Here is a 144179-nt window from a genome sequence, read left to right as displayed (position 1 = left end):
TGGGTAGGGTATGCAAAAATATTTTTTTTGTGCCCTGTTTCGTTCTTATTTTACAATTTAATACCTCAGACAATAATATTTTCATAAAACGCGTTTCATCATTTTTTCGAGTTAAGTCGAGTGAAAAAAACGCTAAAACACATTTCAGAATTGTAAATATTCGACTTGATTCGAGTAAACAAATATTATTATTCTGAAAAGATTACCGTTTTCCATTACTAACTAATTGTCTGACGCGTTTTCTCCCAAACGATAATATTTTATTCTTTATTTTATATTGATGTAAGACAGAATTGAAATATCATGAGGATATCGCCGTTTAATCCTCACCTCGTCCTTGCTGAGAAAGGAACATTTTATTATTTTATTTGATAAAACTTCCGCAGTAGTATTGTTCCTTTTATTAAACAAACAATCCCGAACAAAATGCAGAGTTAATAGAAAGAAAGAAATGAAAAAAAAACAAGGCTAAATAAAGCTCTGCATTTGACACAAGATTGAAATAGTTTCTTTCTCCTAAACTAAGATTAAGTCGCGAGACGGTATGAATTGTCTTAAATAAACAGTTACCAAAAAGAAGAAGAAGAAAAATTCTTCTCCATTTTCTCTTCTAAAAAAATTATAGTTAGTAAAATGAAAGTTAATATTAAGCAAAATTCTCTAACATAAAATTACGCTCCGAATCGTTTAGTTACTTTGAAAGACCAACAGTCACATTGTCGCTTTAGTAAATGTCCGAAATATATACTAGATTTGATTTGATATTAATTTATTCATCAATGTTCAAATATTTATACAATATTTTAATATACGATTAAAATAAATAAAGAAAAAAAATTATTTGGAATACCGAGCAGGTGGGAGGATAATATCCGGCTTCATTTTCTCTCATAGATTTCAAGATCAAAAATCTTTGCCCGATATTTCCTACACTGATGTTTTCCTAATTTATTTTAATCGGATATTAAAATATCGAATAGTTATTCAATTATCATTGAATAATTTACTTTAGGATTAAATATCTTTACCCGATATTTCCTACACTGATGTTTTCCTAATTTATTTTAATCGGATATTAAAATATCGAATAGTTATTCAATTATCAATGAATAATTGATTTTAGGATTAAAAATCTTTGCCCAATATTTCCTACACTGATGTTTTCCTAATTTATTTTAATCGGATATTAAAATGTCGAATAGCTATTCAATTATCAATGAATAATTGATTTTAGGATTATTAAAAATCTTTGCCCGATATTTCCTACACTGATGTTTTCCTAATTTATTTTAATCGGATATTAAAATATCGAATAGTTATTCAATTATCATTGAATAATTGATTTTAGGATTAAAAATCTTTGCCCGATATTTCCTACACTGATGGTTTCCTAATTTATTTTAATCGGATATTAAAATATCGAATAGTTATTCGATTATCAATGAATAAACTAATATCAAATCGGGCATAAATATTTCACCAAAACGACTAAGTGATTATTGACATTCACCGGTGAAAGTCGACATTCGCTCTTTCATGGCAATGTATATACTCCAAAGATGCACTTTCAAGATTATAAGAAAACAAGTATAAATATTGAATTCAATTTCCTTATGTCTTGAAAGAGCCATTAAACTTTTTGATCTCGATCTTATCATTATTGGGTATAATATAGCCTACGTCACAGGTTGTGTTGTTCCTACTAAATTTAACCCATGAACGGCATTTTCTGCGAGCCTAACTTCAAGCCACAAATAAACAAACGAAGTGTTCGATCGTTTAAATAGCTGCTCGCCAGATTTTATTGCATTATAAAGAAAAGTTATTGAAACTAAATACANTTCCTACACTGATGTTTTCCTAATTTATTTTAATCGGATATTAAAATATCGAATAGTTATTCATTTATCAATGAATAATGAATTGATTTTAGGATTATTAAAAATCTTTGCCCGATATTTCCTACACTGATGTTTTCCTAATTTATTTTAATCGGATATTAAAATGTCGAAAATTATTCAATTATCAATGAATAATTGATTTTAGGATTAAAAATCCTTGCCCGATATTTCTTACACTGATGTTTTCCTAATTTATTTTAATCGGATATTAAAATATCGAATAGTTATTCATTTATCAATGAATAATTTATTTTAGGATTAAAAATCGTTGCCCGATATTTCCTACACTGATGTTTTCCTAATTTATTTTAATCGGATATTAAAATATCGAATAGTTATTCATTTATCAATGAATAATTGATTTTAGGATTAAAAATCCTTGCGAGATATTTCCTGCACTGATGTTTTCCTAATTTATTTTAATCGGATATTGAAATATCGAATAGTTATTCAATTATCAATGAATAATTGATTTTATGATTCAAAATCTTTGCCCGATATTTCCTACACTGATGTTTTCCTAATTTATTTTAATCAGATATTAAAATATCGAATTGTTATTCGATTATCAATGAATAAATTAATATCGAATCGGGCATAAATATTTCACCAAAACGACTAAGTGATTATTGACATTCACCGGTGAAAGTCGACATTCGCTCTTTCATGGCAACGTATATACTCCAAAGATGCACTCAAGATACATTTAAGAAAACAACAATATTGAATTCAATTTCTTTATATCTTGAAAGTGACATTAAATAAACTTTTTGATCTCGATCTTATCATTATTACACATTGAGTTTTGATTTAGCTTCTAAACCCCTTGACATACGAAGACGTCTGGGAAACGTCATTTGTTTCTTATGTCAAAAAAATAATTGACGTGTCTCAGACGTCTTGACAAAATTCCGTTGCGAGTTGTTGCTTACAGTGCAATCAAAGATCACTTCTATGTCAAGAAATTAATAATTCCGCACAGTTTAGAGTTTGTTTAATGATATGTCATAGGGTTAATTGATCTCTTTTTGTTTCATAAATAATAATTTCAGTCTATTTTCAATGAATAATAATTTATTTATTTTTTAATAAATAGGAGATCCTGTCCTTACCACTCCCTTTGATTGCTCTTTATTCATTATTGTTTTATTCCTCTTAAAGAAAAAAAGATTAGTTTAAGTATGAAAAAAAGATTAGGTTAAGTAAAAAAGATTAGGAAAGATTAAGAAAAAAAGATTAGGTTAAGTAAAAAGTAAAATTATCATAATTTTATGAGAGAAAATTTTGCTAATATGTTAATCGTAAAGAAATGAACTTGGATCTGAAAACTAATGCTAAGAAGCGAATTTTTTTTTTTTTTTTTTTTTTTTTTTTTTTTGAATATTTACAAATACTCGATCTTTCCTAAAACGAGAGTTGGGATTTTAAATCTGAAATCTGTTTCGCTCTGAAGTTACAGATTTTTTACATGACATTTTTAGATCTATTTTTCTTTCGATATGTACAAGTTTAAAAATGTTCCATATAACTGGGATGTTGCGTAAATGTTGCGACAATCAGTGTTGAAATTGCACTGGAACCTATGCCCGGAAATGTCGTAATTCTCCGCTAGAGGTGTTTGTATTTTATGACCTGTTCGGAAGCATACGAAGAATCAGTTCAAAATAGGGAAAGTGCCCCTAGCGGCGTATAACAGCATTTCCGGGGATGATATCTTGTACAATTTTAATCCTGATAATGTGCCCTAACTCCACTGGAAGTTTGTCGCGACATTTACGCAACATCCCTGTTAAGCAACATATATATAACGTATATATAATATATCCCCTATATATAACGTTTTTCAACCCTGTACATGTTGACTGAAAATGTCATTTTAAAACAAAACAGTAGCTTGGAAAAAGAAATCGATTGCAGATTTGAAGTCAGCGATATGAAAGTATCTAAGATCTGAAGAAAAACAATCTGATGCAATAGAATATTCATCAGTGTAATATATTTTTCCTGAGAAAAAAAATCAAAAATTGCGTGAAGCAGTAAGAAAAGAAATTAATGAGAAACAGTTTTTCTCGTTAGCGATAGAGAACGATAACCTCATATCATTTAATCACTTCGGGATCACAGTTTGTTATCTCTCTTAAATTAGGATTTTAAGATTTTTTAAAATTTCATCATAAATGTTACGATTTACCAACTGGTAACATCACTCTCCTTTTCTTTTCTATTATACTTTCAACATTAACACAAGTGTGAGCTTATAAAACAAAGATCTCGAAGGAAAGTAAAATTTCATTCAAATGATAAACAATCATTTCTCTACAAAGAATTAAAATAATTGGTAAAAAAAAGCGCTTAACAACAAATTAACTTTTGAACAAATTGGAATTTCGAAGAAAACCTTTTGTTATGTTCGCCAATAAAAATAGTTGTTTCAGCGCATAAAGCTTAATTTTTTTACTTTCCTTTCTGAGGACTGAAGAGTGGTCTGCATCTGATAGTTTTCTACAAGTTCAAAAATTACTAATTTTCGTAGTAAATGTCCACTGTTTAATTTTTAAACTTCATCGCATTTCCTGTACATTTTATTACAATTGTTGGTAATTTCAAGCTTCTGAGCCTTATTATTTTTACTTTGTGAAACAAAAGGTAATGTGCAGTTATTACCATGCCTTACCGAAATCAAAAGAACGTCGACTTTCACAGCTTGAATGTCAACAATCACATAGTCGCTTTGATGAATGTATGAAATCGTTGTTATATCCTTTTAGATATTAATTTATTCGTTGTTATTATTATATTTATTCGATATTTTAATATATGCTGAGGATAGATAAGGAAAAACATCAGTGTTCAGAGTACCGGTTAAATTTATACCGGGCAGTGGCACTATGTCGAAGAGTTTCTTCTAAAACCTTGTTATGTCGAATTTTTTTCGAAATAGAAAATATTGCTTGGTGCAAGCATAATTCTGAAAACTAAATAGCTTATGAAAATTGAACAAAGTTAATCAACATTTTCAAAATTTTGTTTACTTACAAAAAAAGAATGGAGATACTTCGTTTTCAAAATTAAAACTCCTCTTTAGTTAAAACATATTTAAGAGTAAGCACATTTTTAAATGAATTCAAGAATTATTTTGAAAAGATTTGGTGCTGCTATCTATTGGCAAATCAAAGTACTAAAAGCTATCTAGAAGAACATAAGCAAAAAAATTAATTATCTTATAGAATATTCCATTAAAATTCATTTTAAATTATGTTATTAATGCTGAAAGGAAAATTGGATGGTCTTTTACACAAATTTACCATGGAAATCAATTATTTAATCTTAACCGTATTCGAGTTGCAAATTGGTGAAAACCGTCAGTCAGTAACAGTTGTTCCCAAAAGGTGCTCCGCAGAACCTAATGGATTACAACAATGTTTCCCAAAGTGTGGTACGCGTTCCCCCAGGGGTACGGGAACAGTTTAGCGGAGGTACGTGTTCTTATGCGAAACATCTTGCAACAAACGAAACTTTCAAAAAAAAATTTATTTAAAAACAAAGCTAGCCATGGAAATTTACGCATTTTTCTATTGGCTATTTTTTGCAGAGTTTAACAGCTAATAATTAGTAGTGTCAACTGCCAGTTGAGATTTTTAACTTTTGTGCAATTTTTTTATAGTAAAAAATACATTCATTTTTTTTATTAGGGGTACACAACGTAACGAAAAATTTAGAAAGGGTACACAAAAGTCATAAGTTTGGGAAACTCTGGATTACAGGATTCCGCGAGTTAGACTTATTTTAACCAGATAGGATTTTTTAAATCTACAATTTTAATTATATTTAATAAATAATTCAATTATTTTAGTTTATTTTTAAGAAATTACTGCAGTAAAAGGTCAGTGAAGAAAAATAATAAAGTTCAAGATTCTATATAGTTGTTCTAGATTAGAAAAATATAGTTATTCTGATCTAAATAGTTATACAATGAATAAACCAATTTATAAAAATTTATATTGGTATTTTCGATCAAACTTCTAAATTAAAACTGAATTCATCAATAACGAAATGTGTTTTCCTCATGGCCATTTCTATCGTTTATAACAGTTCTTTATCGCTTTCATTTCAACAAAAAACATAATTGAGTTTTTTATTATTATTATTATTATTCATTTTAGCTTATGCATACACGAAAAAACAAATCCAGAACTAGACTAGATGCCACTCCGTCAGCCCAGCAAATTCAAATGTCTGACGTTAAATTCATTTTAAAACGAAGGAAAAAAAATCTTTCTTCAGATTAAGTACTTTCTAGATGATTTTATTTAATATTAAAACCGTCATTGAACAGCCAACCCAATTTTTGGGTTTAAGATTACTAATGTTCTAATCTTTAGTCTTGTAATTTTGAACTCAATCCAGAAGACAAGGGAACTATCGAGTATTAGGAAAAATTTGCCTTCGTGGTGTATCTTTTGATGGAACTAAACAACACCTCCTAGAAAAGAGTAGGCCTCTGCACGGGTTACCATAAATATCCTTTAGTAGTCCAAACGTAATGACATATGCCGTATTTTCAACCACTGCGCAGCTGAACGTAATGACATCTTTCTTATTTTGCATCAACTGCGCAGTTAACTTCGTCACATCGGACTACTAAATTAATCCGTGCTGAGGCCTTCCTTATTCTAGGAGGTGTTGAACTAAACCGTATTGCGTTACATGGAGAGGAAAACCACGAATACCTTCCAAGTTAACGGCAAGAGGACTCTAACTCATGATCAGTCTTCCTCTGAGGTTATTTTACGTCAGCATTGTGGTCGGTGCGAGACGGTTGCGAAATTCGCATCGACCAGCCATCGCTGGGATTCGAACCCGGTTCGCCTCATTGGAAGGCGAACGCTCAACCCTCTGAGCCACCGCGACTCTTTCCAGACGATTAGTAGTCCATTTAAAATAAATAGCAGAATCCCTTTTAAATACAGTCACAATTGCTAATGAATTTTATTTATTAAATCGGGATTCCACTGAAAGAGAAGTAATCACTTAGGGTTCCAAACAAAATTTAGGGTTCCGAAAAATTTGATAACCCCTGTAGTTTTGAAAGCATTTACGAACATTTAAAAAGTTTGTTAATTTTCAAGTTGTATAAAATTCGAAACCTCGTTTCAGTTTCGACACTATCGATTTGCTTTATAATGAAGATTAATTTAAGGTCGTCATGCCACCGCACAAAGTGTCAATTATGTCGTATCTTCGCATATCACGCCTGGCGTACGAGAATAAGACACAATTTACACAATTGCGAATCAAAAAAAAATATAACAGTCATTTGATTTAGCTGGAAAATATTGTTTTATATAAAAATCATCATTAGATCGAACAATGTGTTTTTAATTAAAACATTGTATCATTGCCTTTAAATGAATGACAATTCAAAATTAAAGGCAGATTTTAGCGCAGATAGACGTTGCTTTATTACGAAAAATATTAGTTGGAAAAAAAAATTTCGCTGCACTCCTTTTGATAATTTTTTGTTCTAATAAATATTAAATATGCCCAAATGTTTTGTCAATTTTCCTTAATTTAAAAAAAAAAATTATATACATATATATACAATTATATACATATGTTACTGTGAATGACCGAAATTTGGAGACTGTTGACTTTCACCGGTGAATGTCAACAATCACATAGTCGCTTTGGTGAATGTCCGAAATATTTGTTACATCCAATACTTTTAATACTTACTGACGATAGATTAGAAGAAACATCAGTATTTGAAGTATCGGCAAATGTATACCGGGCAGTGGCACTGAACCTTAAAAAAACATCAGTGTAGGATATACCGGGCAAATGTATACCGGGCAGTGGCACTTAATATATATACTAGGCAGTAGTATGACTATATACCGGGACTATATACCGGGCAGTAGTATGACTAGACCTTTGGTAAATGTCTGAGATAAATACTAGATCTAGTTAAGTGCCATTTCCCGGTATATATTTGCCTGGTACTCCAACCACTGATGTTTCTTCTAATCTATCGTCAGTAAGTATTAAAATATCGAATAAATGTATAATTATATCCACGAATAAATTAATATCAAATCGGATGTAATAAATATTTCGGACATTCACCAAAGCGACTGTGTGATTGTCAACATTCACCGGTGAAAGTCAACAACCACCGATTTCGGTCATTCACAGTAACACATACATAATATATAACTTCCATACAAAATGACTCGCACTGCCAACCAGGAAAAACATTATTTTGACGCTGATAATTATTACTTTTGAGTCAATATGACCTTTCCTCTATCACCTGAACTTTTGTTTTGCGGTTGGAAAACTATTATTAGCTTATAATTTGTATAAAAACAAATATTTCTTTAAAATAGCTAAGATTTAGATAAGAACCAAGCATCAGATATTATTCTTGCGATTGTTAAAAAGTCGATGGTTGAGAAGAACTGAAAATTTTGAGAAACATAACATTCCAAGGCAAAAATTGAAATTCGCCAAAAGTTGCGTTTCCTTTCAAGACATTTAAAAAAAATGATAATAATAAATAAAATTAATAATTTTAAATTTCACAGTCAGGGCTGGTGTTTTTTTAACAAAGTCAAGTGACAACTAAAAAATTATATGAGAACTAAAATTAATATTAGAGCGGGAAAGAAATGTAAGAAATGCGCTGAAAAAAAGAAACAATTAAAATCATAGTTTATGTGAGTAACAGAATAATAAAAAGAAAAAGAATAACACGAAAAAAAAATAAGTTAAATATAAGAATAAGAAGAACGAATCTAATGTGAGACAAAATGAAAAAGGATGTTTTTGTGAAGGAAAAGAACAGAATAGTTAAAAATTCAGATGAAAATCAATGCTCCATTTTTTTTTTTCTTCATGACACTGATCGAATTACCATTAAAGATACTGCGACGTAAGTTAATATTTCATTTATTATTACGTCATTATTTTTATATTATTTTATTCGATAATTTTTGTTTTATTATTCTTATTTTATTTTATTTTTTATTTTGCGAGTAAATTAAGTAACACGAAAACATATTTTCTTTGAATACCTATTTATTTCACAAGGGCCGGGATAGCCTGGTCGGTAGGCGCTGGGTCCAGGTCCGAGAGTTCGTGGGTTCGAACCCCGCCGGCCGAAGATTCCCAGTGTAGTAAATGGCGACTGATGCACGTTAAATCTGTCGAGTTGCGAAGTCCTCCATGTTCCCATAAGAAATCAATACCTCTGGGAGTACTGGATTGGAGATAGATCGTTCTCTGATTAAGGTCAAAATTACGATCTGTGGATGAATTATTGGATGTGTGAATGGGTCCGCCCGATAAACGGGTGTGATGGATAGGTGTGGCAGAAATCAAATTCTTGGTCATAGATGGCGCCACTGGAAAACAAGAACAATCGTACCCCTCTGCATAAACAGACATATGCAACAACATCTATTTCCCACCAGATTTGGACTTTGTATCGTCAAGATCGTCGCACTCAATATTGTACGAAAGGAGGGGGAGGTTCGGTAGGGCGATTATAAGCTTGGAAGGAGGGTAGATCACATTGAGAACTGTGTAATAAGCCATAACCGGAATCGCCAACATACGCCACAAACAGCGCTTTACTATAATAGAATACGCGTTTAAACAGGCACTTTACTTACCTGAATTATCTTAACTTTATACTATCTAATAATACTTTTCTAATAATAGTGTCTAAGTTTTCGTAGTTTTCCTCTCCATGTAACGTAAATACGGGTTAGTTCCATTAAAGACTTCCAGGGTATAGAGCGCTCGCCTTCCAATGAGGTGAACGTGTTTCGAATCCCAGCGACGACTGGTCGATACGAATTCCGCATCCGGCTTGCACCGACCACAGTGCTGAAGCGAAATATTCTCAGTGGTAGATGGATCATGGATCAGAGTCCCCTTGTCGTCAAGATAACCGTGGGTGGTACTCGTGGTCTTCCTCTCCATGTAACGCAAATGCGGGTTAGTTCCATTAAAGTCCTCCACGAAGGCAAATTTCTCTTCATACTTGATCAAGGAGTTCCCTTGTCTTCTGGATTGGGTTCGAAACTACAAAGCTAAGGAGTTGAACAATGGTATTCGTAAACCTAAAATTGGATCGGCAGTTCAACGACGGTTGTAAAACATACAAATGTTTATTTCTTAGTTTCTGCCCGTCCTTTAATCCCGTTTCAGATACTTTTTAATATAAAAATCACTTTTCAACAAATTGAAAATCGAAAATTTGGAGTCTTGATTTCGGAAATAGGGGTTTCTCGTTGGATTCTCGCATTTAGCGTTAGAAATGCTAATTTTTGTTCCTTTTTTTACAGTTTAGTCGCTCTAATTTAGCAGCTAATTTTTAGGCTAAGGATTTCCTATCAATTCTTTTAAGATTTTTCTTGAATTCTAAGAGTTTAGCTTTGAAACTTTTCTTTGTAAGCTTTTTTTTTTCTTTTAAAGCAGGCTTTTCTAAGCCGGTGTTAGAATCAATAAAGATTAAGAAAACACACACACACTCACAGGCTGAAGAATTATATACCTTGAAGTCAAGATAACTGTCTCACTTTGAAGCGAGATAATACAAAAAATAACAAAAAGTGCAAAAGAGGAGATTTGAAGATAAGAAAGGAGGAGCTTATTCATTACTGATGATAATGAAAAATAATAACGAGGCCAATTCTCATCTATATGACGTATAAAAGGACCTCCGTCAGATCTTCTTTTTAAATACAATTCCTCTCTAATCGGTATAGTAAACAACTGTCAGGAATTGGGTAAGATATACATATTTTGTTTAGAATATTAAACTGTCTGTCTTATTTCTTTCTTATCCTTTCTTTTTTTCCTTCTTTTTTTTCTCAAATGAAATATATATCATCCAAAAAAGTTTGTCTGTAATTCTTTGTAGCTCGACAAGCCCAGTGGTAGGCAAATCTACAATATTTTTGTAGTTTACTACAATTTAACTATTCAGTTACAAATGTAATTAATTATAACTACTTTTTTTTGAGTCGTGATGGCTCAGGAGATAGAGCATTCGTATTCCAATGAGGTGAACCGGGTTCGACACCCAGCGATGGCTGGTCGATACGAATTCCGCAACTGGCTTACGCCGACCACAGTGCTGATGTAAATATCCTCGGTGATAAACGGATCATGGGTCCCTTTGCCGTCAGGCTAATCGTGGGAGGTTTTCTTGATTTCCCTCTTCATGTAACGCAAATGCGGTTAGTTCCATTAGAAAGTCCTCCAGGAAGGCACATTTCTCCCAATACTTGATTCAGGAATTCTTTTGTCTTCTGGATTGGGCTTAAAATTACAAGGTTACGGAGTTGAACATTAGCAGTTGTAAACCCCGAAAAAAATTGGGTCGTCTGTTCAACAACTGTTATGAAACTCTATCGTCTATAAAGAGTCTTGGTGGCTCAGAGGATTGAGCTTTCGCCTTCCAATGAGGTGAACCGGGTTCGAATCCCAGCGATAACTGGTCGATACGAATTCCGCAACCGTCTCACACCGACCACAATGCTCACGTAAAATATCCTCAGTGGAAGACGGAGCATGGGTTAGATTCCCCTTGCCATTAACTTACGCGTGGAAGGAATTCGTGGTTTCCCTCTTACGGTAACGCAAATGCAGGTTAGTTCCATCAAAATGTCCTCCACGAAGGCACATTTCTCCCAATACTTGATTCAGGTATGGAATTCCTTTGTCTTCTGAATTGGGTTCAAAATTACAACGTTACGGAGTTGAACATTAGTAGTTGCAAACCCAAAAGAAAATTGAATCGGCTGTTCAACGACGGTTATAAAATAAAATACGAAAAATAAAAAGAAACTATTTTTTTAAATGTAGTGACTACTTCACTACTTTAAGGAGACGAACGATTTGGAGAACTTAATTCAGACCTATGTTCAAAATGGTCTTGAATGAGATATTGGCTTACATTTGTTTACTTACAGCAGTAGTAAACTGTTTTGTTTATTACTACTTCTAACGAGTGATTTTAACCGACAAACTAAGAATAAATCATGACGCTTTTAAAAAGAACAGATAAAAAATAGTTTTTCTAATTGATTCTTAACACACTATCTCTCTCTTCATATAAATAATGAGTCTGAGTCCCTGTTCGCGACCGCTCACCCACCCCGATGATTGCTCCGCAATAATTTTTGTATCTTAGCGAGAAATATTTTTTTCTGCGAAAGTTGAGACTATTCACTTAAAATGCATGTACTATAAAGAGTTCTGTTTGCTTATGCTTGTTCTGTTTGCTTATGCTTGTGCCCCTATTTCCCACTCCAAACCTTTTCCTGATTATTCTATTAAGATCTAATTCTAATAATATACATAAATAATTTATCTCAGTATTCAATTTTTAAATAATAAAATTACATTCTTTAAAATGATGCAAACAAATTTATGCCTTACAATTCAAAAATTATTTGACCATTCTTAAATAAAATAATTTAAAAAAATTATTTAGTAAATTTCAATGTTTAAATGGACTTTTCTTTGGATAAATTTTTTTTTTAATTAAGTGCAAACATTTTTCAATTCGCTTAAAAAGTTCTCGAGATATAGTGAAATACACAAGATGTAAAATGAACATTAAGTTGTCCAAACTTAATGTGCTCTCTTGATCAAACTATTCCTATATTTTGGGGATCAGAAATCTGAATCCGTCGAAAAAACGGTACGTTTATTCAGAAAAAGTACGTTTTTGTGTCTGATTTTGTAACTTAAAATATTGTCTGCACTTATTAATTTGGATATTTGAGGTCACCCGCTCGAACCATTAATATTGAGTCCTAGAACGTGAAAATCCGATTTTTAGAATCAAAAGTTATTCAGAGTGGTCCATTTTACTTTTTTCCGCACTGTTCACACTACTTCTTAAAATATAATTAGTTTGTAAATCACTTCTACGCATAGCACAGAGAGAATTTTAAAATGAATTTAAACTAGGCTTAACAAAACGGAAGCGGATGAGAAATATATATTATAAAAATAGTTCTCAGAGACTTAAAAATTAAAGTAGAATTATTCTTATTACGCAACTAAAAACAGTCATACCAAGTCTCGAAAAAACTCAGAAATTTTACCCGTTCCGGAGGACGGCTTGTCCAATAATGCACCCGTCCTCCGTTGAAACTAACCCGTTGCTCTTAAATAAATAAAAATATAATTTTCTCCTATTTATTACAAGCATTTATATAAATTGCACAATGAATTCGTTACTAGGATTACATTATACAGTAATAAAAGAAATACTAGGTTACTAATAGTAAACTAGTATTTTTTTTTTATGAAATAATTTAAATGACAAGGGTCAAGTTATCTGGAATGTCAAGTTATCCGAGGGTACTGCGTTTTTTAAATGAATCAAATATGACGTTTGCCAGTTCCAAGATCAAGCCAATGATTTGCAGAGGTTTCTGAACAGAAATCTGAAAGGGGTTTTCCATTTAGGTAGATATTCATAATTGCTATTAAAGCTTCTTGTTTAAGACCAGTACGTATTGTGTTTTTTTGTAAGTTTATTGCTACAAAGCCCCTTTCAACCGCTGCAGTACTCCCAGACAGAGAAAACATCAATATATGCCTAGTATGTTGCTGTATTGTGGGTCATTTTGCTGCCTTGTAACTTACAAAACTCTTGTAAGATAGCAAAAATTGAAAATGTATCACGAACATTAACGAGAAAATGGCCGTCCGCGCGGACGTCGGATTCCAGAAATTCGTTGTCCGCGGAGACCATCGAGGACGGGCGGACGGGCTGTTTTTCGAGCCCTGAGTCATACATATTTAACGGTGAATTTCTGCTTCTACTGATGAATAGCAGCATCGAAAATGGCAGCTAACTCCCTCCAGTTCATTTCAGATAGTGAACAAATTTCTGACGATGTTCCACTAGGCGTTTCCTGATATCCAAAGCACGCCAGCGTTGTTTTCGGAAGAGAAAATAATTCTCTCATGGTACAAAAGCGTGAGAGTTAGGTGTAACATTAATCAATTATAAGTATTTTGATTTAAATAACACCCTTTGACACATTATTTTGGGTTGTTCAGCATCATATTCGGTGAGATATTCTCTACAGTTTTTACAGAGTAGGTTAAACCAGAAATTTTCAGGAAAATTTCGTAATTTTTCTTCCACCATTCTATTTTTCATTGAACGTTGCTCCCCCACTGGGTTTAAAAAATTTAAAGAAAATTACGTTGAATTAAATTTTGAAAATAATAATAAAAAAATAAAAATAAATATTTCCTTCAATTACTCAAATGTGAAAATTTTCCATATCAGCTTTAGCGGCCTTGAAATAAAAAAAATCTTATTTCTGGTGTGCAGCTTATATTATGAAAGAAATATATTTTACTACTACCTATCTGATTTCTATTTTTTTTAATGTATCATAAATCAGATAAAAATAATAATAAAATAACTAACCTAATTGCAAATAATTTTACAATAAGTGTACCGAATTCCAGCTAAACAATAAAAATAAAATTACGATCACTTTATTACGATCACTGGTTACCCATTGGTCAATTGCATTTTTTTTCTGGTTTGACTCCGATAAGCGCCATAACATTTCAAATCGTGGGTGGCAAAAAATGTCTCAATTGATGTTTGTCTCCGGATTGGTTTTCAAATCCTGAGCTATATGCGTGTTTCAAGATGTCACAAAGTACTTTTCCTTCTTCAGTATTCACATTTATATTGAAATCACCGTCAAGACAGTAATTATAAGTTAATAATAGAAAGAATATAAAAATACTTTAAATTATTATTATGGCAATACATTAAGAATGACTGCTGGTGAAAATAGAAAGAAAAAAAGAATTGTAAAAAAAATTATTAAACAGCAGCGGTCGCTATAGCAACGCATGCAATGACAACGCATGGGCACTGTTTATTATTACTCTTGAACACAGTTGTAAAGTGAGATGAAGTCCAAATAAGGCACGCATGCCATCAAACCCAAAACAAGACCTTTTTTGCCAATGGGTAAGAATAAATAAATAAGAAAAACGAGAGGGAAATTATAATTCAAACAAACCATCTATCTCTAAGATGAATTATGGTTCGCAAAATGTATAAACTGGAATTCAAAGGAAGTATTCGATTTTTAGAAAACCACAAGCAATGGAAGAAGACTAAAAATAATATAAAAAATTAAACTGCAAGAGTGCTATTACAATTGTTATTGAAAATTGGACGGCAGTTACAGAAGAACATTTTTATCGGTTGTTGCATTTTTGTTGGCCCATTTTTGCATTTTGTTGAGCTCCATTCATACTCCAAAGGTTCATAAATTAAACACATAATGTGCAAATATTAAAACCGGAGAGATTTTAAAAATGTTTAATAACCAAAACATTAATCTTCTGGTTCGTTTCAAAAGCCAGAGATAATTCTTTATACAGTTTAAAATTATAGCTTTGTTTCACTTCTTTTTTTCTAGGTGACAGAAACTTTTACAATTCTACATGCAGTTAGATCTGTTATTAAGTGTTTAGTTACAACATTCATATTTTTCCATTTCAATTTCCAGATAACATGGGCAAAGGCCTCCCTTACAAACTTTTTCGAGAATTTCACATTCCGCTGGGTGCAAATGAAGAATTCTTCTCGGATGCTTCAGAATACTCTCCAAGGGATGGACAAATATTTATCGTATCCTATCCCAAGTGTGGCACCACGTGGATGCAGCACATTGTCTACCTTCTGTTGAGAAATGGCAAGGCAGCGAACAGCATATCTGAAGTGATATCATCCATACCTTTTCCCGAACAGGACGGATTTCCGTCGGATGTACCACAAAAGGATATCTATGCTTTGAAGTACCACCTTCCCTTCAGGTTGATGAAGTACAGTGAAGATGCCAGATATATCCACGTCGCAAGAAATCCAAAAGATGCATGCGTCTCATACTATAACTTCTTAAAGGTCTGTTTTGCATTAGGTCTTTATGCCGTCCTCTAACCTCTTCGATCTAGGTTGAAGTATTCTGAGGGTATTTACGTTAGCTCTTTTTAGTCTGCCCCGCCTTCAGTCGGGATTGAAGAAATTAAAGGCTAGTTACATTAGCACTTCATGCTATTCACTTCGTTAGCCTTGGTCGAAGCACTTAGAGGGCACTTACATTAGTTATTTTTGTAGTTAAACTCTTTCAGTCAAGGTTCAAGAAATTTGATGGTGGTTATATTGGCACTTTATGCTGTTCACCTCCTCAGTCTAGATTGGAGAAATTTTTAACAGTTAGGGAGTTGTTGTACCTTCAATTGCAATAATTTGCGCCTCCAGTAAATAATTTTTTTTTCAATCTTTGTAGTTAATAACTGTAACGACGGGTACTATCAACAACAAGTGTTGATGATTACCTCAGGTTTTCTAGGCAAAAGTTGGAGAATTCTTTTTTTTCCCTTCAAGTTTACAGTTGCTGAGTAATTTTTTAAGAAAAATAATTTAGTTATATTAAGCCTAACACTATAAAAAAATGTATGCTTGGTGTATTTTACATAAGTCTCTGTATTGTACTTTTGACCAGTCGAAGGTATATACAACAGATCCAATTAGCAGAAATACATTTCCCCATAGAATATGCCACTCTAAGAATGTAAAAAGTTTTACGTTCCTAGCAAAGCTATAACTGTTTGAAATAATTCTGTAAAATATTCTTCGGTATAACGTTGATAACTAACAAATTTATTACTCCGAAAGCAAATTTCAACTTTAAGAAGTTTAATAGAAATGATCTTAAGAGTTTGATTCAAGTGGTCACAACCTATCGTCCAATTAACAACATTCGATCGAAGGTACAACATCACGTTCGAAGTTTCTTTCTTTAAAAACTTTTTTTAAAAAAATCTATGACAAAATTTGTTCTTATAGAAGAATAAGTTACGAAATAGCAGCCGACCAGAGCCAAAAGCTGTCTTAAATATTGACCCAACAACCCTAATTAAAATAGCTAAACCTCGGAACCATCATCACCGCTCCAGACAAATGGCGAGTGGAATTACCAGACAGACTATGTGTTCCGTATTTTACTTGCTACCGTCAACCAATTACTTCCGTACTTGCGGATAATTTTGCTCTTGAAAGATAGCTTGTACCTTATTTTGAGGCTACTTCTATAGTTTGAAGTAAATTAAAAATTTTACAATCAAAAACAAAAAAAAAAATTTAAATTTTTGCAAACCATTGTTTTGATAAGTCAATTTTTTACCTCCAAAGCTTTTCATAGCTGTCGAATCTAGTTGTGTGATAAAAATGAGGTAAGCGTTAACAGCGACCTGTTACCAATGTGTAACACAGTCGGACCTCTAGTTAACGAACTCGCTAAATCCCGGTAATAAGCTCGTTATATGGAAAATTCGTTAAATAGAAAATCACATTTTGAAATACTTAAGCAACACAAAACAGGTTTTCAATTCATAGACGCTAGACATAATTAAAACAGCAATGGATGCTCCTTTATCTTAAAACTAGTATCTACTATTTATTTTATAAATCTTAACCATAAAAGAAATCCGCACGAAAGCAAGAATAGAGTAAAACATTATTCAGTGTTACACTATCATGTTACATAAATTTTAAACATACATGACCACATGCGTTCTTAAGTTTGATTACTACTGATAAAATCCATTAATTTTGTCTGAGTTTTTTGCTTAAAATGCTGACAAAAAGAGAAACAGACTTTACTACTTTCTCTAAAAGTTAATTGGCTCCAAAAATTAATTCAAGGTCATTTTTTCCCATAAAATGTGTTAACAGATTTGAAACGTTCCTAAATATTTTGGGAGATAAGAAAAGTGGATCTCAAAGAAAAGTTCGTTAAATAAGAACTTCGCTATTTGGAAGTTATTTTACGAAGAAATTTCCAAAATGTTCTTGGTCCTCGAAAAAAATCGCAAAATGAAAGTTCGTTAAATAGAAGTCCGACTGTAATTGTTTTTCTTTCCCCTTTTGGCCCTTTTACGAGGAAACGATCAGAACCGAAACTAATCGAATGTGATAGAATTTCTGCAAACGTAAAGTGAATTATTAATTTAATCCCATTTCGCAAGTAACATTTATGGTCATTACATGTTTCTGTTGTTCTCTTTTAGAAACTGCCAGGATACCACATCGAAAGTTTCGATGATTTCTTTGATGCTTTCATCAGTGGTGAAATGCCCTATGGTGATTACGTTGACCTCGTTTACAGTTGGTACGAAAAGAGACACCTGAAGAACGTTCTGTTCATCACATATGAATCCCTCACAGAGAACCGAAGAGCGTCTATCTTGGAAATAGCTTCATTCCTGGGACTGCAAACAATAAACGAAGAAATCATTGAAAGTAAGGGTTTTGTCAGCATACCTCGGAACATTTCACTTCCGATTAAACCACCGATTCCTCGTTTCTGTTTTTAAGGTTTCGAAAAAGGTGGTAATGTTACTGTCAATGATCGAAATCGGTGGTTGTTGATTTCCACCGGCGAATGTTGACAATCACAAAGTAGCTTTGATAAATGTCAGAAATATACACCGAACAGCCATTACATTATGATCACCCACCAACCATCTATAACGATGGGCTCGCCCAGGTTTTCATGGTTTCTCGCCCAGGAACAATGCTTTCATGGGACACATTAGGACCCATAATCCTCATAGAACAATCTCTGACGTCTGTAAGCTACTTGAACATGTAGTTGCAGACCAGGTTCCCCCATTCATGGCAACAGTTTTTCCTGCGGGGATGGTGCTTACCAACAGGATAATGCACCATGTCATAAGGGTCGAATCGTCATGGATTGGTTCGAGGAACATTCCAGTGACTTTTAAGCCATGTCTTGGCCCCCAAATTCACCTGGCCTTAATCCAATAGAGCATTTGTGGGCCCTACTTGGAAAACCAAATTCGTGCTGCCACGCTACCCCCTCGCAATGTGAGGGAATTGCAGCACCAGTTGGTGAGCGCTTGGTACCAGATACCTCAGACTACCTATCAGCAACTTGTGGAATCAATGCCACGGCGGGTCCTAGCAGTTTTGAGGGCTAAAGGTGGTCCTACATGTTATTAGCAGGGTGGTCATAATGTAATGGCTCTTCGGTGTATACCAGATCTTGTTAAGTACTCGGTATACATTTGCCAAGTATTCTCTACATCAATGGGTTTTTTTTAAGATTCAGAGTCACTGCAAGATAGGCCCTACATCAGTGTTTTTTTAAGGTCAAGTGCCACTGCCTAGTATGCATTTACACGGTACTCCGAACACTGATGTTTCTCCTAATCTATCTATATGATAATATCAACGAATACATTAATATCAAATCGGATATATTTCGGACATTCACCAAATCGGGCATGTGATCGTTGACATTCACGAGAGAAAGTCTACATTCTCTTGATTTTGGTTATTCGCGGTAATAGTGATATAGGGATTGCTATTCGCCATCTACCAAAGTTGTAGCATTTTTAACAGTAACCACTTTTTTAAAAACTGTAAACTATTAAAACAAACAATTGGTGTGAAACGTTGCTAAAAAAATTGGTAAACACTAAACAGTTTACTTCTAAAATAAAAGAAAACTTTTCTGACCTCTCCAAGCAAACTTATGCAGAAAATTAAATGTATATTTAACGCATTCACTTAATAAAAGTTTAGGGTTTGAGCTTTTGAACCAATAATGCAACATTAAATTTATGTTTATTTACAAACATAAAATATGTTCATTAAATAAATCTGAGATAGTTATTTTAATCATAATCATGAAATTATACTGATTAAGCTACTTTGAAAAGTTATTGGCCGTAAATGAAAGTTAATATGAACTTTGAAATTAATATGAACTTGAGAGATAACCAGATTCAGTCCTCCCCCCCCCCTGAAATTTGTAACCAGTGTATAATAACTAGAGCCCGGATTTTGATGACCTAAAAAATCTCAACTAATGCCCTTAAAAAGTGCAAAAAATGCCCTTAAAAAGGACCAAAAATGCCCTTAAAAATGCAAAAATTGCGCAAAAAATGCCTTAAATAAAGTAAAAATATTGAATTAAAAAAATATTTCGGTCTTTAAAATTATTATGAGTCATTTAAAAAATATAAAGCAATGCAATACTTGTTCTACGTTCATTAAAGTTTTAAAAATATGTTTTATATCNGGTCCCTACGCAGACTGATCCAAGTGGTCACCCACCCGCACACTGACCGCAGCCAGTGATGCTTGACTTCGGTGATCTGCTGGGAACCGTGTCTTAACGATCAGTCCACTGCGGGACCTTAAAAAGGACCAAAAATGCCCTTAAAAATGCAAAAATTGCGCAAAAAATGCCTTAAATAAAGTAAAAATATTGAATTAAAAAAATATTTCGGTCTTTAAAATTATTATGAGTCATTTAAAAAATATAAAGCAATGCAATACTTGTTTGTTCTACGTTCATTAAAGTTTAAAAAATATGTTTTATATCCTAAAATAACAAAAAAAGGAAAATATATTGACACCAAAATATTTTTATTTTGTATAGAAACTTTAATGGATATAACAACTTCCATCTCATAATATTACTAAATATCAGACTTACATTGGATTATTAAATGTTTTTTGATAATTTGAAATGTAAGTAAGTGTCTCTTGTCTGAAAGTAAATTTTCATTCCTGCAGAAGCTTCTTTCAACGTCTACTGATGTTATAGGTGCGTACTTGAAAAAGACGGTCTCACTTACTGACAATTCTTCTTCAATTTGAAAATATTTTGCTTCAGCTGTTAATATTCTATAGATTTTCTTCATTGTTTGGAAGCCAGTGTAATAATGAAAATTGATAAAAAAAAATAGTCAAAATTGGAAAAAATTAACAAAAAACTTTAAAAAATGCAAAATACGCCCCAAAATTTAAAGAAAAATGCCCTATAAATCTAAAAAAATGTTCTAAAAGACAAAAAATGTCAGAAAATGCAAAAAATGCATAAAAATGCAAATGTCATCAAAATCCGGGCCTTAATAATAACCTAACATTCCAAAGATGAGCACAGTTTTCCCATGCAATAATTTTAAGAAATTGAAATAACGCGTTTGAAACATGCGCGTTCATACACCTTCGGCGAAAAATGGGCGATTGCACAGTGATTAAATAAATTTTATTTTGGTGACCGGTGATTTCAACCTATGGATGTAGATCGGCAATTTTTTCTACTAAATTATCGCAATGGCAACTTAAAGCAAAATGTTCAATGCTTGATTCGGAGTCGTGGTGGCTCAGGATGTAGAGAAATCGCCTTCTAATGATGTGAACCGGGTTCAAATCCCAGCGATGGCTGGTCGATACGAATTCCGCACCCGGCTTCCATGGATCACAGTGCTGAAGTAAAAATATCCTCAGGGGTAGACGGATCACGGGTTAGAGTCCCCTTGCCGTCAGGCTAACTGTGGAAGGTTTTCGAGGTTTTCCTTCTCCATGTAACACAAAGGCGCGTTAGTTCCTTCAAAAAGTCCTCCACGAAGGCAAATTTCTCCCAATATTTGATCCAGTTGTTGCCTCGTTTTCTAGATTAGGTTCAAAATTACAAGGCTACGGAGCTGAACATAAGTAGTCGTAAACTCAAAAATTCTGTCGGCTGTTCAAAGACGATTATAAAATAAAATGCAACGGAGTAAGCCCGGGATAGCCTGATTGGTAGGGCACTGAACCCATGCCTAAGAGTTCGTGGATTCTATCCCCTCCGGCCGAAAACTCGCCATGTAGTAAATGGTGACTGATGCATGTTAAATCTGTCAAATCGCTGAGTCCTCCATGTTCCCATAACGAATCAATACCTCTGGGGGTACTGATCCAAGATTTTCCTTGTTTTCTGGATTTGTTCAAAATAACAAGGCTACGGAGTTGAACTTAAGTAGTCCTATACCCTAAATTGGGTCGGCTGTTCAACGACGGATATAAAATGCTACGGAGTAGAATCTTAGTAGTCGTAAACCTAAAACTTATGTCGGCTGCTTAACGACGGTTATAAAATTATGTCCAGATTTAAAAACTCACCGACATCGTTATTTTCTATGCTATCAAATATGGTTACGTATCAAAAGACAAATAACAACTGTGCTATGATTTTTATTTCCCTGACCCTGAAATGGATTGTGCTGCCCAAGTTGTCATCGTAAAACAGTTAGTGGCGCCATCTATGGCCAAGAATTCGATTTAAGTCACACCCAAAATTGGTTCCTTTTTCCGCTTTGGCTATGCAAAATTGGTTTTTTCACTTTTTTATAGGTATGTTCGATCACTAAAACTAACGATTTATTTGTATGAAAAGCAACTATTATTTGTACATTTGATCTGAAGATCTAAGTTTAGATGTCAGTATAAAATTTTGATTATCTATTCCAGATGTGCTGCAGTACTCCTCCTTCAATTTCATGAAATCTTTAGTTGAGGAGGATCCGTTCATGCAGCAGTACTTGAACAACTCAACAGGTCAACGAAAGAACGAAACAAAAAACGAGAAGCCTCAAATGATGAGAAAAGGAATTGTTGGCGATTGGAGGAATTATTTCAACCGCCAACAGAATCAAAGAATGAAAGAATACTTCGAATCAAAGACAGAAGGAATGGCTCTTTTGCCACTTTGGAAGGATGAGATACTGAACTATGAATAAAAATTTCAATTAAGTACGTCTAATCAAACATTAAAAATGAATTTACCCTAGCACCCTATGCCCACAATGCAGGACACTAGCTCAAACGATTTTGGAACTATAAGAGAGATACCCACAGAAACTCTTCTTTTTATTATAAATTAGAACACATTCTATAAATATATTCTTTTTAAATAAAATAGGCGTCACAAGATTACGCGATTTCACCACTCTCCACATTTACCCCCTCTCCATTACTATGGTTTTAGCAAATCTTGCTTTTCGCACGCAAGTGTATTACCACTCCTTACTTCTCCAAGGTAAGTAAGTCCAGTGAAAAGTAAGGAAATCACGCAACTATGAGATGCCTATTTTATCAATAAAGAGTATAGAGCACTTTGTAAAGTTATATTCTTTTAAGAAAAAAACCATTTTCTCCATAGAGAGAGAATGTTTGCACCTAACTGCACACTAAATGGATGCCACGCTCCCAGCACGAACGTGTATCAACATCGCCAACTCTTGTAATGACGTTGTGCTCAACCATCTTTTTGTTTGTTTTCCTAAATGGTGTAAAATAAGAAGAACAAAACTTATTGAATAAAAACCATTGTTCTTTGTTTCGAATTAATGTAGAGAGTTGCATCATATTTAAATAACGCTTTTTGTTCGCGTTTGAAGAAACTTATGAAAGAATAATTAATATTGTTTCTTGCAGACGATTTTTTTGAAGTTATACTTCTTATGCGACTTCCAACAAGGTTGCGTTAAACGTTTAACGCTACATTTTTATTGGCCGGGAAATCACGTGGTAGGATCTAGTTTTCCCTCATTCATTTCCATACTGTTTTGGTTCTCACTAGCATAAAAATAATAAAAGTATTGTTTTTCTGTAAATAAATTTTTAGTTTGTTTTGATACACATATAATTTAATAGGGTAGTATTTTTTATTTTCAAATTTAGTGGATAACAATTGTAAAAAATGAGTGAAAACAATCCCACGGGCAATGCGACGGATTTAAGGTCAAGTCAAGGTACGTCTCTTGTGAATATCAATTGATTGTTAGGTTTTCTTTTCTGAAATTACATTATGACGCATTCACATACATTATTAATACATTTTCCAGGGCGAGACGTTGAGGCAACCACAAGCACTTCCACTGGTTCAAGAGGTCTACGAGGGAAAAATGCACAATATTACCCTGATTACAGAGCACGGAAGCGAGCGGAGCAGGAAAAAGAGTCGTTGAATAGAACTAGTGATCCTTCTACGACTGCTGATTCTTCTACAATTAACGTCGCAGGTTGCGAAGTTTAACTTCTTCCGCGCGGAGGGACTCCACGCACTATTTTTTTTTTTTTCTACAGCGAAACAAACGTCAAAATTCTTTATTTCGCAATTGATTTGTTAAGAGCAAATCAGCATAAGAAAGGCCAATTTCAGTGGTCTTTAGTTAATATCAAAGAAAAAATCATCTGAACAGGTATACAGTAAAAAGTTTCAAAACTTTTTATTACGCCTACTCAGTGCTCAGTTTTATTAACTATATAATGCTCGTAGTAAAAAAATTCACTTCAAAATTCTAGTTTCAATAGATAAAAAATTCTTAAAAATACAAAAAACACGCTAACAAAAAAAAAAAAACTATACGAAAAAACGCTTTTAAATTTTGTATTAATTGGTTGACCATGTTCCGAAATCACCCATAACTTTTTTTTAAATTCCGCAGCTTACGGAAATATTTTTTTTATTGTGTTTAGTATTTCTTGTTCTAACTCAAGTAAAAAAATCGATAAGCAATGGCTCCTTAATAATACCAGTGACATTTTTCGTGTAATTTTTAAGGCATCGTCTTCACTTTGAGACATAAAGGAAATTAATCTCGAGAGTAAAAAATAAAGTTATAAGTTGCGACTTCGGAATACTTTGAAAGCATGCAAAAATAAATGCACCATAACATGGATTCAGAATACAAGAAACGAATGAAATAAAAATAAAAATATGACCACCGAAGCCGACGTCTTCAGGGGGTACCGGCCTCGGTAGCCATTAAAAACAAAACCATTTCTAATTGAGGGAGAAGCAAATGCTCAAAATATCTCCCTCAGTACCCCGATGGTTCTGTATAGAGGTCCAGGAAAAACAAGATACATTCAAAATAATTAACAAATTAAGAAAAGAAAATCAATCAAAATCATCAGAAAAATAAAAACTCACTAAGTCACAGGTCAAGCATCAACTTCAAAAGCAAGTAGAGAAAAAGAAAACACTAAAAACTGAAAAACCAATGCCCCCTATTATAATGCGCAGAAGAAGTTTAAAATGAAATGGAAAAGGTCAGGAGAAAGAAATACGTGGACAAATTAATAGAATGCTTAACTAAGAATGCTATAGAACCGCTGAAATGGAGGTTTCAGCGGTTTTCCTCTCCATGTAACGCCAATGCTGGTTAGTTCCATTAAAAAGTGATCCAAGAAGGTAAATTTCTCCCAATATTTGATCCAGGAGTTCCTGCGTCTTATGGATTGGGTTCAAAATTACTAGGCTCGTAGTAGTCGTAAGGCATTATTGGGTCGGCTGTTCAAAGACGGTTAGAAAATAAAATCCAAGATAGTCTCCAAATTTTTGCGACAATCCGGTCGGGCAGTGGCTCGCCAAAAAAAAGGGCCAATTTAGAGTGTAGTTCTTAGGGCATTCTCTGGGCAAACCACAACAGTTTTTTCTTTAATTTCTGTTCAAAGAATTTAGCACCTTGTGGTTGCAACAATTTATCGCAGGCATAATTCGTCGAGTATAGACGATTTTTTTTTTTTTTTTTTTTTTTTTTTTTTTTTTTTTTTNTTTTTTTTTATAACCGCGGTTGAACAGACGACCCAATTTTGGGTTTACAGCTACTACTGCTCAACTCCGTAGACTTGCAATTTTGAACCCAATCCAGAAGACAAAGAACTCTTGGATCAAGTATTGGAAGAAATTTGCTTCCTTAGAGGACTTTTCGATGGAACTAACCAGAATTTGCGTTACGTGGAGAAGAAATTCGCGAAAATATCCCACTGTCAGTCTGACGGCAAGTAGACTAACCCATAACCCGTCTACCACTTAGGATATTTTACGTCAACACTGTGGTCGGTGTGATTCGGGTACGGAATTCGTATCGTCTGTCAGTCATCGCTGTGATTCGAACCCGATTCACCTCAATAACGAACCCGAAAGCTTCAAGCCCCTGAGCAACCGTGGCTGCCACAGAGACGATTCGTCGAAGCGACAATTCATCTAGGGTACAACTTGCCATTGAGACAATTCGTCACAGACACAATTTGTCGAGAGCAAAATTCGTAGCACGTATAACTTGACTTAACGACAATTCATTACGGTTTCGAAGTAATAATTCTATTTAAAAAAGACAAAACTCTCGCATTGTCTTCAAAGAAAACTTACTAAATATGTAATTTGTGGCTTTCGAATATTAGAAAAGCGCCTTCAGGGAAGGGATTGTGATTTGCTTATTGCCACTTACAACGGTACAGAACAGTTCATGCGTGAGACAGTAAAGTAAAGCATTCCCACAACAGCACCAATGGTTACGGAGATTTAAGTGTCCACAATTTCGTGATCAGCAGTCATGATGGTTACAATGTGATCAGCATTGCATACCGACCGCTTTTAGTTCGCTCGCAAGATAGTACCCATCTATCCGAAGCTTGGTACCACCTCCGATGATCGAGCCCCAGTCCTTCATAGCGACAGTTCATTGCCTGGGCAATCGCGGATATAAGTAAGTCACAAAAACCTCCATATTTTTTAAATGCAAAAAGCTGAAATAAAAATATATTAAGTTTGGAATGAATTTCATAATTGGAATTGAAGGTGCCAGGATAGCTTGCATACCTGCCAACTCTTCCGGATTTTCCGGAAGATTTTATTTTAATATTTAAAGTGGTAGTAATTATATGCTATTTTTTCTTTTATAATCTTAATTTTTAAATGATATTGATCACCACTATTCTTACAAAAATTAAGCACATATATTAATATGCGTTATTATCCTGGTTGTCAACTTAAGTTTTCTCAAATACAACGTATTTGTTTGCATAAAATTGAAGTTTTAATTCCATTTTAATACCACTGTGAAAAATAAAAATGCAAGGGATTAAAAGTTGGCAGGTATGAGCTTGGTTGGTAGGGCACTGGGCCCATATCCAAGAGGTCGTGGGTTTGATCCGGGTCGAAGACGCCCCGTGTAGTAAATGGTGACTGGTGCACGTTAAATCTATTGAGTCCTCCATGTTCCTATGACAAATCAAACCTCTGGGGGTACTGATCCAGGAGTTTCCTTGTCTTCTGGATTGGTTCAAAATTACAAGATTACGGAGTTAAACATTAGTAGTCGTAAACCCGAAATTGGGTCGGCTGTTCAACGTAGGTTATAAAATTAAAATAAAATAAAATTGGAATTGAAGAGTTAAATTTGGGGAAAGAAAAATTTGGGAAAAAAATACTTAATGAATTTTAGAGGTCAAGACGTTTGATAACCGAAGAAAAGCACAAGAACGGATATTTCACTCAAAACTCAATAAAATAAATCAATATGTAAATTTAGTTCTATAAAAATTTACTTTTTCTGTTTAAATTTACTTCTAAAAATAGATTACTACTATAATAGTCAAAGTAAAAGCAAGAAGGAGAGTTTTTAATTTTCTGACGCAATATTTGAATGGTCCCTTTTTAGATTTCGTTTTAGTTCAGAAGTCAAACTATTTTCTACTTCAGAACTAAATATTTTTAGTTAAATATTAACATGCCGTGAAGGTTGAAAAACCTCATTTCATCCTAAAATGGGCAAAAATTATCCTAAAATATATTGAAATATTGAGCTATTTGTATGAAATGAAAGTTAACAATGAATATTTATTAGAAAATTAAATATATATATTTCACATAAATGATTTTTTAATATATAAATGAAAAATGATTTTTAATAAATTTTAATATTAATGTAATCATTTGCATGTTTAAATTGCATAATTAAGCCTTATTTTTCGGGAAGGCTTAAGAAAAAGCCCCGTATCGCTCCAGTCGAATGAAAGTAATTTACATATCTTTGCATAAAATTAATAGCTAATATTTACTAGTTCGGCTAAATAATCAATTAAACCAATCAAATAAAAATAAATCCATTATATTTTAGGATAACTTCATCTCGTGGTATTAAGAAAAGAATTCAAAATAATTAAATCAATTAAAAACTATACTTCCAGTGGAAAAACGCGCTATGCAGCTGAAAATCCAAAAGGAATTGAAACAAACGAAACAATGAAAATTATGAAAAAATACCACAACTGAAGCTGGCGTCTTCAAGGGGTAGGGGAGAGTAGGGTCAATTGTAACATTTTTTACTTAACTGTTTTTAACTAACAAAAAATCCAATATATTATTAGTATTAATTGATAGACGAGTAAAGTAAACTATCCTCTACTAGAAAAAAAAATACCTTATTTTAAATGTTATTATACTAGTTAATAATTTTTGACAGTCATGCACTTGTTACTCTTGTCCCCACTTACGGGGTCAATTGTAACAGTTCATAAATTCAACTGAAACATAGTTAATTATACATATTATCATAGTTGTGATATATTTTTCTATTGATCAAAATAGTAGTGATATTTTAGGAGTAAAAATAATAATGAACAGAGACCTAAAGGGTTAAACTTTTAACTTTAAGGGGTTAAAAATTTTAATTTATGCTGTGAAAGGTGACAAATAAAATAATGCACATGCAACATAATATAAATGATATAGGAAACTATTGGTGGTTCTTAAAGAGTTAAGTAATGGTTTGTAAACATAAGATTATTTATTTTCAGCTGTTACAATCGTCCCTTTACTTATTGTTACAATCGTCCCCAAGACGCCATTTCAGCTTCATTTGTTAAAAACAATGCTAGTTAATTAACAAAACTAATCTTTTTTTTGAAATGTTAATTAAGGTGTCCACTTACACATTCGGTTAATAACTTTTATTTGTTTAAACAAAATTACTTTGTAACAATATAATATTCTAATACCAAAAAAAAGTACTTACGTACGTGAAAATATCTTTTGTGATGTAACTCTTTCAAAAGTACATAAAAATGGTTGCCAGCAGGGGTGTACATGTAGATTTATTAAATACACCTTGTGCGCCACCTAGGAACCAAATCTGGAACCCGACACTCGAAATTTTTGCTCTGTTACAATCGTACCCTGTTACAATTGACCCCACTCTCCCCTACCAACTCCGGATGTCATAAATGCAAAACCTTTTCTATCGAAAGAGCACGACAAATGTCTAAATTGCTCTCTTTGTACTCCAAAGGTTTAGCCAAAGTCCAGGAAAAGAAAATACAACATAAAATGAATTAAGCAAATACAAAAGTATAAAATCAAGACTAATACATAAAAATAAAAAGCTCAAGAACTTACTTAAAACAAATCCCATAACCAAATCACACAACTGACCGCCAAGCAACAACTAAATTCAAATAAACGAGAAAAAAACGCCCCTAATTTGATGCGCAGAAGGAAGAAAAAAGAAAAGAAAAAAAGAAGCAAGAAAGTAGTGACATAATTAATAGAAATGCTTAACCGGGGCAACTAGGTCAAGACTTGATCATGCCCTATTAAAAGAAAACTAAAAATTCTCAATCATTTTCTTAATTTTAAAATCAATATTGCAAAAATTAAAAGGGAAGCCATTATTTTCCAAAAAAATAACTTGCTGCCTCTTGAAAACTCTCAAAACTATTGTAATTTTTATAAATTCTAAACAATTGAGAATAAATTAATTAATATGTACATGTATTAATTCCAGGGGTGATTGTGAGCCCAAGTCAAAATTCCGGAAAATTTCTTATGTTAAACAAAAAGTTTAAATCGAAAAATATTTAAACAAGGTTCTTTCCTTTTTCTCAATATTTCTTAGTTTGCATATCAATATATTTAAAATTTTACACATACCTATGATGACCTGGAGAAGTAATTGAAATTTCCAAATATGTCTTTCTTTCTTGAGTTTATGATTATAATAACTATTTACTGATAAAAAATGAATATTAATCTTGAATATAAGATTATAAATTATCTTTCTGGCTCTCCCTTACAAACAAATAAAATAAACTGTGTTTTTAAGGCCCACCTTTGAAAATTTGATTTTGAAACGTCTAAACCTTCGATCTCCGGAAACTTCCGGATCACGGTTAGCGAAAAATCCGGAATTTTTCCGTCGCACAATCAGCCCTGTAATTCTAAATAATTGAGACAATTTATCTTATGGGGTCGTTCAGTTTAACCAAAGTCAAGCATCACTGACTGCTGTCAGTAAGTGGGTGGGTGACCACTTTGTTCCGCCTGCGTAGGTATCGGTCCTCGTTAAACTGTTCGACTTCACGCTGGTCGTCGGGCTAACAAAGCAGGGGATCAAAATTACGATGGCATGTGTTCGGATCATCCTCAGGGATGTTTCATTGTGCAGCTCTAGTATCTTAACTTTACTTCTATCTAATATTAGAAAATATAACAATAACTTTACTTACAAAAACTATCACCTATTTCCACTACTTATCATTCCTTTACTAGCAATTATTGTTATTCATAGATATGTAGGTTTGTGTGCTCATAACAAAAGCACGGCTTATAAGAAGTGACAGTATACGTTAGAGAAAGACCGAACAAAAATATATCCAGGGTTAAAGTGTGATTTGAACCATAGAGGCTACATGGCATTTGGCTGGTGAAATTACCAGGAAGGCCCACCGGTTATTTTTTGCTCTGTTGAATACAAAGAACAGCTTATAAAGCATTATCTTTTTGAGAAATAGATATTACTAGTAAGAGAAATACAAGAAAAATACGCATCATCCTGGATTACAGGCAGGTTTTGAACCCGTTACCTCTTAGCTTAAAGGTGCTTGCTTAATGAAGAGCTACACCCTTCATCCACAGCTGGTCCTTAAATTCATCTATTTTTTTTGAAAAACAGTTTAGCTGATAAACTAAAAACACTAAGAGGTTCGAAATATCAGAACATGCTTATAAATAAATAGTAGCATATTAGTATTTAATTAAAATAATATCGATCTATTAAAATTTTGGTTTTACAGTTAAACGCTGGCATTAAAATTGAGTTACAACGGGACACGAACCTTCGTCTCTCCAAGCTATTTTAAAAATAAATGTTTCATTGAAGTGCATTAAAGAATTACGTATTTCATAAAAAAATGTTGTATTAATATAAAAGAATTTCATGTATTTCCCGCTAAGTTTCTAACCCGTTAGAATTACCAATTTTTTACATGAAAAAATAAATAAGTAAAAAGTTAAAATTGATCCATAATAAAACACTATTCTTAAAGAGATTTAGTAGGTTTTCTTAAGAACACAATCGAAAGTTTAACTATTAAATAAAGTGGCACTTACTATATTTCACAGCTTTGTTTTTAAAATGAAAACGGTTAGTCTAACGGCAAAGGGACTCTAACCCATGATCCGTGTACAACTGAGGATCTTTCACGTCAGCACTGTGGTCGGTGCAAAGCCGGATGTGGATTCGTATCGACCAGCCATCGCTGGGATTCGAACCCGGTTTACTTCATTAGAAGGCGAACGCTCTATCCCCTGAGCCAGTGTTTCCCAAACTTATAAATTTTTCGTAAAGCTGTGTACCACAAATAAAAAAAATTGCAGAAAAGTTAAAAATCCCAACTGGCTGTTGACACCATTATTATTAATTATTAACTCTGCTAAAAAAAGCCAATAGAAAAACACGCAATCGTAAATTTTCAGGGCTAGCTTTGTTTTTTAAAAAAAAATCCTTTTTGAAATTTTCGTTTGTTGCAAGATATTTAGCATACGAAAGCGTACCCCTGGGGGTATGCGTACCACACTTTTGGAAACACTGCCCTGGGCCATCGAGACTCTCACGATATATTTGGAAAAGAGCGGCTTTGCTTTCTAACGCCATCAATGCTAAAATAAAATTTCAAAAAAAAATAATAATAATAATAATAACTTTTGTTTTCTTGCAAAATGTAGCAATGCAAATGTAGGTCACAATGCAAATGTTGGTCACACAAAAAAGCCAAATATATACTAATCTCAATTTTGCATTTTTTGTCGCTTGGAATAATAGGATGCCACAAAACACTTCTAAATATCTTATGGGGGTGTTTAATACTTCCTATTGTTGTTCAAGACAAAGAAAAATAAATGAGTGAAACAAACTAAATGCATTTTATTAGCAAACTTGAAACATTTATTCTTTTACACTTAAAAGAAAATAATAAATATTTCTAATAAATTTCCATCACACAAACAAAATCTTGTTATTACAACAATCTCTCTCAGCATCATAATTTCCTTTCTTCACACAATCACTTTATTAATAAAAATAAAATACACTTTCTTTTTTCTTCCCATATAGGCAGTTGAGCGGAACAAATTTAGAAATATATGTACAAATCTCCACTTATTTGTTTCCTCTTTAAGTCATAAAAATCAACTCACAACAAATATTTACAAAATAAATCACTTAAAATCATTACAACAGAAAATCAAAATGGCATTTCACAGTTAGAATTTTCATTTGATAGAACAGGCTACGAAAACGTGTATGAAATTTCTTGAAGGAAAGCAACTACAATGTTTTTATAAGGAATGTTGCTCTGTACTTTAGTTTTAAAGAAGCACCCAAACATGGTGCGAAACATCAACCAAAAATTGAAAAAAAAAAATTACATTACAAAATCAGATGCTTGGTTGTGTTGTACTGAACGAAATTTTGGGCGTCCTGATTAAGATAATAACCATTACTTTTTATCTATAAAATTAAGCTAAGCTTATTTTACTCTAATTAACAAAGTAAGAAAAAAATTAACGCTTTATTTTTAATTTAGCAGCCAAATTTTCGCTTGTTTTATCATAAAAAATCAGCTTCATGTTGTTTTTTTTAAATGGATTAATTTTTTTATTAAATTAATAAAAGACATGACAATTTCAAACACTTCATTTAAGTTTAACGGGAAATATAGATAAAAAAAAGTTACAGTTACAGGACAAAAATTCAAATTATTTTGAAATATATTTAACACCTATAAGAAAATTTAAGATAAAAGGCAAATCAGGGGCATTTTTTTAGAACATATATGCTTTAAATTGAAACAAGGAAAAAATAAAGCAACAAGACATTATAAAAAAATTAAGTTTGCAAAACATAGTAAACCAAAAAAAGTTTTATTTATTTTCAAAATAAGGGATAATTTTTGTAAGTTAAAAAACTCTCTCCCCAAACTTTAGGAAACTAATAACAATTTTACGCATTAAAAATAATATAATTTAATTAATGTTAGACAATTTTGAAATTAATGCTTTATGTATATATAAAAAAATTTATAATTAATAGATTTCTAAATCAATAAAAATTCTTTAAACAGCACTTTATTCATTACGTGAAATTATAATAAATTGTAACTTTCAAATATTAATTATAAATATAGTAAGTAACTATACTAAACATTATAATTAAAATATAAGTAAATGAATGCAAGTAGCAATTCAAAATATTTTTTTTTCATTCAAGCATGAATAAGGACCACCGAATAGCTGATGTTAGGCTTCATCTTTTGTAAATTAAGTCTTTTCTTAATTAAAACTGAAAAATCTTATTACTTTTTGCTAAAAACATTACAATACAATTTAAGATACTAAAAAATACACACACAAAAAAAAAAGCATTTAGGTGAAAGGAAAAAAAAAACTCATAAATGTTATGACATTTTTGAAAAAATAAAAAACAAAGAAAATAAACTGCAATCTTTTCCAATCGAAAATTTCATCCAAAAATAAATTACCAATTAAAACATTACTAAACATTGATATTTATAATATATTATTGCTATTTTCCTTTTCTTACGAGTCAAAATAACAAAAGGCTTATGAGGTGGAAACTCATAGCCGTCGCCAAATTTCGCCATACTGTTGAGTAATTATTTTGCAAATTTCTTTTAATAATCTTATATTGCGAAGCTCCACTGAAATTAATAAAAAAAATTTCGCAGTTCTTCGGATACCCTAGAATGTTTTCAGAAGTCCCCAAAGTTAGGGTTCATATGTTTCTCCATCACTTATGCTCACAATTGCAATAAATTATTAAGATGTCGCGAATAGATTTTATTTAGAAAAACGAGGTTCCGCCAGAAGATGAGCATTTAGAGTTCCTTAGATGAAAAAAATTGCGAACCGTGGGTTTCTAAATTTCATTCCTAAAATTGGATAACTTTAAAAAAAAAATTCTATTATGATTCTTACTTTTTGTTTTTTCAAATTTAGTATTATCTTTTAATTTTGTCTATGATATATACAACACAAGGCCAGGGAAATTTAGGAATTAAGAGCTTCGCTAAAATGATTTAATGAAAATGTTTAAATGTATCGTATTTTTTTAATTTTATGATTTTGATTTCTAGGATTAGAAACGTAGAGACCACAGCCTTCAAAAGCAAGGTCTAGGGTATCTGCTACAAGGGCAGGGTATCTGCTACATTTTAGATTTTCAAATTCATGGCTTTTCATGACTAATTCCAAAATTTTTCATGACTTAACGAAGTTACTATTTTCTCAGTCAAAAACACAATAATAAATTTAAAAAAGCCTTATAATAACATAAATTGAAATGATAGGTATAACCAAATATGTTATACTCTGCATCTTCATATTTATAGATTTTAAATTTAAAAAACAGAGTAAAGAAAGAGTTGAAGGAATTTAAATAGCTGAAAAAATACAAAAGCAAATAAAAAAAATTTTCTTTTTTTCTGCAGGATACTTTAATATTCTAAGGATATTCTAAGGATACTTTTCTTGTTCATCAGAAAAGAAAGAAATATTCCTGATTTTTCTGTTCTCATTTCGGAATCTAAGCAAATTCGCCAATGACCAGTTTTTCAGCTAGAATTTTAAATTGTTAAAATAAAAATAATAACAAATCCCAGAAGTTTAAAAGATAATTCACTCTAGAAATGATTTTTTTTCTTTCATTTTTTGAAAGAACATCATTTTTAAAGAACATGATAAAAACATTCTATATTTTAATAAAATAAGACTGTGAGTAGGATTTTGTTACAAATTCAGATATTCTGAACACCACGAAAGGGGTGGGGCGGTAAATTCCATTTTAAAAATTAGATTTTTCAGCGACCTAAATCCATGACTTTCCATAATTTTTCTTTTTTTTTTTGTAAAATAGTTAAAATCATGACAAATTTTGTTCAATACTGAAATTCATGACTTTCCAGGTGTGCAGATACCCTGCCAATATGATAGAAATAAGAAACCAATTTTTAGCACATAAATCATGCTTCTTTAAAAGAATCAAATACTTCTTAACTTATAAAAAAAAATTCCCTTTTCGAATATCGATGGCAAATGCCAAGTTTGTACGACAGCACAGTTTAAACTCTATTGCTCTGACAATTGTGCTACACATAGAATCAACTTTATCGTGAAACATTTAGTGATTTTGTGCTTTTTCAAAAACTTGTGATTAAGTCCTTACTTCATTTCAATGAAACAAGCTAAAGAAAGATGGCTTTATAAGATTATCTCAGGGTATACATTAAAAAAAAATAATTACACCTGGATTTACAACAAGACAATCATTGTATTCAACTGTATTTAAAATTTGAATCATTTATAAATTTAATTGATTATCACATACTGTATTTATAAAGTCTTAAGAAGTAAAAAATTGAGCAAATTCTATGCATTTAATGAAACAACCAGAGGTCCATGAACAGAAATGAGCTTTTAAAAAAACCTTCTATTTGGACAGTTACAATTGTTTTTAAAAATACATAGCCAAAAAATATGAAGTTATTTTTATTCTATAAATAACTTTTCTTAATTATATATTTATAAAAGAAAATATTTTTTTAAATTTAAACACAGAGTTTTGTTTTCATTAGTATTATGCAACAAATATATAAAGTAGCACAGAAATAATATTTATAGTGCGGCTTTGAGAAGAACTCCTACAGATTGAAAGTCTGGGGCTGTCTGCTGTTATGGTAACAAGCGAGAACACATTTCTAATGGGGATGAAATGGAGGAAAGAAGGTGCTGATTGGTTTACTAGCGACGACCTACGCTAAGATTAAAACAAAACTATTCACCCCATACCCCTATTTGAAGTGATCTTTCCTCGTAACCATAGTACCCGCCACGACGCGGGACGGGTGTCTGGAGGAGTTCTCCTGAAAGCCACACTATAGCTATCTGTTTGATGTGGAACAAACTGGCATATATGTCAGTTCCTTTAATGCAAAAATGAACTTGAAAATTTTTATTTTCTAAATTATTAAAACTCCATTAAAACCCATAGCTGCCAGCATGGATAGGACAAAATCCTGTACATTTTACGAAAAAATATAAATTCCATGATAACTATAGCAAAATATACTAAAAATTTTAAAGTTAGGGAATTTTAGCGATTTTTATTGTCACTCTTATTATTATAAAAATTAATCACTCTAATTATTATAAATGGTACGCAATATTTTCCGTTTATGATAGACATTAAATGAACTTTATTGAAGTTTTTTATTGTGTTAACTCATTTTTAATAGTAATAGACAAGCATTTCAAAAAAAAGTTAGTTAAAAAAATTTTAAAATTTAAAAAAGGAGTTCTGAATAAAAATATAAGAAAAACTTTAGATTATTAAAAAAAGAAGCTTCAAACTGATTACTAACGATGAGGCTTCGCTTCATTATGTATTAGCAACACTTATTTAAAGATTCAAACAAGCAATAAATTCTACTTCAATAGGGATTTTTTTCAGGAAACTTACTCAATTTAGGGAACTTTTGAAAATGTACAAAAAACCAGGAGAATTTTTATCAAACCAGTTGAAACTGGAAAAATCCAGGAGAGTTGGCAGCTAGGAAAACCAATCCTTTTTTAATTTCATGATAATATTTAAAATTACTACTATCTAATTAATACACTATCTTCATAATATTTTGACATATTTGCTGACCATTATGATATTCAGTCTAATATTTTTTTAGTTACAAAACTGCAAACACCCCTGGTATTGTTTCACCAGCCTGCAGTACAACTTAACAAAGTACTGAAATTTAGCAATTGTATACAAAATTTTATCGCGTTTTTCTTTCCAACCTTTTCATTTCTTCTATGCTTACATTACAATAAAAAGCTTTGAGTAAAGATTTTTATTTATTATAGGGCAAAATTAGCAAGTCGCCACAAGTTGACTAAATATAACAGATGGCAATCACACCATTTTTTTCCCTTCAAAAATGCATTTCATGAGCATTTAATTGTAAATATTACTTATTTGTCGATGGTTTCTTAACATTTCTCTTCATTTTATACATTAACCTTGTAATATGTATTTCTAAAATAGCTTCAGGAGAAGCGCCTAAAATTATTTATATCAACAAACTTTTTAATGGTTTAAAACAGGGTTCCCACTCAATTTCAGAAAAATTCCCTGTCTTTTCCAGGCATACCAGGTAAATTTCAGTGAAAAATGAGACCATATTTTCATCAAAAAAATTTGATTTTTTTTATTTGTAATGTGAAATTTCTGACAAAATTAGATTTTATTAGATTGTATTAGATTTTCTGACAAAAAAAATAATATTAAATAAGGAAGAAAACATTTCAAGTTTGACTAAAATGAGAAATTTTTATAACAAATAATTTAAATAGATGTTAGAATTATTTAACTTCAATCTCAATAACTGATTACTATTACAGACAATTTTAAGACTAGTTTTTTTCTAGGTATGATATAGGAATATTCCAGGTTTCTGTAAAAATAAATTCCTCACCATTTCCTGGTTTTTAGAGTTAAAATAAAATTCCCTGACAATTCCAGGTTTTCCCTGATCCGTGGGAACCATGTTAAAATTTTCATTCTTAAAAAAAGTGGCCTCGGGTATAGTAGCGAAAATTCCTAATTTTGCCCTGTACTAGCATTACAAAATGAGTACACTAAACACAATAGTCTTCTAAGAACCCCTGGTTTACATTTAAAATGGAGGGAACTGCTTAGTTTTAATTTTAACAAATTCTTAAGAATTCTATTAGCAACTTAATGAAGAAAAGTACAGATTCTTTAAGAATAAAATCGTGATGAAATATTAGAAAAATGACATATTTAAAAGAATTATGAGCTCGCAATTCGCATGATTCGTACCAATTGACTGGAATCTGACAATTAAAATTTCAAAATAAAATCAATTTAGACAGTCTGTTTATAAATAAGCTTAAACTAAACTTTGATCAACTGTGAAAATGAATAAAAAATAACTGATCATACATTTCGTAAACAGTATTATTGCTTTAAAGGACAAATTTCATACATATGATATTTCATTACAAGATATTTTATTGTACAATCGAGTCCTAGAATTCCTGCAAAGTTAAGCTGAAATGATATAATTATATCAAGCTACAAATTTATAGTATTGTAGTTCGATCTTTATCTATATAAGTATACATTTTAACACATTGTAGAAAATGCTATTGATCAAAGTGCAATTTTTTTAACTTAGAATATACTCTGATGCTCAGTTAAACAAAATTTAAGTCAATGCATAGTACACAAGTCATGCAAATACACAACAAAAAGTCATAAGGCAACTGAGCCTTAACACAATCCAAAGAAATAACTGAAAAAATTGCAATATAATTGTGTGGAAAACAATCACTTTAAAGTATTTTTGAACGAGTTAAGCATGCCTTCATATTTCAAGATACAATAGTGTATTAAAACCGAAGGTATTTATGCATTAAATTTAAACTAGTATATTATAGCAATTAAAAATAATCAAATTATTTTTGGAAAATAAAACTTTCCAACTTTTCACAAGGGTGATAAACCATTAATTAATACTACCTTTGAGTTGGGCATAAATAATAAGAAATTAAAGAATCAACTGAAATGTTTATTGTAAATGATTAATTATTACAATTCTTAAGGATAAGAATTATCTGGAGGCAGGTCCCCAAATTAACAGTGGTTCAGAACTGATAAAGACTTTACAAAATAAAAATCAGTAGACGATAAATCAATGTAAAGAAATGATGGTATGTTTTTGTTTTTTTTAATTTAGTGTTCTGTGCTTTTGTCACAAATGCACATTCTTGGATTTGCAATTTTTCCCTTTCAAATTAACAACAAAAAATTTAAGAGAAACATGTGCACGGACCAGTGAAAATAAGTTAATTATTAATTAGGGCATCGTCAATAAAAAGCTTAACTATAACCATTGATTTAAGTATCAAATCCTTAAGCTTCTTTTAGAAAAAACAAACAAAAAAAAACCAAGTTCTAAATTCTTTTGTGAAAAAAAATGCAATATATAGTATACTTGCATTAATGTACACAAATATTCAATATTTTTTTTCCATTAAAATTTTTGTTTTATTTTTCTGTATAAAATAAGTTACCATTTAACCAAATTAGATTTTCAAAGACAAGCAAGTTCGACTGAACTAAACAATAAAAATTCTGTCTTACAATTACTACAAATTAAATGATAAAATCTTGACAGTTCAGCAAATATTTTTAGGTATGCTTAGTGACCAGAAAAATATTTTTCGAACAACAACTAACAATTCATTTAAAATTGACTTTAAATATGTAAAATTGATACTATAAAATTGCATAGTAATTAATTGAGCATATGTGATGTCATGACATTATACATTGCAAACATTTATTAACTGGATGATATAACATCTTTAACAATGCATTCTATACATTTCTACTCTTATTAATTTTTAAAGCAAGAAGATTAAAATTATACAATCAAATTATTACTAAATTAAAACATTAAAAGGGCTGTAGATGGGAACAAATATCTTTTGTTCATATACAGTGTTATTACTGTTTTTCAAATTTTATTGTAATGAATTATCTTTAACAAAATTTTATCATAAATTATTTATTATAAGCACTATTTACCTGAAGACAATTGCAAATTATTTGCATTGTATTATTATTGCAAAAATTAATAAAAAAAAATCTTTGAATATGAATAATTTTTGCTTTTAACAATAAAAAAAATTTCTAAAGCTCTTAAATAAAATTTCGTACATAGTTAAGTACTGTTTTTAAAAAGAGTTTGTAGGTCGAAATTAGCAAATAAAAAAAAAGCCTATTTTGTTAAAATTTAATCATGCAGGTGTATTAATTTAAAATATATATAACTCACGAAAATAAAATGAAAATTTAGAAATCTTCTCATAAGTGTTTGTAAGACATAAATGGCAAACTTTTCAATTTTAATTTCATACAAATGTTGTACAATTTGAAGCAAATTTTTTGAAAGGAAAATAAAAGTGTTATTTAAAAATGAGAGAAAGAATTTCTGTAAAAAATAAAAGGGGGTAAGCAAATATCACACAAAGATTTCAGCAAAACTTGAAAAATATGATCTAAAAAATAACATTAACTGAATAAAATTAATTCATGAAAGACCATATTAAACATCATAACAATCTGAAATTATTTTTAAAGCAACTATCGTATATTCCAGTGTATAAGTAGGCTTTTCAAATCCTTACATTTGAATGAAAATTAAGGGATCAACTTAATGCCGGCAATAAAGCTGGACATTTGTCGATCGTAAAATATCGATGTTTTTTTAAGCAATGAGTAGATATGAATTACTCTTTATCAATTTACCCCTTTCAAAAACTATTTTAGTATATATTATACACAATTACTTTTGCATTTCAGAAGCAATCCTTTAAATTATTTTCAGAAAAAAATTTAGAATAAGAAAAATTAAGATAACTTATTCAAGAGTGCATCAAAAAATACTAACACAAGAAAATTTTAAAAATATTTTATAAAGCTACAAAATTAGCATCATCTAGGTGGCATCATTTAGCATCGTCATATGGATCCCACTCGGCAATCAATTCCACTTCATCCTCATGTTAAATATTACTTAATAATTTTTTTTATTATTATTTTCAACATTTGGTTAGTTCAGCGATCAACGCAGACCAGATACGCAACGCAATACACTAGAAATTTGCTACCTTGTAATCAAAAATAAGGATCGACTTATACACCTGGATATACAGTAAATAAAAACANTAGGTGGCATCATTTAGCATCGTCATATGGATCCCACTCGGCAATCAATTCCACTTCATCCTCATGTTAAATATTACTTAATAATTTTTTCATGTTTTTTAACTTCTGACATTTTTTTTATTATTTTTTTCAACATTTGGTTAGTTCAGCGATCAACTCATACCAGATACGCAATGCAATACACTAGAAACTTGCTACCTTGTAATCAAAAATAAGGATCCACTTATACACCTGGATATACAGTAAATAAAAACATCTTAAAATCTAAATTTAAAAAAAAAAATGTATGTCAAGTGAATAGAAAATATAAGCTTCAAATATTGTTAACTTGTAAAAATTTACACCAAATATTTGATATGTGAATGGATATGAAATAGAGAAGTTTGCTCAGTCAATGACGATGATAATCATGATTGTAGAATGATATCTGGCATGGTTGGAGCAATTTGGAGAAGATGAAAAAACTCAACAATGTGCAATGGTTTTGAAAGTTAAAATTATTTTCATGTTGTCGACTTCCATGTCCTATCATCTGAAATAAGAGAGGTAAGAAAGTGACTGCAAAGATTTATTTAGTATATCAGAATTATGTGATTAAATAATTGGCAAAACTGTGTGAGTAGTAAACAGTAACATTGTGAATAAACTAGTACAAATAATATAGTCTACTCTATTTAATAGCACAGCAGATACTGAAATATTCTACTTATAGAAATATAATATAGTGAAATCAAACTATTTTATGTAAAAAAATAATAATAATATATTTATATATAATATAGTGGAACCACCTATTTCATACAGGGTGCGAAACCAAATCTTTCAACAAATAAAATAAGCCCCTTTTAAGTACTTTTTAAGCACTCAGAAAATATTTTTAAGCACTATATACATTAACAAAATGCAAAATAATTTTCAAACACTTTACATGATTATGATAAAACAATTAGTTTCTGAGAAAGCACTCTTTTCTTGATAATATTAGCCAACATAAAAAGATTTTTCGATTTGGTTTCAGAGGGTGAAAAATGAAGCCTGAAATTGAGAATGTCTTGCTAAATGCAGCAGAGTTGCACGCGAGAGTGCACGAATCTCAACAAACACAGCTCAGTAGACGCACCCGCGAACTCGAAAGTATTTAATCACGTAAAATAGTTGTCGCGTTCACACGCTACGGACCAATGGTACGCCGAAATGGATTGTGGTTGAATGAATTGTGAAAACGTTGAACAAAACAAATGGGAAAACCACACTTCTGCATAAAAAAAAATGAGATTGGCAAAAATCGACAATCTCATTTTGAAAAAGGGAATATTGAGCACCTTTTAAAAAAAAAACCACAATGAAAAAAAAGGCACCTTAAAGGGCTTTTAAAAACAAAACTCGATAATAAGCACCTTTAAGCACTTTTTAAAAATGCTACGCACCATCTTACATGTAAACAAGAAACATAATATAGCGAAACCAAGCTAATTTATCCAAAATCAAGAAATATAATATAGAACGATTATTTAATGTAAAAACAAGTATAGAATAAAGAATTATCCTACTAACAGAATAAAGAATTATCAATAAATTAATTATGAGAACTTGCACAAAGTCACACTTTTGTTAACCTTAATTGCCCAGACATTTTATATGGATGGGCCACTTTACCGTAATTAAAAAAAAATAAGTGACAGCAACGAATGCTATAATACCTCAATACAAAGAAAACTGCAATTATTGCCTTTTTAAAAATAAAAAAAATAGATGAAAAAAATCAATGTTTTACAAATAACACGAACTTACTTTCATTTCTAATTCTTTGACTTCCTTTAATTGGTTGGTCTGGAGATTCCCAAGATTCCATGCTTTCCCAAATGCCAGAATGAGAAGCTGACCTATATTTTGCGGAGAGAAAAATATCCTAGTTATATTCACAATTTTATTATAAAAGCAAATACTACAAATGTTATAACAAATAACAAGGTTGTGACTTAAATCTGGAGAAAAAAATATCTCTATGTTTTCCCTGTANTTGTGGTTGAATGAATTGTGAAAACAATGAACAAAACAAATGGGAAAACCACACTTCTGCATAAAAAAAATGAGATTGGCAAAAATTGACAATCTCATTTTGAAAAAGGGAATATTAAGCACCTTTTAAAAAACCACAATGAAAAAAGGCACCTTTAAGGGCTTTTAAAAAACAAAACTCGAAAATAAGCACTTTTAAGCACTTTTTAAAAACGCTACACACCATCTTGTATGTAAACAAGAAACATAATATAGCGAAACCAAGCTAATTTATCCAAAATCAAGAAATATAATATAGAACGATTATTTAATGTAAAAACAAGTATAGAATAAAGAATTATCTTACTAACAGAATAAAGACCTATCCTACTAACAGAATAAAGAATTATCAATAAATTAATTATAAGAACTTGCACAAAGTCACACTTTTGTTAACCTTAATTGCCCAGACATTTTATATGGGTGGGCCACTTTACCAAAATTAAAAAAAATAAGTGACAGCGACGAATGCTATAATACCTCAATACAAAGAAAACTGCAATTATTGCCTTTTTAAAAATAAAAAAAATAGATGAAAAAAATCAATGTTTTACAAATAACACGAACTTACTTTCATTTCTAATTCTTTGACTTCCTTTAATTGGTTGGTCTGGAGATTCCCAAGATTCCATGCTTTCCCAAATGCCAGAATGAGAAGCTGACCTATATTTTGCGGAGAGAAAAATATCCTAGTTATATTCACAATTTTATTATAAAAGCAAATACTACAAATGTTATAACAAATAACAAGGTTGTGACTTAAATCTGGAGAAAAAAATATCTCTATGTTTTCCCTGTATGTATTATACACAATGTATTAAGAGGAAAGAATTACTGCGCTCTTGTATGAGCTATATTGGGCTAACTATGCTAGTTTTAATTGCTGGAAAAACTTAAGAGTAAAAAAGGAACATCTGGACATACTTAAATGCTATAATAAATTAAATAGTTTAGTATAGCTAAAATATATTCCTTATATATCCCATAGATTGTTCTTTGAGTGGTCACCATTTTTTCAAAAGATGAAAATAAATTGGAGCCCGGTAGCCAGTGTTGGCCTCTCTCTTTGATCTCAAGATAAGCTTTACTATTACGCACATTTATGTAAACAAAGCCCTTCGTTGATAATTTTTTTTAACATTATATTTTTTCTCATGTCATTGAGAAAATAGCTTCCCATTGAAATTCAAAAATCAAAGAAGTTGATGGGAAATATACTTCCCATGGGTTTATAAGGGTTTTAAAAGGGCCAAAGATCGAAATGTTATAAAGAAGATGAAAACAGATGGAAAAGAGGACTAGTTATGGTATCCTGTCTTATCTTTTGATATTATTCTTTAAAGCTAATCATGCAAAAAAACTTGGATAGGAAAATAAATGTTTTTAAATATTTGTGGCATTCTTCTCAATAAATAACAAAGACAACTGGGAGTATATTATTGTATTCCAAAATAAAGTAATATAAATATTATTACAAATGTTTAATTAATATTCATTTTAATAGTCTCATATGAAAAAGACATAGATAATAAGACTACATCAATATACAATTTTATAACATGTAGAAACAAAATTAACAAAGTTTTACTTTCCTTAAAAAAAAAAAAAAAAAAAAAAAAAAAAAAAAAGAATGAAGCACTTACAAGACTTGTGACTTTGCACTGTTAACAGGGTTTATCTTGGATCTCCTTTGTGCTAGAAAAGAAGAAAAAGATCAAAATAACAAATTTTTTTCGAACTCATAAATATCAAAACAATAGAAAAGATAGGAAAAATCAAACATCACGACATACTACAAATTTTAAAAAGAATCTAATTAAAATGCATAAAAATGCATGCAGTAAGCTCTAAATCCCTTTTTACTCAGCATAGAGCACATTACAAAAAGTAAACTGCAATTATTAGCACAACAGACATAATAATTATTAAAGTAACAGTAACTCTTCTGACTTGCACCTAAAATAATATGAATTCTGAGCATTAGGAAACTATTCAGGCAGAGCGGTAATTGCATAATACTAAGATTAATATTATATTCCACTCATTAACTTGTGCACAGTGTTATCAAATACTCCAAACATGAAATATTGTAATAACACTATCAATGCAAATAAATGAGATTCTTTTTTTACAGCACACTTATTGTGAGGAATTGTCAGCGAAAACATGTCATGTTTTGGCTTTATTGCTTGAGCTCATTTTAATTTAAGTTAAATACAATATATCAAAAATCAATATAAAAGATATAGAATAATACCCAAGTTTAATCATCGGCAGGGTTGGAGTTTTTGCCGGCAAAAAGGGGTTTTCGCCAGGACAGTGGTAAAAACCGTCAAAAACTGGTAAAAACCGGCAAAAACCAAATCTAAATTGCTGATTAAATATTATTACAAAATACTTGAAACAAATTTAAATCAATCATAAGGAGGTAATTGTTCTCNACCTCTTTTCATTTTAGAATCCTTAAATAAATGTTTTTTTACAAATAGTAAATAAATATTATTATTTGTACAATAATTAACTACACATCTTGATAGATATTTTATGCTTTAAATTATAGTTATATTAATTTAAAATAAGTTCATTTCACTGGAAAAAAGAGAATAATCGCAAATTTTCCAATCACTAATGTTTTAAACTACTAAAATGATATATTATTACATTATGATTTAATTATGGAATAATAATTTTGTAGTTATTTATATTTATAGTATATATTTAAATTTTAGGAATAATTTTGTACCAAAAATGTGTTTTTGTCCTCTTATCTTGGAAAATATAGGTTTTTGCCAATTTGCTTGGCAAAAACCTGTTTTTGGCAGGATGGGTTTTACCGGCATTTACCATGGTTTTTTCCACCTGCGGCAAAATCTTGCCAACCCTGATCATCTGTAATTTAGGTACTAATAATTATTATTGATAATTTTCAATACATGGATTGGAGCGGGATAGACTTGATGGCAGGGTGATGGACTCCCGTTTGCGAGAACAGGAGTGCAGATCCAGCCGACCAAAGACTCCCCGTGTAGTAAATAGTGACTGGTGCACGTTAAATATGTCAGGTCACAAAGTCCTCCATGTTCAACAAATAATCAATAACAAATCATACCTCCGGGGATACTGAATTGGAAATTTTATTTAATATTTTTTATCCGCCGTTGAACATCCAACCCAATTTTTAGATTTACGACTACTAATGTACAACTTCAAAGCCTTGCAATTTTAAACCAATCCAGAAGACAAGGAAACTCCTGGATCAGTACTCCCAGGAGTTTTGATTTGCTACGGGAACATGGAAGATTTTGCGACTGGACAGATTTAACATGCATCAGTCTCAATTTACGACATGAGGAGTTTTCGGCCGGCGGGGATCGAACCCACTAACTCGTTCGTGGACATGGGCCCAGCGTCCTACCAACTAGCCTATCCCGGCCCTGAATTGCAGATTGATCCTTCTCTGGTTTGGGTCAAAATAATGCACCGTGACATTGTCGCAGAAAGATTTTTCTTTTACAAAGTAACAAATTTCAGTTTTCTTTTCTACAGAAATTTACACATAATATTTGAACCACGCATTTGAGAAACCCCTTTTTGAGGAGCCCAATTTGCAAGATTTCGTCAATCTTTTTTTAGGCGTTTACTACTACAGATTTCATAATTTTTCATCATTTTTTTAATGTGATGATTAGTAAGTTATAACATGCAAAGAAGGAAATCATTTGTGCATCCACCCCCAACAAAATGAGAGAATATCACCCATAATATTAGAATAAAAAATTACTACAAGTTCAATTAAAAAAAAATTACATAATTTTTTTTTGTAAACGCAACGCTTTTGTTATTTTAAATTAGTAACATATTAGTTGGTTATAAATAAAAGTATCTTGCAGAAAGATATTAGTGTTAGAGAGCTTTGTCGCAGATAGCTCGAAAAAATTCTGCCACAGGGGTATGTGGTAGAAGTCAAATTCTTGGCCACAGATGGCGCTGCTGAAAAAGAAGAACTATTGTACCCCTTGCATCAATGGCCTATGACAACAACAGCAACAATACATGGATTTTATTGTAAGATAAAGTATTAAACAGATTATTCTGCACAGTAGTTATTAAGGAAAAATGTCTTATTTATAAAATACTGCATCTCCCTTGATATTAGAAATAATAAAAGAAATTCTTACCTATTGATAAAGGAAAATTTATGCCTGGCACTGAATATATTGATGCAGCTGAAATGAAAATTTTACCAAACATTACTGAATAGGCATGTGAATATAATTACATTAAGTCAAAAAGTTGTTTATTTAAAAAAATTATGTAAGCAAAAGACAATATTTCTAATGATTAATATGAGGCTTTAAACTAAAAACATATAAATCAATTTAACGTCAGCTGTCAGAAATTATAATTTCCAATTAATCTGGTACAACAGATGATAATTACTGAAAAATTTAAAAGAATAAAATGATTTTACCAAATTTCTAAAAATGAAACATGCAACAGAAATGCATTTACTTAAAGAGAAACATAAAAAATGAGTGATACTTTTTTAAAACTAATTTAATGTTGTGATTTTAAATTTATTTTTTCCTTAAAATGTTTTATTATATTCTCAAAGTTCCACATTTGAATAGACTCCAAAGAAAAATATTAAATAATCAAAATGAAGAATTTATTGTGAGACTATGAGAAGTCACTAAAGAGAACACTTGAAAAAAATGACACACTAAAACTTTTGCTTCAGATAATTTTCCTTTAGCTTTTATTTAAATTTTAAATAGTCATATCAAGAGAATATCACACCCAAGTTATACATTTTTTCCACTAAAAATACATACTTTAGCTAAAGCTGGGTGTTAAGGAAAAATTTCATCACCATTTTATAATTTTTTGTGGTGCATAAAAACAGCCTATCACTGCCACAAATGGATTTAATATTATACATAAAGTATTTAAATTCATTTCAGATAATTGAGAAGCTTTTTTCAATTAATATACAGAGTGAAAATTTTATTTTTAAGATAATTCAGTAATAAAAAATACAAAAAAAAATTTAGGAATTAAAAAATAAATCCCTGATTAACATCAAAATATATCCTTTTTTAATGGTAATTCTTAAATTTTTATTAGAAATTTTCTACTTTTAAGTCTATTTAAAAACATTCATTTTTCAAAAAAAGATTTAAACCAATTACTCTTATTAAGGATTACTAAACTGATTACTTTATTTTACAATTTACTATCCAGTTACACTATAGCAAGCAACAAGCTGAGTAAATACATACACGGTACACAAACATGAGAAATTTCAGATTGGAAAAGAAGTTTTAAAGCTATTAAAAATACTTATACTTACTATCGGCAAGTTTGTGGACTTCAGGCCCTAAGCTATCAAAATAACGATGCTTCATTGCTGCAAAAGCACTTATCCTATCTTTAGGATCATACTGAAAGTAAAATAATCAAAATAATAGTAAGAACTAGATCAATGCTGATTTAAAAAAAATACATATGTATATATATAATATTGGGCAGATTCTGCTGGTTTTGTAATAAAAAGTATAATCAAAAACAGCTTTAAAATTATGCAAAATTTGTGCTTCATAAAAAGCAATTTTTAAATAGTATGGGGGAGAGGAGTTGACAATGCCAACCTTCATCTATCAAAAGGAACCCTAAAATAGAATCGAGTTAACGTATCGTATATACTAGTGAACTGGTAATTATTAATTGTAGTGGTAGTTACGTCACATTACTCCCCCACCAGAATTTTATCACGGATAGAATTCGATGAACGGATACCACCAGTTGAATACTTTTTTGAGTAAGACCTGGAGAGTTGTATTAAGTTCACCGGATTTCTAGTGATTATGGTGAGAGCTGTATTAAGTTCTCAGAGTTTTGAGCGCTTGTCGTGAGAGCTGTATTATATTCATGGTTGTGTGTGTGGTATCTCTTGTGTTGGTATTAGCAGTCGAATGAATGCAGGATCCCGTTTTGTATAAATGAGGCTGAGAAGCAGTGCAAAGAGGAGGAGGATGCAGTCACAAATAGCAAGCCAAATATACTACTGGAAGTTACCAATGTGAGGAAAGGATCTTTCAACAATGTCAACCTTCATCTATCAAAAGGTACCCCAAGATAAAAACAGGTTAACATGTTTTATATACTAATCAATTGGTATTTAATAATTGTAGTGGTAGTTGTGCCACAATAGTAATTAAAGGCATACTCTCAGTAATTTTTAAACAGCAAAAGCAGAAAAAAAGAAAATTTATTCCCTCATATGCAGAGAAGTGACTATAAGATTTTATACTTCATACACATTTTTACTGGTTTATTCACTTGTCTATTAAATATGTGTGTGAAAAAAAAAGTTAATAAAGTAATTTGAATAAAAAAAATTACAATGTGAAGAACTTGCAATGTTCACAATTATGATGCAATCAACTGCAACTCAACAAAATCAAGAGTTAGAGACAGCTTATAAAAATTTTCAAACTATAAAACTATTTCCCGGTAAGTAAGTCATCAGGTAAGCCAATGTAAATTTTTTTTATCTTTTTAGTGACATCAAAAGTTTAAACTATCTGAACTATAAAAATTATCAAACCACAAAATTATTATGATCTGGTGAATAATTGGTCATCAGGTTTCAAATCATTGGGTGAGCAATATATAATGAAATACATATCAATATATTTATTTGTATTGACTTACTTTCAACAACTCGTACATGAGGTCAATGCCAGTAGAATCAAGGCGCCTGCACCTATCTTCCAGTGTTTTGACGTCATCATATTCAAACTTCTGTACATTCTTTATTGACAGATATTCTTCATTGTTTTTCAGACACTCAAACACGTCCTCTGAAGGGGGACCCATCAGGTCAAATATAAGTCCCAACTGCCAATCGACAGACGACCCGGGAAAGAGAGGTTTCTTCGTCACCATTTCAAAGAATATACATCCGACACCCCTGCAAGACACGCACAGTAAAATTTTTACTGGTAATTTGTTTTTGAATATTGACAAGAATGAGAGCAAGAAGAGAACTGAAAGTATGAAATATCAATCAACTTAAAAATAATGATAAAATAAATTAAAAAGTTTAGGAAATTTGAAAAAAAAAAAATAATAATCATTCTTATACTTATTTAAAGTTTTCTTTACTGTATGTGTACATTTACAGACGGTTAACGAAAATTATAACAATATTTTTTAAACAAATAATACTGTAAGGGACAGATTAATTTTAACTTACTTTTATGAAAATGGGAGAAAAAGTTAACTAAATATTAGAATGTTGTAAAAGAAAGATATTATCATGAGACATGAAAAAAAAGTAGTAATAAGTAATTGCAAAATAGAGAAAAAAATTTCAGAATAAACAGTAGTTGTTTATTAGGCCTAAAAATTTTAATTCTAAATCTTGCTCTAACTAAATCTAACTAGCTCTCAGTAATCAAAAGTACACAACACAAAAATAAACAAAGTTAGTGTTCATGAAAGCACAATTATAAAGTGCATACTGTTTGTCTAAGATAGGTACTCTGCCAGACATTCGCCTGGAGCTGTGGCGGTGACTATGGTAACAAGGTATGATTATTTCGAGTAGGGGTGCGGGGTCCCTCTTCAGGACTGATTTCGGCGAGAGAAAAGGAGAGCTCTTCATCGAAGCTACCCTCCCTAAAATGCCCTCTTCTTGTTTCCATAGCACCAGACTGCCGCAGACTTAGTGGCGGTCAGAGTACCTATCTTAGACAAACAGTATATGAGCAGTGATTCTATTAAAACACTATAGTACCTCGAATACGGCAAAAATTGTAGAGGGAAAACAAAAATTAAATTATTATTGGTCACGGTACCGCAAACCACCAGCGAGAAAAAAATTATGTATCGGCAAAATTATAATTACATTTTAAATATATCAGTAATTCTTCTCCTCACTAGTAGCTGAAGGAGAAAAGTAAAATAATTCTAAGTATCATATTACATCATTGCATTTTCCTGATGCAAGTGTTCGATAAGTCGTAACAAAAAGCTTTTATTGTTCAAATTTAACTTCTTTCTTGTTTTAAAATTCTTAATTTTGTTTATCAATTGCTATAACAATTATGGATGTGCATATTAATAGATGAACAAAAGAGGTAGAGAATTCCCATTTTAATCATTTTTAGTAGAAAAGAACTCAGAAATTCAGAAGCTCTGGGTCCTCAGGACCCATACTTTCAAAAGTCTAGCAGAATCACTGTATAATGTGTCTATTAATAAAATTATTCATAAATTTACAACAAAATAAGTAACGTTAAGACGAAATTCTTAAATTAAAAATGTTAAAATGCTGAAACTTTAAATTTTGTTAAAAAATTAAATTGATTGATTGGCATCAATGTTCTAGGTGATGTGTTGATGGATGAAGGTTGTTTTCTAGAAGCCATTACAGGGTCAGTTGACTGCAGTCACCAGCTCTGGCAATGTTCTAGTTTTTGTTGAAATAGAACAAGACCTTGTCTTTTTATCCTATTGTATTTGATCAACTAAAAATGCTTATTCACAGCATTTCATATTTGAGTTAATGTTCTTTTCTATAAGAAAATCAGATCAAGTTTCAGAATAACTTTACGAAAATTTTGCTGTTTCTTTTTCCTTTTTTCTTTTTAATTTCTGGGTTCTGACAAATCACTTTTGATTTTATTTATTATTTTTAGAATTATTTCAGGAGTAGAACAAAAATTCATTGTAGAATAGTTGCTAATAAGGAAATTTTATAACTTTAGTAGTTAAGGGGAGGAAAAACTTATTTAAAACAGATTATTACAGAAATTCCTAAAAATTTAATTTTTTATTACTTAACCACAAGACCAAAATCTTGACAATAGAATTATAATAATTACAGATAAATCACATTAGTTTTCACCTCTACTACATAATTATACATTTAAGCTAATTTAAAAGCAAGCATACCATAAATCTATTGACGTAGAATAATTAGTTGAACCTAACAATACATCTGGTGGCCTATACCTACAGGGAAAAAAAAACAACACATTATTCATTTCATGGCAAATAACATCGCTGAAAATTTTACCATTATTAATGTTATTCAAAAACGAAAAATATTAATTATACAATAATGTACATTGAAATAATTTAATAAACACAACTAACACTTGAGGAGTAAAAAAATAGTAATTACCATAATGTAACTACTTCATTTGAAAATGTTTTGGTGGGTACAGATTTTGCTCTTGCAAGACCTGAAAAATTAAAGGCAACAATTTATAATTCATAGAAACTACAAAGGCAAAACAGAAGTCATTTTATTACCAGCAGAATTAAATAAATTCCGTACCAAAGTCAGCCAATTTTAATTCTCCTTTATCATTTATTAGTATATTTTGTGGTTTCAGATCTCTGTGAAGAACTTTCCGCCGATGACAGTAAGCAAGACCTCGCAGCAATTGAAAAAGAAAAAGCTATTGAAAAAAAGAATAAAATATGTTAACAAATTTCAAATACAGATACTGTAAATATATATATATATATTGGGAAATATAACTTTAATGTCATTACTCTATGAATTTAAAGCGGAAATGACTGTCAATAAAAATAATTGCAATATTATAGATAAATAGAATAAAAAATATTTATTTATTAAAGAAAAGAGAGAAAGGCATTATTTTAAATCTCAAATTTAGATACTTAAGAATATTTCTCTTACCTTTCAAATTCAGAAAACTTAAAAGTGGAAAATCTGTTTCCAATAAAAGATAGAAATTCATTACACAATATTTAAAAATTTCATAACTTTGCCAACATACATTGTAAAGCGAGCATTAAAAACACTTTAAAACAAGGTCAATTCTGAGAGTTAAACTATTTAATTTTTCTGTTCAACAAAAAGAGGATAAAATTTTTTAAAAATCTTAGTGTTAAAATGATACATTTTCTCAAAAATACATCTAAAAAATAAAAAAAAAAACTTATTATTCTTTTAAGGACCAGTTTCATAGCTAAAAGGGATTTAAATTTTGTATTTTTTCGAACGTCAAAACGTATTTTTTAAGCATGATTGTGTACATAAAGAAATTATCAACACTTTAATAATAAACACAGCATGTAACAGACTGACTTAACCCACTGGCGGTTAAGGAAATGGGCAAAATTGGAAGAATGTTTCTCCCCTACACACAGTTCCCCTATCAGTTAACATGGGAAAACCGGTTTTGCTATGCAGAGAAGACTGCAGGTTAAAATGCGACTTTTTACGNTTTAAATCTCAAATTTAGATACTTAAGAATATTTCTCTTTCCTTTCAAATTCAGAAAACTTAAAAGTGGAAACTCTGTTTCCAATAAAAGATAGAAATTCATTACACAATATTTTAAAATTTCATAGCTTTGCCAACATACATTGTAAAGTGAACATTAAAAACACTTCAAAACAAGGTCAATTCTGAGAGTTAAGAAATTTAATTTCCCCCCATAAAAAAATTATTTTTTAAGCGTGATTGTGTACATGAACAAATCATCAACACTTTTTAAAATAAACACAGCATGTAACAAACTGACTTGAGTGAATATATGCATTAAATAAAACTTGCTGTGAGAAGTAAGGAAAAAAAAGTGAACTACTCAACACAGTACCCAATGAACATTAGGTTCTAAAAGAATAGAATGTTTTCTAAAAAAACCATTTCTTCTTCTTTAAACTTAATTATTTAGATTATAAATTAAAAGAATTCAATTTATAATCTGAATTAACAAAACTACTTCTCTTGAGAATCTATAAGTTCTGAAATAGTTCTAGCATAATTGACAAATTTGCTAGAATTCTTATTTTTTGCATACTAAGGGATTCCGTTTTTATGGATGCTGAAAACGAATCCACATCTTGAGACCAATTTTTTTCTGGGAAAATCTGGATTTTTACATATAACTATTTTTTTTATATTAAATATAGAAAACTTCCAATGACAAATTTTTAAAATTACAAAAAATTTCCCACACATGTAGGGTAATAAATCCAAGAATTAAAAGCTTGGAAAAAGTGACTATTGAATTGAAATAATGTTTCTCGCAGTTCTTTAATACAAAAATTGGGAAGAATATAAAGCTTCAAACCTCTATCAATTAAAAATTCTTTTGTCAGGTTCTGCTATGTATGAAAAATAAAAACACATTTCCAACCCCTAATAGGATCTCTCTCTCTCCCCTCAAATTAATTATAAATTATCATAACTTTCAAGGTCTTTTCAATTTTTCATTTCTTTCATATCTCTTCCTGAATTTTTCCTCATTTAACTTAGAAATAACCCTCATGTGAGTATTTCTATTCTTCTTATTAATTTATTGCCTTGATTTTTTTCTTTTTATCCTCCTACTTAATAACCATAATTTATTTAAAACCTCCCCTATAACTATGAATTTTAGTCTTTCTCAATTTTTATGCAAATGAAGTTTGTAATGTGGTTTTTTACTGAAAAATTTTACTTTTCACTAAGTTATAAAAACTCTCATAAAAAGCACACATTACAAAAAACTTATGGAATGAAACAATAACACTAGGAGACAGATAACAATAAAAAGCACAGAAAAAAAAAGTAATGAAAAAGTTTACTCACTTTTACAATATCTAAGCTAAGAAGAGATTTTAATTCATCTAAATATGTCTTCAGATCTTTTTCCTGAAAAGAAAGATAAAATCATGTAAGAATAGAAGTTGCAAAGTACAGTAAAAATCTATTAAATGACAATTCATAATAACACATGAAATAGCTCTTAAAGTGAGCTTGTCATTATACGCAAATGCACATATTTAATGTTAAAATACCTATAAAAAATTACATAGATATGTTTAAAGGTTTTTCTTTTACTTTTAACAACTATTTTAATTTAAAATACATATCTAGAGTTGGCTGTTTTTGCCTATAATTGTCGGCCGAATTACATAGCTCCACATTTTATAAAAGGCATGAATATCTACAGCAAAAAACAATGCATTTCCAAATCATAACAAGTTTTAACAAGATGGAAAATAAATGAAATAATAACTTGAGAATTCATATTATTGAGAATTATAACTTGAGAATTTATAATATATATACCTAATAAAAGGCTTCTCATAATATGCTATACACACAATGCGTGCAAAATAAAAATTATAAAACTTCACTTAAAAATTAAAAAGATTATTTTTTGCTTAGCAAATTTAGCAACTAACAATATTTTTGGTGTTAATGCTACTGTATGATGTACCTTGAATTAAATTCAGTACTACAATTACGAAAAATTCTTTACACCTTTAACATGAGAATCGATTCACTATCTGTCCATTTTAAAAAAGTTCAAATTATCTTGGTAAAATGTAATTTTAGTTATAGCTCGTTACCAGGAGTTGGCCCTTGGCTCCTCCTTCATCACGTGGTATCTGATAATACTAGTTTGCTATTTTTGGGAAAAGGCTGTGAGCAATCCTGAGCAAGGTTGCTATTTGGTGATTGAATGGCAAAAATATTTTTTTCACCATTTTTTATGATATTTCTCTCTTTTGAGTGAATAGTTTGTCCTTTATGAGACATTTTGCTGGGAAAACAGCAGTTTTTAAATTTAAAATACATTTATTTAGCTAGAGCAGTGTTCCTTAACCTTTTTGATGTCATGGACCCCTTTTAAAATTTTTTAAGAAGTCACGGACCACACCCCTGTGAAAAAAATAATTGCAAAAAACGTCAATTATTCGAAAACATTTAATTTTATTATTTTAATAGTATACAAAATTTTTAGAATTAAAATTTTTGATGTGAAGGTTGCTGCTGCTTTTCCTTAATTAACAAATTGAATTGGGGGATGGTTTTCAACAAAGCAAACGGGCATATCATGTTCAACATTCAATCGATTTCGATGTTATGTTTTTATTGTCACAATTGTGGAAAATCCCGCTTCGCAAAGATACACTGTAGCAAACGGAATTATAGCTGCCATAACTCGCTTTACAAGCAATGGGTAGGTTTCCAAACGTTTTAAAAATTAGGAGTAGTCAGCGGACCCCCAAAATATAACTCATGGACCCCTTAGGGGTTCATGAACCACAGGTTAAGAAACCCTGAGCTAGAGAGACGAAAGAAAAGGTATAATAGCAGATGATAAAGCGAAGTAAGTGACTGAAAAAGAAGTCACTGCTTGTGTTTGGTGCGCATAAAGGGTTGTTCCAATTTCAAGAGTGGAGATGTTTTTCTTCTTACTCCCGCGCTGAAATGAACTCTGCGTCCAAGGAAGTGCAGCCAAGTGCCAACTCCTGGTGAACTAACTATATATGAAGTTGTAATTAGAAAGATTAAATTACAAAAATAATAATAAAACTACAAATTAAAATATGAAAAATATTGTAGTATTCATATAATGGAAAAAGCTTATAACTTTACTAAGTATATAAATTAGTAAATTATCTTTTTAAAAACAGATCAAATTATCTAAAATTGCAGCATTTCAAAAGTTACTAAAACTACCTTAAAATAAGAAAATTTTAGTCATAGAAAGTTTAACTTTGAAAGATTTGGTAGCAAAACTGACCATACATGAAATTGATAACACTTACAACTTTTACAATATAAAAGAGTTTTTAAATTATAAAAGTTACATTAACTGAGCATTTAAAAGTTTTAGGATAAATTTAAAACAATTTAACTTTTCTTAATTTTTATCAAATGAATAAGTTAAATTATTATATACAGTTACATAGTTAACTTTAGAAAAATAAATAGAGCATCTTTTCATTTCTTCTACGATACGATTTGTTTGCTTTTTATTCATTACCATTACAATATAAATATCTTTTTTTACACTAATCTAATATATAAAAAATGTATCTGCTTAACTAATTATGGGCAAATGCCGATACAAAATTTCTTTTCGAAAAACATTCTACCTCAAATTTGTGCACCCTAACACCTATTTCCAGACAGATCAGATAAATTTAAAATTACTTTTTTATTTTATTTAAAATACACATTCTTGTTCTGAAATTGAAGCACATGGAAGGAAGAAACAAAGAAAATTGTGTACACTGGTCAAACAAACTTTGATTTATGACACAACATTTTAATATCAGAGGGTCAATAAAAATTAATTTTAACATGAAGAGACAAATGAAGTTTATGTATACTTTGGATTTTTTTTTAAGTTTGATAAAATAAAAAAGATAAAATATTTCTGAAACTGTAATCACAAGAAAACCTTTAACATGAAGGAAACAGTAACTTTTTTTTTAATATAAAGAGAGTTTATAGAGACTTATTAAAAGTGTCTTACCTTAGCTTTTGTAAAATATTTCTTGAGTTGGAGAACAATAAAAATGTTTGATATGTTTAATAAAAATTTATATTTAAGGTTATTTTTTTTTTCAATAAGCATTAATTTCCTTCTAAAGATAATAAATTTAAATTTTATTTTCTTTGTAAATTAATTGTTAATTTAATTGTAAATTTGTAATATAGAGGGCCACATTACAAAATTTTATACAATCACAAATAATATATCACAAATTATATTAACAAATAATGTGTGAATAAGACCAATTTTCAACTAAAAAGTTACTGTAAAAGTTGTAGAGGTTTATCAGGGTGCGTCGCAAAATCTCTCAACAAAAAATAAGCACCTTTTAAGTACTTTTTAAGCACTCAAAAAATATTTTTAAGCACTATATACATAAACAAAATGTTACATAATTTTCACAGACTTTACATGATCATGATAAAATAAATGGTTTATGACAAAGAACTCTTTTCTTGATTATATTAGCCATTATAAAATGATCAAGAGCTTTTTGGGTTCAATATCAGAGTGTGGAAAATGAAGCCTGAAATAGAGAATATCTTGCAAAATGCAGCAGAGTAGCACATGAAGAGTGCAATAGTCTTATCAAACCCAGATCATAATATGTGGCGAAAATCGACATGGTAAAGAAAAAAATCTCATTTTCGAAAAGGAAAAATTAAGCACTTTTTAAAAACACCCAATGGAAAAAAAACCTTTAACCCACTGGCGGTTAAGCAAATGGGCAAATTTGGGAGAATGTTTCTTCCCAATACACTATTCAACTATCTATTAACATGGAAAAACCGGTTTTGCTATGCAGAGAAGACTGCAGGTTAAAATGCAACTTTTTACGTGCAGAACCGTCAGTGGGTTAAGGGCGAAAAACAAAAATCGAAAATAAGCACCTTTAAGCACTTTTTAAAAACGCTACACACCATGTCTTTGTTGTGTTAATAGTGAAAAATAATTTGGGTCGAATTCTCTGTAAAATGAAAATATTTCCTCATTGGTATGTTAACGTTGTAGAGAAACGAAGCCTTTCACTGAATAATTTAACAAGTAAAGTGATAAACTTACCAAATATTCAAAAACTAAGGTAAGGGACTTTTCAGTATGAATGATATCATGGAGTGTAACTACATTATTGTGCTTTAAATTTTTCAGCAATGAAACTGGAAGAAAAAAAACAATCATATTATTAGGAAGCTTAATGGTTGTTAAGAAAGAACTCATTATAACAACAAAAAAATAAATATAAGCAATGAGATTTCAAGTTCATAACCAAAATTAAAATACACCATTTAAAAATTATTAATTTTACAATGATAACTCATTTGAACCACTTAAAAGTTTTAATGGCAGACCAATCAATGTGTCACTGAAAATAATTTACCGTTCTTTCAAATAAACAAATATTTTTGAAAAAATTTACTTAATTTTTATGAATTGAAATAATATGTTGGCCAGAGATAAAAAAAATTGACCAAGCAGTAACGAATAACTATTATGAACTCACTACAGATACATAGCAAAAAAACTCTTCGACAAAAAAAACAGATACTTAAAAAACTTTTTTGATTTTCATTAACTTATCTAGCTTATCTAGCTAACTATTTAACTATCGGTTCCCAATATTTTCAGCTACAGAACCCCAAATAATTTAACCTTTTCTTTCTAAATACTAACTCTTAAAAAAAGTTATTTGGCATGTGTGAATATTCTAATCAAAAAAATAAAAAAACTTCAAATTAATTTAGAACCTTTTAATGTTAAAAATGAAATTCCATCGTTTTATCAGCAATAGACTCGAAATTAAATTTTTTGTGAGGCAGTTGAGCTGGCAAGTCTAAAGTGGTTATTAGTCTAAAAGTTTTTCACGTATGCATAAATCAAATTATGATTTTTGAAAAAGAACTGTTATAAAATTTGATGGTTATCGGGGAAATATAATTTGCAATTCTTAAACTTGGTTATTACATTTTAAATTTTAAAGTTCTAAAAGAGATAGTCATGTACTCATTTGTATTTAGTATATTCTTTTAGTAATTTGTTTAATATATTGTAATTGGAAAAAAACACAAATGTGCATTTCAAAATTTGCTATTTATTTTTATTGGCCTTTTACTTAAATAATTTATTACTGATTGAATGCAAAGCTAGTAAAGGTTTAAAAAAAGGTTCTAATTCACAGAACCCCAGCAACCTTTCTACAGAATTGCTGGATTAGAGCATCAGACATCAATCCAGAGGAGCTGTTTTTCAGTTCTAAAAACTGCTGAGTGCATGTGATATACATACTCGTAAAATCCGGAATCGAAAGTCCTGCAAACAGTTTCTGAGCAGTACCATGGGTACAGGGATCAAGAGAAAAAAGTTTGAATGAGTAATGCTAGCATCCATTAGGCCATTCTGGATTAAGCCACACTTTTACCCTTTTACTAGTTGCACTTTTACAAATGAAAAAAGACCCTTCTTCCTGGCTTAATTCACAAAGCTTTGAAACTTGGCTTTTTCAAGTGTCATTCGAAACAAAAACAACAAAAGTTAAGATTCTAAATTTTTTTAATAGAATTAAATTAGCACAGACATTATTTAAATGCAAAAACTTTTTTTTTTTAAAAAAAAAGCAAAAACTTTTTTTTTGGAAAAATGCAAAGAACTATTATAATTTAATTTTCTTTACAGCTATAAAAAGATAATATGATGTCTTTCACACACAATAAAAGTCATAAAAATCATATCACTGACTGGAAAAAACTTTTAAGTAAAATCAAAAAAAAATATCAAAGAAATATTTCTACACATTTAAACATTTAAAAGTGAGCATGATTTGCACAGATCAATTGCAAGCAAAAAATTAATTTCAAATTTTGGGGTAGTTAAAAAAGCATAAATTAGAATTAAGAAAGCTAACCTTCCCTAATGGCAGTGCAGGGTGCTCCTTCTTCATGCTCTAGTCTGATTTCTTTCAGCGCAACTAATTTATCAGTCAGTCTGCTTTTACCTTTATAAACAGTTGCATAAGTACCCTGCAATCAAATATGAATCATGAGTAATTTCAAAAATAAGATATTACAGAATAATTTAGCATACTACTATCATACAATGGTTGAATGAGTTGTGAAAACATTGAACAGAACAATGTGAAAAGCACGCTTTTGCATATTACGAAGTAAAAATCGAAATAGAAAAGAAAAGAAAAAATCATTTTCGAAAAGGGAAAATTAAGCACTTGCATAATGCAATAATAGAGTTGTTAGAAACAATAATTGCAATAGTACATAATTATATCTATAAAACTTAAAAAATATAAGAGTGTATGTAGCATAATTCTATAAGTAATAATAGTCTCTGTACAAAGAAATTTCCTCTCTGCAAATTTCTTCCGATAATAAAATTTTTAATCTGCATCGACTAAGGGGTTGTCTCCCTATTATAATTTTTTGAGCATTTATCTTTTGAATTTTCGTCATTTTTAAAATTTGTCAGCTGCTTAGTTTTTTTTAATTTTTTTTAATCATTTTTTTAGCCAGCTTAGCTAAAAACAAGGAATTTCTATTTAACCAATTTGCTCTCCCATGTGCCTGCTTCTGAAATCACTAGTACTATTCATTCTAGAAAAATGAATCACTCTAAACAAGTCTCTCAAAATGTCTATTACTTCATTTTTAAATTAAAGTCATAATTATATACTTTTGAACTTATCACGTTAACCAAAAATGTTCTTACATTCATTTTTTTTAAAATTATAGAGCTCACAAAAAACTAATTGTTCACAACATCTATTCAGTATTAATAAGCGTATTAAACAACATTAGTTAAATAACTGTCTGGATGGGCCACTAAAAGCATTTACTACAGCTGAGTGTTCCCTGTATTCTGGGTTCACTATAGCAGGGTTAAGCTGTAATATAACAATAACCATTATAAATTAGGATATTATGAATAACAACCATCATGTACAGTATACTATAAATGACAAAAACAACACATCATATTATTAAAAAAACAATCATGTCATGACAGTATAAATAACAAATCATTTAACATAATGAATTCAATTAAATATGCATATTAACCTTGAAATTCAATTAGATTAAAATACAGGGTGTGTAGTCAAATTACGCAACAAAAAATAAGCACCTTTTAAGCACTTTTCANTTATGTTAATAAAATATTGTTAATTACGATCTGCCTAATTAATTAAGAACCTCGATGGGCATCCTTTAGACAACAATAAGTAAGTTAAGCGATATAGTGGCATCCCTGTCTGGACGTGCATCGAATTGATGCAAAGCGGATCGTAAAAAGAAAACATCAACTACGCAGTAAAGAAACTATAATTACGTAAGCATGGATGCTTCAAAACAATTACGAGCGGCTTCACGGACAAGTTTTACGAAAGCCTTAAATAAGTTAGAAGGATTAATACGAACTGAGACACCGGATATCATCGAAATAGAAATAAGTTTGGATACTTTAATGGAAAAATGTAAGCAGCTACGAGATACTCAAAACTTACACCTACGAAATATGCAAGCCGCAANCATATGCTACAGACTGACAATACGCCGAAACAGATTAAATTAATTGTGAAAACGTTGAATTGAACAATGTGAAGTGTGTGTTTTTGCATAAGTCGCAGCGAAAATCGACATAGTAAAGGAAAAATCTCATTTTGAAAAAGGGAAAATTAATCACTTTTTAAAAGCACCCAATAAAAGAAGTACCTATAAGAAATCTAATAATTTTTTAAATTATTAAAAAATTTAAAACAACTGATCTGATTTTGATTGAACAAATTAAAAACAGATTTAGATCTTTAAAAAATTGAAAGAGTTCCAAGTGTTTATTTAACATAAATGAGACAAAATTAGCCTCATTAAGGGTCTGAAATTAGACCGATTACTTAAAGTAATTGTCAGGCGCAATCTTATTATGAAGGTATGAAATCTATCATTCCCATATTTTAAAAATATGCTTTCGAAAAATATCTGTTTAGTTCATTTCCTAACCTTTATATACATTTTCTTCTAACTGCCCAAAATTAGATTTCTTCAAATGGCACAAAGTTATACATTAAAAGATTCTAACTACAAGTTTATACTTTTTCATTAAGACTGAAGAAAGTATTCAATATTTTCAACAAATAACTTTAAAATCTGTATATTTAGCAAAATATTTCGAAAACTACACTTTTAATGAAAGCATTCATGGCTATAAACTTTTATTGATTTTTTAAATGTCCTCCTTAAAAATAATAATAAATAAATAAATAAAAGGACAGAGAAAGAAACCAAGAATAATTTTACTCTTCAATTAATAGAATTTTTAAAATATCAACTTATCTTTAAGCTTCATCTTATCATTTATCTACAACTATTAATTGGAAGCTAATATTTCTTATCATGGTAATATTTCTTCCAAGACTTTACATGATCATGATAAAATAACTAATTTCTGACAAAGAACTCTTTTTCTTGATTATATTAGCCATTATAAAATAATCAAAAGACTAATAGAAAAATATGAAAAGCACCCTTTTACATAATACATGCCTAAAATCGACATGGTAAAGAAAAGAAAATCTCATTTTTGAAAAGGGAAAATTAAGCACTTTTCCAAAACACCTTATGAAAAAAGCACCTTTAAGGGCATTTAAAAAACGAAAATAAACACCTTTAAGCACTTTTTAAAAACACTACGCACTTTGCTTTTACGAGTGCTTCTACGCACTTTGCTTTTACGAAAACGATTGCTTTTATACGCAATATGTATAAAAGCAATCTTAAGAATTCAATATCTAATATCTTTTTTTAAACAGAAATGCATAACATGGCCAATTTTAAAAATTATATTCTTAAAGAGAATTTCAAATAAAAGGTTATACTAACCTCACCAAGCTTATGAAGTTTCACATAAGATTCTATTCTACCAAAACCTATTTCTGACTGGAAAAAAAAATTGCAAATTTACACTCTAGGTATTTAAGTATATAAGATCATATAATTTATTATGACCATTTCATTGATATAGAAAAGGAAAAAATATTTACATTTAATAGAATACTGTATAATTTCAAAATGTAAGAGAAAAAAATCTTTTTCTAATTTGCCTTGATACACCAAAAATCCAGAGATATTAAAAGCTTAGAATATTATGGTGTGTTTGTGTGTGATTACTTCCTACAAACACACCCTACATAAAACAATTTGTACTTTTAATTTTAAAAATATATACAATCATACATATTACTCATTTACACTTATTCTTTAAAAGCTAATTACTGATACTGATGTAGAGCCATTGAACGTAGATCATCATTATAAAACATAAGTTTTAAGTTAGAAAGAAACTGAAAAGAGCTAATGATACAAAGGAGTGCAATGCTATCATATTAAAATAAACTTTTAACAGGAAAATATTTGAAAGATCATTTATACTAAAAATGTGAAGATTTCTATTTTTAAAAAAAAATTATTCCCTTTTTGGATACACGTTTATTTAATCACAGAAAGTGGCAATAAAGTTTCAAAAAGCCAACATATTCAGTACTAAAAGCTTTCATTCGAATCTTTAGAAACTGAGTTTTCAAGTTGCAAAAAAAAACATTGTTTTGATTAAATAAATGTTCACATTTTCAAAATCAGAGGAATTACAAAAGACAAAATAATAATAATACATAGATACGGAGAAAAGTGAAAAAGTCTTAATTAAAAAAAGATTTAATATAGTAAAAAAAATATTTAATGTTGCAGATGTTTGCATATCATGATTGCAAATGCCATTCGGAGAGACTTGTTTTCAATTTTTATCCTAATTTTATTAGCACTTACTATTATCATCAATCTGGTAATGATGGGAAATCAGATGATAGGGTAATTAAATTTCATCTTTTTGAAGAAGAAAAAAATAATTCGTTTTCAAAAGGAAATAAACACTATAAACTAATAATTACTACTCATAAACACTACTCATGAAAAGAAAAAAAATTCTAATGACCTGAAGAAATAACAGATTCTAAAGAAAGCACTAAGAATAACAATAGAAAACTGTTGACATCGTTTTTTTCTTCTTTTTTTTTTTTTAAATATAATAAAGCAGTACAAATAGTAAGACTAACTATAAGATCTTTAAAAAAAAGTTAAAGAAGCAATTACTTTAATTAGAAATATTAGTAAAAAATTTATGAGATCTAAAATAAACACTTGATATTACTTATTTTCTTTAAATAGTAATGACAGACAAATAATAAATTCGATACAATGAAACAATAACAACATCTGCAAAATACAACTTTTCTTTGAATTAATACGCATCACAGAATAATTATTTTCAAATAAATAAAAGTAAATATTTACGCTTACATTTTTGCAGAAAGAAAATAAAGAAAAAAATATTTCAGCATTCAAAAGTATCTAGTAAAAGTACCTAAAAGATAATACAAATTAAAAATTCATGTCATACCAGAGATTGCCTTCTGAGCGTCCTACTAATAGGACCCTCCAACGTCGGACTGACTGTCTGTTTGGCAAGAAAACTTTCTGGAAGGTGTACATCGGCAGGGAGGGAGAGCCGTTTACTAATATCATGCTGGAAAAAAAAAAGAATAAACAGTTCAGAAACATGTAAATCGTTTTCAAAATAATATTTTACAAATCTTATTTTCAGAATGCAAACAAAGAACAATCTGAAAATTTAATGCATTATTGAATATGAATGCTTTTCCCTAACCAAAAATTTGATTTAAATAATTATTTTGTGATTAGTTTATTTTTAACCTATTTTTCAAACAATAATGATATATTTCTGTACAGTTTTTTATAAATTTGAATAATACATTTGCATGCATTGAACAATTTTAATGCAGAAATAAAAGTGTGAAATTTATTGTTATGATTTATTTTTAATATTGATGTATAGGCTGGTCCCCTATTTTTGATTACAATATAGCAAATTTCTGATATGTCAGATGTCTAAGTCAACAGCTGGAAAAAAAACAAATAAAAAAATTTTGAAAATTTAAAAAATCATAAAGCGTACAAATTTTTAAGAGTAAAAAGTATTTAAATTTGTTCTCTCATGGTATGACACATTTGCCCTCAAATAAAGATGCATTAACAAATGCTGTGAGGCGACCAGTCAGTCAGTCAATGTTTTGAAAGAAAACATTTATCTACATGTAATGAAAATATAATGAAAGAAAATTCAACATTAAGTGTATTTATAACATACTAAAAAGAATTTTCGTTAAGTAATGTTATTCCTAGCTATCTCATTGTTTGTAAATGCGTTGATATTTCACAATCAATGAATGTCAGACTTTTATTACCATTGTATGATGAATCTCCTTTGCTTTTGACAAATTTTGGCGCTTTTAAAAGTTAAATATTTGGAGAAAAAAATCAGGGATGCTGCTTTGTTTTATATTATGTTCATACTTTGTTTAATTCAGAGTCAACCAAAAAGTGTTCCTTGGAAGAGTCACAAAGGGTTCGGCCGGGATAACCTGGTCGGTAGGGCGCTGGGCCCATATCCGAGAGTTTGAACCGGCCAGCTGAAGACTCCCCATGTAGTAAAGTGACTGATGCACATTAAATCTGTCGAGAGGCAAAAGTCCTCCATGTTTCCATAACAAATCAATGCCTCTGGGAGCATTGGACTGGAGATCGATCATTCTCTGATTCAGGTCAAAATTACGATCTGTGGATAGATGGATGAATGAATGGATGTATGAATGGGTCCGCCCTATAAACAGATGCAACGTATGGTGTGGCAGAAGTCAAATTCTTGGCCATAGATGGCGCCACTGAAAAACAACAATCGCACACTCTGCCTTAAATTTGCTCGATTTCACCAAGCAGGGTTGCCCCTGTGGCAAGTGGCATTAGAAACAACAACAAAGGATTCAGTGACAGAACTTTTTTTTAAACTAAAAAATTTTTTTGGAAACTGTAATTGGGTACTCGCACTTCAAGAAGAAGACTTCCTATACCCTCACATCTAAAACATCAGCCAGCTGATCTTTATCAGCAAAATGGCATACTTAAGTTGAGCTAAGTTTCTCTACATAAGTTAGAATATTAATTAACGATTAATAAATTAAATACAGAGCGGTATTGCACATCAAATAAGTTGAAATATAATTCTTTCTGGTCTACTTCTTTTACTTAACTTAATATTTATTATTTGCTTATGTATTTTATTGTAATCGTGATATATTTTTATTTTACGTAACTGACAACTTTGATGCCCAGTTAGTTTGTTTATGTCCCACTTGGCTTAGTGCCTGCCTTTGTGTTAAGTCTCTGTGTAAATATATACAGTGAGAGAATTGAAATCTCTGAGAAAGAATCTTTGTGAAAGAATCTAGAATGTGTCACTTAAGAGAATTGATACTTGACGAGCTTGGCTTACTCGAAATAGAATGGAAAGAACAGTTGCTAACCTTAACAAATGCCACGTTTCAACAACCAATCAGGATCGAGATACCCACACTACGTCACATGCAGGTATCCCATTGTACTTATATCCAATCAACAGCCTATTAATTATTTAATACTTTGTTGCTTCGATATAATTAAGTAATATGCCAAAAAAAAGGAATGTAAAAGAAAGTCTAATAACAAAATATAGAATATATACTAAAATATTTATTAATAAAAATTTGGATTATTTCCCATTAAATTTTTAATTCAAAATAAAATAACAAAATTCAAAAATCAAAGAGTATCTCTGTGATAAACATTCTTAACAATTCCATTTAATTGAAAACGCCAGCTTATTTTCTTCATTTTCAGATCAAGCGAATACCAAAAACACAGTCAGAACTTAGCTAGATATTAGTTCCTTAGCTCCCAACAAGTTAATTCAACGGTCAGTCATAAAACCTAATTTTTAGTAAATTATTAACAAAGTGATGTAAAAATTTCGTTTCTCACGTTAAATAATTATCAAAATAATTTGTAGTTCTTTCTTCGGTTTTTGTGTTCCTAATTCCTAAGGAGCTCCTTGGAAGAAAAATAAAATCGGAGTTCTGGCAAAAGAAGGATCATTTAGGGTTTCATAACAATAATAGGAAACCACTGTTATAATTAAATGCGAAATGTGTGATGACTTACTTGACTGACATGCCGGGACCTAGACCGACGCTTGACCGGGGAAACTACTTCGTCAGAGGCACCAGATGCTTCCTCACTCTCTCCATCTGAACCGATTCTGGGATGTTCATGAACTACACCTGAAAAGAAAACAATAAAATTGATATAGTTTGTCTAAGCTAAGAACTCCTCCCGCCACAAAGTCTGAGGCTGTCTGGTGCTATGGAAACAAGAATAGCGCATTTTAAGGAAGGTAAGTTCACTTTAGAACTAACACAATAGATCGAAGAAAGCGATACCCTTTCTCTCGCCGACGAGAGTCGAAACCATTCCAAAGCAGTGACCCCGCACCCCTACTTGAAATAGTCATACCTCGTTACCATAGTCACCGCCACAGGTTCAGACGAATGTCTGGGGGAGTTCTTATTTTAGATAAACTATACATAATTAAACAAAACAAGGGAAGAGTTTCGTATCGTGATCTGTGGCAGAATAATCGTCAAGTCTTGGCAACTTCCGGGGCAGTGGCCCGCGAAAAACTAAAAAAACATCAGAGAAAGGGACCAATTCGAAAGGTATAACTCGCAGCCACCCCCCAACTAACATCTACATGTTTTGTTTTGTTTTTAAATTGCAAGCTTAAAATCTATTTGAGACCTTGGCAATTGTAGCAACAGATCACGATACGGAAATATCTCCCAAAACAGCTACTCAACTTTCTAAAAAACGAAACCAAAAGGACAATTTTAAAAAAAAATCGAAAAAGACAAATGAACTCAAGCAGAATGTTATAAATAACTGAAATAGAAACACATATTAAAGGGCGTAGCCAAATCATTCAACATCATCTTTTCAAGCACTCAAATATTTTTAAGCACTATATACATTAACAAAATGCAAAATAATTTTCAAAGACTTTACAAGATCCTGATAAAATAACCAATTTCAGACAAAGAACACTTTTCTTGATTATATTAGCCATTATAAAAAGATGAAGAGGTTTTTCGGTTCGATACCAGACAGTGGAAAATGCAGCCTGAAATTGAGAATTGCAAAATGTAGCAGGTTGCACATGAAGAGTTCAAGAATCTCACCGATCTCAGCTCAGTGGACGCACATGTGGACTTCCCAAGTATTTCATAAAACATGTAAAATGATTGAAGGTTTCATAAGCTATTTACCGACGGGACGCGCCGAAGTAGATTGTAGTTGAATAAATTATGAAAACGTGTAATAGAACAATGTGAAAAGCATGCTTTTGCATAGTACATGGCGAAAATCGACATGGTAAAGAAAATCTCATGTTCGAAAAGGGAAAATGAAGCACTTTTTAAAAACATCCCATGAAAAAAAGCACCTTTAAGGTCTTTTAAAAAATCCAAAGTAAACACTTTTTAAAAACGCTAAGCACCATGCATTATTAGTGATCAAAAACTTGTTCTTGATGAATTTATAAATATAAACGCTGCATGAAATGGCTTTAATTGTAAACTAATAAGCTAACTATAGATATGTAACCTTTGGCACATAAAACAAAAATGTGAGTCTTATGAATGTTTATTATCTTAATAATGTAACAAAGTTTATTTAATTTTTTTTAAGTTAAAAAACTTTACATTTAAAAATAACATTTATGATAATATTGTAAAATTATTAAGATAGTAATATCTACTTATTTCTAAAAATTCCCTCAATTTTATTCAAACTGGAAAACCTTTATAATAAACTATTGAATTACTGCAAAACAAAATTGAAATTAGAACAAAATGAGATGCCTTATTCATCGCCAGACTAAAGAAAATATAACTGCAAAATATCTAAAATTTTCTAATTATTTTCGCTGAAATAAATCACGTGGCTCAAAACAAAAATCTTCACATCTGTCCTAAAATCAATCAGAAAATAAAATCGGCAACAATGTTTCTGATATATTCCTATTAAAAAAAAACTAATATTTCACACATTTTCATTCATTAGTTTTTGATTTATAAGAGTGAAAATCGTCTGAAATAGCGGCGACCGTCATCATTTAAAGAATAAAAATTAAGAAAAATAATAAGTTAAAATAAAATAATTGTTTAAGATCCAATAGTTGTTGAGACATAAAATACTAAATATAAAATAATAGTAGTTGAAACATTATTTTTTAAAATAAAGAAATATTTAAAAATTTATTAAATAAAAATATAATCTCGGGAATTTAAGTCGCAAAACTATTCAATTACTGAATATATTAAGAAAAAATTATTGATACTTCGAATCATAAATATTTTTTTATTTTCCTCCAAAATTATGGTCGATGACGATTCTCGAGCTGGGCAATAATTTGATAGATGTCCAAAATTAAAGCGCCGACTTTTTAACCAAAATTTCACCGCCTTATAGAAACTGTAGTAGTGTTTTACATAACAGGAAGACCAACAACCTTTATCAAACCGATTTTAATCAATATTAAAATAAAACTTCTCGCTTTCAAAAAATAAAAAACGACGAATAGTTTCAAGTTCCATTCATAGAACTGAATAAAAGAGAAATATAGTAGAACATAATCTTGCATAAGCCTACTAACAGAGGAATTAGTTAAATTACAGGTGAGGGGAAATTAAAACCCGATTCCAAGTATATATTACAGAAATAGATATCAGTGACGTTGAAACAGGATACAGAAACTTGAAAAATACCGAAGATCTAATTGACGGGAAATTTCCGAAACGGAAGTTAAAAATAGCGGAAACATGCTTTTGCAATTACGCATCAAAAGAAGAAAAAAAATTTAAAAAAGATGATTTGAATCAGATGGAATAATCCTCTGCAATACATTGATTATATCGCATACATAAAACTTCATATATGCTTAAATAAATACATTTTATTCGTATGTAGTATTTTTCAATATAAAATAAATATAAAAAAATACAGCCGTCTCATATAGTAGGAAAACATAAAATGCATATTTTATCTGACTCAATATTAATCGACGTTTTTCTATAGTAAAAAAATAAAAAATAAAATAAAGAACTAAAAAATTCTTTCAAGCTACGAACAAAGCAAGGAAACAAAATAATTCTAAATTGAATCCATCCGAACAGATTATGACTTAAATCAGTACCCATAAAGAAGATTTGAACAAAATGGTTCGTTTAAAAACTTATCCAAGTATATAAAAACGTATTCCATCAATAAACCTAAAATGTCGCAGTGCCCACGAAAGCCGATTCGCTCAGACGTGAACATTATACGAATGAAAATGTTCCATTTTTAATGATCAATTCCATTCAAAGCAGTGATCGATTCATATAATATGAAATCTATAGCTGGAATAAAATCATCCGTACTATATTTCTTGGTAACAATTACTTTATTGATAACTGAAATATCAATAAATCAATGCACCTCAATAATTTAGACTGTTAGTACCTGGAATTTAAATTTAACCTGTATTGAAAGTAGTTTCTGCAATATCCAAAGAAGAAAAAAATAATAAGAGAGATAAAATGATTAGCTGTCAATTCTTATTTCACATTATTTGAGTTTATTTATAGTCATGGTTATCAAAGTTGGAATTTTATTTTATAACCGGCCAGTTTACGATAGAGATTACGGCAATTTTGAGTTAACGTCCAACTCCATAGCCTTGTGATTCTGAACCGAAACCAGAAGACGAGAGAGCTCCTGGATCAAGAGATCGGATCGACTAGTCTTCGTGGATGTTTTTTTTTTTTTGCAAGAAACTAATCATTTGCATTACATGGAAAAGAAAACCGCGAAAACAACCCACGATTAGTCCGACGGCAAGGAGATTCTAATCCTTGGTCCGTCTAACGCAGAGGATATTTTAAATCAGCGCTGAATTCGGCGCCGGGTAGAATGGAATAAAATGCGAAAAACTATATTACTACTTTTTTTTTTCTTCACAATATGTTGTCAAGAAAGAAAAAAATTTCTTCGCAAGCCCCTACCTTGTAAATCATATTGTTATACAGCAGATGCATTAAAAAAATTTAAAGGCAGAAAAACAGAGAAAAAATTAAAACCTACCAGAATACATGTTTTTTTCCCCGTGGTTTTATTAAAGAAGCAAACATTCTTGAACGTGTAGAATAAGTACTCAAATCATGATGCATCAAAATTCGAGATTGAAATAATTTTACACCTGCATGAATTTAAAAGCAGCACAAGGTTTTTTGTGTCTATTGGAAGAACAAGTAAAAAAATAAATAAATAAATACTTCCATCACTGTTTAAAATCACGAATTTCTATAATAAAACATTGCTTTACGGGGTAGGCAACTATTTTCTTTTCTATTGCTAATACTATGAAAGCTTTATGTAACAGAATCTTAAAAAATTGATGAAACAAAATTTATTTTTGAAAAAAAAAAAAAAAAAAAGAATTGCAGTCGTTACAAAAATGTCAAACATATACAAATCTAAATTTTGAATATTTTGCCGCTTACGTAGATTTTTCTGTTGCACGGCAATTGATACTAGAATATCTGTGAGAAGATTTTCGAATTGTAATATCTATGGCAGAATTGCCAAGTCTTAGCAACTTCCTGGCAACGGCCTGCGAGAAACATATAAAAAATAATAAAAAAAATTTAAAAAAAAACATCACAGAAAGGAACCAACTCGAAAGGTATTACGGTATAATTTTTCCCCCACCCCAAAAAATTAACAAGTTTAAAATTTATTCGGCAACTTGGCGATTATAGGTGGCGGGCCAGATCAGGATACGGAAATATCCCTTCCCCCCCAAGACAAAAATGGGCCCTAGGCCGTTAAATTTTAAGGATCCCTCACTAACTATTTTGAAATTAACCTACCAATGAGTATTGACTAAACATGGAAAAAAATAATAATAAAAGCTTCCCCCTAGCATTTTTTCCATTGACAACTTTTTTTTTCCTTTTCTTTTTTTAAAAAAAAATAGGGAAAAACATTCTTAAAACAGGGAGCTGCGAAGGTTATTATTCTGAGTTCAAGATTACTTATTAGATTTAGATTTAGCATTATACATTATTAATGCTAAATCTAAAGCAAGGAAACAATTTTGTGAGCAAATGCCAGATCCAAACCAAGACCTGTTTTGCCAGTGGGTAATATATAAAATAATAGTCGGCATAAAATAATAGTCGACACTTTTGTGACCCCTCAGAAATGATGGACACTGCCAATCAAAAGAAATTGAGAGAGAAAAAATAGCCAGAAATAAATACAACACAGATAGTAGTAATTCCGAGTACTCAAACTCACTATTTGAAATGGAATAAGAGATAAGTATTTTAGAGTTTGAAATAAAAAATAGTAAATATGAGATACAGACCGACTTTGAAGCAAGGAGCAAGTACTTGGTTCAAAATGTCGCGAAGGGAGAGATCAGATGATGGCATTGGAGAAAAGTGTAACAAAACAGCAGCATAATCTCACACCCAGTCCTTCATGGCTATCAGCATAAGTCGTTATCTCACAAGAACTGATAGTGAGACAAACGGAAACACTCTTAAATGCACACGAGATAAAGGTGTGCACATATAATGACCCACTCACAATTTATCCGAATAAATAAATAAACTTCGGCCATGAAATTTTGAAATAATCCAAAGCAGTGATCTGAAAAACTACATTATTTTCGTAGTTTACTACATTCACAACTACTTTGTTACAAATGTTAACTGAGCCGCGATGGCTCAGGGGATAGAGCGTTCGCCTTCCAATTCCTGGGGTTCGAATTCCCAGTCGATACGAATTCCGCATCCGGCTTGCACCGACCACAGTGCTGACGTGAAATATCCCCAGTGGTAGACGGATCATGGGTTAGAGTCCCCTTGCCGTCAGGCTAACCGTGGGAGGTTCTCGCAGTCTTCCTCTCCATGTAACGCAAATGCGGATTAGCTCCATCAAAAAGTCCTCCACGAAGGCAAATTTCTCCCTTTACTCGATCCAGGAGTTCCCTCCCTTGTCTTCTGGATGGGGCTCAAAATTACAAGGCTGCGGAGTTGAACATGAGTAGTTGTTAACCCATAAAATTGGGTCGGCTGTTCAACGACGGTTATAAAAAAAAAGATGTTAACTACAACCACTTCTTTTTAAAATGTGACTACAAACTACTTTGAAATTGTAGTGACTACTTCACTACTTTAAGGAAGCGAACTTCGTTGGAGAAACTAATTCACACCTGTATAATAATTTACACAGTTGGAGAAATTAATTCACACCTGTATAATAATTTACACCGTCGGAGAAATTAATTCAAACCTGTATAGTAATTTACACAGTTGGAGAAATTAATTCACACCTGTATAATAATTTACACCGTCGGAGAAATTAATTCAAACCTGTATAGTAATTTACATAGTTTGAGAAATTAATTCCCAACCTTTTTACCACCGCGGACCTGTCAACGTTTGATAAATTTACCGCAGCCCGCTTGACGGGGGGGGGGAGGCGTTGATTGTTTATATTCTAGATTTTGATTTATTAATTTCAATTTAATTGTATTTAAATATGCCTTCAAAATAAAATACAGTTACACCAAAAAAATTTATCTAAAGTGATTTAACATTTCAACTTACTAGAACGTTAAATCAATGAGAACACTGAGCTCGTTTCTTGGCAATGAGACGGTTCCATCTGGGGGGGTAATCGGAGACAATGACTCCCGAAGTGTGTTGCTTATGTACAGTTTATTCCGTTGCTTTGTTTTGGCTGCAGAAAACCCCGCTTCACACAGATAGGTTATCGGAAATGGCAATAGGGATTTAAGTGCTGTAATGGGAATCTCGGGGTATTCTGCCAATCTCGGGATATTCTACCGTCGGGGCCCCCCTTTTTTTAAAAATAAAATTTTAATGGGACATAGATATTTTTAATTTGGGGTATAAATCTAGGAATTTAAATTCAGTTTCAATGAAATGGACGGTCCGGGGGTTGGGGAACACTGCTCTAGAACAACCCTAAAACCGCCCTTTTTTTCCCTACATAGAAAACACAACCATAACAAATTTAAGAAATGTATCCAGTAGAAAAATTTACAATTTAAATATTTATTATTTTAAATAGCTAAGTTTATTCTTAAGCTTAGTTAAAGCTTCTCAGAAGAAAACAGGAAAAATGTAAGCTCATTAAAGTATAGGTTATTATTATTATTTTAATGTCATTCTTTAAGGCTGTAATGTAAAAGATTTCGGGGGATAATGGCAAAGCTGCAGCAGATGGGCCCAACTCAAAAATCCTGAAACTTTCTTGGGTAAAATCATTAATGACGCACATTTCAAAAAATTTACATCATTATAAATTTAAATCATTGATATTTTCAAAACATGAAACTCTAATGAAATTATACGCAACATAATTTAAATGAATAATTATGCATTAGTTTACTTTTATCTTTAATCACATTTATTATTCTACCAGAAAAAAAATATTTACAAATGAAAGAGATACCATGTATACATTCTAGTTCTAATATTTTTAAATAAAATATGCAAGAATTTCTATACATAAATGTGATCGACGATTTCTTGAAACTTCAGGACATTGGATTTCCGGAACGCGGCTAGGGAAAAATCCGGAAATCCGGTTTTTTTTTTCCGGAGCACAATCATCTCTGCTGCAGATGATTAAACACGTGGTACACAAACCGTTATAATACATTCCTTAGCTTAGAAAAAGAAAGATGGCGGAAAATAACGCCTGTTTCATTAAATCTCAATGAAACTATCATTAAAATGGAGTCAAAAGTATTTCTAAATGTAATGTATCTATTTCTTTTAAGAATAGTTTTCTTTATTTTATTGGGTGTACAAATAAGTTCCGACGTTCGTCACAAGATGGCACTACCAGAAGGTTGACTGGTGTGAAACGTCTTATTTCAAGTTTGTCCATCTGGTAACAACATATAACCTTAAAGTATTAGTAATTCCGTATTAGCATTACGCAATTGTTTTAGTACAAAAATGTCAAGTTTCGTGCCAAATAAGCGTCATTTGAGAGAACTTTCGATTTACTTCTTCAATTCGAAGTAATCTGCAGCTGAGGCGCATCTATTGTTTAGAGAAGCATATGGTGAGGCTGCTTTAAGTGAGAGAATTTGTCTTGAGTGGTTTCAGAAGTTACAAAACGGTGAGTTTGACGTGGAAGACAAAGAACGCAGTGGAAGGCCGAAATTGTACGAAGACAAGGAATCGGAAGAATTATTGGAAGAAGATTCGTCCCAAAAGCAAAAAGAACTTGCTCTTACATTACAAGTGACACCAGCAAGCAATTTCCCATCGTTTAAAATCGTCGGGAATGATTCAAAAACAAGGAATTTGGGTTCCATACGCCAAGAGACATTGAACGATCGATTTTGCATGAAAATTGATTTTGCTATTTTATTTTATTTTTATATCCGTCGTAGAACAGCCAACCCAATTTTTTGGTTTAAGACTGCTAATGTTCAACTCCGTAGCCTTGTAATTTTGAACCCAATCCAGAAGACAAAGAAATTCTTGGATCAGTACCCCCAGAGGTATTGATTTGATATGGGAGGACTTTGCGACTCGACAGATTTAACGTGCATCAGTCACCATGTACTACATGGTGAATCTTCCGCCGGAGGGCATCGCACCCACGAACTGTTGGACATGGGCCCAGTGCCCTACCGACCAGGCTATCCCGGTTCCTGATTTTGCTATTTGGAAACACTTCCATGGGAAGTCCTACCCCAGCCGCCGTATTCGCTAGACTTTGCCCCTTCAGGAAGAAACCAAGGAATGGATCGATTCGTGGATATCCTCGAAAGATGAAGAAATCTTCCGACGTAGTATCCGAATGCTCCCAGAAAGATGGAAAAAGGAAGTGTCTAGTAATGGAGAATACTTTGAATAAAAAATAATGTACCGTTTTTTCACGGTAAACTGCCGATTTTTGATAGAAAACGGTGGCAACTTATTTGTACTTTGTATAATAATTTTAAAAAAATGTATTTGAAATTGGCTCTAGTCTGAGAGGGTGAAACCACCACATAAACTAAACCAAAAAAACTCAGAGACGTGGAATAGTAAATAAAAGAGGAAAGAAGTTCTTTCCTTGGGTGTTGCCCATAAATTGCATGCGATGTCTTCTCGGGTGATTACTCATCTTGGAAACACTTTCAAGCATCATTTCTTTTTACTTAACTACCAGACATTACGCCCTTCCCATAACGCATATATGGGGCACAAATAATTTTAAATTTTCAGATTTGTTCTATTATTTATATTTTTTTAAATAAACTTCTTTTTAAATAAATCTCTTATTTAAACTTTTGTTCTATTATTTTTAAACAAGTGGCATAAAAAAAATCCTACTTGGGCGAACAAAGAAAAAATTTATTTTAGTTACTTTTTATTAAATAATTACAATTTTTTCTCCCATTATAAAACTAAAATTAATTTATTAAATTTAATGAATGAATTAATAATTTTAAAAAACTGTATTAACATCAAGTGTCACCCACTGCAAGTTTAAAAAAGTGCATTTGAACTTGAATGGATAATTAAAAAGTATTTTATTAATGATTGTAAATTTGAACAAGATATAGAGAGAGTGTGAACTAATAGTCATCAGCATTGGCACGACCGCCCTTTGTGGGCCTGGGCCTTCCTCAGAAGCTTTTCCCGTTCTGCCCTTCTCCCAGCAATTGTTTTCCAGTTCTTTACTTTTAGGATGGCAAAATCCTCATCTACACAGTCATTCCATCTCTTTTTGGGCCTTCCTCTTGGCCTTTTATTGGAGGGGGTTGCATTAGAGACTTTCAATGCTGTTCGTTCTGGGCTCATTCTCACTACATGCCCGGCCCATCTCATTCTACTTAATTTAATAGATTTAATGATATCATCGATTTAATGATATCATCTAATAGTAGGAGTTGGAAAAAATACGCAACTTTCTTTGATAAAACTTTTGTTTTAAATTTTGTGTTATCCTTCTCATAAAATTCTTTTGTTTTATTATTTTTTTTATTACCATCGTTGAACAGCCGACAAAATTTTGAGTTTCTGACTACAAATGCTCTACTTCGTAGCCGTATAATTTTGAACCTGAACGTAAATACAAATAGCGATATTGGATTTTTAAAACACGTAAATAGTAATTTTGATGTACGATTTTTAATCTCATGAAAACGATTCACAATGTGTAACTTTTAAATCAGATAAATACGGAAAACGATGTTTGATATTTTTTTCTTCCAATGGCAGGCACTGAATTTGAATCTTTGCCTATACTAGGCCAGAATTGTTGCTCATTTCGCGTTACCCAGTGGGCACCTGTGAACCAAAGTCACGGAGGCAAGCAACATTTCCCAAGCCACACTGCCACAAACCCGTTTATAGGGTGGGCCACATTCACACATCAACACACAACAGAGGACAGCACAAAGAGAGAGAAACATCCATGCCCAGAGCGGGATTCGAACCCGCAGCCTATGGCTTCGCAGTCAGGCGCGCTAACCGCTCGGCCACCTGGACGGTACGATGTTTGATATTAAAATCGCGTGAATAATAATGAATTGCGATATTAGCGAATTCCGGCGTAGTTTCAAATATTCGGAAGAATCACGTAAAAGCTTCGGCAACGCGATTTTGCGAAAATTTCAAAACTTAAATTTTTGATTCCAGAACTCTTAATTCATACTTTATGTGTTATGTTTAAATTTTAGATCGCAGTGAAAATTTCGCCGGATTATTAAATTTTAGATTGCAGTGAAAATTTTGTCGGATTATTAAATTTTAGATCGCAGTGAAAATTTCGCCGGATTAATAAATTTTAGATTACGGCGAAAATTTCGCCGGATTATTAAATTTTAGATCGCAGTGAAAATTTCGCCGGATTATTAAATTTTAGATTACGGCGAAAATTTCGCCGGAATATTAAATTTTAGATCGCAGTGAAAATTTCGCCGGATTATTAAATTTTAGATTACGGCGAAAATTTCGACAGATTATAAGTTTTGATTCACGAAAATCCGCAAACTAATGGTCTTAAAAAACGCGAAAATCGCAAATAAAAATCACATATATTTTTCCTAATTTTTAGACCTGGAAGGATGATATGAAAAATCCGGAATTCCGGGGGGTGTATCCGAAATATAATCACCCATACATTTGTGCATATTTGCCACCTGTTACCCGCAAAATTTAGCAGGATCCATAGCCAACTTTTCTTACCCACAATAGTGCACTCGCGTCGAAAAATTTTCAACCTTTATACCACGACATAGGTCTGACGTTCACTTTGCTTTTTTTTCTTTCTTTCTACAAGATAGCGAGGGAAGAGAAACATCTTCATTAAAAACGAGACATTCCTTTGATTTATTTCTCACTATGATAAAAAAAAAAGATAAATTGACTCAGGCGTGCAAACAAGAGTCGACTGAAGACAATAAACAATAAACAATGTAATAGCCGGAAAAAGAAACAACTTTATATTTCGGGTGAGAAAGCAGACACAGATTTTAAACCTCGGGATGTATTGATAAGCATATATGCAAAGGTTTTATTTATTTATTTTTTTTTTAAATTTTTTTAAATTTTAATTAATCATATTTTCTTTTACACCGACCACAGTCCTGACGTAAAATATCCGCTGTGGTAGACGGATCATGGGTTAGAGTCCCCCTTGCCGTGAGGCTAGCCGTGGGAGGTTTTCGTGGTTTTCCTCTCCATGTAACGGAAATGCGGGTTAGTTGCATCAAAAAGTCCTCCGCGAAGACAAATTTCTCCCAATATTTGATCCGGGAGTTCCCTTGTCTTTTGGATTGGGTTCAAAATTACAAGGCGGAGTTGAAACATTAGTAGTCGTGTACGCAAAAATTTGGTCGGCTGTTCAACGACGGTTATAAAATAATATAAAACATAACCTCTTAGCTAACACAAGCCTGAAATTGAGAAGTTCTTGCAAAATGCAGCAGAGTTGCATATGAGAGTGCAATAATCTCACTGAACCCAGCTCAGTAGTCACTCCCAAGTATTTCATCAAATCTGTAACATGATTGACGCTATCATACGTTACGGACCGGCGGCACGCCGAAATAGATTGTGGTTAAAAGAATTGTGTAAACGTTGAATAGAGCAATATGAAAACCACGCTTTTGCATAATACGTACCGAAAATCGTCATGGTAAAGAAAGAAAAAAAATCTCACTTTCGAAAAGGAAAAATTAAGTACTTTTAAAAAACACACCCAATGAAAAAAGCACCTTTAAAGGCTTTTGAAAATCGAAAACAAGCACGTTTGAACACTTTTTAAAAACGCTAAGCACCATGCAAGAGTAGGTTATAATAATTTTTTCATGATAAAATTTACTCTTCAATTAATTTTCTGATAAAATTTACTCTTCAATTAATATCTAACTGTAATATATATAAAAGCAATCTTAACAATTCAATACTTTAAAATCGTATAAATAAATATTGCAATAATTGATTTTAAATTGAGAGAATATGAATCCCGATATGTGGAATCGAAAATAAGCGCATTTAAGCACTTTTTATAAGCGCTACGCACCATGTTTTATTTGTCTATGTAAAAGAGCTTACAAAAATATGTTTTAAATCATGAGTGACAGCGAGTAATATAGATTTACCATAGTCAACCCAAAGTACTTATTCATCAAAATATTTTAATGCAATAACGTTTAACAATATTTTCTCTTTTAAATAATCCTTATTTTAAAATTCATGACTGTCTGCAACACCCTTCTCCTATTTCAAAAAGAAATGAATGTAAGCACAAGAACAAGGAATACATAGATTAAACCCTATCAAAAACTATAAAGAGTTCGTTATTTAATCCCCCTTCCTCATTCACCAAAGAATATTCTCTGGGTTGACGTCACAAATAAATAAAAGGGACTCTCCTTAACAAACGCTCAATTGTAGCAGTGATTCACACATTTAATACGGCGAGAAATGAAATAAAAACCCACCTACGCAACATAATGTTTTTGGTTCCGCCAGAAGCTTGACAATTATTATGAAAATAGTTATAAAAGAGAGGTATTTATCTTGTAGAGCGAAGAGAGAAAACAGAGTAGCTTTATTACTTTTGATCTACAACAAGGTGTGGTTATTGTTTTCTGAGACTATTAAACTCCTGAAAATATGTGAATTTCATACCCATTTTACAGTGGAAATCTCACGGTAGCAGCCACGGTCGTTGATGAAGATGGGTCGTTCTCAAAGGTTACCTCCATTGACCTCAAAATTGTTATCGAAGGTACATGATTTTTCTCGAAAGATTTTAATTTTAGTCAGGGTCATTTTCTTGGAACGGCGATCCCACTTCTGTTGGCGTCATGAAACGACGGATCGATGATTAAAATTTAACGTCCATAAAAATGATCGCAACTAATATAATTATGTGCAGGGACCGACTTTGCCTGTTTGGGGGCCCGGGGCAAAAACTTCTTTTGGGGCCCCCTCTGCTTCAGTAATGAAGAACTGAACTTTATGGAGGTATTTAAATTTTCACCTGATTATACATATATAACAAGAAAATTGACTTGGAACCTAAAATAGCTATTAAGTCCCTCCCCTCTCCAATGGTCAGACGAAATATCATTCTGTCCAGTTTTTTTTTTCTGACAAATGTCCATCATACCGACTGCAGTTTTCAGATTGTTAACTTTGTCATCTAGCTGCGAAAAATTCATATCCTTGCTGAGATTAGGGCGGAATTCAGATAAAAATTTTGTAACTCCGATGGCTCAATTAAGCCAATCAGAAGCCTGTGTTTTTGTAAACATATAGCATTTTACGATAGGTAAAAATACAGGCTTTTAATTAGCCAAATTTGTAAAACGTAATTGCGAAAATTAAGCTGAGTTCCGCACTAGAAAGCCATAGAATTACGAAACATAGATTTTTTTTTGTGTTCATATAATAGATTAATGAAGAAGCTACCATAACTGACCGATTCGATACTACACTGATACTTGGTTTTTAAAAAAAAGTTCATTAGAGAAGGAACCCTAAAATAAACTTTCTATTCGATTTGGGGCCCGGAGCAAATGCCCCTGCCTTAGTCAGGTTCTGATTATGAGTAAAAACAAATTTACCAATCATGAATGAGAAAGCTATTTTAAATAAGTAAGCAATTATTATTATTTTTTTTTTTTTTTTAAGTTTGCATTTGATTTTATATCATAAAAATTAGTTAGCTTTAAAAGGTGGAAAAGAGGTTTGTTTTCTCTAAAATAACTATATTTTCTAATTTAACTTTCAACTCTATAAAACTAAATCATTGATAGCATCGTGTTTACAGCACTCTGACCCCTGTGGCAGAATTTTTTCTGGCTTTCTGCGACAAACCTAACTAGAACCAATATCTTTCTGCAAGATATTTTTATCGTTATAAATATATGTGTAATGAATTTATAATAATAGATGCACTTCATGTTTATAAAAAAGCCTACATGCATAGAATAAAACTATGTAGATTTTTTTTTCTTCATGTCATAATATAAGTTTAAATTTCTTAATAAGTTTAAATGTGCATAATCTTCGATAATAAAGAAAAATTGTAAATGTATAGATCTGCAGACAAAAATGCTTACTAGAGCATAANTATTTAATTTTTCACCTGATTATACATATATAACAAAAAAATTGACTAGAACCTAAAATAGCTATTAAGTCCCTCCCCTCTCCAATGGTCAGACGAAATATCATTCTGTCCATTTTATTGATTTTCTGACAATTCAATGTCCATCAAGCCGAATGCAGTTTTCTGATTGTTAACTTTGTCAGCTAGCTGCGAAAAATTCATATCCTTGCTGAGATTAGGGCGGAATTTAGATAAAAATTTTGTAAAACCGATGGCTCAATTAAGCCAATCAGAAGCCTGTATTTTTGTAAACATATAGCATTTTGCGATAGGTAAAAATACAGTCTTTTAAATAGCCAAATTTTTAAAACGTAGATGCAAAAATTAAGCCGAGTTCCGCACTAGAAAGCAATGGAATTACTAAATATAGATATTTTTGTGTTCATACGATAGATTAATGAAGAAGCTACCATAACTGACCGATTCGATACTACACTGATACTTTGTTTTTAAAAAAAAGTTCATTAGAGAAGGAACCCTAAAATAAACTTTCTATTCGATTTGGGACCCGGAGCAAATGCCCCTGCCTTAGTGAGGCTCTGATTATGTGTAAAAACAAATTTACCAATCATGAACGAGAAAGCTATTTTAAATAAGTAAGCAATTAAGTTTTTTTTTTTTTTTTTTTTTTGACAGAGTAATTNTTTTTTTTTTTTTAAAAAAGTTTGCATTTGATTTTAGATCATAAAAATTAGTTAGCTTTAAAAGGTGGAAAAGAGGTTTGTTTCTTTGAGATGTTTGTTTTTTCTAAAATAACTATATTTTCTAATTTAACTTTCAACTCTATAAAACTAAATCATTGATAACATAGTCTTTAAGGCACTCTGACTGCAACGTGAGGTTGTATCGTCAAAAAGAGTTCTCTAAATAAGAGCCTCAAACTAATATTCTGAATATATTTTAATCTACTTATTTATTTTGTCAAATTTTTTATTTTGATATTTTTTCATATTTGGTGCAGATGTTTGCCGGTCGCTGGTACTCGTTCACAATATCCGGGAGTACACTAAAAAACCGTGTTCACTATATCTGGGTTTGACTGTATATCTTTAAGCAAACACGTTGCATAAAGTTTCTTCTTTTTTTTAAAATTTATATCATCACATATGATGTTAAGTTTATTTTATTTAGAGAAGTCCGTTGCATTCAATTTCGTAAATTAATCCATGCGTATATTTAAAGAGTGACCGTGAAAATCCAATCTTCATATAGTTTAAAAGTTATTCAAAGAAGATTTCGATTACGGCAGATACGTAATTGAACACAGATTCAAATTGTTTGTTCTTCTATAATTTAAATATTTGATCACAATAATGAAGAACGCGATTTAATAAAACGTAAACATAAAATGTACTAACACTTTTTTTTTTATAAGCAAAATTTAGTAGACGGAAGTCGGCGACCTTATTTTACTGCCTATCTGAAAAACAGGAAATAATTCGAACCGTTTTTTTTTCTGCAAACCTACAGATTTGGAATAATGAGAGGAATGCATTTTTTTAAAATTCGAAATAAGACACAATAAAAATTAAAATATGAACGCTTTTTAATAGCACGTACAAGATTAGTAAACACAACTGTATTTCATAGTTTAACTGAAACCAAGCAAATGATTCTAGCCATTTCTTTTGGAATGGTAACAGAAGCCGGCACACCGAATTTCAGAGTTATACTAAAGCTCTGCAGTTGTTGTTTTTTTTGCAATAGCAAAACTCCATCCATAACTGCATTCTTGCTTAACTGTAACCCGAAAAATAAAAGATTTTAAGATTCTAAGATATAAAGATTTTTTTCTTAACACGTTGAATGCCACGCTAATCTTACAGGGCTTGATGGCTTACTCGTCTAGNAGTAAGCTATGCAATTCATAGTTATAAAAGCAAATTAACAAAGGATAACTAACAAAAAAATAAGCTAACGTTTAATAATTAGCAAAAAAGCTAGTTAACAAGAAATCACAAAAAATACCATTGTAAAAAACTAACAGTTAATAACTATAGAAAACAAGCTAACAATTAATAACTAGCAAAAAAAAAATAATTGTTACTAACTAATAAAAAATTAGTCGATGGAAATAATTAATCCCTTAATAAACCTGCTTTTGTAGTACATATTATTTTGTTTCACATTCAAAATTATTATCACAGACTATTAACACAGTGTATTATAGGTAAGTAAACAAGTTTTAAACTAATTTTTTTTTTTTTGTGTGCCGTCAAATTTCGAAATCGTTAAAAGTGTGCCGCCACAAAAAAAAGGTTGAGAATCACTGTTCTAAGATATAAAGATTTTTTTCTTAACACGTTGAATGCCACGCTAATCTTACAGGGCTTGATGGCTTGCCCGTCTAGCCAAACGGTAAATAACTACTAACTAAACTGCAAATATGAGACAGATTTTGCTAGTCTTTAAAAGGTTTAGCATGACATATCTGAAAAAAAGGGTGAAATAAATAAGCCTACGAATTGTTTAGAAATAGTGGTGGATAAAATTTACTAAATTGAATTTATTTAAACTAAGAATCACAATTAATAAACTACCACTTGAAAATATTTTTTCGCTGTCCGGAGAAAGTTGGCATTTCTGTGTATATAAATAAAAATATTTTTGTGTGTTAAATAGTGCATTAATTTCTTCAAACCATTTTAGCAACGATAATACAAAAAAATTAAAAATTTACTCGAATTATGTGTTTCTAATAATCTTGGCTTCGTCGGTCACCGGTGACCCCGTGGCGCTGCGAACAAACTCAGTGCCGGTCACCGGTGACCCCCATGGCATTCAAGGTGTTTAAAAAAAAATCGTTTAATAGGGGAACATCAACATTTTATAAAGAAAAAGCATGCAACTGTGTTTAACAGCATTAAAAAAAGTTAAAAGTTTTATTCATTACTATTTCTTTGAAAACTATAATGACGTGAAACAAACTAATCAAATGCATGAAATTCTTTTAAATCGAACTAAGAGACAATAATAACGAAAGTAGTACTAAAATTTGAGCGCTTTTAATCAATACAAAAAAATATTAACTAAACAAAAGATGGCAACCGTATTTTACAACTTAACTTGAACCAAGTAAATAAAAATTAGTCCAGCCATTTCTTTTGGAACGACAAGACGTAAACAAACAGAAGCAACTGCAATATTAGTGATTAACTGAAATCCGGAGAGTAAAATACATCAAGCCATTTTTTAACAAACATCCTTTTAAATGGAACGGTAAAATTTAATGCAGCTGTATCTGAAATTTCACAGCTTAGCAGAATAAAAAGAAAGTAAAATAATTCTATCCTCTGTCAAAACCTACGGACTCTTAATAAATAATAGAAGAATGAAAATTCTTTTTTTTTCTTTGAGAAGAGAGAAAAGAAATATTTTGGCAAGCCAAGTTCCCTTGAGGGATTCTCCCAGCAGCATCTGTTTGCTGAGATAGATAGCAGAGCATCAACCTCATGTGGCACAAAAGATTATGTTGCATGAATTATAATGATGCTGTGTCCTCCGCATTCCGACTTTTTAAAAAAGAATTATACACTAAAATACTCTCCTTTAAGAGTTGAGGACTTGAATGTCAACCACAGTTACAAAGCATCTTATTTTTGAAGGTACGCAAGAGCGGAAGCAAAACATTCACTTTTCCAATGTCAAAACAACTGAAAAGAATGACATTCAAAAGAAATTTTAAGAGGACGCCATACCGAGGGAGAAATTTTTCGTTACTAATTATCTTCCACCTCCAATATTAGTTAAAAAAAAAAAAATTTTAAAAAGAAAAAGTGAGTTCAGGCAAACCTAGAGTAAGATATTAACCCTTTGCATGGTGCGTAGCCAAATTATTCAACAAAAAATAAGCACCTTTAAAGCACTTTTCAAGCACTCAAAAAATATTTTTAAGCATTTTAAAAAAATATCATAATTAGGCAGGGTTGGAAAGTTTTCGTCAATTGATGGTCTTATCTGGTTTTAACCATCATGTCATAAAAAAAAAACTTTTGGCATAGTTTTTGACAGTTGTCAAAAATTATGAAATTTCGAAGCATGCGAATGGCTTTTTCATACGCTACGGACTGACAAAACGCCGAAATAGATTGGGGTTGAATTAATTGTGAAAACGTTGAATAGAACAATGTGAACTGCGTCGTAGCGAAAATCAATATGGTAAAGGAAAAATCTCATTTTGAAAAAGGGAAAATTAAGCACTTTTTTAAAAACACCCAATGAAAAAAGCACCTTTAAAGGCTTTTAAAAATCGAAAATAAGCACCTTTAAACACTTTTTAAAAACGCTATGCACCCTGCTTTGACATATCATTAAACACAAAAGTATTGTGTCTAGAAATACTACTTATTTCACTCCAAAATAATTTTTAAAAAAACGGTAAATAACTACAAACTAAATTTTGCAAATATTTGACTATTTTTGCTTGCTTTTTAAAAGGTATAGCATGAATTATTTAGAAATAGTGGTGGATAAAAATCCACTAAATTGAATTTATTAAACCAAGAATCACAATTGATAAACTACCACTTTAAAATATTTATTTGCTGTCCCTTGAATTTATAGAATATGGCATTAAAAAACGCCTTCTTTAGATCATTTTAATTTATTTTATAACTGGAGCTGAACAGCCGATGTATTTTTGAGTTTACGACTTGAGCCCAACCCAGAAGACAAGTGAAAAGGATAGATCAAGCATTCCCTTCGTGGAGGAATTAACTCGCTTTCGCGTTACATGGAGAGGAATACCAAGAAAGAATTCTACGGTTAGTTTAACAAGGGGATTCTCGCTCATAATCAGTCTACCACTTAGTATATTTTTATAACAGCAATGTGGTTTTTAATCAGCGAGCGAGAGGGCAGCAAAATTCGCATAAAAAAGCGATTATCCGAAAATAGATCATATCTAATAATGTATCTTATTTGATTTTTCTTTTAGCGAATTATAACTTCAATCAATCTGACATGTGACCTGAAGCTCAAAATGCTACTTTGAAACTCGAGCTCGGATTTGGAGCTTTCGGGCCCAAACGACGTAAAGCCTCTAAAAGTGAGTCTGAAGTCATACAGGGTGCGTAGCCAGAATTGTCAACAAAAAATAAGCACCTTATGTACCTTTTAAGCACTCAAAAAATATTCTTAATCACTTTCCAACAAAAAAAATAATCATAATTAGGATCTGAGCAGCAATAATTTTTTTTTTTTTTTATCGTTTAAAGTTCTTATTTTATAAAGATAAAATCAATAAAATTCAAAAACATTTTCAAGGACTAGTTTAACTAGTTTCTTCAAGGACTAGTTTAACTAGTTTTGTGTAATATTGAAGAGAAAATTACGAAAATCGTGCACTTTTTTGTAATTTAAAACGACAAGGCAAAGAAAAAACCTCTTTTGAAAAGATAAAAAATTAAGAACTTTTTAAAAACGTAAATCAAAAAATAAGCACCTTTAAGCACTTTTTTAAAATCGCTACGCACCCTGCTAATAAGTACACCAAAAATTTTTTAAATCGACCTAAGACTGATGAGTTTTAAATTTTTACAACAAACATTTTTTTCTCTCTTTATTTTGTTTTTACTCCTTATAATTAAAATTGGCGTCATAAGGCCACATTTTCTTCCGTTTTTCAAAAGAAGAATTTTGTGTAAACTATCCATTTTTAAAAATATTAAGAAGGTTCCGTATTTAAGAAGGTCCTTAAAATTTTTATGAAAGGTCCTTTTTTTTTTCTTCTTTAAATGTAGAGTTTTTTTTTTTTTTTTTTCAATGTGTCTCACAACCGCCAAACAAACAAAAATAAATTATTCATTTTCGCTTGCTCCTCCAACCGAAATAGAAAAATTTAGTTCGGATAAGATTTGCTAACGCATCTGAAACTGTAAATTCGGGAAAAATTTCAGCTCCGCTATGAGTAAGCAGAAAAAACGTCATATAGTCGTTTCCCCATGATGTTTTTCAGTGAAATCAACTCACTATTAATATCTTCAGCCAACGAACTCTCTGGGAACAAACATCATCCTAGCCTTCACTTTTTTTAAAGCAGGATTCTTACTCAAGTCAAATCAAAATTTTTACTTCGAACTCCTTCCGGGAAAACTGTAAACCCGGAAATTATCTCACGCAGGAGATCTCAAATGAGAATAATACAGTGGTCGGAAAAACTATATTTTCTTCATAGTCAACTTCAACTACAACTGCTTTATTATAATTGTAGTTAACTGCAGCTACTTTATTTTAAATACAGCGACTACAAACTACTTTCGAAATGTAATCACTACTTCGCTACTTTGAGAAAACAAACCTAACTGGAGAACTTAATTTTTACCAATATTCAAAATGATTTTGGAAAAAAAAATTGGCTTGGTTAAATATGAGGTGATAAGAAGTTTTAGTTACACGAAATAGTTTTTTAAGTAAACTATTCATGTTCTAACTTGGATCGCCAAGAAATTTTTTTGAGATGGAATTCGAAAATTGCCTGAAAGGCAGGAAAATGTAGTAGCGAGCGATGGACACTACTTTTATTAATCTGTTCATTCATTTTGTTCTGAAATAAATAAATGTCTTTTTGACTACAAAAAAACGGACCGAACTAATTTGTACTCCCTATAAATTTTCTATATTTTACCAGAGGCGTCATAGTCTGTGTAAAAACATGATTTTCGGCAAAATTTTCGAAATTGAGTTTGTTATAAAATTTAGAATCCTTGCACTTTCCAAAATCTCCATTTTTTCAGCAGTTTTGTATTAAAAAAACATTTTTAAAAAAAACATGCAAGAAATACTCTAAACATCTAAGTGTAAATTACAAGTTCAATACTTTTCGGAAGATACTGTTTAAACTGAGGTATACACAACTTTTTTGTTGTTTTATTTTACAAACAAAAGAATTTTGAGCTGAGGTAGCTCAGAGATAGTTCAGGGGATAGATCGTTGGCTGATCGATACGAGTTTGGCACCCGGCTTGCACCAACCACAGTTCTGACGTAAAATATCCTCAGTGGTAGACGGATCATGGTTTAAGAGTCCCCTTGCCATGAGGTTAACCGTGGGAGGTTTACGAGGCTTTTCTCTGAGTGCAAAGCAAATGCGGGTTAGTTTTATCGAAAAGTCCTCCACGAAAGCAAAATTTCTCCCAAAACTTGATCCAGGAGTTCCCTTGTCTTCTGGATTACTTTCAAAATTACGAAGTTGAACAATTGTAGTCTTAAACCATCAAAAAATGGGTAGGCCGTTCTACGACGGTTATAAATAAATTAAAAAAAATTTAAAGTAAAAGCATTACAATTCAATACGGAATTTACTGCTTTTTAATTTTGGTGCAATCAAAATTTTTTTGAAAAAATGCCTTAAAATTTCTTCAGTTTCTCGTCTCTTAAAAGTTTAGCTCACCTTAGAAATAGTCGCTAAACTCACATTATTCTCATATTCACATTCATTTAAAATGTCGTAAGTGAAGTAAAATAATTCCCCAGCTTTCTGGGAATTAGTTCGAAGCAGAAACTTTTTCGATCTAATTTAGCGGATTATTCGACAACCACAATAACTGAAAACTTCAACCCTTTCAACCTTGTCGTCTTAATAGTAAAATTAAAACAGATAACTGTATGAATTTAACGAAAAACATTTATTGAATTCAGGTCAGGGTTAGCATAATTGAAATTCCTCGATTATTTTTAAACATTAATTTCAATCGAATAATATATATATATATTTTCTTCTATATTATAAAGACAAACCCGATTTTATTTACATGACCGATAAAATATTTCAGCGTTTAATCGCGGGACCGGTATGGTTAGTAATTTAGACTGTTTACATCATTTTTACACATACAAAATTGTTTCGCTCAAACAACCAGTTCGTTTCTGAACACTTTACAAATATTTTGAGCCTAAACCTATTTAAATATAAATAAAATTTACATTAATTCTAATACAAATATCAATCCGCTGACCGGCGATTTAGAATTAATGGTATAATATACAATACCCTACAATAATTGAAGAGACACTTTCAGTTGACATTTTTTTTTTTTTTTTTTTAAATTTCTTCCGTAATACTCAGAGGATTATTTTAGAATTATAAAGGTATTTAGGTAATGCGATTTTCCATACTTATGAATAAGTTAAAAGCTTTCAGAGATTTAAGAAACTAGGAATAGATTACGAAAGGTAAAAAAAGGGTTTTTGTACACCCATATGTTAGAAAATATAGCAATAAATAGTGTTGATTACTTAGGTTATTAAATGCAATGATTTTGTAAAAATTCGTAAGCTACGGATAATTTTATTAAAAAAACATAATTTTTTTGGGGTAACTTTAAAAAATAATTAAATAAAATTAAACAAATGATAGAAAAAATTTCAATTAATGACAAAATTTTCAAAATTTGAAAGAAAAAAAAACTCGAGAAAAATTGCAAAATATATGAGCACATAAAGTAGTTCATATTGGGCATTAAAATTTAAACTTTATAAAAAAAAAAATTATTTTTAAGTGAATTGTATTTTGTTGCTCCCTGATCAAATAGTTTTTGCTCTTTCATTTTCTTAAAAATCGATGGAGAAAAAAATTTTGCTAAGAGAATATATAATTAGTATATTTTTATGTAAGCATATTTTGTTAACATGTTAATGAAAGAATAGCAGCTTTTGAAAAAAATATGTAATTTAGGGCTATAAAAATGCGACACAATAAGCAGTAGTAAATGAAAAGTAATTTTAATTCTTAACATATAACCATTATATTAATTTAACATATAACAGTTTGCATTTTTTTTTGCATCATTTATTTATATTTCATTTATTTATAGTTATTTATTGCGTTTTACTTAAATTTCTTATATTTTTTTTATTTCATTTTATCTTAATCCCTGAACATTCTTTTATATGCCTTAGTAAGTTTTTGCGCAGTGAAACAAAATGCAACGTTAAGCTGTAATATATGTATGCGCAAAATAAAAAAACAGACCACCAGACCAAAACGGAACAACTTTTGATCTAATGATCAGATCTTCACGTTCTAAGACTGTCTAAATGATTCGAGGGAGTGACTTCAAATATGATAATTAACTTTATTTTATACCCGATGTTGAACAGCCGACTGAATTCTCAGTTTTAGACTACCAATGTTCAACTCCATATCCGTAGTAATTTCGAACCCAATCCGGAAGACAAGGGAACACCAGCATTGGAAGAAATTCGCCTCTGCTTCGTATGCGTTACATGGAAAGGAAAACCACGAAAACCTCCCACGGGTAGCCTGAAGACAAGTTTATTCTAACTCATGATAGGTCCACTATTGAGGATATTTTTAAGCCAGCACTCTGGTCGGTGCGAGCCGGGTACGGAATTCAAATCAACCAGCCATTGCCTGGATTCGAACCCGGTTCACCTCATCGGGAGATGAGCGCTCTATCCCATGAGCCACCACGACTCATGCTAATTAATTAGAGCAGACTATATATTAAGTTGAATAGGGCAAAAAAATACGGCTTCTTTAAAATTCGATTTTTTCTGGAACTATTGAAAACAATTCGCACAAATTTTGAAACGTAAGATTACATTCTTTAAAAGAGGTAAAATATTGTATACCTTACAATTCAAAAATTTTGACTATTATTAAATAATATAATAAAATATACTAAATATTTCTTGCATGGAATTATTTTTGGAAAAATGAATTTTATAAATGTGTGGAAAAAATTTTGAAGTCGTCTGAAAAGTTCTCGAGATATGGCGATACGCAAAAAATTAGAATCAACATTAAGGGATCCAAAACTTGGACAGCACTCCAGACCAGTCTATAGTGACTATATATCCTAGATTGTGGTTACCCCTTTTACATTTCGGGGGTCAGAAATGCGGATCCCTCTAGTAAAAGGTATGTTTATTCAGAGAAATCACGTTTTTGTGCCTGCTGTCGTTAACTTAAAATATCGTCTGCACTAATTAATTAGCATACTTGAGGTCACCTTCTAAAACCTTCAAGATTGAGTCTTAGAATGTGAAGATGCAATCATTAGACCAAAAGTTATTCAGGGTGGTATTGTTTTCTTTTTCGTTATTATTTGACTCCCACATAAACAAATTCCTTCATAGGGAGGAATCGAGTTATATTTTCTTCTACCCGAGTGACAATTTCATTAGGTTAGAATAGAAAAATAATGGGATCGTATCAAGGTTAAGTGAGACATTGTGGTTTCTGTCACACAGGCGAAAAACCACATTACCTTATCAAATGCGATTTCCTGCACAAATAAAGAAGTTAACAGCTCTCAAATAATCACTAATACAAGATAAAGAGATTTATTTTGTTCTTTTACTTATTCCCTTTTCTTACAAACAACTGTGAACATGACAACCTCTATAACGCTTAAGTAAATGGATGTTTATAGAGTTGACTGCAAAATTTACGAAAAATCGTTTTCTTTTTATAATTTTTTTTTTTGAAGTTATACTTCTTATGCGACTTCCAACAAGGTTGCGTTAAACGTTTAAAGCTACATTTTTACTGGCCGGGAAATCACGTGGTACGATCCAGTTTTCCCTCATTCATTTCCATATTGTTTTGGTTCTCACTAGCAGAAAAATAATAAAAGTATTGTTTTTCTATAAATATTTTTTTATGTTTGATTTGATACACATACAATTTAACAGGGTAGTATTTTTTATTTTCAAATTTAGTGGATAACAATTGTAAAAAATGAGTGAAAACAATCCCACGGACAATACGACGGATTTAAGGTTATGTCAAGGTACGTCTCTTGTGAATATCAATTGATTGCTAGGTTTTCTCTTTTGAAATTACATTAGGACGCATTCACATACATTATTAATACAAATACATTTTCCATGGCGAGAAGATGAGGCAACCACAAGCACTTCCACTGGTTCAAGAGGTCCACGAGGGAAAAATGCACAATATTACCGTTGTGACAGGAGCACGGAAGAGAGCGGAGCAGGAAAAAAGAGTCGTTGAATAGAACTAGTGATCCTTCTACGACTGCTGATTCTTCTACAATTAACGTCGCAGGTTACGAAGTTTAACTATTTTTTTTAAAAAAATGAAACGACATAGTAAGAGTTTTAAACTTTAATAGATTAATTCCCACTGTAGTTTTTTAAACACATGGAACATTAATTAAAATTATAAAAATGTAATTTATTAGGATATTAAAGATCCTATTATATTATTTAATCCTCTTAAAGATCCTATTAGCTTTGATAATCGCTGAAGCATTTACCACATTCCTTGACAGTTCACCCTTAAATACATCGAACAAACTAAACGTGCTCTAAAATTAAGATGAAAGGAACACAATAGATATACCCGTTATTCAGGGCCTGTTCTAGAAATGCGGGGGTCCCTAGGCATAGAACTGTCAGGGAGCCCTCCTGGTCCTTACTTTAAACAGAATTTACATGCTTAATTGAAGTGTTTTTAAATTATTTATAACACAAGTATATTACGATATATCCGTAAATTTCAGCTTATATACAAGGTCCGGCTATTAATTTCCAGGACTCATAGAATAATTCGGAAGAAAATAAAATTAAACGCATAGCCATTTAATATTATTCGAAGTAATCCTCATCAGCCGTAATGCACGTCTGTGCTCGGCTGTACAAATTTCGGAAAGAAGTTTTAAAGTCCTCTTTCGGAATGCTCTTTAATAGTGACGTTACAGTCTTCTTGATGGCTTCGACATCTTGAAATCTTGTCCCCTTCAGAGAATTTTTCAGCTTAGGAAACAGTCTGCGGGTGCTAGGTCTGGAGAGTATGGTGGATGCTGCATCTTAACGACACCATGCTGGGTTAAGAATAGCCTCACAGGCAACGCAATGTGTGGAAGCAAACTTTTTCAATTGCTTCCGGCGTGCGTAACGACTGCAGCCAACCTGTGTGTGGATCATCTTCCACGCTTTCGCGCTGTCCCAAAAGCTTTTAAACCATTCAAAAGTTCTTGAGCGACATAATGCTTCCTCGCCGTAAACTTGTTTTAACAATTTGTAGGTTTCCGCAGCTGTCTTGCCCAATTTGAAGCAACATTTAATGTTTATTCTTGCTCCATTTTCACTTCGACAACAGGAATTTAAGAGCTACGTTTTAATGCGCCTTTCTACGAGAACCACTTACTTCAGCATGGTGCCGATTGCACTGCACATGCGCAAGAAAGCACTCTTCAATATGCAATCATTAGCGCCATCTTCCGGCTTTTCGTTCTCCTACAGTTACGTCAGTCCTGGAAATTAATAGCCGGACCTTGTATATTTAAATTTTTGTTAACTCATAATTCTAACAGACAATTCTTAAGGAAAAACACAAAGAGGAATGATTTGTAACATTTAGGGGGTACTAGAAAGGTGGGGATTCTAAGCCTGGGCCTCTCAGGCCTTATAATAAATCAGGCACTGCCGTTATCAAGAATTCGAAAATTCATCAATTCTGCTTTTAGTTGAAATCTAGGGAATAAATTCAATTTCGACAATGCCAAATTTATTTCCACCCCAGTCAAATCAGCACATCTTGATACACAGGAATCGTATTTTATTCATATGAATGCTGTTAACAACATTAATTCCTCGCCACTTTTGTGAGGAAATGCATTCTACACTGATTTACCCCTCTCGCCTACTGCGGTTTCTCTAGTTTTGTTTCTCACCTTTATTTTTCCGTTCTTCGCTATCAACTTAACATTTTATATTTCAAATTTTTAAATTTTTTGTTCTCAAGAACTATTCGATCGATCTTTGGGTAAACAATTTTTAGCAAAAATTGTATGCAAAAATCTTTTGATTCACTTCATTAGTTCAGGAGATAAGACGAAATACGCAAAAAATGGAATTAACATTAAGAAGCTTTCGTAGTGAGCCAAAAAATAATAATAATAATAAAAAAAAAAACAGGACAAAATTTTTCAAAAAAAACAAAACGGTCATTCTTTTTTTTTTTTTTNTTTTTTTTTTTTTTTTTTGGAGCAGTATAAATATACCAGACTATTTTTAAAAAAGCAAACGACAAACTAAAGAATTATGAATTATCTCTACTAAAGCGAAATAATAAATAAGCGTTATGACATCTGAATTCGTTACGATAAAAATTTGATAATATAAAAATTAATGAGCTTTCTTTTTCATGGGTTCGTGATTTTTTTGATTTAAATCGAGTTTTTTTTTTTTTTTTTAATTCAAATACATTGTAAGAATTTTGATTTATGACTAAAAAAACTATAAATGTTTAATCAAAATTAAATTAATATTAAAACTATATTGTAAGAATATTTTAGAAGCTTTAACTACCTAAAACAATTTTTTATTATAATACATAGCTTTGAATGCATAGCAACCATTTTGAAACAAATGCACGATTGAAATTTCAAGACTAGATGAAATAGAGAATTTAAAGAATATTTTAACTATTAAAACAAAGTGGCAATTACCAAACCATAATTTTAATTTAAAATTGATTTCCTTTTTTTTCTCTTGATTTTTAAAATGACAAAATAAATGTAACAGATTGTGTTTATAAATGTAGTGTAGTCATTCATCAAAAAATAAATAAATATTTAATCTATATATTTTTATATTAAAATATTCATTTTCAATCCTTTATCAAAATAGATAATTTAAGCTAAAAAAAATTCTTTTAAAAATCTATGTACTCATTAAAAATTTTTTTCACAAAATTTCTTTATAGAAAATCTGATAATGTCAAAGATACTGTAAACATATTATAAGAAAAAAATACTTAAATTTTTACTTTAATCTGTACTTTCAATCTCAAGAATCAAAAGATTTTTAAAAATGTTATTTCAAATGTGTTGGAATTTGACACATACCAAGAAAGAAAGTAATTTTGTTAGTTAAAATTAACTAATGCAGCAATTCATTTAAAATAAATTTTAAAACTAAGAAAAGAAATAATTAAAGTATCAATAATTTAAAACGCTGTTTTCAACTTTTACTAAATACTAAAATCAAAAATATCAGGACGAAAAGCTAAAAGTCAGGACAAAATATTTTTTCATCGGATATCAGGAATATCAGGACAGTTAGGAATATCAGGACAATTACGACCCCTGAATTAAGGCCCCCAAGTAGAAATACTTTAAAGGTCAAAAATCCAAATCTGTCAACAAAAAATAAATAATCGAAATAATTTTATTGTACCTGATTTCGTCTGAACTAATTAAATAGCCTTCCCCCACAAACATAATTAGAGAACCAAACCTAAAAATTACCGTCCACAGCAATTAATTAGCATGTTTAAATTAGGCTCTTAAACCATCGTCTGCACCAAATAATTAGCATATTTAAAAATCGATCCTTAAACCATTGAGATTGAGTCTCAGTACAGCATATTCTAGATATCTCAAAGTTGAAATGACGTTAAAAAATTTCGAAATACCGAGATTTCGAAATAACAAGTTCAGAACTAAATATGTTCTAAAAAGTGGAAATAATCATATTTTAACATATTACTATTAAAAAGTTGAGTCATGAAGCATAATAACTACTATTAAATAAGTAATAATAATCGACTATAAGTCTACATAGCATCAATGATAATTTTATTTTTAAAAGTAATACAAAAATAATTATGCATTAAATAGGAAAGAACTGGTTTATAATGAACTCACACTGTGATTTTTGTTTAAAAAAAAATAATAAAAATAAAAAAAAAATAAATAAAAATTATATTTCGAAAAAAAAAATTCGATGAGAAGAAACCCTTCGACATAGGAATTCAAATTAGCATGAGTAACATATGTAATGCCAAGGGGTAAAATATTTTTTTGACATAATAAGGTTTTCGAGTTATCAAAGTTCGAGATATCGAGGGTAAATTGTACTTGAAAATCCGTTCATCTCTCACAATGATATCTTTTTTTTTTAATTTGAGCACAGTACATTTTCGAAAAATCAGCTGCTATCGAAAAGGAATTCTTTAGACATAACAAGGTTTTCGAGTTATCAAAGTTCGATATATCGAGAGTAAACTGTACTTGAAAATTCTTTCATCTCTTACAGGCTGTCTGTTTTTCAATTTGCGCACAATACATTTTCGAAAAATCAGCTGCTATCGAAAAGGAATTCTTTAGACATAACAAGGTTTTCGAGTTATCAAAGTTCGATATATCGAGAGTAAACTGTACTTGAAAATTCTTTCATCTCTTACAGGCTGTCTGTTTTTCAATTTGCGCACAATACATTTTCGAAAAATCAGCTGCTATCGAAAAGGAATTCTTTAGACATAACAAGGTTTTCGAGTTATCAAAGTTCGATATATCGAGAGTAAACTGTACTTGAAAATTCTTTCATCTCTTACAGGCTGTCTGTTTTTCAATTTGCGCACAATACATTTTCGAAAAATCAGCTGCTATCGAAAAGGAATTCTTTAGACATAACAAGGTTTTCGAGTTATCAAAGTTCGATATATCGAGAGTAAACTGTACTTGAAAATTCTTTCATCTCTTACAGGCTGTCTGTTTTTCAATTTGCGCACAATACATTTTCGAAAAATCAGCTGCTATCGAAAAGGAATTCTTTAGACATAACAAGGTTTTCGAGTTATCAAAGTTCGATATATCGAGAGTAAACTGTACTTGAAAATTCTTTCATCTCTTACAGGCTGTCTGTTTTTCAATTTGCGCACAATACATTTTCGAAAAATCAGCTGCTATCGAAAAGGAATTCTTTAGACATAACAAGGTTTTCGAGTTATCAAAGTTCGATATATCGAGAGTAAACTGTACTTGAAAATTCTTTCATCTCTTACAGGCTGTCTGTTTTTCAATTTGCGCACAATACATTTTCGAAAAATCAGCTGCTATCGAAAAGGAATTCTTTAGACATAACAAGGTTTTCGAGTTATCAAAGTTCGATATATCGAGAGTAAACTGTACTTGAAAATTCTTTCATCTCTTACAGGCTGTCTGTTTTTCAATTTGCGCACAATACATTTTCGAAAAATCAGCTGCTATCGAAAAGGAATTCTTTAGACATAACAAGGTTTTCGAGTTATCAAAGTTCGATATATCGAGAGTAAACTGTACTTGAAAATTCTTTCATCTCTTACAGGCTGTCTGTTTTTCAATTTGCGCACAATACATTTTCGAAAAATCAGCTGCTATCGAAAAGGAATTCTTTAGACATAACAAGGTTTTCGAGTTATCAAAGTTCGATATATCGAGAGTAAACTGTACTTGAAAATTCTTTCATCTCTTACAGGCTGTCTGTTTTTCAATTTGCGCACAATACATTTTCGAAAAATCAGCTGCTATCGAAAAGGAATTCTTTAGACATAACAAGGTTTTCGAGTTATCAAAGTTCGATATATCGAGAGTAAACTGTACTTGAAAATTCTTTCATCTCTTACAGGCTGTCTGTTTTTCAATTTGCGCACAATACATTTTCGAAAAATCAGCTGCTATCGAAAAGGAATTCTTTAGACATAACAAGGTTTTCGAGTTATCAAAGTTCGATATATCGAGAGTAAACTGTACTTGAAAATTCTTTCATCTCTTACAGGCTGTCTGTTTTTCAATTTGCGCACAATACATTTTCGAAAAATCAGCTGCTATCGAAAAGGAATTCTTTAGACATAACAAGGTTTTCGAGTTATCAAAGTTCGATATATCGAGAGTAAACTGTACTTGAAAATTCTTTCATCTCTTACAGGCTGTCTGTTTTTCAATTTGCGCACAATACATTTTCGAAAAATCAGCTGCTATCGAAAAGGAATTCTTTAGACATAACAAGGTTTTCGAGTTATCAAAGTTCGATATATCGAGAGTAAACTGTACTTGAAAATTCTTTCATCTCTTACAGGCTGTCTGTTTTTCAATTTGCGCACAATACATTTTCGAAAAATCAGCTGCTATCGAAAAGGAATTCTTTAGACATAACAAGGTTTTCGAGTTATCAAAGTTCGATATATCGAGAGTAAACTGTACTTGAAAATTCTTTCATCTCTTACAGGCTGTCTGTTTTTCAATTTGCGCACAATACATTTTCGAAAAATCAGCTGCTATCGAAAAGGAATTCTTTAGACATAACAAGGTTTTCGAGTTATCAAAGTTCGATATATCGAGAGTAAACTGTACTTGAAAATTCTTTCATCTCTTACAGGCTGTCTGTTTTTCAATTTGCGCACAATACATTTTCGAAAAATCAGCTGCTATCGAAAAGGAATTCTTTAGACATAACAAGGTTTTCGAGTTATCAAAGTTCGATATATCGAGAGTAAACTGTACTTGAAAATTCTTTCATCTCTTACAGGCTGTCTGTTTTTCAATTTGCGCACAATACATTTTCGAAAAATCAGCTGCTATCGAAAAGGAATTCTTTAGACATAACAAGGTTTTCGAGTTATCAAAGTTCGATATATCGAGAGTAAACTGTACTTGAAAATCCCTNAGTGAAAACAATCCCACGGACAATGCGACGGATTTAAGGTTATGTCAAGGTACGTCTATCAATTGATAGTGGATATCAATTGATTGTTAGGTTTTCTCTTCTGAAATTACATTATGACGCATTCACATACATTAATACAAATACATTTTCCATGGCGAGAAGATGAGGCAACCACAAGCACTTCCACTGGTTCAAGAGGTCCACGAGGGAAAAATGCACAATATTACCGTGATTACAGGAGCACGGAAGCGAACGGAGCAGGAAAAAGAGTCGTTGAATAGAACTAGTGATCCTTCTACGACTGCTGATCCTTCTACAATTAACGTCGCAGGTTATGAAGTTTAACTTCTTCCGCGCGGTGGGACTCCACGCACTATTTTTTTTTTTTTTTTTTAATGAAACGACATAGTAAGAGTTTTAAACTTCAATAGATTAATTCCCACTGTAGGGAACAGGGGGGAATGCATATTTTGGAACATTTTTTAAACACACATTACATGGAACATTAATTAAAATTATAAGAAAGTAATTTATTAGGATTTTAAAGATCCTATTATATTATTTAATCCTCTTAAAGATCCTATTAATTTTGATAATCGCTGAAGCATTTACCACATTCCTCGTCAGTGCACCCTTAAATCGAACTAACTAGACGTGTTATAAAATTAAGACGTAAGGAACACAATAGATATACCCGCGTTATCCAGGGCCTGTTCTTGAAATGCGGGGGTCCCTAGGCATAGAACTGTCAGGGACCCCCCCCCCCTCTGGTCCTTACTTTAAACTGAATTTACATGTTTAATTGAAGTGTTTTTAAATTATTTATAACACAAGTAAATTACGATATATCTCTAAATTTCAGCTTATATTTATTTAAATTTTTGTTAACTCATAGCTCTAATAGACACAAAAAAGGAAGGAAAAACACAAAAAGGAATAATTTGTAACATTTAGGGGGCCACAGAAAGGTGGGGGCGCTAGGCCTGGGCCTCTCAGGCCTTATAGTAAATCAGGCACTGCCGTTATCAAGAATTCGAAAATTCATCAGTTCTGCTTATGGTTGGAATCTAAGGCATAAATTCAATTTCGACAATGCCAAATTTATTTCCACCCCAGTCATATCAGCACATCTTGATACACTGGAATCGTGTTTTATTCATAGGAATGCTGATTTCCTTGTTAACGACCTTAGTTCGTCATCACTTTTGTGAGGAAATGCATTCTACACTGATTTACCCCTCTCGCCTACTGTGGTTTTTCTTCTCACCTTCATTTTTCCATTTTTCGCTATCAACTTAACATTTTATATTTCAAATTACAAAAATTTCTTCGCATTCACATAGGAAAGTCTCGAAAACGGCCGCCTGTTTTTGAGCGCCATGTCGACTGTTCTTTCCAGTTTGCATATTTTTAAGGCGAATGAAGTTTTAAATCCAGTAATAATTTATTAAGCATCTAAGTGAATGGTAAAAAAAAAATTTTAAATCTATTTAAAACAAAATGGAGAGTGTACTGATATTTACGATTGAGCCGTTTTCTTGGAGGGGATGTGCATAGTTTTCATGTTTACACAAAATTCTACAACGGATCAAAATATTCATCAAATTATGACTCAAATATTAAGGAGTCGTAATCTGAAAAATAAGGTTATAATAGTTCAGATAGTATAGCGGCCGCAAGTTGTGGCCCCTCTATTTCATCTAACTTTTTTTTTCGTACAAAGCCATTTAATTAAAAACATGTTTTTAAATATTTTGTCCTCCAAAACTATTCGACCGATCTTTGGGTAAACAAGTTTTAGCAAAAATTGTATGCAAAAATCTTTTGATTTACTTCATTAGTTCAGGAGATATGACGAAATACGCAAAATGTGGAATTAACATTAAGAAGCCTTCGTAGTGAGCAAAAAAATAAATAAATAAATTATAAACCACCAGGGCAAAATTTTTCAAAATAATCAAAATAAAATCATTTAATTTTTTGGAACAGTAATAAATATATCAGACTATTTTTAAAAAAGCAAACTACAAACTAAAGAATTATTAATTAGCTCCACTAAAGCGAAATAATAAATAAGCGTTATGATAACTGAAATCGACACCATAAAAATTTTATAATATAAAAATTAATGAGTTTTTTTTTTTTCATAGAATGACTGAATTTCCGAAAAATTTTAAGCAATGAATCCTGTGGGCACGGCGATATACTTGAACCTTATATATAATTAGCAGAAGTTACCTTGATTGGAACGATTGAACTTAGAGATTTTCACTAGCATTATTAAAATTTAAAAAAATTGCATCAAAAATCCAAATTTTTCAATTCGTCAAGTCTATTTTTTAAAAATTTCAATTTTTATTCTTAGAAAATCGGATGTTCTGAACAAATACTAAAATAAAGAATATCAGGACGAAAAGCTAAAAGTCAGGACAAAATATTTTTTCATCGAGAAAGTCGGGAATATCAGGACAATTACGAACCCTAAAATAAGGCCCCCAAATAGAAATACTTTAAAGGTCAAAAATCCATATCTGTCAAGAAAAAAATAAATAAATAATCGAGATAATTTTATTGTACCCGATTTCGTCCGAACCAATTAAATAGCCTTCCCCCCACAAACATAATTAGAGCGAGCAGGGGGCGAAGCCTCCTAGTATATATAATAACTAGTAATGATATTAGACTGTAAGTCTACTTGCAACAATGAAAATTTTATTTCTAAAAGTAATACAAAAATAATTATGCATTAAATAGAAAAGAACTGGTTAACAATGAACTCACATTGTGATTTTTGTAAAAAAAAAAAAAAATTTCACATTTCGAAAAAAAATTCGACATAGAAAGGTTATGAGACGAAACCCATCGACATAGGAATTCAAATTAACATGAGTAACATGTAATGCCAAGGGAAAAATATTTTTTGACATAATAAGGTTTTCGAGTTATCAAAGTTCGAGATATCGAGGGTAAATTGTACTTGAAAATCCGTTCATCTCCTACAATGCTATCTTTTTTTTCAATTTGCGCAAAATACATTTTCGAAAAATCAGCTGCTATCGAAAAGGAATTCTTTACACGTAAAAAGGTTTTCGAGTTATCAAAGTTCTATATATCGAGAGTAAACAGTACATAAAAATCCGTTCCTCTCTTACAGTGCTATCCTGTTTTAATCTGCGCACAATACATTTTCGTAAAATCAGCTGCTATCGAAAAGGAATTCTTTAGACACAACAAAGTTTTCGAGTTATCAAAGTTCGATATATCGAGAGTAAACTGTACTTGAAAATCTCTTCATCTCTTACAGTGCTATCTTTTTTTTAATTTGCGCACAATACATTTTCGAAAAATCAGCTTCTATCGTAAGGGAATTCTTTAGACATAACAAGGTTTTCGAGTTATCAAAGTTCGATATATCGAGAGTAAACTGTACTTGAAAATCCGTTTATCTCTAACAGTGTTGTCTTTTTTTAATTTGTGCACAATACATTTTCGAAAAAGCTATCGAAAAGTAATTCTTTTGTTTACAGATATTCAAACGATTATACAATGTATATATTAAAACATATAATATAAACACGAGTGAGAGGTGTGTGGAGGGATGGTAAACAAGACTAGGAGTGAGAAATGGCATTCTTGACAAAAGAAATAAGGAAAATGAGGACTTCAGAGAAAGAGATGGAGTTAACAATGGAAAGATGGTTACAAACATAGAAACTGCCACATTTATCAGGAAAAGTATTAAATAAAAAAAGAAAATGAAAGTGAAGCAGGAAAATAAATGATAAATAAACAGAGTGACATACTTTCCTTTCTTAAATGTCCTACCTTTACCTGAGCTGAGATTACGGGGGGGGGGCGACAATTTAAAGATATCTCTATTAAGAAAATTCGATATAAAATAACTATCTTTGATGTACCTTTTCTAAGAATTTACTGACCGAATTTTCAAAAATAAATATTAAAAAAATTTTCGTTTCTTTAGTTATAATGCACATTTTAACACGGTTATTATCCTATTGCTTATTCTGAATTTCAACAATGAGAAAGCAGAAAAATCAATAACTAAAAAAAAATTAACTTTCAAGGTAAATAAAAAAAAAATTATTCAGCGACAGAAATGTCAACAGAAAAAATAATGATAATAAATAAATAAAATACTAGAATCACTCTGATTCAAATCTACTAGTACTACATCTACTAGTTTTTAAAAAAAAAAAAAAAAATCCCGTTTAAAATCAATTTGGCGCCTTGGCGATTGGAATTGGCGTGGAAATCATGATACGGAAATATCCCCAATCTTTCTCTGAATCTGGGCAAAATTACCATCTGTGGATTAATGTATGGAGTATGATTGAATTTTTCCCTGTAAAACGGGCTGTGACGTGTGTGGCTGCAGTGGCATTCTTGGCCATAGAGAGAGCCACTGATAATGCGGGTAAATAAATTAAGTATGATTAGATCCTCCCAGTAAAACGAGCTGTAACGTGTGGCTGAAGTCGTATTCTTGGCCATAGATGGCGCCACTGAAAAATACAAGAAACGCACCCTCTGCCTGATGGCATTGGCAAATGACATAAGTACAACATAAAAATATTTAATCTTGTGATTTCAAATGCTTTAATTTGAAGTAAAATTTGTGATGCCACACATCTTGGTACACCCCTTGCTACAAAGTGCAAAAATTTTAAGAAGCACTCCAATAAGCGTGGCATCATTTATGGACAACTAAACAAAAAACAAACAAAAAATTTTTAATAATAAAGAACTTCTTTGAAACAATAGATACCAATTAGCCCTTTTTTCCATATATTGCCGACTTTCAAGTTAGATTCAATTGAATGTCGATGCCGTGAGCTAATTGAAAAATCTGGCTTTCAGCAACCATCGATATTTTGCAAAGCGCCAGGCTAATTGCATAAGTCTCTTATGCTTTCTGTTCAGCCTAGTATTTTAAGGCCTATTACAAATAGACCAGTTACTTTTAGGTAAATTAGAGAATGTCCTGTAGCTCAAGTAACCTGGTTATTCCAAGCCGTTCTCAGAGAGATTTGTAGGCTCATTGCAATAGACCTAAGCAAATTCAGACTGATTGGGTAATAACGTAAGAGTTTGAAAAATAGAAAAGTGAATGGAAAATTTCAGATTGAAAAATTGGAGGGAAAATCCGGATTTTACAGAATGAATTATGCACTCGGCTCGCGCCGACCACAGTTGTGACGTATAATAGCCCCAGTGGTACACAGATCATGGGTTAGTCTTTATTGCGGTCGCGCTAACCGGGAAAGTTTTAGTGGTTTTCCTCCCTATGTAAAGCAAATACGGATTAGTTCCATCAAAAAGTCCTCCACGAAAGCTAGTTTCTCCAAGAATTAGGAATTATTTTGTCTTCTGGGTTTAGTACAAAATTACAAGGCTATGGAGTAAAGCATTGATGGTTGTAAATTCAGAAATAAATTGGTTGTTTAAAGCCAGTTATATATATAAAAATATTAAATTAGCCTATGACATATTCAAATACAACCTGAGCTAAAATAAAATTTGTTACTGGTGGCTTTCGACTCATCTGACCAAACTATTGGGACCATATTTTCCAGATCACAGCTACCAGATTTTGAGGTCTAAGAGTTCGATTCCATCGGGGAAAAAAGCATATTTGATCCTTTTTGTGCCCGATTTCGTAACTTAAAATATTGTCAACACTAATTAATAAGCACGTGAAAAGTTAAGCTATAACATCTGGATCGAGTTCCAGGGTTACTTCAAAATGTTCGCTTTTCTTTTCTTTTTTTAATTTTTATTTTGTTTTTGTGCGCTGTACTAGCATAAATTACTATGTTTTGATAACTTGCGAGCGAGCGAAGCAAGCTTGGGTCGCGAAGCAATCCGAAAAGACTTGCAAAAGCTGTTCTAAGGGTTGGAGAGGGATAGATTCTAGTTATCTGTTAATAAAAAACTCTTAAAATTATATAATAATTCTTTCGTTTTATTTGCAAAAAATCGTTGAAAGATATTTCTTTCCTTCTTTCATAACAGGGGTTTCCAACAGGGGAAGCAGGGGGCCGCAATTAAAAACACTAGTCAAATGGCGGGCCGCAACTTTATCAAAATTTTATATAGGACTCTTTTTCATATTTGAAGGAACATTAAATATTACTGCCAGATTTTTATCAAAGTTTTTTTAATATTAAAAAGCAAAATAATAAGCATTACAAATAATGCTTGTTACGTATCATTTTGAATCTTCTCTTAATCAGAAACTTAATCACAAGATTTTTTTTTTCTTTTAATTTTAATTCTGTGATAAATTAACATTTTTTCGAATTTTTAGGAATTATAGCAACAACAACAAATTCTCGAGAATCTAAAATTTTTTTTTTTTCCTTTTCCGCTCATGCGATATTCAATGTAAGGAATTTAAATAAAAAATAATATTCATTCCCTCTTCTAATGCGTTTTAAAATTTACTATTCGGTTAATTAAAATTTAATAAGTCCAAAATGAGTGGTTTCAGAAAGTTAAATGGGAGAATTTCTTAGAGAAAATTTCTGATACGCACATGCTAAATTATATTCGCAAAATACAAAAAAAATTAAATAATAAAAAAGCAACATACACGATTATTTTTGTATTTGAATAANAAAAAAAAAAAAAGGAGCAACATACACGATTAGTTTTGTATTTGAATAAATATTTTCTTGAATGCAAAACCTGAGAAAAATTTTTTTTTGCTATGTTGGTATGTTAAATTTCACAGAAACGAAGAAATTAGATTTTTTTTAACGAAAGAAAAGTATTTTAAACCCATACAGATTTTTTACAAAAATTGTCCTAAAAAACACAACGAATATATTTTAATTCGCGGGCCACAAAAAAAGGCTTCACGGGCCGCCAGTTGGTAACCACTGTTTTATAACTTTCGAAACTCACGTAACCCCTTTAAGCCAAGTACCAAAATAGATTTGGGAGGGGTGATATATGGGGGCGTGAAAGAATTATGTGCCCTTACCTGCCACTATACATTATAAAGTTTTAATTTTTCGGATGGCGCGACTTAATTCCCCAGTTGCCGTTCGAAAAGGAGTCGTCCTTTTTGACCGCGCTCTCATGCGAGAAGAAGAGTTGTTATGATCATCGATTTTTCTATCAAAATAACTTCTTTTTTAACGCGCTCTTTCAGCCGGAGAAGAAGAAATGAGAGAATAAAATAATAAAAAAAGAAAGAGAGAGAAAGAAAAGAAGCGCGCCAACAAACAGAGCGACAGCCAAGGTTAGTTTCCTTTTTCTTTGTTTCCGCTTTTCATCCTCAAATAATCACATGGCATTGAGAATATTTGCGATCGAAATTCGATCGGTTTAGGTTTAGAACAATACTGAGAATGCAAAATTTTTCAGAACAATGACATATATATTTGTCAATAAACTGGATCGGCTACGTACTTCTTTGAAAATATGTTGCCAATCGCATTGGAACATCAGATTTTTTTTTAAAAAAAAGAAAGCAAAATACAAAGAAAAAGAAGTAATGCTTTTTCACAACTCTCGAATTATTTCGTTCTATTTTCTGACGATAAAATAGTTACTTATATTGAAGAAGGAAAGAATCTTATGTGGGAAAAAAATGAAATTTGGGAATAAATATTTTTTTAAATATTTAAAACAGATTGGTAAATATTAACACTTCATTAAGATAGCCACAAACACTTATACAAAATTTTTAAAAAAACAAACAAATTCCTGATTTTAACAGGACTAAATTTATATTAGCCAGATTATTGTAACTGGCGGCATAAATTTTATTACAGTAATTTTTAAGTTTTGCCTTTTTTTTTCCTTTTTTTTTTTACACATAAAACGTATCACACTACACATTTACTAGTTTTTAAAATTGAAAATAAAAATAAAAAAAATTTTTTTAGAAAAATATTATTACAAGACAAATATTTTCGGGGGGAAAATATCGCACGTTTAGGAACCTTAAACTCATTTTTTTCTGACTTTTTGAGTAATTTAAAGAAATTCCTTGACATTTCCTGGATTTTTTTCACACTCGATAAAACTCCTTGACTTGACCCTGTTCTGTGGCCACCCAGAGTATAATTATTTCGTCTCGATACTTATAACAAAAAAGTTTCCCGATAGAGCCAAAATCAACGGTCCCACCGAAGGTACAGGGCAACTAATTATAAAATATGGCGATTAACAAAAATTGACGGCCAATTGCGTGTTTTTCCGTGGGAAATGCACCCCAAGTGTTAATAAATATGGAATTATGAATAATTTAATAATATTCTGAAAATTACTTTATTTCATACTTGTTTTTCATAGTTGTTCCTCATTTTACTATATTTTGAGGAATAGAATATATCAAAAATAAAGCTTTATATTAGTGATTAATGCTATTTTTTTTATCGTACACGACGAGGACCTATACGACGAGGACACGACCTATACGAGGGTTGCTATTTATATTTCTGACCTAATAATGAAAAAACAAATATGTAGGATCGAAATTGGTTTTATTGTTTTTCAAAATATTCTCCATGACTAATTTCGGATTTNAAAAAAGTTTCCCGATAGAGCCAAAATCAACGGTCCCACCGAAGGTACAGGGCAACTAATTATAAAATATGGCGATTAACAAAAATTGACGGCCAATTGCGTGTTTTTCCGTGGGAAATGCACCCCAAGTGTTAATAAATATGGAATTATGAATAATTTAATAATATTCTGAAAATTACTTTATTTCATACTTGTTTTTCATAGTTTTCCCTCATTTTACTATATTTTGAGGAATAGAATATATCAAAAACAAAGCTTTACATTAGTAATTAATGCTATTTTTTTCGTACAAAATTTTCAATTTTTGAAAATGTGGCCGCAATGTTCAAAAATATTGCCATTGTTAAAAATGCTACTACTGGTCAGTAACAAAATTTCCTGAATTTTGTCCTATATTATCTAACTGGAGTTACCAGTCAGATATGAAAAAATTAGATAGAAGAAAAAATTATGCGTAAAATGAGCAATGGACGCGATCTCAGATCGTAAACCGATCAGGCAAATCACCATTATATATTTAAACTAAAATATATAAAAGAAATTCAATATTTTAAATTCTATATAATATTATAATAAATTCTATATAATATCTATAATTCTACATATATTCAATATTATAAATTCTATGTATTCAAATTCTATATAAAAGAAATTCAAGAAAAAAATAAAAAAATGAGGCATTGATTAAGGCCGATGTAAAATAAAGTGAGCAAAGCGATTTCAAAAAGGGCTGTTTCCAAAAAATAAATAATTTAGAACTTTAGTTATGGTCACATTAACCCCTTCTTTCTCGCTCCCGTGAAAATGACGGGGTGAGGTTTTGCCCTCTATTTCTCGCTCCCGTGATATTTCCGGGCTGGAGTGTTCAGTAGTAACGAGCCAATAAGAATAAAACTAATTCATTTCTTTTGCCAGGAAAACATTTCATTTCTCATTTTACATACCAGATGGCAGTACCAGAATAATTTTAAGGTAATTGTAAATAGTTAGTTTATTTTAAACTAGATGTCAGCACTAATCAAAGATACAGGGATAAAAAAATAGACACTTTTATGACCGTTTTTTTTTTTCGAAAGTAACCGATCGTTAAGGGGGTTAATATTAAACGATAGCAACCTCACTAGATCAAGTTTTTCTAGAGACAATGAAAAAAGCGCGACGCATGTAGAACAATCCAATCCACAAATAGTATAACTATACTAAAACCGAATCACACTTTTCTTTAAATACAATAATAAACGAATTTATTATTAATTATTTATCATTAATTATTTTTCCCTACGCAATTTCTTTTGGTAATTAATATGGTCAGGATACTCATAAGATTCCTTTGATATCCCTAATCTAATAACAGTTAATTATTGTTCATCTGCCCAACCTAAAACCACAACTGGTACAATTTTATTGTTTTTAAGTTAGTTTTGAGGACAAATCCAATAGAAGTTCTAAAAATAATCAAGCGCGGTTTCGTCTTAATTACCTAGTAAAACGATGCTCTTATTGTTCCACTTTTTATAAACGTATTTATTGAGCTGTCGGCCCTACACTTTGCGACGAAGGGAGTTTAAAATATCTTTTAATAACACATTAAAGAAGTTTTTAATAATGTATTTAAAAAAAAACATTTAATAATTTTAATAGGCGGTTCAGGAGATAATGCGCTCGCCTCTCAGAGAGATTGCGCCCGCCTCTCAGTGAGGTGTCCAGGGTTGGAATCCCAGCAATGGCTGGTTGATACGAATTCCGCACCCAACTCGCACCAACCACAGTGCTGATCTAAAATATCCTTAAGTTTAAATTCTTTGGTTCTCCTCACACTATTGCATTGATTTATTTTGCTTTTGCTATATTAATACAATATTAGAAAGCACTCTTATTTTGCAGATATAATCGTGTGAGCTGATGACAAGATTATATCTTTTTTATTTATTTTCCGGCTTTTCAATTTTTTTTCTTTTTAAATACTTTTTTAATAATTTCATAAACATATATATATATGCATATACATATAAGAAAAATTATTTATAATCATCGAAAAAAGTTTTAGTAGAAGAAGAAAAAGTGTTGAAATGTTTGCATACATTTTTTCCTCTACTGAAGTGGAAGTTCAAGTTCATGCAATTTACAGAATTAAGTAAGAGGAGGAAACTAAAAGTTTGAATTCGGCTAGATTAAAATATAGATACAATTTTGAACTAACTACTTAAAGCGTGGAAATTTTCTTAAGAAATAAAAAAAAAAAATAGTAAACATAAAAATTAGTATTAAGATCAGATTTTAAAAAAAATTCATGTTTTTAAAATTTCGAATTAAAAATAGAGACATTCTTAGTTTGATTAACCAATCCCGAGAATTAAAAACATTTAAACCTTTTGCGGTTGGACCCTGACATGACGGACATACTAAAATTTACATTCATGTTTTATCTACAATTTACGGATTCGAAATAAAAAGAAAGTCAAACAAATGACTTTTTTAATGTAGCTTTTTGACTACTGCCATTAAATGACTGGACTGACAGTCAATCAATCATATTGACAGGCCTTCTAAAAAAACAGAACACAAGTCGAATGCTTGTTCCATATTCTGTTGACAGTCACACGCGAAATTTTCACTAATTTCTGAAAGATCTATATAGCTATAAGACGAATATTTAATTAATTTCATAAAAATATAGCAAAAAAAATATAGGTATGAAAGAAAAAAATATAAAATTTGTTACTTAGATAACCGTAAGGCCGTCACGAATTCGCCGATCACAGTTAAAGAGCATGAACTTGAATTCCGAAACTGAAACTAAAAAAGGTTTCAGTTTAACTTCGTCTGCTAGTTTCCTTAGCTTCTATCGTTCGTATAGAATAAACCTTGTTCGTAAAATATAAAATGTCATAAAAATATATTACAATTGATTATAATAAATACATAAACACTTACTAAGGCTCTTCGAATTTTTCAGAGCATTCGTTTTCCGTCTGGTTTGTCCGAGTGATGAGAACCAGTTGCCGAATTTATGGTTTCCGAAATTACTGAAAGTACTGCTCTTGTGGAGTCCCATCACTTTGAAATCCATAACGCACAAACACTTTATTTCGAACAATTCACACCATTTTAATTCAATATACACTGCTTGTCAAGGATTCAAAAAAAGCTCTAAGCCTAAAACAGACATTCAATCGGAACGAGCAGACGACATTTCCTTCTTTTTTTCCGAACGATTCCGAAATTCAATTCTAGTAGTTTGGAACATATTCGAACACAAAACAATTCCCATTGTTAATTCGATTTACAAGTTATAAGTTATTGTTAATTATTTCGGGTTCCGTTCTTATTTTGACGAGGGAAAAAACAGTGAAATACTGTAATAGAACAGTTCCGTTCGATCGGGATGCATCACTGTTGAGTGCCGCAGCATCTGAGGAAGGAAACGCGAGTGACAAACGTGTGTTGGAGGGTTGCCGGAAAATGCAGCTACACTCAGCGCCATTCACAAGATGTGCTCATCAGAAGCCAGAAAATCGATCACAGGCTCGGGGCTTCATTAGAATGGTACAGCACTGCTTTTTTATTTAATGTTCTTTTTTTTCTTCTTTTTTTAATTTTCTACTTCTGAATCAACTCTGACGTGAGAGAAAGATCCAACTCTTGTTCATAAAACACACGGTTAAGAGAGTCGTCAGCCAAACGACGCGTAACGTAATTTCTTCGGAGGTACGGAAAATAGAAATAACTTTGAAGTTCTTTAAAAAAAAACTAAATAAACAAAATTACATCTAGGAATGCAGAGAATCAGCATTTATTTCAGCATATTGATTTTCTTATAAAAGGGTTTGCTTATAAGGAATTAAAATGATAGATGTAAACTAATTTTAATTTGCATTAACATAATTTTTTATAAAAATAATCATAATTTGCAGAAACGAAAGGTTGGGTGTCAACATCGGCTAGATCAGTGGTTACCAACTGGCGGCTCGCGAAGCCTTTTTTTGTGGCCTGAGAACTAAAATATATTAGTTGTCATTTTTTGCGGACAATTTTCGTAAAAAATCTATATGGGTTTTAAATACTTTTAAGTTTTATATCTTAACAATTTGATATCAGTTGCACATTAATTGTTTAATACATAGGTGCACAATTAAAGTTATTGTAGCCAGAATTTTTTTTAATATGCAATTAAACATTTTAAAAAATCTACTTCTTATTTTAATTTGTAATTCAATGCTTTTGTTTCGTACAACTTGAAAAAAATCTGACAATAATATTTAATGTTCCTTCAAACATAAAAGAGTCCTATATAAAATTTTGATAAAGTTGCGGCCCGTCATTTGACTGGTGTTTTAAATTGCGACCTCCAGCCTCATGTAAGTTGGAAACCCCTGGGCTAGACGCACGAGAAGTAAACAACTCACATTTGAAACTTCGTTTATGAGTACGTTTGTGTACTCACATTTAGGACTTAATTTAGTCACCAATCCAGGGTCTAAATATCAAGAAAATTATTTTGTCAAGGTTTAAAAAGGCTGAATAAAATTAATTGCCAATCAAAAACCCATTTTAATTATGATTTAAACGTCCCATATGAATGTAAAGACTGATTTACCTTTTGATGTGAATACTGTTTTATTTGGTTGGTTACGCTGTTTCGATAGCGCTCCTTAAGCTATAGTATTATAAATTTTTTTTCTACTTATGCTTTAAAATGTATTATCAAAGTCTGTATTTTTTTTTTTTTTTAAACTTCAAAGAAATTTTAACAGTTGAAGTTCAATCCGCTTTGGCGATTAAAAACCCTTAGAAAAAAAAAAGTCATTGGCTGCAATAGGTTTTAATTGCTAACACATTAATAACAGAAAATAAATGACAATTTGATTTTAACAAAGCAGTTAATTAATTTGTTTTATTGTCCATGAAAAGCGTAATGGGACAATTAACATTTTTTTTCTTAATATTAGAAATATGTTTATAGTTATTGAACATTTTAATAACAAATTCGACACCCGGTGGCTGAGTGGTCGGACCCGCTCCCGTGCGGGTCCTGGGTCTGGGTATGATCCTCGGGCCGGGCAAGGTTGACTCAGCCTTTCATCCTTTCAGTGGGTCGACAAATGAGTAATAAGCATGGTTGGGAACTAAACACTGGGGGTTTCGCGTTCGGCTGACCACCTAACCGGAACATCTGCTCCTGCACCCCAGAGCCCATGATCAAGAAAACTGAGATGGGGACAGAAGGCCTTGGCCCTCTATGGGCTGTCCCGCCACTGAGTTTAGTTTAGTAATAACAAATTCGCCATGATACCCCGACTTTGTTAAATAAATCTGAAAAAATTCTAAGTATGACTATGTAAAAGACAAAAATTAAATCCACTCTTTTTGCAATCTCAGTTTATACTTACACGTATTGCCGTGATTTTTAAATGTATGACTTTAAATATCGAGAAATTCTTATTCAAAAATACGGACCAGCTGGTCGCTGGAAGCGGTTTGAATTAAATATTTTTTTAGTATATTATCAAACCAATATATTTTTTCCACACAATGTCATATTTATTAATTTTACCCCTCAAAATTTTTAACAGCCATTTAAAGGATAAATAGCGTGTAAGAAAAAAAAATTTAAACTTTGATTGTTATTACTAAGTTTCCAAAATGACCTCATAGATTTATTATTTTAAAATTACTTATCTAAAAAGAAATCTGGCAATAGTGCACATACTTCTAATAAAATTTCTGCATAACAGTCGTTTCGTTTACAGTTCGTTATACAAAAGAGTTTTGTTTCATATATCCGACATTGGCTCTTTTCTGAATAGCAGCAAATTTGAAAATAAGATATCATTTTCTGCCGAATACTTATCGCTTCCCATTTTATTTCATTTCTTCTTGAATAATAAAGGAGTCGCCTAATTTCAAACGATTAATGAAATAAGCATTCGATCTTCGAAATATTTTCATCATAAAATAAGATCTTTTTCAATGATAGAATAAAGACGGAGGCTCACCTTTAAATTTCCTAAACAGCCCACTCTGTATGGACCTTTTCCTTCTTTTCTCGAAATAACTAACTTGATCTATCACAGAATTTGACTCTGGAAGGCTTGGAGACTCTGAAAAGAGATGGGGAATGGTTTAGTACTCACTACTGGAAAAAATTAGAGAGATTTTTCAAAGCGTTACAGATATATATGTAAATATATAGCGTCGTTGCTGATAGGAGGGACAAAAACAGGTCTTGGGCAGAGAAACGGGGCACAATATTTATTTAATAATAATTAGAGAGAGAACAATCATCCAAGTGACGCCGGGATAGTCTGGTCAGTAGGGCGCTGGGCCCATGTTCGTGGGTCCAATCCCCGCCGAGCGAAGACTCCCCGTGTAGTAAATAGTGACTGATGCACGTTAAATCTGACGAGTCGCAAAGACCTCCATGTTCCCATAACACATCAATACCTCTGCGCTATATAGAAACTGCCAGCATTGAAAGTGTTTTTCTTTATTATTTTAAAAATGGATTTTAATAATTTTTTTTTTTAATTATTCGTAGAAGTAGAAAATATTTTACAATATTAAATTTATTTATATTTTAAAAGGTTGTGATATTTTAATTCATCCTATTCGTCTAATGAGATATTTATCCAGAGAGTAACCAAAAGTAGATGAGAAATGAGCATAACTTTTAAAATAAAATTTTTCACAAGTTATATGTATAATATTTTATTATATTTCACAATCAAAGATTAAATATTTCAATTATATCCACTTAATTTTATGTTTATTTAAATGCAAGTGTTTGTATAAAACACAATGTATTTAAATAACGAAGAAAGACATATGCCACCAAGAGTAGTTTATAATAATTTTTCCATATTTTCTGATAAAATTTACTCTTCATTTGATATGTAACTGAGAAACCATGGCGACATTGAGCTTGAATAAAAATAACAATAGAGCAATTCCACTATTTACAATCGTTGTATTTGCAATTCCACTATTTAGAATAGTTGCATTTGCAGACATAAAAAGCACATAACTCAATTGAAAAAATTCGAGCAGTACTACTAATGGTGTCTTTTACACTTATTGCAACTTTTAAAAGTTTCGTTCTTTAAGCAAAAAAAATTATGAAATTTTAAAAAAAAATTAAACGTATGAAAGATACAAAAAATTAGAATCGATATAAATTTCAATAAATGTTTTTAATTTTAAAAAAAAGTTTTAAGTAAATTAAAGATATTAAAAATAGGAATAAATGGAAATAGCACCAACTTATTTTTGAAAAAATTATTATAACTGCTCGAATTTTTTTCAGTTGAATTATGTGCTTTTGAAGTTCGCAAATATGATGTTCCAAAATGATGGAATAGCCCTATGGTTTTATTTATTTAGTGATTAGTTAATAATAATTAATAAATTATATTAACTATTTCAATAAGTATAAATAAATATTTTAGTTTTAGTGTTGTTGCTAAATAATATTAAGTATTTTTAATAAATTTTATCTGAACTTGGATAGGTTATTGAAAAAAAAAATAGAAACATTAATTTAAAAAAAACAGATTTCAATAAAAAAAAAATCTCGAGAGAGAGAGATTTTAGAAATCACTATTTAAATTTTTTCTAATTTTGAAAACAAACGATGTTTAAAAATCGTGTAAAAGGTACGAATAGTGAAATGGTGGGGCTATAAGAGGATAAATTTTGTCCCTTACTTTAGCCAAATTCATGAAATATTCTAAAGAAAAACGCTTTTTCTCTTTTACATATTCCCAATTTCATTTGTTAGAGGCTCAGGGGATATAAAGTTCGCCTTCCAATGAGGTGAACTGGGTTCGAATCCCAGCGATGGCTGGTCGATACGATTCGCACCGACCACAGTGCCGACGTTAAATTTCCTCATTGGTAGACGGATCACGGGTTAGAGTTCCCTGGTCGTCTGGCTAACCGGAGGTTTTCCTCTTTTTGTAACGCGATGCGGGTTAGTTTCATCAAAACATCCTCCACGAAGGCAAATTTCTCCTACTACTTGATCCAGGAGTTCCCTTGTCTTCTGAATTGGGTTCAAAATTACAAGGCTACGGAGTTGAACATTAGCAGTCGTAAATCCGAAATTTTGTCGGCTGTTCAACGATGGTTATAAAACATAAAATAAATTTTCATTCGCTAGTATTGAGTATTCAAATTTTCATTCAATTAACCTAAAAATTGAAAAAGATGTCCATTAATATTGTAATTTATTTTGCACGTAGGTTTTTTTTAGTATTTTTTTTAAAAACAAATTGGCGATATATTGAATAAAATGTCCTTAGAAAAAAAAACGCTCATCATTCAACGAAAAACAATAAACGCAATAAAAAAAAAACATCTAAGTGTAACAGAAACTACATTTAGTACCAATACACTGTTAAATTTTAAACAGAGTGGAATAAAAATTAATGAAGTTACTTTAATCATTAGGTAAAGTTGCGAAAATCTTTTATTCAAAGTAAAATTTAAATAAAAATGCCTAGTGCGGTTGATTTAAGTTTTAGCATTATCCAAAATTTAAAACGACGCTGAAAAACCTTCTTTTAAAGTCTCGCACCATGGGGGCCGCAAAAACTGAGTTCGTTCCTTGGCACTGTAAAACACTAGCTACACCTTTTGATATTGAATTTTAGCTTTTGAAATTCTAAAGTTGAAGTGTGGATTTTCAACTGAAGATTCAAATTGTGAGTCATACACAGAAGGGGGGAAAAAGGTGTGATTCATCCAGTTCGGGGGAATGTAGAAAAGGAATGCAGAAATCAATTATGTGCATCGATTGGAAAGAGAAGCGGGGATAGTTTACTCTGGAAATAAAAGTACCGGTTGAATGATAACTTTATAAACAAGTTTTAGCGAGGCATTAAAAATAATATTTTAGTATTTATTTTTGCAAGAGTAAAGAAGGTAACATGGTGTTAATTAGGCCGAAATGGATTAGAAAATGCGCTTAACTATTGAAAAATACTGATAAACGAGATTCAGAGGTTGGTTTTTTCAGTTTTCGAACTACAATCACACAAAATGACTAAAAAAAATATATATCTAAGATAATTTTTCGCTCCTTTGAAGAGATTTTTAAACTTAATTTGAATATTTCGAAATCATTATTAATAGATATCGAAACATAACTACTAAGTGCTAATGCTTCAAACAATCATTGATTTATAGAATTGTTTAACTGAATTAGCAACAAGAGAATCCATTAGTGGTGCCATCTATGTCCTTCACTCCTTTGAAGTATCTCTTGCCGCGCCGATCCTCCTACGTCACTCTAGTGACGTCACTATGGCGCAAAGCTCGCACTTTTACTTCAAGAACGGAGCGTTTGGCCTTACTAGCTCTAACTAATATTGGATCATTTCTTTTTGCGAGATATTCTAAGACATTTGTTATTTTCTATAATGACTTTCCTCAGTTTTTGCAGTGAATTTACAAGAATTTAAAACTATTATCGAAATGCCAGTTTGCGCGATTGCAACTTGCAAAAATTCTGATATAAAAACAAAAGGAAAAAGTATAATTTTTCGCGTGTTCCCTAAAGTAAATGAACAACTATGTAAAGAATGGATTCCGAAATGACACAGTTAATATAAAACAGCAATACGTTTATTCTGTCGTAAAGAACTTTTATAAAAATTCATTATCTAAATAGAAACCGCCTCGTTACTTCATAAAGAAAGGCAGGTGAAAAGAATTAAAAAATAGATAAAGTCAAAGAAAATTAAAATGTAAGTAAAAAGTATAAATAAAATATATAGTATATAGTTGAAATTCTCCTAATTTCATAACATATTTTTTAATGTAGTTATTCTAAATATTTATGATTTTTTTTAAAAATTATATTCTCTTCAATTTAAATATCTATAAATTATATCATCGTAAATTTAAATGTCTATAAACAATTGTAAAATTTCTAATGTCATTATGAACCTAAATTATTATTTTGTTTCAGTAATTAGCGTTTAAGGTTGATGTTTCCTAATGATTAAGTATGAACAAATTGCTATTAACGACATATTTTAAAATCAGGGATTCTAAATTTAACTTAACTTATCTTTATAAAAGAATATGTAGATAAAAAAAGTGTCGATATATGCCTTCATTTTTCTTAATAGTTAAAGTTAAAACTGAACTTTTTAAAATAAAGTATTTATCGTGTCATTTTCACCAACTAGCAAAACATTTTTATAAGTTTAAAATGGTATTTTTTTAATATAATAACCAAGAAAGTTTTTTTTGAACTATGTTTATGAACGGAAATAATGTGTTAATTACGTAAAGTTTGAAGGCTAATAACCAGAAGAAGTCTAACTTATTTTTACAAGAGAAAGATGCAAAGTTATCATATCTTTGCTTGCGATCTCCGAGATCTGTAGACACAGTGACGTCATGAGGAGGGAAATCGTAGCTTCAGCTCTAAGAGCGGAGTGAACTAGCCCTTGTATTCTCTGGTCCTCACCACCGTGACTCAGTTCAAGTTCGGATATGAAACCTTAAACATGACTTTTCCCCTTTCCCCGAGTTTTCTTAAATTTTAATTCTTTTTTTTACTTTTTGTTCGAATGTAATTTATATTTGTATCTGTGGTTATAAATTAAAATTCTTTATTAAGTGTACTTTTAGTCACTTTTGTCCTAATTGACAATTAATTTGAGCTAGCCGATATTCCTTAACACTACATTAGTAATTACAGAATTATTTAAATTTTAACTTTAATGCCTCCTATTACAATTAATCGTAAGAGCGACCACAATTTTTGATTTTCAACTTAACCCCTTGACATACGAAGACACCTGGGAGACGTCATTTGTTTCTTATGTCAAAACAATAATTGACGTGTCTTAGACGTCTTGACAACATTCCGTTGCGATTTGTTGTTTACAGTGCAATCAAAGATCATTTCTATATCAAGAAATTAATAATTCCGCACAGTTTAGAGTTTGTTTAATGATATGTCAAGGGGTTAACGTTGCTATTTCATTTCCCCCTGCAAATGGCAACGATCTCCGAACAAATGGGTTCAGCCAGGGCCGCCTCAAAAGAAGGGGCCGTCTCCTCCTTCTTTCGAGGCGGCCCTGGTTCAGCGCACACTGCGAAAAATTTTTTAACCACTAGTTAAATGATGAGTTTATCGTTTTCTTTTTATACTTTTTATTGAATACATTAAATTCTTTTTCAATCAAAGGATGAGTTTATCGTTTTCTTTTCATTGAATATACTAAATTCTTTTTCAATCAAACGATGAGTTTATAGTTTTCTTTTTACACGTTTTATTGAATATACTAAATTCTTTTTCAACCATTCGGAAGTTGTAATAATTCTATAGATTTTTTGGGGTGTTTTATCTTTGGATTTCTAACGGCTAAGTACGTATACCCCCGCAGGTCACACAGTAGATCACAGATTATCCGCGAGCGTGTAATAAAAATCACGGATAATCCATAAAAACTTAAAAAGTAAACGAAAATTTTTTAAATAATTACATACATAAAAGTGCTCAGTTAAACTAATTTTAAAAATAATGAATTATCGACCACGCACACAATATAGTTTTAGGTCTCTTTCTGAAACTTGCGGACAATCAGGGTTCTACAATACACATATATGTGTAATGTTAAAAGAATTATATATTAAATATAATCCATAAAAAGAGCTTATATCTAACGCGCAATCAATTAAGACTTTTCCCGCAAAGAAAGTAATAATATCAATCAAACTATCTCAGAAAATGTGATGATGTGTCTTCAGTAGCTTGGGAAACTGATCAGTCTCACGTTGCTGAGACCTATTATCATTTAAATATATTGCCCAGAACGGTAGAAAAACCTTCTTTTCCAAGGTCAAACTGTCTTTTCTTTATCTATTCACCAGCATGTAATGTTCTCATTTTGGGACTTCAAGCCCTTAATTAAATAAAATTCTTTCAAAGCGTAACACACACGCGCACACATATATATATATATATATAAATAAAACAAAAATCAATCAGATACACGATGCCAACTGGTAGAGAGGATTTATTTTATCGATTTTCCGTTAGTAACAATAATTTTACAAAGCAACAATCAAAAATTAATATTTAAAAAAAAAAATTGTACCAGAAAAAATTTCTTTTAAATAGAGGATAAGAATATGGGGGGGGGGGGGGGGGGNGGGGGGGGAAGCGTAGAAATGGAATACAAAAATCTGTTGAAAAATTCCTAGAACACTGCTAACCAATAATGTAAACATGAAAAATTCAACCATAAAATGATTATAATTGTTTTTCGTTTTTTTTTTCTCCCTTCTCACTAAAATATTAATTTTCTACTTTTACAGAGCTGCCAACTTTCTACGTTTTTTTTTTTTAGAATACTTATTCTAGTGGTAGCTAAGAGGTTATGTTTTATAATATTTTATAACCGTAGTTGAACAGCCAACTCAATTTTATGGGTTTACGACTGCTAATGTTCAACTCCGTAGCCTTGTAATTTTGAACCCAATCCAGAAGACAAGGGAACTCTTCGATCAAGTATTGGGAGAAATTTGTTTTCGGGGAGGACTTTTTGATGGAACTAACCCGCATTTGCGTTACATGGAGAGGAAGACCACGAGAACCTCCCACGGCTAGCCTCATGGCAAGGGGGCTCTAACCCATGACCCGTCTACCACTGAGGATATTATTACGTTAGCACTGTGGTCGGTGCAAGCCAGATGCGGAATTCGCATCGACCAGCTATAGCTGGGATTCGAACCCGGTTCATCTCATTGAAAGGTGAACGCTCTATCCCCTGAACCATCACGGATTTCAAAAATCTAACACTAAATCGATTTTCATCCATTAAATACAACCTGCACTGTAGTAGTTTATTTATATTCTGTTTATCAGTATAATCCCATTTAGTCGGTTTCAGGCAATAACAAAAATGCATGAAATGGATTCCAATCTAATTTCATTAAATTTTTTCTTCTTTTTTTTTTACAAAATGCAATGCTAGAAATTGTTAAACTAAGTAACATATGCTTAACTTATATATAGATATTTCTTATTACTGAATTTGTTTTTCCATATACTATCCAGCAAATGTAGGGCTATAGCGATTTCCAAATTAATAGATGCAACACTCATTCACATATGGTTAAAGACCCCTACTTTAGAGTATTTCCCTCTTGAAATAAGGCACACTCGCTGGCTCATTCTGAGAAAAAAAATTCTGAAAATCTAATCACTTATATAATTTATATACTAGTTAATTTTCGATCTCTCTAAACTGGGAGCCTTGGAGATATAGTTCTTAATTGCCGCTCTCATTGAAGGTTACATACTATTTTTATTTAATAATACCTACGTTTCCAATATTAATAACTTAAATAATTTTAAATCATTTATTAAATTTCGATAAAATGTTACATTAGATTTTATCAACACCAGTGTGGGCCAAAGCTCTTGTATAAGCTCAGTCAGAATGGCAGTATAAACTATTACCATTCTGATTAGAAAAATCTAGCTACACCTTACAATCTTCATTACCCCTATAATGGCCATAATGAAGCTTACCCTATCGACGGTTATAACTCGTCGTGTCCCAAGTCAAAAAATTTGATGGTTTTCCATTGATGAACTAACATTATCTTGATGGTAGCCATCAATAATTCCCCCATGAACCGTTTTATTCTTTGATGGCAAACAGCATAAGTAACCATCACCCTAATGTACTAATTCGAACTGATTTATGATGGTCCAATGTAAGCAACCATCACCCTAATGTACTAATTCGAACTGATTTATGATGGTCCAATATAAGCAACCATCACCCTAATGTACTAATACGAACTGATTTATGATGGTCCAATATAAGCAACCATCACCCTAATGTACTAATTCGAACTGATTTATGGTGGACCAATATAAGCAACCATCACCCTAATGTACTAATTCGAACTGATTTATGATGGTCCAATATAAGCAACCTGTTTTGATGGTTTGTTCATGTTGAACCATAATAAATTATCATCATAGTTCCTTAGAAATCAAATGTTGGAATGATCATGAATCACCATCACCTCAATGTAGGAATTCAGACTGATTTATGATGGGCCAACATAAAAAAAAAATACAAATTTAAAAATTATTTTGAAGGCACATTCCTTCTGAACCAACAAGAATTATTATTAAACCATCATGGAAATGTATTATTGTATCATTATGGACCATCACAGTATCTTAGAAATCAAATGTTTAACCGACATGAACAACCATCATCCCAATGTAGGAATTCGGACTGATTTATGATGGTCTAACATAAAAAATTTTAAAAAACCGTTTTGATGGTATATTTCTGAGAACCAACAAGAATTCCCATTAAACCATCATGGAAATGTATAGGTGGGACAGTCATGAATTGTTGCTCCAGGAGAATTAAACTTCTCTTGGTAGTTAATCATCACTGTAATAAAATCGCGTTTTCCATCATGGAATGATGGAAGTTTGTTGGCATATCAAAAACCATGAATGCATAATGGAAAATGTTGGATGATGGTGATCACCAAATGATGTTGGACCATCATGGTTTGCAGGTAAAACTAACATAAACCACTAAAATGTTTTGAAGGGACCATCAAGAATTTTGACTTTGGGTGCTGACTTCTTCATTCAGTAACTACTACAATAGAGAAAGACAGAAAAGTCTGCCAGCAATCAAAATCGTATTTCCACAAATATGTCTGCGGCTGTAGCGGAATACAAATAATAGGCACTATTACCATCTTATTAGTATTTGAAAGAAATAAAGGAGAACAAATCTTAGTACTTTTCAAGAAATAATAATTCATATCAATTAGAGGTTTCTAAGAAAGATTTCAGAATTTTGACACCCTAAACCAAAACTTGCACTGTTTTTTATTTAACAACACCATAAGTAATACTGAAGCGAGGTAAGTTTAATTCAACATTCAAATGGAAATTCGTCATCTTCAATCAGACCCATTTTAATAGACTAAAAAAGGAGATGTTCCTGAAAATTTCTGGAAACTGATTTCTAAAGAGTGCTTTAGGAAATCATCTTTAAATTCTCACTGCAAATGTTATCATTGTTAGCAGCACGAAACCTGTCAAACCCCATTATTTGAAATGCAGAAGATTCATTATAAAATTGTAGAAGATTTTATGAATTTTCAATTTTTATTCTTCAAAAAATTTATAGTACACTCATTGGAATACAGAATTTTAACACAATCAGCTCAAATAAATCCAAAATGGTAGAAAACATGATCTTTTTTATTGTGTACTATAGTTAGATGTGTATCATCTTATATTTTGTACTAATTAATGACCTCCAAAACATTGATCAGGCTGAGTCAAAGCAAAAACTCAAGATGTCACTGCCTGAGAAAGCAGGAATTGGCCTTTATATATAAATAGTTCTGAGAAGACACAAAATTTTAAAGTACATTTTTAAAAGGCAGTCTCAATGCCAAAACACAGAAATGTCGAAAAATTTTGCAAAATGTGGAAAATTTGGCAGTTATGCAGTACATACATGTGGGAAAATATTTTTACTGCTCTTTAATTAAATTATAAAAGAGAAATTAATTTGAAAGTGCTTCATTGGGATCCAGCTCGAGAAACTTTGCTTTACTGAACTTATAGTGGACACAGAAAAATTTGAATCAGAAAGCAGTGTCAATCATTACCTTGAGTTATTTAGTGTAAAATGAAGTGGTATGTTAGTATTAAACTTTTTTTAATACATATTTATTTTTCTTTCTGGAATGCCACTGCCCATCGCCTTCATATAAGTACTAAAGTAATTACAATAATCCAATCTTTCACACGTATATAAAATAATGTGTCTAATAAAAACCGACACGATTAGTGTTTATAATAGTGGGGGGGAAATAGGAATTTAGAATAATGAAATAGAATGAAAAAGTAGAAAATTGTAATACTTTTAATTATATTTGCTAATAGCAAGCACCTCTAGAATTTTTATTTTAAACTATTATTCCCACCATTATTTTAAATTTGAAAAATTGAATTATCACTCCTATTTAAATAGTAATTAATCCACGAACAAAATTTTAATGTATATTTCCATTCATCCATCATAAAAAGTTAAAACAAATAACAGTCAGCAAGAAAGAAACCTCAAGCGTCTGGGTGGTAAACATTGTATACAAAAAATAGTGTACCACAAAAAATAGTGCATCATTAACCAAAATAAACATAAATAGCATTTAAACTTTATCAGATGGTGTTTTCTCCTAATTTTGGCAGTGTGGTTCGTGTGTTATCGTATGTTATCGAAGATATGCTGGCAATACCTGAGCTACTGGCGGAGTAACCCAAGGGGAGGGAAGGCAAAGAGGAACAGCCTGGTCCTTCAGGTTGACGGTAGGACTTACTACTCCCCTTAAAAAAAAACTCCTGGTTTAGAAATCTCAAAAGCTAAATCAATAACGGATGGGTACTACCTGGAATGACATGAAACTAAAATAGACTTGCTCATTGGTAACTGGAATTTTATTCTATAACAGGGTGCGTAGCCAAATCTTTCAACAAAAAATAAGTATCTTTTAAGTACTTTTCAAGCACTCAAAAAATACTTTAAAGGACTATATAAATTAATTAAATGCAAAATAATTTTCAAAGACTTTACATGATCATGATAAAATAACTAGTTTCTGACAAAGAACTCTTCTCTTGATTATATTAACCATTAAAAAATGATCACGAGATTTTTCAGATTGATTTCAGAGGATGGAAAATGAAGCTTGAAATTGAAAATATCTAGCAAAATGCAGCAGAGTTGCACATGAGAGTGCAAAAATCTCACCGAACCCAGCTCAGCAAACCTGAAAAATAATTGGCGCTTTCATACGCTATGGATAGACGATAAGCTGAAATGGATTGTGTTTAAATGAATTGTGAAAAGGTTGAATAGAACAATGTGAAAAGCACGCTTTTGCATAATATGCGGCGAAAATTGACATGGTAAAGAAAAAAATCTCATTTTCAAAAAAGGAAAATTAAGCACTTTTTAAAAACATCTCATGAAAAAAGTACCCTTACAGGCTTTTAAAAACGAAAATCTAAAATAAACATCTTTAAGCACTTCTTAAAAACGCTACGCACTATGTATAAGGGAGGAGTACTTAAAAATTTAGTTATTGTGTATATAGAGGCAGACTTCAAAGACATAAAATTTTGATTGTTGGCAGACTTTAGCGCCTGATCGGGGACCAGTTGGGGTAAGCTTATTAAAACTTTCTAGGCCTGCAATAGACTCAAGAGCATTTGAAGCAACATACAAACTACATTTTCTATTAGAATCGACTGACAAGTGTGCACTAATTTTTTTAAGGATAAACACCTTCTAAAAGTATTCTATAAAATAGAGTCTCACCTGAGAGTGAATGTCCCAAGCTGTGTTTTTCAATTGTTAAGTAATGGATAGTAACATATAATAACCTTTTAATAATGTTGCTGTTTTAATAACCTAATTTTTGTATAGTGAAGAAAAAATATATAAAAAAAAAACTGAATAGCTTTAGCAGCTACTCAAAATGTTTCCTAAAAATATGAGTTTTCAAAAAGGTTCTCTGTTTCTTCACAAAACACTCATTATTTTGTCTTCAGATAAAACCTGGGAAAAATTAATTGGTCCTGGCGTCTTTTATTGTGATAGTTCGCCCATTACATTAATTGAGAAAAACTGTTGTGTTTTGGAAAAATTGATCACGAAAGTGCAAAAATAGATTAGACTAATATTTTTCTTCCACTTTTTCAACATTGTTAAAAATTTTTCATGATAATAGATATACTTTATCCAGGGTGCATAGCTAAGTCTTTTAACAAAAAATAAGCACCTTTTAAGTACTTTTGAGCACTACGTACATTAACAAAGTGCAAAATAATTTTCAGACTTTACATGATCATGATATAACAACTAGTTTTCGACAAAGAAACCCTTTTCTTGATTATATTAGCCACCTTAATAAGATCGAGATACTTTTCGGTTCGATTTCAGAGGGTGGAAAATGGAAGCCTGAGATGGAAAATATCTTGCAAAATGCAGCAGAGTTGCACACGAGAGTGCAAGAATCTCGACAAACCCAGCTCAGTCGACAGACATGCGGACTCGCGAGTATTGCATCGAACGTGTAAAATGATCGGCGCTTTCATACGCGACTGAACGACGGTACGTCGAAACGGATTGTGGTCGAATTAATTGTGAACACGTTGAATAGAACAATGTGAAAATCATGCTTTTTGCATAATATGTGATGAGAATCGACATAGTAAAAAAAAAAAAAAAAACTTTTTGAAAAGGGAAAATAAGCACTTCTTAAAAACACCAAAAAGAAAAGAACCGTTAAGGGCTTTTAAAAAACAAAAATCGAAAAAAATCACCTTTAAGCACTATTAACAAACGCTACGCACCATATTATCTTTAGTAGTAATACTTTAAAAAATATTTAACTGAATAAAGATTATCAGTTCATAAAAGTCCCAGAATTTAATTTCAAACTTATATACACAATCTGACAAAATTATCCAGTTGTTATGGTGGTGGAAGCATGGTGTGGGAATGTTTCTCATGGTTTGGCATGGGTTCCTGTGGTTTTAAATGTGAACTCTGAGATGTATTTGGGCATTCTGAACAATGCTGCACTCCCAACTCTATGGAAATATTTCGGAGAAGGCCCATTTCTATACCAACAGAATAACTGCTCCACTCACACATCGAGACTTGCACAGACGTGGTTTGACGAAATCAGGGTGCATAGCCAAAAAATAACAAACAAACAAAAAATAAGCACCAAAAAAATCTCAACAAAAAATAACCACCTTTGAATAACTTTTTAACCGATAAAAAAATATTTTCAAGCACTATATACATTAACAAAATGCAAAATAATTTTCAAAGACTTTACATGATCACGATAAAATAGCCAGTTTCTGACACAGAACTCTTTTCTTGATAATATCAGCCATTATTAAAAAGATCAAGAGGTTTATTGGTTTGATATCAGAGGGTGGAAAATAAAGCCTGAAATTGATAATACCTAGCAAAATGCAACAGAGTTGCATGTGAGAGTGCAACAATCTCACCGATCCCAGCTCAGTAGTCACTCCCAAGTATTTCATCAAACATGTAACATGATTGACGCTGTCATACGTTTTGGACCGGCGGTAAGCCGAAATAGATTGTGGTCGAATTAATTGTGAAAACTTTGAATAGAACAATGTGAAAACCGCACTTTTGCATAGTACGTACCGAAAATCGACAAGGTAAAGGGAAAAATATCTCATTTTCGAAAAGGGAAAACTAATTACTTTTAAAAAACACCTAATAAAAAAAGCACTGTTAAAGACTTTTAAAAAACGAAAATCAAAAATAAACACCTTTAAGCACTTTTTAAAAAAGCTATGCACCATGGAAATGGGTGTTCAAAAACTGGACTGGCCATCTCAGAGAGTCCAGATTTAAATCCCATGGAATACCTTTGGAACGAATTAGAGCGCAGACTACATAGCCAGCCAAATCGACCCTCCTCACTGCAAGCGCTCACTTCAGCTGTGAGGGAAGCCTGGAAGTCAATTCCTATGGACGTCTGTCAAAAACTGGTGATAAGTCTTCCCTGGCATGTACAGGCTGTCATGGATGCAAAAGGAGGTCCAACATCATATTAATATGTGCCTCAGGATGCTCAAAGCTTATACCACTGCGTTTTCGGATACTTTTGCCTAGATAGTGTATAAGTTCATGTGCACATATCCCACCTAACACTACTTTAATTCCCAAATCCATCTGAAAAATTGTAATAGAATGGATTGAAAATATGGTACCCAACCAAATGAACCTTATTAAATTGAATGAAAGTATCGTTTAATGGTACTTTCAGAAGTTGAATTGTTGATTGACCAGTGAGTTCTAAGCTACTTTTATTAAGAGTGTGATGCTTAGAATATATGTGCTACCATATCAATCTCAAAGATTTTGATTTAACTTCTACTTTTGAAGGAAAAAAATTAACTTATTAGATTTGAATCAAGTTCTTTATTTAAATTATGATTTTTTTAAAATTTTAATAATTTCTTTTATATAAAATTTATATAACATACTACTAATTAATCTCGAAATGTAATAATAGATATGTGACAAAACTTAAGATCCTAACATCATTTTTAGAAGGGAGAAACGTTACCCACTTAAAAAAGAAACCTTGAAAAATTTTTCAAGGACAGAATGAATTAATATATACCCAACCTTCACACATATGAAATGCGTGATCTGCAAAACTAACAAACAATGCATACCAAATAAAAAATTTTGTACCAAAAATTAAATATCATAATTTTAAATAAAAATATATATCACAAATTAAATATTTTACACAAATAAGAGGGATTAGAGCCTATAGAAAATATACTTAATGTAACTCTTCAAATATCAGAAATAAATCTTAAATAAATCACGAGTAAATAGAAAATATTAAAATTATATCAGACTTAAAACAAATTATAAATTTTTAAAAAAAATCAAGAAAATATTAATAATGAATAAAAATTAAAGTATAAATTATAAAAAATATATTTCTTAAACATATTTTCTGACACAATTTACTTTTCTTTTGGTTTTATTCCTTTTGGGGGGGGGGTACATCTGAGTCCTTTCTAAGGGCCTAAAGGGGTAAAATAAGAGTTGGAGACGTTGATGGCACTGAAGGGGTGTAGTAGGAGAACAATCAGTAGAATCAAATTTTCACTCTTTTCAATAGTTATAGTGCATCGGGCTTTTTGTTTGAATCTAATCTAATTCAATTTTTAGCATAATTCTCCTCAATTGGTTTATCTAGAGGAACTTACGAGCCAAATATCTCTATAGACATAGAATTGTTTATTAATATTTTATAGTTAGAATCCGCACTTTCAATGAGTAATTGAAATTCTGTTCATTGTCATAATATTGTCCATAAAATTAAATGCACCTTCTACACACGTTTCATGAAAGCATGTTTATACAGCCTTTACTAACTTGAATAAATAGTGGTACTTTGCAAGCCCAAAATTTAGCTTGATTTTGAAGACTGTCATCCGAAATTTTCCATATCAAAAGTTTCAGATAAAATTTTAATGCTGGAATTTATGTAATAGAACTTTTAACTTTCTGTCAAGAGCTGTATATTCATCCTCAGACATTACATTAGGCAAAGATTCTTCCAATTTTTTTCAAAGCAGAAGAAATAGGGAGTCGTTCTACGAAAATCTAGATCTAAAACAGTAAACTTAACTAGTGATGATTTTTTTTAAAGACAATTTAATAAATATATAGGCTGCACATTTAAAATAAGCACTTTTTAACATCATTAGGAATCTTTCATATTTTGGATTTTTTAAGAGATCTGCACCAGTAAATAATAAATTGTCAGACAAGTAATTGCTAGAATCCTTAGCATTAATTTCCAGAAGATTTTTTACAGTGCAAGATGTAGAAATGATTTCATGTTTGATATAAAAAAAAAAGGCAAGAAATTGCTTCATTAAATTATAAAGTTCCATATGAACTAAATGGAGCAAAATACTTTTAATTTGGAATACAATTGAAACTATAACAATTAAAATGAGATCACCAATTAAATGATAAATGAAAGAAACTTCTTTCCTCACCATACATGCAACTACAGAAGAGCTAAATAGAAGATCTGTATCTCATTTAAAAAAGACAAAATTAAAGAAAAATTATTTAATATAAAGTGTGACCATTTGAAAATGGTTACAAACTAAAGAAAAAGAATTATAAACATTTACTAGCAAAACCTATCAGAAATTTCGTTAATAGAATTTTTTTATATTCATTTTTTTGGAAGGGAAGGGGGCATAATTTTTTTTACAATTAAAATTTTAGTTTTGATAGTTAGTTGATTCTTAATATGTTCTGCTATTAATTATTCAAGTTTATTAAAGTAGGCTACTTTATCCATCTAAAATATTAAAAATATTACATTCTTTTTTCATCATTAGTAAAGGAGTTCAATGACAACAAATGAAAGTACATAAAACTACCTAGAATATTACAAAATCAGTAGGTAGAAATAAAAACAATTCTTAAAGGAAAAATTTTTTCTATAGCTGATGTATACATAAATGTGTCATGCCTATTAAATTGTAAAATATTTTTTTTAATTTTCAAATACAATAATTAAGAAAATATGATTTTCTTTTTAATTTTTTTAAATGCAAAATTTTTCTCACATATTTAAACATAACAAAATTGCCGTACAACATTTTGACACATAAACGAAAGTAATTGAAATTTTAGTTTTAGTACATAGTATATGGTTTAGTAAATGTATAAAAAACATGCTTCTCATAAAGGATTAATCAAAAACACTTAAATTGAAAGATACTAGTTGCCTACATAAATTTAATAAAATAAAATATTCATGTAGTTTTTGTGTCCTACATTTTGAAAGCTTGCAATAAAAATTAAACCACTTTCAGAAGCTGAATAAATAATTTTGTTTCACAAAAACACAACAAAAAAAATTACTTTTCAAATATTTATTTCAATCAATAATTTTTTCAAAAAAAGCCAGTCGATAAAAATCAATTTTGACATCTGACTTTAAATCAATACAACCCTAGTCCTCAATGTGGCCATAATTGACATTCTCTTGTGACCATCAGTCCATAGTCGTTTTAGTGCTTAAATATTTGTCATATCTGATTTTAAATTTATTTAATATTTTAACATTTATTTGATAGTAAATAATATAAAATTAAAACAGATTAAGAAAATTAACAGGAAATGCTCATTGAATGTACAGCAGGCAAATGCACTTAACCATTAAAGAAAAAAAAATCATCAGTGCATGGAATACTGGTGTATGGCTCATAATGAAATGATATAATATATATATCGATGTATTCCCTTTATAATTTGAAATAACACACTACTGTTATTTCAAAATTTAGTAATTGATTAGACAGTATGTACTTTTGCTTAATGAAACATATTAATACAGCAATCTATTTACAATAAATTTTAAAAACTAAGCAAATCAACAAAAAATTTAAATAATTTAGAAGTCTAGATTCTACAGAATTGTCTCATTTTCTGCATATTTAAATTTATTCTTATTATTTATTTATTTCCTACAAGACTATTTTTAATTTAATCCAATGTTTGGCTGACAGTTAGTGTTAGTTACAAAAACGTTTTAATTAATTTTTAAACTTTAACAAAAACATTTTAATTAAGTTTTAATCAAACCGTCCTCTAAAGATACCATTTCAGTAAGAGAGAATTTCTTAATAACAACACAATTTTGACTAAGAACCTAACTCTCAATAAAAACATTAATAAAGAAAAAAAAATTGTAAACAAAGAGATCATGAGTAACTTTTCAGGCAAGTGGAAACTTTGTATAAAAGCCATAATGAGAAAACCATTCAATTGGTTTTAATGCAGACTTCATTAAATCAAAATCATTAATGTGTTTTTAATGCATGCACAAGATCCAAAACTTTGAAACTGAATATTGTTTGAATACAAAATAATGGAAAAATTCTGGCTACACTGAATCACATTAAGTAACATAAAACATAACAGTTTAGCAACACAAAAGCCAAATGCAGCTATGCTGTGTGAAATATGTACATAATAATTAAAATTTTCAATTATTATTGAAATTTCCTTTAAAGTTTTAGCATAGTTTGAATATTTATTTAAAAGCAATAACTAATCTGAACTTAAATTGAAAAATACAGAGAGAAAAAAACATTTCGCAGCTTTGTCACACCAATTATAAAAGTAATTAAAAGTTATACATAAATAAATTAATTTTATTATAAATAATGTCACTTCATAAATGCATTTTGCAACAACATATGAAATTTTATTTCTACAAAAAAACATCATATTAAAAAATTAAAACCAAAAAAATAAAATACATGAAAAACACGTAAAAAAAACCTAAAGAATACGGGAAAACTTTTTGCACAAATGTAACTGAGCAAGTTGCCATTGCATAAGCAACATAGCTTATCTTATTTCTGTCAGATATTTTTTACAGTTAAGAAATAACAGAAACAAATAAAGCTTTATTTTGCATTAAAAAAAATATCTAAAAAATTTCACTGAAATCAAATGTAAACTTTAAGAAAAAAAATGTTAGAGCATAATTATAACACATTTCATTTTATAACTTTCATTGTACAGTCGACCCAATTTTGGGGTTTATGACTACTAATGCTCAACTCTGTAGCCTTGCAATTTTGAACCCAATCCAGAAGACAAGGGAGCTCCTTGATCAATTATTGGGAGAAATTTTGCCTTTGTGGTGGACTTTTTGATGGAACTAACCCACATTTGCGTTACATGGAGAGGAACATCACGAGAACCTCCCACAGTTAGCCTGACGGCAAAGGGACTTTAACCCATGATCCATCTACCACTCAGGATGTTTCACATCAGCAGTGCGGTCAGTGCAAGCAGAATGTGGTTTCATATCGATCAACCATCGCTGGATTAGATCACGGTTCGCCTCATTGGAAGGCGAACGCTCTATTCCCTGAGCCAATTCATTATAACACATTATATTATAACTAATTCAATTATAACACATTATAAAAAACGCATTAAATTAAGAAAGATATCAATGTAACAATAAAAAAATTTACTTCAAAAAACTTTATAGAATGTTGTTAAGCAACATAATTTAGCAATGCCATTTCTCTAAGGTGATTTTACAATTCAAAATATCTCATACAATTTATTTATTTTTCGCCCAACTTTATATATCATGCATTTTAAACTATATCTAATTGAAAAGTAAAATGCTCCTTGCCCCAGAAGTTCAAATATTAATATAAAATAAAACTTACGAGATATGGATGAAGTACTGTTTTGGAAATCCATTATTCTTGATGTAGAAAAAGAGAAACGCCTACTGGCTTTTTCAAAAAGAGTCAAACGATGACCCCCTAAAAGTAGAAAGGAAAAATTAAATATACAAATTGATTTACATATTATTAAATTCATCTCAATTGTTGCTATATTTTGAAAGATACTGATCAATCGAATAAATATTGTTCAGTTCATTCGTGAAAATAAAGATTTTCAAAAACGGACAGGTACTAAACCAGTAACTTAAAGACTAGATAAGTCTATACACATTTGACTTAACAATTCACATGCCTGTATTAGATATAAAAAAAATGCATGAAAAAATATAAATTTAAAAAATACGATATTTAAATTTTTGTGCAAGTTAATAGAAACCATACTTGAAGCTGTCATACAAATTTAAATTCTATCACTATATTTTAATAAATGGGTTAAATGATAGTTTTTTTTACATATTATTAAAACATATACAGGGTGCATTTTGAAAGTAATGCGCAAGATTTTATTGTGACGCGACTATCGATCGCAGCGCACTCAGATTGGTCTAAAAATGTGGTGGGGGATTTGTCCTTCCAAATGTGCCTAGTCTCAGGTCGCTCCAAGTAGTAGGAGAGGTAGGACATGTCTTTGCGCTAAGTCTATTTTTCGATCGAGTTACAGCGTGAAGGAGTGTTCGCTGGAACAGCGGTTAGCGATAAAGTTTTGCGTGCGGTTTGGGGAGAATGCGACGGAAACTCATCACATGCTTCAAGACGCCTTTAAGGTGAAATGCATTTCGAGATCTCAGTATGGAAGGTGGCACAAGGCCTTCAAGGAGGGTCGGAAGAAGGTCACCGACGAGCCTCGTTCTGGACGCCCAACTACAGCACGATCCGATGAAAATGTCCAGCGTGTGCATGAAATTTTGAAGTCAGACGGTCGGTTAAGCATTCAGGCAATCGCTAACACCCTGAACTTGACAAAATGTGTGGTGCACGGGATTGTGATGGAGGATTTGCAAATGTGAAAGGTTTGTGCAAACCCTGTGCCGAAGGTGTTGACGGAGGAGCAAAAACTACCAGACCCAAAGTAAGACCCCCTTGGTGCCCCAGCCTCCCTATAGCCCTGACTTGGCGCCGTGTGACTATTTTTTGTTCCCCCGACTGAAAAGAGAGGTGAAGTGAAAGCACTGGGAGTCGGTGGAGAACATTCAAGCTCATGTTACAAGGTTCCTAAGAGGCATTCCTGTCCAGGAGTTCCAGGGTGCCTTCCAGGGGTGGCAGAATCGTCTCTGCAAGTGTATTGATGCAAAAGGGAACTATTTTGAAGAATTTTAACTATTTGTACCCATAGGATCAATAAATCTACTTTTCCCAGAAAATGCGCATTACTTTCAGTATTTGCCATTATTAGCCACACCTTTTTTTGTATGATTTAAATTTATATAGGTAACATTATTTATTTACAATATAACTTTAAAAATAAAAGTCATTAAAGTAAAATTAGAAGAAAAATTACAGACATTGCGCAATATTTACAATTATGACAAAATACTTTATTTTGGGACAGAAAGAATAGCAAAATACAGATCGAGTTCTTAAAGAAAAAGCATAAAAAGGAGCTGTGAATAAATTTTATATACTAATAAATGAATATTTTACCATTTTTATTTATGTCACCATTTTCTTGTAATGAAAGACGTTCTGCGAGATTTGAAAGACCATTGTCGCTGTTTGTTTTCTGCCCTTGAAAGGTGTGAGACATGCGTCGACGAAAGCGTTTCATATTCATGTATCATTACTTAATTAAAAGCACCTAATATTTAACTAATTAAAATTATTGCTTTATATAATAGGCAGGATTTAAAAAGGCACTTGATTGGACGTTAAAATATAAGCACCATGGAATGATGCTTTTTAACAGACAGGGAGAGGGTGTAATAGTTTCTGCAGATACCTGTAAGAAAAATAGGAACAATAAGTAAATAAAACACACTTTTGACAAATAAATATACATATAGTTTATCGACAGTAAGAACTCTCCCGTCACAAAGTCTGAGGTCATATGCTGCTATAGAAAAAAAAATGGGGCATTTCAGGGAGGGTAGCCTAACCCAAAACCAGTCCTAAACAATGACCCCACACCCCCACTTGAAGTAGTTGTACCTCCTTACTATAGTAACGGCCACGGGTCCTGATGAATGCCTAAGGGAGTTCTAGATAAACTATAGGTTTCACACCAGCAAATGAAAATTTAGTGGCCCAAAAATACTATCTAATTGTTTATTTAATGGTTCAAAAATATAACAAGTTATACACATGTAAAAAAGTTTAAGCTATAATGTAAACAAATTATAGACATATTTTAGTGTGTAAATTATTTTACACATTTATGCAAAAAACAGCATAATAATTAAACTTTATAATATAGCATATTTTAAATATGTAGCATAGTTTAAAATTCTCAAAATTTCTTTGATGTAGTATATATATCACTGATTTTTGAATTCGGAATTTGAATAATATTTATTTAAGTACCTGAATTGTAGCAAGTCCATAGTAAATTTATATATCTTTTTAAATTTTTGTCAGCAGTTTTCGCTACTAAATTTTAAAAAATTTTTTCAATCCTAATTTTTTTTTTTTTTTATTACATTGATTTGACACAGCCTATTTGCATAGTTTCTATTCTAAATTCATGTGGCTCTCTGATAATTTTTCTAGCAGTTATATGATTAGTATTTCAATATCGTTTTTTAAATACGATAAGATAAATGAAGAAATATGTGAAAATATCAAGAATTAAATTTATATTTTTGACCATAATTTTGAAAGCATTGGTTAATGACTTGGAAACAATTTTTGTACACTGGTATAAACCATAAACGTAACCAAATTTTTCAAGATGCAAGTACATACACAGATGCAAGGTTAGATGTTCAATATTTTGTAAGAGCCTGAGGCAATAATAGTTTGGAATTATTTTTTAAACTTTCTTTAAAGCAATTGGAAAGGACAATTGAAATAATTTAGGATGAATTTTACCTAAAAACCTATAGAATCTCTCAACAATAGCATAAATAAAATCCAGAAATATTTTGAGCCTGAAAACAGTTTTTAACTTTTGGGAATATCAAAGCATAATAATCAGGATTGGCAATGAAGTTTGCATATGAAAACTGAAGAATAAATTAAAGAACAATTGCTTTGACTGCTGATATTTTTGGTCACAAGAGATTTCTAATATTTAACAAGCTTAATATTCTATAAATTAATATTCTATAAAGTGTTCTGAGAGAATGAAAAGAACATCAAGCAAGAATATTTCTCTATGGATTAAAATTGTTTATGCAGTGTAAGCAGTGTTTTCACTACAGCGCAAGAAAGCGAGAATCTCGCAAATTTTCTTCTTTTCTCACATTAAAAAAAAATTTCGGTAAGAAGTTCGCGCACTCTATTAATCCATTTTAAAATGAGCGAAACTAGCGAATTTCGGAAAAAATTTCGTCTTACGACATGAAAACAGCTGCAACAAGTGTTGAGAGAAAAAATTAGTTCCTTATAATAAATTGTTTAAAGTTAGCTCTATTTTTTGCTGTTAATGAATTACCAAACTCCTTCATCGATAATTTACAGCAATTTGTAAAAGTTGAAATCTGTGAAAACTATGCTGGAAGATCTAACAAGAAGTTTGAACATGGAAATAACTTCAACGAACTTCACTGCTCTATAACAGAAATAATTTAAAAGTCTATGCTGGCAGACTTAGAGAATAGGTAAGTGTGTGCACAATGCTACAAATTTAATTAGTGATTCGGAATAGTTCAGCATCTGCTGCAAGGTCATTTAGCACCCAAAACCGAATTGAAACAAAATATAGTAACAGATATACTGATGAGCATTTGAGTAACCTGATGAGAATAGCTGATGAAAAAGTAGATATAGAGAACATTTTCCGTATGATGATGCAGCAAAAGTATTCAATAGTTTAGAAATTAGATGTTAAAAATGTATTATAATTAAAAAAATATTTTCTTCCAAGTCTAGTCGTGTTTTTTTAATTTTTAGGTGAAAAATTAAGTTAACAATAAAATTAATAAATTAATTTAAATTAATTAAATAAATTAATTAATTAAAATTAAATTAATAAAAGGGTGAGAAATTCTCTCCCATTTTATTTCTGTAATGAAAACACTGGTTTATGGTAAAAAAAATTTAGAAATTGAAAAACACTAGCAACAAGAGAAAAATAAACAAGTGAATTAAAAATTTTGAGGAAAAGTGACTGATAATAGTGTATCTTAGAAGAGGTCTGAACAGCTAATTCAAAGTATGGTAGTTTCATACTATAATTAGGAAAGATTTCAGTACCAGTACCCCCATTAAGCAGAATATTTTCAAATGTTCTGCAACAGGACTTACTAATTTATACAAATGTTCTGCAAGCATTTCACTGCGAAAAAAAGTCAACTTTATGTTAAAATACTATATTTTCACTTATTAAAATACAGGATCATACACAGATACACTACATTATTTTTTAAACCAAGGCAAACATTCTTGATTTGTTACTTTTTCAATCACTTTTGAAGTACAACTTTTGCTAATGACGACGATGATGATGATAAATTATAAATAAAGTACCTATGATATGATCCGAACATTAAAATAAGGGCTGCCTTAAAAATCTTTCGAAGGGACAAGTGCCCAAATGGTGCACCATTTGCAAATACAAACATTCGCTGGTTCCAACAACTTCTTCATCTCCATCGAAAGAAACAATTCTGTCAATCGGGGATCCCCACAATTCTCAAATTGCTTCTGAAATGGGAAAATATAAAATTTTATGAAATTGGAAATCTGGGAATTTAATTCTTTTACGGCTTGATTTAGAAGCTTTCTTGATAAAATAGGTGATCGATTTCTCCTGCTGTCTGCTAAACACTGATACACCCATTTTATAAAAATGTTATAGCCATAAGCTTATTCTTTAATTTCCTCTTCAGAATGGCAAAGATACGGGAGAGGGAGAATACTGATAAATGTGCTGAAATTTGTGCAAGGTGTCAAAGGTTCCACTTTTAAAGCAACATCACTCCAGGAAAACAGCAAGTGGTCAAAGCTAAAGAGAATTCTATTCAAAATACAAATTGTTCTGCAGGATTTCGTTTGTTCTGCGACGTACGTCACAGTTTTAGGCACTTTCTGCTTCTGGGCCAGTACCTAACCCAATATCAGTGACAACCTGACAGAAACATGCAAGTAATTTAAAAGAAAAATCACATACACGCAAACATGAACACAAAAAAATCTATATTTCGTAAATCCATGGCTTCCAAGGGCGGAATTAATTTTTGCAATTACGATGGACAAATTTGGCCATTCAAAAGTCTGTATTTCTACATGACGCAAAATGCGATATGTTTAAAAAAATATGGGCTCCTGATTGGCTTAATTGAGCTAACGTAATTGCGAAAATTTAGCAGAATTCCGCCTTAAGGCGTGCAAGGATATGAATCATTCACAGCTAGATGACAAAGTTAACAATCAGAAAACTTCACTTTGGAAACTGCTTTCGCATGATGGACACACAATTGTCAGAAAATCAATAAAATGATTATTTAGTCTGCAATTTAGGGTGAGGGGGGGGGCACTTTAGAGCTATTTTAGGTTCTAGTCAATTATCTTGTTATATATCTATAATTAGGTGAAATATTTAAATAATTCCATAAAGTTTGGTTCTACATTTCTGAAGTAGAGAAACAGAGGGGGCCCCAAACAAAGTTTTTACCCCGGGCCCCAATTAGGCTAAGTCTGGCCCTGCATACTATAAGAAGATTAAGCGCTTTCCCTTACAAACATACTAAACTGAAATATCCCCATCAATAAACGGATTTAGTACAGGAAGAAGTAACAGACAGACAAGTTAAAAAATAATAAACAAAAGAAAACAAATAGGGAGATTGCCATACTGTGATTTATATCAGAATAATCACCAGGTCTTGGCAACTTCCGGGGAGCGGCCCATGAGAATCTAAAAACAACATCACAGAAAGGGACCAACTCGAAAGGTATAATTCGTAGCCATCCCCGGGTTCAAAATCAATGCACCTTGCAAGTTTAAAATCTATTTGGCACCTCGGCGATTGGATTTGGTGCGCCAGACCACAGTAAGCAAATAACCCCAGCAAAATAATTTAATTCAAATGTGTGAATATCACTTTTAAATACAGTGGATGCTTGATATAAATGGCCCCTGATCTAGTCAGTCACACACTAGTTAAATTTGTATTAAACCTGAAACATTTTTTTTTCATAACAATAAACTGTAATATACAAACTTAAGTTAGAAAAGCTGAAAATATCAAAAGGTTCTAAGAATTAAAAACGAGAAGGTCAAGAAAATTAGATTCCATTCAGTTAAGGAAAACTTAGAGAAAAAGGTATTACTTTAATCTATAAATCAAATAAATACTGTGTTATATTAATCAAAATAAAATAAATTTATGTAGATTAAAAAGTCATAATGATTAAATTTTACAAGCGATAAGAAAACAAATTGATGGATGGCATTGATACGAGTAAAAACATATGATAATCGCAATAAACACGAAGCGATAACAGTTGCAAAACTTCACAAGCTAAAACAGTGTTTACAACATCTTGTTGCGAGCAAAAATGGCATTAAACGCAAAAATTTATGCTTCTGATTATATTATGTGTATTATTCCACACACCCTATTCAGAGCATGAGCCGAGTAAAGAAGTAAACAAATAAAACATAACTGTTAATGACGTAATGTCCAACATAAAAAATAGAAAAACAAATGACTTCAACACGCACATTTATGGGTTATTCAAGCACATCAATTCAAAATGATCCTATAGTTGGTATCATATAAAGTTTCAAAGAGAACTCACATTTATAATAAAGTTTAAAACACATAAAATTCACCTGCAGGCTATAGCAATTTTCCTTAATATCATCCCAATATTACATGACAGGTTTGCCGTTCGGGAAAGAAAAAGCAGAACTTCTCTCATTGGTTAAAAAGCCGAAATCAGTCTTTTCGATCAGCTTAGACCTAACCTTTGCATTTCGATTTTCTTAGTAGAAAGGCATTCTGTTTCTGAAAATCGATAACCGTGACTCTAGATCAGATGGGTGGCTATAGAACATAAAGGACTATCCATTTTACCTAAGAATTATATTTTACTTCTAATTTTTATCAAAAAACAATATTATATCAGGAATTTAATTTTAATCGGTTCTTTCTAAGGTGAGGGAATTTAATTATCGACTATATCAACCTTCATCTATCAAAAGGTCCCTCAAGGTGGAACCAAGTTAATATGTCTTATATACTAGTGATTTGGTATTTAATACTTGTAGTGGTAATTACGCTACATTACTCCCCTTCCAGAATTTTATCTTTGATGGAACTCGATGAACAGATTCCACTAGTTGATTCATATTGTTTATTTATTTAAATCAGTTTTTGCTCATTATATTTTCTTTCTTTTTTTGTAGCATTTCGCTCAAATGTTTATTTTTTATTTTTTTTTTTTTTTAATTCTTGTTTATTGACCGGGAGACTTTATTAACTTCACCCGATCTTTCCCTTTTTCTTTCTTTGAGCAGTATATATTAAACAATTCAACTGTATTAATGTGGACCATCTACCATGTTGGCGAGTTCATATCATGTCTGCAGGTCACCAATGAGGGAATTTGATTATCGACTATATCAACCTTCATCTATCAAAAGGTACCTCAAGATGGAATCAAGCTAATATGTCTTATATACTAGTGATTTGGTATTTAAAACTTGACGCTACAAAGAAAACGAATTTCAAAGAAATCCCACTTTTCCAAAAAACAATTAAAAAAATAAAAAATACATTTACCACATACTTTTCAATTCGCGATCATAATGTTCGAGTACGCCCTCTAGCTGGAGCCTGAAAATATCAGGCATTAATTTATTAAGCTTTCATTTAGTTCCATCAAAATCATTGGCAGAATCAGACGCCATTTTCTTAGCAGCAAATAAGAAGCAAAATTTTCCTAAGGAAAAGGACGAAGAACTTGAAAAAACTCTCCAGAATATTGGTTAATCTTTCAGAAACAGAACACGTCAAACATTTGAAGAAAAATTCTTTAATAATTTTTAACTTCTATTATCTCAGCAAACTTGCCACTGATAACTTCCGATTTCGGGTTCGCATACTATTACAAATGCGCGTATTACGGTAAAATAATTTCTTCTGTCTTCAATTCATTACAAATTAAAGTGAAGTCAACATTGATTTCTTCATTCCATTGAATAAATGTGAATTCAGAACGTACAGAATTGTAATAGTTCTAGAATATTCTTCTTCTTTATAGAATATTATATTTCTGTATCTATGTAATTCGGAAAACAACAATAAAGAATCGTTCACATTACTTGAAATAGTATCATTTGTTCTGATTATTAATAAATTTTTATCGTTTTCTTGGTAAGTATTTCCTAGTTTTGAAAGAATAATTTCAACTAGAATTCAGCTATTCTGTTTTTAAGTATTAAGTATATTAAAATTCAAATCGAGATCTTACAATTATAACATTTTGCTGTGTGGTATGTTATCTAAAAGTAATGAAGGGATAAACTATGCATATATTATTTGAGAATAAAGTTTTCAAACAAAGAAAATATCATTTGGGAAATCAGGTAAGTGTTATGATTTTTATTATAAAAAATTTCCTTGTAAGAATTTTTTTTTTCTTATTTGATGATAGTTCTCTACAGAATGGTTTTTTTACGTCTGATAAAGAACTATAAGAAGAAACAATATGAAAGTTTTTATTTCAATATGAAGAATTTTTAAAGTCGTTTTTTTATCCTAAGAATTCTATATTTTACGTTTTTCAGTTTATAATTTTTTGATAAAAAAAGTTGTTAAAATAATTTGTTTGAAAAATCAAATGGTATAACATTATGTGTATACGTCTTGCATATTCTAATGTTTGAAGTAATATGATTCAGAAAAGTATGGAATAAAAATTCGGTACTTACGTATTAACACCACCGCAACTACATATTTGGCGGTTTTTAAGTGCCGCCAATCTACAGCTAAAAGTTTTGCAACAAGTCATAAAATAAAACACTTTGTTATTTAAAATCAAAACACTTTATTTAAAATCAACGAAGTTAATCGGATTTCGATGGAAAACGGGGCAGTTGCCCCGGGCCCCACATCAGAGGGGGGCCCCATTTCGAATAAAAAGTTCATTTTAGGTTTCCTTCTGTAATGAACTTTTTCTTTAAACAAAATAAAATCCGTCAGTTTTATGTTGGCTTCTTCATTAATGTATTGTATAAACACAAAAAATCTATGATGCGTAAGTAAATCCATGACTTTCTAAGGCGGAATACAGCTAAACTTTCGAAATTACGATGGGCACGTTTGGCCAATCAAAGGCCTGTATTTTTACATATCGCAAAATGCGATATGTTTACAAAATACATGCTTCTGATTGGCCTAATTGAGCCACCATAATTGCGAAAGTTTAGCTAAATTTCGCTATAATGTCAGCAAGGATATAATTGGATATGGGTTTTTCACAGCTAGGTGATAAAATTAACAATCAGAAAATTACCTTCGGCATGACGGAAAATTAATTGTCAGAAAATTAATAAAATGGACCGGACGATATTTCAACTGACCATTGGGGGGGGGGATTTATAGCTATTTTAGGTTCTAGTTAATTTTCTTGTTATATATGTATTATGAGGTGAAAAATTTAAATACCTCTATAAGGTTTAGTTCTTCATTACTGAAGTAGTGAAGCAGAGGGGGCCCCCCAAAGAAGTTTTTGCCCCGGGCTCCAATTAGGCTAAGTCGGGCCCTGCATATTAGGTGGGCCAACGTTGCTCCCACAGAAAGGACATCCGTGCCTTGCCCGGGATTCGAACCTAGGACTTTTCTGATGCAAGGACAGTTCCCTAACCCCTACACAGGCCGGTCGGCATCTGTATTAAATAAAAACGAAGGNAGCCTGTATTTTTACATATCGCAAACTGCGATATGTTTACAAAATACATGCTTCTGATTGGCCTAATTGAGCCACCATAATTGCGAAAGTTTAGCTAAATTTCGCCATAATGTCAGCAAGGATATAATTGGATATGGGTTTTTCACAGCTAGGTGACAAAATTAACAATCAGAAAATTACCTTCGGCATGACGGACAATTAATTGCCAGAAAATTAATAAAATGGACCGGACGATATTTCAACTGACCATTGGGGGGGGGGAATATTATGTTGTTATATATGTATTATGAGGTGAAAAATTTAAATACCTCTATAATGTTTAGTTCTTCATTACTGAAGTAGTGAAGCAGAGGGGGCCCCCCAAAGAAGTTTTTGCTCCGGGCTCCAATTAGGCTAAGTCGGGCCCTGGCCATATGAACTCTAATGAATAAGATTCCAAATGAAATTACATTTCCAAAACGTACGTGAACAGTAATAAAGTTTCATGTCATGAGAATTGGTACATTTTCGTTTTTTTTGTTTGTAANGACAATGGGCAAAATATTTCGCTCCAGAAAAAATAAAATTGCATCTTGTTCTATTTTTGGCAAATTCCAAAGACGCATTTTCGTAGCCCTAAAAAATGTCTTTTATTTTTTCCTTAACAAATTATCTACTCAACATTGGATTTTTTTCGTTATTTGAATCAGATTTTGTTTCACACTTATTTTTGTGTTTAACAACCTAATAATACTGCAACTAAAATTCTTAATGCCACTAATAATAAAAAGGTTAATATTATTTAAGTATTGCAAACTAATTATTAAATAACTGAAGCCAGTTATTTTTTATCAAACTAAAGATATTAATGAATTGCAAAGAAAGATAATCAACTGGTCCAATGAAAAGTTAATTAACTTAGATCGAAAAACATTTTTAAAATTAAATTTATTTTGGCAGGGAAGTCTTCTTTATTTACAATTAGATACTCTAACTATATATTTCATAAGTTTAAAATTACTTGTATTGAAATAAATGTGCATAAAATTAAAGGGTTATAATTCTCTCTCTCACTCACTCATTCGTACGCCTGTTAAGGCAGAAGGGTGCGATTGTTCTTGTTTTCCAGTGGCGCCATCTATGGCCAAGAATTCGACTTCTGTCACACCCATACGTCACCCCCGTTTATAGGGTGAACCCATTCATTCATCCACAGATCGTAATTTTGACCTGAATCAGAGAACGATCAATCTTCAATTCAGTACCCCCAGAGGTATTGATTTGTTAAGGGAACATGGAGGACTTTGCGACTCGACAGATTTAACGTACATTAGGCACCATTTTACTACACGGGGAGTATTCGGCCGGCGGGGTTCGAACCCACGAACTCGCGGACATGAGCCCAGCACCCTACCGATCAGGCTAGCTCGGCCTCAGGGTTATAATTGAAATATATATTT

General features: G+C 31.1%; 2 protein-coding genes across 8 annotated transcripts; one reads left to right on the top strand and one right to left on the bottom strand.

Annotated features, from left to right (window-relative positions):
• Positions 1 to 10541: 10541 nt before the first annotated feature.
• On the top strand, positions 10542 to 23180 carry LOC107440490 (sulfotransferase 1B1). Its single transcript, XM_016053434.4, has 4 exons — positions 10542 to 10699; positions 15485 to 15879; positions 18048 to 18279; positions 22306 to 23180. Exons 2-4 carry the CDS (start codon positions 15490 to 15492, stop codon positions 22572 to 22574), a joined length of 891 nt encoding a protein of 296 aa, XP_015908920.2. The 5' UTR covers positions 10542 to 10699; positions 15485 to 15489; the 3' UTR covers positions 22575 to 23180.
• A 20135-nt stretch (positions 23181 to 43315) lies between these two features.
• LOC107440460 (cyclin-dependent kinase 16) lies at positions 43316 to 140041 on the bottom strand. 7 transcript variants are annotated; one of them, XM_016053381.3, is made up of 18 exons: positions 139658 to 140041; positions 134365 to 134659; positions 132703 to 132801; positions 113810 to 113914; positions 67225 to 67343; positions 64571 to 64696; positions 62998 to 63054; positions 60018 to 60132; positions 58181 to 58275; positions 54412 to 54474; positions 52141 to 52264; positions 51985 to 52045; positions 51753 to 51812; positions 49506 to 49764; positions 48142 to 48232; positions 46967 to 47014; positions 44432 to 44483; positions 43316 to 43451 (listed from the first exon to the last, which is right to left on the bottom strand). In XM_016053381.3, exons 2-18 carry the CDS (start codon positions 134492 to 134494, stop codon positions 43331 to 43333), a joined length of 1725 nt encoding a protein of 574 aa, XP_015908867.2. In that variant the 5' UTR covers positions 134495 to 134659; positions 139658 to 140041; the 3' UTR covers positions 43316 to 43330. The 7 variants fall into 7 exon arrangements, with proteins under 7 accessions (XP_015908867.2, XP_015908888.2, XP_015908872.2 ...); XM_016053402.3 differs by having other exon boundaries at positions 139624 to 139744; XM_016053386.4 differs by having other exon boundaries at positions 139547 to 139716.
• Positions 140042 to 144179: the final 4138 nt, after the last annotated feature.

The sequence above is a fragment of the Parasteatoda tepidariorum genome, chromosome 4 (assembly GCF_043381705.1).
Source record: "Parasteatoda tepidariorum isolate YZ-2023 chromosome 4, CAS_Ptep_4.0, whole genome shotgun sequence".
Classification (NCBI taxonomy): Eukaryota; Metazoa; Arthropoda; class Arachnida; order Araneae; family Theridiidae; genus Parasteatoda; species Parasteatoda tepidariorum.
Note: the sequence above shows the minus strand (reverse complement) of the source record. Positions and strands in the feature narration are given on the sequence as shown.

Bases quoted from the DNA above. Each gene is read 5' to 3' on its own strand.
- LOC107440460 (XM_016053381.3), bottom strand. From the start codon at position 134,494: ATGAATATGAAACGCTTTCGTCGACGCATGTCTCACACCTTTCAAGGG. The intron at 60,133-62,997 runs GTTAGTATAACC...ATTTGATTGCAG, and splicing joins AACTTCATAAGCTTGGTGAG to GGTACTTATGCAACTGTTTA. The intron at 58,276-60,017 runs GTTAGCTTTCTT...TTTTTCTTCCAG, and splicing joins CTGCACTGCCATTAGGGAAG to TTTCATTGCTGAAAAATTTA.
- LOC107440490 (XM_016053434.4), top strand. From the start codon at position 15,490: ATGGGCAAAGGCCTCCCTTACAAACTTTTTCGAGAATTTCACATTCCG. The intron at 15,880-18,047 runs GTCTGTTTTGCA...GTTCTCTTTTAG, and splicing joins CATACTATAACTTCTTAAAG to AAACTGCCAGGATACCACAT. The intron at 18,280-22,305 runs GTAAGGGTTTTG...TATCTATTCCAG, and splicing joins AAACGAAGAAATCATTGAAA to ATGTGCTGCAGTACTCCTCC.